At 46.9% G+C, this 120,423-nt stretch overlaps 5 protein-coding genes, 1 long non-coding RNA gene and 1 other non-coding gene across 31 annotated transcripts; 4 read left to right on the top strand and 3 right to left on the bottom strand.

Moving 5' to 3' along the window:
- The first annotated feature begins 1,800 nt into the window (after positions 1 to 1,800).
- Positions 1,801 to 35,751, top strand: Eif2ak1 (eukaryotic translation initiation factor 2 alpha kinase 1). Of its 3 annotated transcripts, none has more exons than XR_015633885.1 (15): positions 1,801 to 2,006; positions 5,912 to 6,070; positions 7,683 to 7,816; positions 9,923 to 9,960; positions 11,424 to 11,523; positions 12,790 to 12,870; positions 15,466 to 15,565; positions 17,134 to 17,191; positions 17,829 to 18,153; positions 18,792 to 18,903; positions 22,078 to 22,178; positions 29,670 to 29,784; positions 29,971 to 30,053; positions 31,458 to 32,359; positions 32,403 to 35,751. XR_015633885.1 is itself a non-coding variant. In XM_087577821.1 (15 exons), exons 1-15 carry the CDS (start codon positions 1,911 to 1,913, stop codon positions 34,817 to 34,819), a joined length of 1,833 nt encoding a protein of 610 aa, XP_087433947.1. In that variant the 5' UTR covers positions 1,801 to 1,910; the 3' UTR covers positions 34,820 to 35,751.
- Positions 23,274 to 27,633, bottom strand: Ankrd61 (ankyrin repeat domain 61). The gene is given in 3 exon segments (NM_001044297.1): positions 23,274 to 24,371; positions 26,176 to 26,273; positions 27,381 to 27,633. Coding segments are annotated over 3 exon segments (1,257 nt in total). The 5' UTR covers positions 27,594 to 27,633; the 3' UTR covers positions 23,274 to 23,425.
- Positions 35,750 to 45,304, bottom strand: Aimp2 (aminoacyl tRNA synthetase complex-interacting multifunctional protein 2). Of its 2 annotated transcripts, none has more exons than XM_087577910.1 (4): positions 45,202 to 45,304; positions 39,529 to 39,735; positions 37,458 to 37,689; positions 35,750 to 36,240 (listed from the first exon to the last, which is right to left on the bottom strand). In XM_087577910.1, the coding sequence occupies exons 1-4, from the start codon at positions 45,214 to 45,216 to the stop codon at positions 35,852 to 35,854; spliced, it is 843 nt and encodes a 280-aa protein (XP_087434036.1). In that variant the 5' UTR covers positions 45,217 to 45,304; the 3' UTR covers positions 35,750 to 35,851.
- Positions 38,357 to 39,676, top strand: LOC148002199 (uncharacterized). The gene is made up of 3 exons (XR_015634647.1): positions 38,357 to 38,662; positions 38,921 to 39,046; positions 39,360 to 39,676. It is a non-coding gene; the product is annotated as an uncharacterized LOC148002199 (long non-coding RNA).
- On the top strand, positions 45,054 to 69,859 carry Pms2 (PMS1 homolog 2, mismatch repair system component). 11 transcript variants are annotated; one of them, XM_087577902.1, is made up of 15 exons: positions 45,054 to 45,173; positions 47,231 to 47,365; positions 48,898 to 48,984; positions 49,140 to 49,242; positions 50,230 to 50,413; positions 52,095 to 52,262; positions 53,173 to 53,270; positions 54,895 to 54,994; positions 57,837 to 57,921; positions 59,362 to 59,517; positions 61,799 to 62,633; positions 64,269 to 64,436; positions 65,043 to 65,143; positions 65,261 to 65,430; positions 69,441 to 69,848. In XM_087577902.1, exons 1-15 carry the CDS (start codon positions 45,146 to 45,148, stop codon positions 69,582 to 69,584), a joined length of 2,562 nt encoding a protein of 853 aa, XP_087434028.1. In that variant the 5' UTR covers positions 45,054 to 45,145; the 3' UTR covers positions 69,585 to 69,848.
- On the bottom strand, positions 56,706 to 56,838 carry LOC120096114 (small nucleolar RNA SNORA51). Its single transcript, XR_015635017.1, has one exon. It is a non-coding gene; the product is annotated as a small nucleolar RNA SNORA51 (small nucleolar RNA).
- A 1,602-nt stretch (positions 69,860 to 71,461) lies between the features above and the next one.
- Rsph10b (radial spoke head 10 homolog B) lies at positions 71,462 to 119,915 on the top strand. Of its 12 annotated transcripts, none has more exons than XM_087577895.1 (21): positions 71,486 to 71,571; positions 75,706 to 76,057; positions 78,182 to 78,257; positions 81,229 to 81,318; positions 81,411 to 81,479; positions 84,046 to 84,219; positions 86,516 to 86,601; positions 88,181 to 88,301; positions 89,037 to 89,213; positions 90,021 to 90,195; positions 91,078 to 91,199; positions 92,499 to 92,688; positions 96,042 to 96,156; positions 98,338 to 98,417; positions 98,810 to 98,958; positions 101,880 to 101,987; positions 102,723 to 102,854; positions 111,248 to 111,367; positions 114,910 to 115,003; positions 117,857 to 118,055; positions 119,651 to 119,915. In XM_087577895.1, exons 2-21 carry the CDS (start codon positions 75,804 to 75,806, stop codon positions 119,826 to 119,828), a joined length of 2,709 nt encoding a protein of 902 aa, XP_087434021.1. In that variant the 5' UTR covers positions 71,486 to 71,571; positions 75,706 to 75,803; the 3' UTR covers positions 119,829 to 119,915.
- Positions 119,916 to 120,423: the final 508 nt, after the last annotated feature.

The following is a 120,423-nucleotide window of genomic DNA, read 5'->3' as shown; positions in this document are numbered from 1 at the left end:
GGTATAGTCATGTGTACATGTTCACGTGCCTGCATATGTGGAGCCCAGAGGTCGCTGGCAGTTTTTCTTTACTGCTCGTCACCTTATCTCTTTAACCGTTCGTGTGTATTTGTGTGTATGTATGTGCTTATGTGTATATATGTATGTGTGTGTGCCAGAAAAAAGATCCACTGGAGCTAGAGTTATGGGTAGTTGTGAGTTGCTAGACATGGGTGCTAAAAACCAAACTCAGGTCCCCTGAAAGTACAAGTGCTCTCAATCACTGAGCCATCTTTCCAGCCTTCTCCACCATATAAATGCACATATATATATATATATATATATATATATACATACATATATATGTGTATATACACACACACATGTACATGTATATATAGATGTGTGTTTGTTTTGTGTTGAGACAGGATTTCTCATTGAACCTGGAGCTCTCTGATTAGTTTATACTGGCTGGCCAGCAAGTCCCGAGGAGTCCCCTGTCTCTGTCCCCTACAGGTTCTAGTATAATATGCACAGTTGTTCCCCATGGCTTTTGTGTGGGTTTCTGGAGATCTGAATTCAGGTCCATATTCTTGAGCAATAAGAAAACTTACTCCGGAGTCTCAGTGTGGATTTTTGAATCTTAACTTGGAGCCTTGAATCATATAGGGTAGTTTGGAGGTGAGTGGGTGGGTGGGTTCTGGGAGGTTACAAGATAAAAAAAAAACAAAAAACAAAAAACAAAACCCTCCGGTTTGAAAACAATTGTAAAATTAGCCTCAAAAGCCAATAATTTTCTTTAGGTTGGATTCTCTCTGGTATCTTTCTGATGTTTCCCATTTTGCTGTGGTCTGTGATGGATCACAGTAAGTTCTCGCTACTGAGTCAGGACTTGTAGATACGTTTATTTTTGTTTTGAAACAGGGTATCATTTAACTCAGCCTGGCCTCAAACTCACTGTATACTTGAGTGGTCCTTTTGCCTCCACCTCTCAAGTGCTCAAATATAAAAATTAAAAATATAAACCACTATGATGGGTGAAATTTTTTCTTCTTAGTTACTGTATATACAAAAGAGTATCCCTTCTAAAATTAGATCCCTTAGGTGGCTGAATTTCAAAATTAGCACACAAAGAGGTTGGAGAGATGGCTCAGCAGTTAACAGCACTCGCTGCTCTTGTAGAGAACCTCTGTTCAATTCTCAGCAGATAACAACCTTCTGTAACTCCAGTCCCAGGGGATCTGATGCCCTCTTCTGGCCTCCATAGGCAACAGGCACACATATGAAGGCAGAGTAGATTTAGTATTCCAACCAACCCCGCGCACCATGTATCTTCCCCTCGGTTTATTTTCTGGGTCTGTTCACCGTGCCGTTTCCCCAACATCGCTCTTTACCCTCTCTTGGTCTCCTTTCTGGTTTGTTAGGCTTTACCCACACTTACTCCCACTTATATCCATTACAGGTTAGGCTATCTGCATTTGAGCGAGAAACACGCGGTCTTTGTCTTTCCGAGGTTGGTTCACTTTGCTTATTATACTTTCCAGAGAAAAGCTTGCAGGTGTGAGATTTGAGCATTTATGATGTCTAAAGGAATAATCTGGGAAGAGCAGAGGAGGACCAGACACAGCCAACTAGGGTCGGGAAGAAAGCCTTCTTACACCCGCAGGGGCGCGCCGGGATGTCCCGGCTTGTCATGCAAGCACAGGGCACACCTGCACTGGACCAGCCAATCATTTTCTTTACAGAAAAAGGGGCGGGACAAGGATAGCCCGCCCCCACAGAAGCTTCCTGGTCACAGAGGCGGGACTTCCGTTGGCTCTTGGGGTACTTCCGGCTCAGGGGAGGATATAGTGGCCCGCAGCGTCAGGGAACTAGCAGAGCGAGGTTGTTATCCGCGCTCGCGGCAACGATGCTGGGGGGCGGCTCCGTGGATGGCGAGCGCGACACGGACGACGACGCGGCGGGGGCGGTGGCCGCGCCTCCTGCCATCGACTTCCCCGCAGAGGTGTCGGACCCCAAGTATGATGGTGAGACCGGGATGGCTCGCGCAGTCCCACGGTTCGCTGTCCACCTGAATTTCCGCGCTCCAGTGGTCCCCGAGGGCCACCAAAGGCCCCAGGCAGCCTCGGGGCTCGAATTCGGGTCCAGAACTGTAGGGCACCGGGAGGTGGCGGGCGGGCCGTCAAGGGTTAGGTAAATATTTACTCCAAGAGCGTCTATGATCTGCCCGTTTGTGGGCGTTTATATTTCTTGGTTTCTATTCTGCGCCACTTCCCCGAGGCCACTTTTCACCTCCGTGCCCAACCTTGTTTTTCTTAGGTCGCTGAGTGTAATCTTTGTTCACTGCTAGAATGAGATTAGATAAGTAATGATTTCTCCTAGCGAGGTAGTATACGAACGCTCAAATTTTTTTGAAGCTTTTGATACACATAAATCAAATTGTGTAACATAAGGCGAGAGGTCTTTAAAACATCGATTCCGTGTAGGTCACTGTTCTAGCATTTTACTGAAAGTGTAGTTGGTTGTTGCCAGTTGCTTGAACTGTTTTAAAAATGAAATTGTGCTCTCGCTAGTCGTGCTCTTGAGTCGTGGTGCACACTTGCAACCCAAACATACAGAAAGTTGAGGCAGGAGGATCAGGACTTGAAGGTCAGCTTGAGCTTCATGCTGAGTTCCAGGTCAGTTTGCAGTACATAAGACTGTGTATCAGACTAATAATAAAAGGATAATTATGGTGGATAGGGACTGTAGCTCAGTGACAAAGGGTGTTTTAGGTTGAGTGAGATCCGGTTCATCTTCCAGCCCCCAAAACATACATGCAAGGAGGTTTTAGCTGTATACTATCCCAAAAGTGATTACTAAGGTGACATGTTTGATTGAAGTTTGAAATAAGTATGTTGTAGTGGAGGTAGAAGTGTACACTAAATTCAGCTTTTCCAGGTTTCATTCTTAAATCCTGTCTGTGATAATTGTCCACAATGAGAAATTTAAAAATGCTCATAGTGGTGACTCAGTAGGCTCTATAGAGGTCGGTTGTAAGATAACTTTTCAAATGGCTATGCAGATTTTCCCACACAGCTATTGGCATGTTACTGTCGCTGATGAGCAAAGAACGTGTGTTATGTCATAGAAGAGGTCTCAGCTGTAAACACGCTCGTCCATCTTTTCTGTGACGTGGTGATAAGAGTTTCTGCAAACCAAAGATTATTCTGGAAGGGAGTGATCTTAGACAAGCTTTAAAACTTCGTTCCTTTTCCTGTTAATACTGTTCAGCTTACATAGTGATGTTTCTCCTAAAGAGATGAAGAATGCCCACACACGGGCTGGAGAGATGGCTCAGTGGTTAAGAGCACTGACTGCTCTTCCAGAGGTCATGAGTTCAATTCCCAGCAACCACATGGTGGCTCACAACCATCTGTAATGAGATCTGGTGCCTTCTTCTGGCCTGCAGTCACATATGCAGGCAGAATGCTGTACATAAAAGAAAATAAATAAATCTTTAAAAAAAAAAAAAAGAATGCTCACACACAGTTAATTATTTTCTTGTCCCACATTTAATATCACTTTTAGTAGGTATAAGGCCAATAGCTCAGTGGCATTTTACAGGTGGTCTGAATGATCTGGAGAGATCACACTGCCAATTAATGGTAGAGTCACCAAAGCTTTGATGTGACGTGAGCAGTTCACTGTAGGAATTCTACAGCAAACATCAGTCTCGAACCCAGTCGCTTGAGGTGCTTTCTGTGCTGTTAGTGAGTCTGTATTCCAAGTCGTTCATTTTCTTTCATTAGTCACCAGTGCCTCAAAAACCCTTCAACCTATCTCAAAACAAAACAAAACAAAACCAGTACCATTTAAAAAAAAGAACACTGGGGATTGAATGTGCAAGCCAGCTAAGTGCTCTGCCACTGAGCTACTGTCCCAGCCCTCTGTCACTGTTAGCTTTGGTCCTTGAGACAGGGTGCCACTAAGTTGCCCATTGAATTCACTCGGAAGCCCAGTCTAGATTTGAGTCTGCAATTAGCCTTGCAAGTAGTTGTCGCTAAAGGACTGATTCGCCAGGCTTAGCCTGTCTTTCACCGATGGGCTGTTTGGAACATGCTTTCCTGAGGCTGAATCAGATTATCGGTTTCTTGTGTGTTCACGGAGATCTGTATTCAGCTCCCACCTGCGTCTGACACCTTCCTACTTTCGAGAACTTGCAGCCATTTTACTTACGTTTCCTCTGCTTCTTGTAACTGAGACCAGGAGGTTGGAACTTTCTTCAGCCTTTTCCATTTTACTTAATGTGAATATCTTTTTTTTTTTTTTTTCGGAGCTGGGGACCGAACCCAGGGCCTTGTGCTTGCTAGGCAAGCGTTCTACCACTGAGCTAAATCTCCAACCCCCTTAATGTGAATATCTATTGGACTTTTTTTTTTTTCTTTTTCTTTTTTTTTTGGAGCTGGGGACCGAACCCAGGGCCTTCCGTTTGCTAGGCAAGCGCTCTACCACTGAGCTAAATCCCCACCCCTCTATTGGACTTTTAAAAAATATTCTTTTAAAGATTTATTTATTATACATAAGTGCATTATAGCCATCTTCAGACACACCAGAAGAGGGCATCAGATCCCATGACAGATGGTTGTGAGCCACCATGTGGTTGCTGGGATTTGAACTCAGGACCTCTGGGAAGAACAATCAGTGCTCTTAACCACTGAACCATCTCTCCAGCCCTAAACAATATTTTTAATTATGCATATCTGTGTGAATTTGTCTGGTTGTGTACACGTGCGTGAAGGTCCCTGCAGAAGCCAGAGTCATGGAGCTGGATTTCTGAGTCTCCTGGGGTGGGTGCTGGGAGCTGAATATTTATAGTATTATAGTATTTTGGAACCATTAGGGTTTCATGGATCACAAGGTAGTCTCTAACTTGTTATATTGCCAAGGAGAAACTTAAACCTTATGACCCTCTTGCCTCTCCTTTCCTGTTGCTGGAACACGGGCACTTATGCGACTGTGCCTGGTTTTAGGGGGGTTGAACCCAGGGCTTCATGTATGCTAGGCAAGCACTCTACCAACTAAGCCAGATCCTCAGCCATTTAAGTTAGTTCTTAAAACCGGACTTGATTGGTATTTGTCTTTTCTTATTAAAGAGTAGAATTCTCTATCTGGGCTAAACGTCAGCAGTACAAATTCTTGCCTGTCATGTTGGTGGCCCTAGAGTTAATCTGCCCTTACCTCCATGCCCCCCCCAAAAGTCAGTAAAAGTAGACTTTTCTAATTGCAGAAAAGAGAAATAATGAGTATAAAGAAGCCCGAAGGTCATGGTGGCACTAGCCAGCAGTCCAGCATTGGAGACAGAGGCAGGAGGACTGCCGTACGTTTGAGGCTACCCTGGTCCACCAGCTTTCAGCTTCAACTTAAATTCACCTCCAGAAAAGTCTTACCCTTTTTTTTTTTAAATATCTATATTTGTGTGGTGTGTATGTTCGAGTGTGTTCAAATGTGTGTGGATACAGGTATCAGGTGTGTTCCTCAAATGCTCTCCACTGTCTTCACTGTGGTCTTCAGTGTGGTGTGGTCTTTCACAGAACCTGAAACTGGCAGGGTTGGCTAGTCTACTTAGATGGCTTTCTGTAGGGATTCGGGATTCCCTCCATCTGATTGGAGGCACTGGGGTTACTGGGCGGTGCAGCCATATCTGCTTAACCTAACTGTGGGTGCTGGGGATGCAAACTCTGGTCCTGATGCGCCCATGGACTGCACGTTGTCCACTGAGCCATCTCCACAGTCGCAGACCCTGTTATAACCTGGCTCGCCGTGACTACTCTCTGACAGGGTTAGTCCCCTTCAGTTCCAGGATTTGTATTGTCTTAATCAGAGCTTGCTATGTTGTCGTTATGAGACGTGCTTACCAGTAATGTTTTCCCCTTCCTTTTCTTATTTCTAGAGTCCGATGTCCCAGCAGAGCTCCAAGTGTTCAAAGAGCCCTTGCAGCAGCCCACGTTCCCTTTCTTAGTGGCAAACCAGCTGCTGCTGGTCTCCTTGCTGGAACACTTGAGCCATGTGCACGAGCCGAACCCACTTCACTCAAAACAGGTCTTTAAATGTGAGTAAGAATAAGGTATTGTTAAAGAGGGCTAGGGGAGAGCACAGCTTCAGTGCTATGACGCTGAGAAGCAGCTGGTGTATAAAAAATTGAGTGAAGAAGTGTGGGTGATTTCCCATTCCTTAAATTCCTTTCAGTTTTCCTTTGTGTAATTTCTTCTAAATATAAAATCGCATGTGATCCATAAATTAAAAAAATTTTTTGCAGCGATAATGTGATATTCAGATAATTTTTGAGGCTCTCTTAGGCTCTGGGTGGTGAGCAGCTAAATCTCATTCTGATTTCTCTCTCTGGAAAGTGTTGTGGATTAAACTCGGGGCATTGAGACGCATCTCTAGACCTGAGCTGAGTTTTTGTAGCCCAGGCTAGCCTTAGACTCAATGCATCAGAGGCTGACCTTGAACCCCCTCCTGCCTCTACTTCACAAGGGCTGGGGGGCAACCGGTTTGCTGCCACACCCAGTGTATATAACCAGGGCTGCTGTATTCAAGGCAGACATTCTGCCAGCCCCTGTAGTTATGGCATTCCTTCTTGGTTTGTTTAATGCTGGTGGTGCTGGACATCAACCCAGGGCTTCATACTGGCCAGGCTGTACCTACCTCGGAGGCACAGCCTCATCCTCTCCTCGTCCTCTCTCTTACCCTTCCCCTTCCTGCCCCTCCTCTCTCTCTCTCTTCCTCTCTCTCTCTTCTCTATCCACTGCTTCTCTTTTCCCCCTCTCCTTTAAACTGCCCTCTTCTCCTATCCTTCTTCCTGTCCCTTCTTCTTCTTTCTTTCCTTTAAAGATAAATTATTTTATGTGTGTAGACTTTTGCCTGCGTCTATGCAACATGTTGGATCTCCTGGAATTACAGATGATCTGTGAGCCACTTTGTAGTTGCTGGGAATTGAACCCAAGTCTCCGGAGGAGCAGCTAGCATTCTCAACCACGGAGCCAGCTCTGCAACCTGATTTCTTTTCTTCTTTATCTTCTTTGCCTTCCTCTTCCTCTTCCTCTTCTTCCTCCTCCTCTAATACTTTCTCTTCTTCTTTTTTCTTTTTCTTTTCTTTCTTTCTTTTTTTTCTTTTTTTTAAACAGGGTTTCTCTGTGTAGCCCTGGCTGGCCTGGAACTCACTATGTAGACTAGGACAGCCTCATACTCACAGAAATCCCCTGCCCCTGCCCCTGCCCCTGCCCCTGCCCCGATGGGGTCAGTGATGTGTACCACCACACCCTCCCTATTCTTTCTTTTTTATACCTTTTCTTGTCTTTTCCCTATTTTTCCTGTTTTCTCCCTCTTCCCCTGTTCTCTCTTACCATCTTGATTTTTTCTCTCTCTCCCGTTTCTGTACTGTGAACTGCCACACTTCGCCCTGCCTCTGGGCATAAATTCAGGATATCTCTACAGAAGCACCTTTAATTTAGGCCTGGTACACAGGCTATATGTCCCTCTCCCTTTCTGAGACAAAGTCTCATTTAGCCCAGGCTAGCCTTAAGCTTGCTAGGCAGCTGATAGATAACCTTGGGCTCTGGATCCTTTATGTCCCGAATGCCGGCGTTCGAGGTTTGCTCACCTTGTCCTGCCTGTTGTCAGTTTTCTATTCATAGCTTGTCGTGGTTTTTGTTTTATAGTACTGTGCCAGACTTTTATCAAGATGGGGCTGCTCTCTTCCTTTACCTGCAGCGATGAGTTCAGCTCCCTGAGACTCCACCACAACAGAGCCATCACTCATTTAATGAGGTCTGCCAAGGAGAGAGTCCGTCAGGTAAGCCCTCCCACGGCGTACTATGTATATGACGAGTACATTTGAATCCTAGAACCCTGCGTGTGAGCTGAAGAGATAGCTCAGCAGTTCCGAACACTTGCCCAGGGCCCAGGTTTGGCTGCACCTTTAGGGTGTCTCACAACTGTTGGTAAATCTGTGGAGTAACCTCCATGGGCACCAGGCACCAAATGAGGTCAGTGCATGTAGGCACAGTCATACACGTGAAATACAGTTAGGAAAAAAGAAAGAGAAAAGAACACTGTGCTTTCCTGTGTTTTGTATGGCTCAGCGGCAGGGGATTTGCCTAATGTGCCGAGTGCTGTGGGCTCTATCCCCAGCACTTAAAAAAGAAAAACATAGGAAAAGCATTACTTAATTTTAATTATATGACTAGTTCTTAAAAATAGAAACTTGATCAAGTCGACAATATCGTTACTAATATTTACTATGCTATGCTATTTTAAGAGTACTAGGGGAGGGGAAGGAAAGAAATAGATAAAATCTAAACCCCCATGATCTTACGTTCTGATGCAGGGGGCAGTAAACAGTAGGGGAAGTTAGAACAGACGTGGGGAGGTGCACAGGTAGTGAAGGGGGTTAGGAAATGCCGGGGGGCGCCTTGTGACTTCCCGTGATGTGGCCACCCAGGCCTCACTGAGAAAGAGTGGTCACGTCCAGGCTGAGCATTAAGTGCAGGTGCCTGGAGGTGAAGTGTCCTGGGCAGAGCCACAGTCTTCAGTGGCGCCCTTGGCTGAGCATGCTGGTGGTAGTGTACCGCTCACCTTTCCAAGGTGCCTTGCATTTAGATAGAGCAGGTGAAGGGGAGGAATAGCAGAGAGGGTGGGGAAGGGCCATGGAGTGTGGGATTGTGCCCTCCTCCCACCTTCCTTCCTGAGTCCGCCGCAAGGGGAGCAGGCTGGGCAGTCCCAGCAGTGCTGTCACCCACCACTGTTTACCGTTCTGAGAGTCTCACACTGTAGCCGAGGCTGGCCTCTGTCTCTGTACCTCCCATCTAAGCCTCCTAAGCGCTGGGATAGCAAATGTGAGTCGCCCAGACCAGCTTGGAGCAGGATCCTGAGAGCATTTTAATGACCTTGGTTTTACACAGAGTGGACATGGGAAACATGGCCGGACTTTGAGCATAAGAACATTTTAACAGGGGGGCTGGAGAGATGGCTCAGCGGTTAAGAGCACCAACTGCACTTCTAGAGGTCCTGAGTTCAAATCCCAGCAACCACATGGTGGCTCACAACCATCTGTAATGAGATCTGGTGCCCCCTTCTGGTATATCTGAAGACAGCTACATATAATAAATAAATAAATCTTAAAAACAAAAAATCCTAACCCAGGCCTGACCAAGTGAAATCAATAAAGACCAAAGGAAAAGAATGAGACGGGGGCAGGGGTAGGGTTGAAGGCTGTGGTTGGGATATATTGTATGAAAGAATAATAAATAAAATTAATAAAAAAAACCAAAAAGAACATTTTAACAGGTTCAAGTCTGACCCTGTGCTGGAAGTAGGTGGGGAGGATCGAGGGCAGGGAGGGTGGGCGGGAAGAGGGCTCCAGAGGGGGTGGTGGCTGAGGAGGTGGGAGGAGTCAGTTTTCGCTCATGGAGCTCCTTGCATGAGATAAATTCTCAGCTCTGAAATATCATGAACTATTAAGTAATACTAAAATGTCATCCTTTACTTGGGCATGTGGTTTAGTCCTGTAATCCCAGCACTCAGACAGAGGCAAAGAGGATAGCTGCAAGTTAAGAGACTAGCTCGGTCTATCTACATGGTGAGTTCTAGGCAAGCCAAGGCAACATCAATACCCTGTATCAAAACCAAAACCAAACCAAACAACAGAAAGCTATTTTCATCCTTAGGTAAGGGCTTATGTTTGTAATTCAAGTACCCAGCAGGTTAAGGCAGGATTATGAGTCTAAGGCCAAGTTTTGCCACCTACTAAAATTTGTTTCACAAACGCTCCATAAATAAGTAAAATGCTAGGCTGGTCTGGTTTTAGGTATTTGAGCATTTGAGTTAGTGGGATGTTGAATTTGATTCCTTGTTCATCAAATGTTTCAAGTGGTTCTTAAAGACAATATTTTGGTTTTAGGATCCTTGTCAAGATAATTCTTACATGCAGAAAATCAGGTATGTATTTGATGCTTTTTCACTAGCTCAAAGAGTTGAAGGAAAATGAGTTTATAAAAGCATTCCTGTGTTCTTCCCTTCTCAAGACATAGTCTTGCTGTGTATCCCAGACTGGCCTGGAAGTTAGCGCTCTCTTCCTGCCGCCATCCAGACGGCTGGATTACAGGCCTTTCCAGCCGCCATGCCCGGCCAGCTGCTCTAAGGTTCCTTTGCTTCTCGTGGTCCCCACTGAGTGCAGATTCTTACCAGCTTGCCTCTTCCTGCTCTGTTTGAGACAGGGTCTCATGTAGTTTCCATGTTTGCCGTGTAGCTAAGATTGGTCTTAAATTCTCGGTCCTCCTGCCTCCACTTTCTGCGCGCTGAGATCTCGGGCATCAATCTTTCTCTCTGTCTGAGCGTATATGTTATGCACCCGGGTGCCACTGCACTTGGCGTCTAGAGGTTGACGAGCTGTTTTTCTCCATCTTGCTTCCCGTTACATACTGAGATACAGAGTCTTGCTGCATGCAGAGCTCCCTGATCCGTTCAGTCTCGCCAGCCCGCTCGCTCTAGGCTCCCTTTTTCTGCCTCATTTATGTTGGCACCGGGCTCTGTGCTACAGTCCTCATGCTCACAGGCAGCAAATGCTCTCTCCACACAGCCATCACCACAGCCCTCTTCCCTGGTTTGGTTTTTTTGTTTGTTGTTGTTTTGTTTGTTTGACTCAAAAGTCTTTGTGCAATCCAAACTGTCTTTCTACTAGAGACCCTCCTGCTGGGATTACAGACGTGTGTACCATGTCCAGCAAACCGTACCATTCATGTGACTGCTGATACTTCCTTTAGGAGACGCCATTGGCCTTTTACCTTATTACAGACTTAAACGTCTGTAAGGATACAGCACCACTCAGGAGTCCTGTGGTTGGGTACAGCTGGAATCCCACATCCCGACATGTGGAGAACAGAAGTGGGGGCTCGATCACCACATGCTGAAGGCCAGTCTGGGCTCAGATAGCTCCAGGAAGCCTGGGCCCCAAAGCAAGGTCTGGTCTCAAATTCCCATCTAATCCCCCCAGCCCCAAAAAGAGGAAACCCACTAAAACAAGAGATTTGAGTCAAACCTGCAGGCAGTGTGCGCACAACTGTAGCAGCCACACCTAGGGGGTAGTGGCAGCAGGCTCAGGAGTCTAAGGGTCAGTCTGGCTGCTGAGACCCTGTCTCTCAGAGGGAAAGCAAAGTTCACCTAATTCCTTGCTGATTTCTGCTGGAATGCTATCTACTAACTCTAATGAGCTCTCTTGCTATGTTCCTTACAGTTCTTCATTTACAGAGCCGTTTTCTTCCCATAGGAAATTAGGAATCTGCTTGTCTCGGATTCTTTCTACCTTCAGTTTACTGATAAATGTGTCTCAGCAGGTTGGTGACCAGTGCTTGCCTTTGATTGTCACATCTTGATATTGATGGACTGTCTTATTCAACTTTTAGATCCAGGGAGATAGCTCTCGAAGCACAGACTTCACGCTACTTAAATGAATTTGAAGAGCTCGCCATCTTAGGAAAAGGCGGATATGGAAGAGTTTACAAGGTTTTGCTTTGTTTTCTCCTGGTTGCTTATTTTGACCTATTATGCTGTCAATGTGTGCGTTTAGAAGGGTAATTTCATTATTATGATTAGAAGTACCCAGAGATTCCTTAAAGTCACGTTTTTCTTTTCAGGCAGTTGATGAGTTTTAATTTTTTCTTAACCATATTAGTAATGTTGATTATTTCGGTAGCTCGAGAAACTTTGAGCTTTTATTCTGTAGTCTAGGGTTATTAAACGTATTATAAGGTGGGCACAGTAGCACACATCTTTAATCTTAGTCCTGGGCTTGCAGAGTCAGGCAGATCTGAGGCCAGCCTGGTCTACAGAGCAAATGCCAGACAAGCCAGGACTGCGTGGTGAGATCTTGTCTAAAACAAAGAAAGAACTAGTGATGTAAAAGGAGTTGAATGTGGAAGACGGATTTATAGGGAGGAAAGGGGATTATAAGGGTGGGAGGTGACAGTGACTTGTGTTTGTTCAAGTGTGACAACACCAAAGAACAAGCTTAATAAAAACGGAATTCTACACATTTTTAGCCTAGTATTTTCAGTCTATAGTTTAAAGATTTTCAGCAGAATGACAGGAAATCAACTCAAACTAGAAGTTGAAACTTAAAAAGGCTGTGCAGGAGGCTACGCTGCTGGAGCTCTGCCTCAGCTGGTTGAGTTCTTGCCTGCATGCCCTAAGTCCTGGGCCTGATCCCCAGCATGACTCAAACCATAAGATTGCATGCCTTATGCACGAGTCAGGAGGATCACAAGGTCAGGGTCATCCTTGGATTCCCAGTGAGTGTGAGGCCAGCCTGTGGTACTTGAGACCTGGTCTCAAAAGAATAAAAAAGGGGCTGGGGATTTAGCTCAGTGGTAGAGCGCTTGCCTAGGAAGCACAAGGCCCTGGGTTCGGTCCCCAGCTCCGAAAAAAAAAAAAAAAAGAACCAGAAAAAAAAAAAAAAAAAAAAAAAAAAAAAGTGGGCCTAAAAGAATAAAAAAAAAATCACGTTACTAAAAATAATCATGTTTCTGTGTTCGGGGCTATACATAGAACTTTCTAGCATTCTTCTTCAGACCAGGAGCCACTTGGGTTGGAAGCAGTTTTGTTTGCAAAGCTCCTGGTTCAGAAGGCCAGGGCTGGCCTTCCCTTGATTTGATCTCTAGTTGGTTTGGGTTACCAAAGCTGACATGAAATGAATTCCTTTCATCAGTTGCATTCGATGGAATTTAATACTTTTTCTTTTCTTCTGTGTTTTTTTTTTTTTCCACCCCTTAGGTCCGGAACAAATTAGATGGTCAGCATTATGCAATTAAGAAAATCCTGATTAAGAGTGCAACTAAAACGGATTGTATGAAGGTATGATGCTGGGTGGGCACGCCTGCAGGTGCACATGCCATGGAGTTATGTGTGTGAGGGTGCACACACTGCATGCTTGTGGGTGACGTTCCTGAGGTACTGTTCACCTCGGTTTTATAGACAGGGTCTGTCTCTACACTGGAGCTGCAGGGTTGGGAGGCTGGTGAAGCCCGGGGTCCTCATCCCAGCCTGCTCAGCCTTATAACTCAGATATAAGGATCACAAGATGTGACATGCCTAGTCTTTAGTCCAGCCATCAACTTCAAATTTTCATGCTTGGCAAATTGAGCGCTTGACTGTCCAAGCTGTCTCCCTAACCCTGAAGGAAGGGTTTCAGAAAATGATTAGAGCCAGCCCTGGCATGGTGGTGCTAAGTGGAGAGGGGTGAAGGGGACCCCCACACAGTGGGGAGCTCCCTCCCAGACCCCAGATTAAGCATAGGCCACGCCCAAACACCTATTTTCACAGAGACCTTTTATGAAGCAGGGAAGAAGAGTTAAGGTGGCTGTCCTCTGACTCAGGCAGGAAATAGCAGCACAGGACCTTGCAGGTGTCATGTGTGAGGGGAAGGGAGGGGAGGGCTGTTAGAATGGGCTGGCATGTGGTGGTGTGTTCTGATTGGGCATGTTAATTAGGTGATCCAAAGGGGGCTGTTGATTGCTGACCTTGGTAGTCAGCCTGGGGATCGAGTCTGGCATGAGAAAGTGTTCAAATAAGGGAACAGACCCTGGTGACTAGCTTTAAGGATGTGTGCATTCTGTGGTTTATGAGGGAGAAAGAATGAGGAAGGGCAGGGCATGCCAGGGCCATGGCTGCTGAACCTGGGCCTGCTAGAGCCCTGTAGTAGGAGGATCAGCTCAAGGTCTGTCTCTGGTGTAGATTGCAGGCTAGACTGGGTTATATCAGAGCCCATCACAAAAGCCACCTTCACCGAAAAAAGATAATATGATTTGAGCTGGGCTCACTCTGTGTACCAGTAGTCTTTTTTTTTTTTTTTCCGGAGCTGGGGACCGAACCCAGGGCCTTGTGCTTGCTAGGCAAGTGCTCTACCACTGAGCCAAATCCCCAACCCCACCAGTAAGTAGTCTTAAGTTCCCGGGGAGGGTGAGGTAGGATGATCACATGAGGGGGGTGTACATGGTGAGTCAGGTGTGTAATCCCACTTCTCAGAGTGAAGCTGGAGAATTGAAAATTCAGGGCCCATTAAGGCTTCAGAATGAGTTCAAGGCTGGGCAACTTAGACTCTGTCAAAAAGTGAGAGGAAGGGGTTGGGGATTTAGCTCAGTGGTAGAGCGCTTGCCTAGGAAGCGCAAGGCCCTGGGTTTGGTCCCCAGCTGGGGAGTGGGGAGGAGTGAGAGGAAGGCTGGAGGCACAAGATGAAGAATGTGTTTGCTTGCCCCAGTCTGGAAGGCTCTAGGTTCTACCATAGTGCAGGGGGCAGCACAGGAGGGAGTTGCAAGGGATACAGCCAACTGTGTTGATTTGTGTTGATTTTTTAAAAGATCTATATTTATATGTATATAATTGCTAAGTAGTAGGTTTTCAATAAATACAGAGAACATGAAAGCTATATTTTTATTTCATGTAATTTTCTTTAAAGTCATGATTTTTCTATTTTATTTTATATACTATATTATTTTTGGGATTATATTTCACAGTGTAGACCAGGCCAGCCTTAGACCAAATACTGGGACTGAAGTCATAGCACAGGCTGTGCACATGTCTGCGTGCATGTGTGCCCGCCGTGTCTGTTGAAGATCAGAGAACAACTTGTGGTTCTCTCATTGTAGCATGTAGATTCCAGGGACTAGTTTCAGGTCATCAGGCTTGGAAGCAAGGTGCCTTAGCCTTCTGAGCTGTCGCACTGGTGAGAAATTCTTTAAGTACTTGATTATCAAGTACTGTCCAGCCTGTGAGGTAAAAGGATGGGCCAGTCTCTTACTGACATGGTGTGTGGTGCTGGGTCAGTTCCTTTCTCCTCTAAGTCCCTGTATCTCTGACTGTTTAAATAACAATGACAAGACCATCCATCCCAACATCGATTATCCCAGTGCTTGGATTGCTGAGCAGGAGAATCAGGAGTCTGAAGCCAGACTGCTGCTTTGTGAGACACTATCAGAACAAACAAAAACCACTCCTGGGAGGCTGGAAATGCAGCTCAGCCTAGGAGAGTGAAGGAAAGCAGACAAAGGTCTTAAGACAATAGGAGGGTGACAGTGTGGGCCTCGCTCCTGGTGGGGAGGGGTACAGGAATCAAGGGAACTTGCAGAACAGTAAGTGTGGAGTGGCTGGAACAATCGCCATTTGCCTGGGCATGAAGGTGCACCCCTTTAATCCAGCACTTGAGAGGCAGAGACAGGAGGATCTCTGTGAGTTCAAAGTCAACCTGGTGTATATACCGAGGTCTAGGACAGCCAGGGTTGCACAGTGAGTTCTGAAGGATAACAACCACAGCAAACACTTGACTTTGTCTTTCATAGGGGCTTTCCTCTTTTCTGTGGGGTTCCGATTCCCCTTTGAGAAGGGTTATACTTCCAGGGTGAGTAGTACTAGAACAACTTGCCAGTGAAAGCATTTGTATCATTTTTGTGGTAGGTGCTACGGGAAGTGAAGGTTCTGGCAGGCCTCCAGCACCCCAATATCGTTGGCTACCACACTGCATGGATAGAGCACGTTCACGTGCTTCAGCCACAAGGTAAGGTGCTCTTCATTTCATTTCTTTACTTCCGGGAGTGGTTGTTTCTGAGACAGCGTCTCTCACTGCTTCTGCTTCCTGAGTTCTGGGATTAAAGGTGTGTGCCTACCTTACTTACTTTTAACTATTGTCTACATAGTTTCTGCGTGTGGGAGGGAGTGTGTCTCTGGCTTGTTGGTGCCCTTAGAGTCCCAGAGATGTCCCAGCTGCCCCGCTGATCTCTACCTGCTGGCCTCAATCTTGCTGCAGTTCTTCTGTCTGTTCCTCTAGAGTGCTAGGGTTACTGGAGTGAGCCATCATGCCTGGCTAAGGGAAATAGTTTTTGTTTGATTGACACAAGTCAATCATCCCTAGTCTAATAATCTGAAAAGAGATTCTCAAAAGAGAATCTGAAACGTTGTCATATCCAAAATGTTTAGAGCCTCATAAAAGCACACAACTGTTTGGATTTTAGGATTGGGGAGGCCTCTGGTGTTCTGAACATACCTTCTACAGGGAATGAGGGGGAGAGTCCCAAATCTGAAGTACTTTGTCTCCACTTACCTCTGTATGCATCCAGACTACACAAGAGTATCTAATAAACTTCTACCCCAGCCAAATCTGTCCTGCCCTTGTATACACAAGCTGAGAATGCTTCTGGTTTTACTGGCTTTTTTATTTTTTTAAAAAAGCTTTCAGATAAGGACTATTGCCAAGGCCAGATTAACCTCAAAATTAATTAGCTCAAGTTGGCCTTCAAGTGGGGATGTGCACACGTCTCGTCTCAGTCTCCTGAGGGCTGAGATTACAAACATGTATTTGTACACAGCCTTCATTTCTTTGATTTTTTTGTTTTGTTTTTTGTTAGTGCTAGGGATTCTTCTTCCCCCCCCCCTCGCCCCCCCAGAGCTGGGGACCGAACCCAGGGCCTTGCGCTCGCTAGGCAAGCGCTCTACCACTGAGCTAAATCCCCAACCCCATAGTGCTGGGGATTGAATGCAGAACCTTGTACGTTGGAGGCAAGCGGTCCCCTGCCGTGCTATAGCCCTAGCCCCAGATTTTTCATTTTTAAAGCTGAAATTTACCACATAGACATACATGCAAATAGAGAAAATCCGTAGAAGAGTATTTTATGAAAAAAATATGAAATTCAAATTTCAGTTTAATCAAGTTTATTAGAACATAAATGTCCTTACTCTAAAGATCCCATGGAAGTCCAAAGAGGGCTTCAGATGTTCAGGAACTGGAGTTGCAGGTGTTTGTAAGCTGCCTCCTGTGGGCGCTGGGAACTGAACCCAAAGTCCTCTGTGGGGCAAGCAATGCTCTTAAGTGCAGAGCCATCACTCCAGCTGAGCAGGACTGAGGCTGAGTTATGAGGTCCCGCACACCCCGTGTTGACTGACAGGTCTCTGGAGCCCTCGGTGATCCTGGTGCAGTTCCTGGAGTGTCCCTATCGCTTAGACGTAGGCCTGCCATGTCCCTTTCGATGTGCAGCGTCCTTGGTCTGTCTGTATATTTCAGCTCTGACTCTGACTGTGCATTGAAAGTCATGGCTGCCTGCAGACGTCTGTGTTTATTTCTGTTTACAGACAGAGTTCCCATTCAACTGCCCTCTCTTGAAGTGTTGTCAGAGCATGAAGGGGACAGGTATGTGGACTGGTGTGACCTGTGCACAGTTACCATTGTGTTTTGTCACCAGCAGGGACTTGCTTTTGTCTTTTGGTGCCAGGAACTGGGGAGGAGTGTGGTGGGCTCTCCTGCTGCTTGTTTCTTTTCCTATCCTTTTGTCATTTTTCTTATTTTCCTTACAAAATACTAAGTTAATTTCTGCTGTCGTACTTGCTAGTATTTACTCTAACTGACTTACTCAGTACAGGGTCTTGCTATGCAGCTCAGACTGTTCTTTAACTTAATTTGTAGCCCTGGCTAGCTTCATTTTGACAGTTCTCCTGCCTTAGCTTCCTGGGTCTTGGGATTAGAGATTTTTGTCCCTCTGTCAATATTCTAAATTTCAGTTAATGCTAGACAGATTTGATACTCTTTTTGAAATTTAAGACAGTGTCTCATGTAGCCCAGGCTTGCCTAGGACTTGATATGTAGCTGAGGAACCTCCTGCCTTTGCCTCCTAGTTGACGCTGGGGTGCTGAGGTTGCCGGCTTGTGCCAAAAAGACCTGCCTGTGCTACTTAACTGAGATGCTTGTAAGCCTCACCCAGGCTTGAAAGAGCAGTTCAGACACTTGTGTCATTTACGGTCACTTTTGTGTTACTGTTTTTTACTTCTAGAAATCAAGGTGGTGTTAAAGATAATGAAAGCAGTTCGTCCATTATCTTTGCTGAACTCACCCCAGAAAAAGAAAACCCTTTAGCGGAATCTGATGTTAAGAATGAGAATAACAACTTGGTGAGCTACAGGGCCAACTTAGTGATCAGGAGCAGCAGTGAAAGCGAATCGTCCATTGAGCTCCAAGAAGATGGCTTGAACGAGTCGCCTCTCAGACCAGTTGTCAAGCACCAGCTGCCGCTGGGGCATAGCTCAGACGTGGAAGGGAATTTTACCTCCACGGATGAGTCTTCTGAAGACAATTTGAACCTGCTGGGGCAGACAGAGGTAAAGCTTTCCTAGACCCATTCTCATTCACCACCACCTCAGCTCACACAGCTGCACTTTGGAGAATACTGGCAGTTGTAGAATACCATGCAGCCATTCTGTAACATTTATCTTAATGGAGTTTTGTGATAGAGCACTTGCAAGGTTCCGTTCTAGCATTATAAGGAAAACCCCCCCAAGACAAGTATCAGTTATTTACATTGTGACCAGACCCCCCCTCCCCCCCAATACGTTTCAATCACTTCCTCGGGCCACATTCAAAAGCTTCTGATTCGGGTTTGGGGTCCCTGTGCTAGGACATAGGTTGTTTAGGACGTGTCTTACCAGGCCACCTGCCCTTGGATTTGCTGTGTTCTGATGGGTCACCTTGAACTTGTGATCCTTTTCGTCCCACCTCCTGAGTGCCAGGATTACAGGCAGGTACCCTGCTAGGTGTGTGTGGGACTAGGGATTTTAGGAAAGGATTCCGGCCCGCTGAGCAAGGGAGCACATCTCCAGCCTTAGGCCACACCGCGATCTGTCTCTGCAGTAGTCTCCTTTGGGAGACTTTAGGCAGCCATTAGTGGTGGTGTGTGAGCTCGAGTTGTCGAATGAAGACTGTGAGACGGGCAGATGGGAACATGCTGCGTGTCCTCTAGGCGCGGTACCACCTGATGCTGCACATCCAGATGCAGCTGTGTGAGCTCTCCCTGTGGGACTGGATAGCTGAGAGGAACAAGCGGAGCCGGGAGTGCGTGGATGAAGCAGCTTGTGAGTACCATCCGTGAAGTTTTCAAAAGCGACTGTGCGTTGGTAGTTTATCTGTGATAATAACGGGTTGGTTGGTATCTGTGCTGGTTGCTGTTAGTTCTCAGCTTGACAGGACCTAGGGTCACCTGGATCTCTGCAGATACACCAGGGAGGGATTATATAGGTTAGGTTAGCCTCTGGGGATGCCTGTAGGGGATTATGTTGATTAGATAATTGAGGTGAGAAGACCTGCCCACTGTGGGAGGCACCATTCCCTGGGCTGGGATCCTGGACTGTATGAAAGGGAGAATGGGAGCTGAGTGATAATGTCCATTCATTACCCTCTGAGTGGAGGTATGTAGCCCATGGGTTCCAACTCCTGCCATGTTAGTACTCCTGTGATGAGAGCCCACATAGAACCTTGAACGGTGAGCAGAGGTGAGCCTTTCTCCCTTGAGTTCCTTTATGATGGCAATGAGAAAAGAAACTAAGACGGGTTTTGAATAGTAACATGATAGAATCTAAATCACTGATTTTGGATTGAAATTTTTGGTGCATACGTGTGTGTGAGATGTACACATCGTGTGGTATGTGCTCATTTGCATATGTGTGGAGAGCAGAGGTTGATTTTAGAGGGTTGTCATTCCCCACCTTAGTTTTGAGACTGTATGCCTTACTGCTTTGGCTACGGTAGCTGGCCAGTGAGTTCCAGAGCCATGCTGTCTCTGGGTCTAAAGTACCACCTGACAAGTGCTTTGTAAACAGCATCTCTGAAGAAATGCAAGAAAAAGCTGAAAAAAACGCCAGAAGCCAGAGGAACCCTAGGAGTGATCGTTGGGATTGCAGGCATATACCAACATGCCTGGCCTTGTTGTTAAACTCACTGTGGCCAGGATGTTGGCGGTTCATCCCGTCAAGTTCCAGGACTGACGAGGTTGAGATAGGAGGTTTCAGGTTGAGTTCCAGGCTACAGCAGGAGACTGTCTGCAGCAGTGAAAAGGGTTAGTGAGGTGGTTCACTGGTATAAAAGTGTCTGTCCTCTCAGCCTGACAATCTGAGTTGGTTCCCTTGGGCTCACCTAGTAGGAGGAGGAAACTGACTCCACACATTGACCTCTGACTTGCTTGTGACACATGTATACACACACATATATATACAAATAAGTAAAATTTAAAGAGTTAAAACCCACATCCGCCCTACTGTTATTGTTACTGAATTTTTGAGGAATGTCCATATTTAAGAAGTTTTTTTTTCTTTTTTCTTTTTTCTTTTTTTTTTTTTTTCCGGAGCTGGGGACCGAACCCAGGGCCTTGCGCTCACTAAACAAGCACTCTACCACTGAGCTAAATCCCCAACCCCTTAAGAAGTTTTAATACAGGACATCCAAACTGGTTTTTTGTTTGTTTGTTTGTTTGTTTGTTTGTTTTATTTCATGTATATGAGTACACTGTACTCAGACACACCAGAAGAGGGCATCAGATTCCAATTACAGATGGTTGTGAGCCACCATGTGGGTGCTGGGAATTGAACTCAGGACCTCTGGAAGAGCAGTTAGTGTTCTTAACAGCTGAGCCATCTCTCCAGCCCTTTTTTGGTTTTTCAAGACAGACTTTCTCTATTAACAGCCTTAGCTGAGACGAGGCTGGCCTCAAACTCAGAGATCCAGCTGTCTCTATTCCTCCAACTCCTGGGATCAAAGGCGCGTACCATCTTGCCTGACTTAATTTTTATTTATTTTTTAAATGTTTCATTGATTCTTTGTGTCACATCATGCACCCCAATCCCACTCATCTCCCCATCTCTTTGTATCCACCCTCTATCCTTGCAACCTCCACCACAAAAAAACAAAAAAAAAAAAAAACAAAAAAAAAACCAAAACAAACAAACAAACAAAAAGTATAAACAACATCTTGTGGAAATTGTAGTGTGTCACAGTACGTCCCACAGTATAAGCTTTAGTCCACACATCTTTACTTGAAAATGTCTGTTTTAATGAGTAGTTGGTCTGGTTCAAGGCCTCCGGCTTGTGTTGCACTATCAATACTAGATCCTCACAGGGCCTCCTCTCGGATATCCTGTTGTTGCCCTGTGTCATGAAGATCCTACAGCTTCGGATCTGCAAGACTGGCCTTTCACAAGCTCCGCAGGTCATAGATGAGGTCGATATTGGGGTGGGCCAGCTCAGCGCCTGGATCTGGGCCTGGTGGTAGCTGGGTTGATCAGCCCTCCAGCTCTCCTGCACTGCTTGGGGCAGCTCACCCAGTGCTGCAGCTACAAAGGGGCAGGATTAGCGCTCCAGCTCTCATGTCCTCCAGGCCAGCTCACCTCTGTGCTGCCCGGTCAAGGTGCAGGGCCAGCTCTCCCCATGCTGACTGCTGCTACCCATGCGACCTCATAGCCGGCGGGTGGCTGGGCCAGCTTTTCCACACTCGCACCCTGCAGTCTCACACCCTGGGACCTGCTCACCCTGGCCCTACCGCCAGGGCCAGCTCTACTGTGCTGCCCTAGCAAGGTACATGGCCGGTCTCCCAGACGTGGGGCCAGCTCTCCTGGCTCAAATCTCTTACATTGGATCATGGCATTGATTTCTACAAATATGTTAGGCTGCATTCATAACTATCCTGATCTCATGAAGTCAACGAGCCTCAGGCTGGATGTGTCTTAAACCCTTAAAAACCACTAAGCGTTAAGACTCTTCTTTCCTCCTGTGTGGACTCTGTTCCTCCTATGTTTTACTCAGTCATTGCTGGCCAAAACGACAAATGACAGACAGAAGCTTATGCCTTGGGAAACATCTCCCTCCCAGCCCCCTTGGTAATAACGTCTTAATCCAGTGTGGCTAGGACAGTGGATTAGCCGTAGACTCCAGCATGCTAAGAATCAAAGAGGACTACAGCTGTAATTTAGTCAGTAGTGCCTGGTCATTGCTTAGAAAGCTGTCCATACAGTGTGTCTGGCTGACCTTAGAGGTACCATTTTGGACACAGTGTCATTGTTGGGTTTCAGTCTGAGATGTTTTTCTTTGCTAGGGAAAGATCCTTTCTCCTTAGTTCCATGTTTTAGACCATTCTGGAGTGTTTGACTGTTTAAGTGACAAAGGTTAATTTGTTGAGAACTTTTACCATTTAGATGTTAATGTCATTTAATGAGTTCTAAGAAATAGGGACGTGAAACCGTTTGTTTTTAAAATTCCAGGTCCCTATGTTATGGCCAGTGTTGCAACAAAGATTTTTCAAGAACTGGTGGAAGGTGTCTTTTACATACATAACATGGGCATCGTCCACAGAGATCTGAAGGTAAGCAGACCCCTAGACCTGTGAGCACGGCAGTGGGACTCATGGAGTACAGTGAGGTGACATACCTCATTCATCTCTAGGATGTTGTCATTGCTGTTGTGTAACTTGTTACCCCAGAGGTCCAGAACTGGTTGGGAGGATGGTTCAGTCGGTAAAGTGTTTGTGGTGCAAGCATGAGGACTTGAGTTTGTGTCTCTAGAACCTACCTAAAGTCTGGAGCAGGTGCCTGGCCATGACGTCAGTGCTGGGGAAGCAGACAGGAGGGTTCTTGGGGCTCCCTGGCCGTCAGCCACATGATCAATTGAGGAAGGTGCCCATTGTCAACTTTTGGCCTCTGTATGCATAAATACACTCTCATGTACACGTGTGTGCGCATGCACACACATACTCATAAAGCAACCTTTCCCCCAATACTTTAAAAAAAGCCCTTGGATTGAATTTAAAAGCAGTGATGGGGTCATTTGAACATTGTCTTAAAGGATGAGTATAGTAAGGGGTAACTCTACTGCTTCCTAGTGTAATTGGTCATGGTAAATGCACTCGTGTTGGCAAATGTGGTCGAATCTCATTGGTTAAAATATGTTTCCAGGAAATGATCTTTTGGTTTGGTTGTTTGGTGTTTGGTTGTTTTTTTTAACCTAAAAAAAAAAAAAGGCTTGGCAGTGGTGGTGCTGGTTTTTAATTCTGGCACTGGGGAAGCAGAGGCAGGTGGTTCTCTGTGAGTTCCAGGCCAGCCTGGTCTATAGAGCAAGTCCAGAGCTCCTCAAAGCTGTGTAGTGAGTCGTATCTCAAGGACCTAAACTAAAACTCCCAAATCCCTCAAAGCAAAGCAAAATGAAATTACAAACCCAGCAGACAAGAGGATCAATTAACTTGAGGTTAGCCTGGACTACATAGTGAGATCTTATCTCACCAAACCAAAATAAACCACCCACAAAACAAACAAACAAACTCCTCTGGGACTGTCTTAGTCGTAATTCCTAAAAGACCATCAAGGAAAGGTAAAATGCATTTTCTTTTTTGGCTGGCACTTTTCAGGCCAGAATTAACTCATGAGAAAGGTTATCTAAATGAAACTTTCGAAGACCACGAGAGTTAATGTGCAAGTCACTTTAATTTTCTGGAGGGATTAAGGAGCAGTAGTGTGTGCGTGCAGTGTACAGTGAAGTCCAAGTGTCTTTGGCACCTGTCTAGCCAGGAAAAATAGATGAGTCGCTGAGGTTCTCTGGCGCCGAGGACATGGGCTCTCATTTCAACAGGTAGGTGAAGTCGTAAATGCCATATATGGAGTTCCAGAGCTTCGCAGGGAGCAGCTTCTTGAGTTGGAATTTGTACTTCTCCCCATAAACATTCCTGATGTTTCTCTTACAGATGGCCTCTAGGGTCAAAGGTTTTTTCGATAACTTTATGAGGGTTTCCCTTAAGAGGTGGAATTCCGGCAGCATGATTCCTGCCGGTAGAGCCCCTTGCTTATTGCTCAGTCTTAAGGGGTAAGTGCGGTAGAGCAGCCTGGCCAGAAGCGTTACATCTCTGATGTTGGAACTGCGCTGAAGGTACATGTAAATCGGAGACTCCCCATTTCTGGTTAAAATGTTCACGTTTGCCTCAAATTCCAGCAAGAGGTTGATGATCACTTCTCTGCCTCCAAAGCATGCCTCATGCAGAGCTGTCTGGCCCTCGTGGTCCTGGGCATTGACCTGGGCTCCATGGTTGAGCAGCAGGCGGATGCAGCCCACCCCTGCTGCCAGCAGTCGGCCGGCTTTGCTCGACGCGGTACACACTGCCAGCTTCAGAGCTGTGTTCCCTGTGGACGAGATGGCACAGTTCACATTGGCCCCACAGGCAATGAGCGTCTCGATCATGTTTTTGTTCAGTATGTCTGCAGCCATGTGGAGGGGCGTCATGCTGGACTCATTAATAGCATTGACCTGGGCACCGTTTTGAGCCAAAAAGGAGAGAACTGGATAGGTCCCATACGTTATTGCCAGGTGGAGAGGCGAATGCTTGTTGCTGTTGTCTACCCGGGCATTGACCTGAGCTCCGTGATCACACAAAATGCGCAGGCACAAGACAGCGTTGTTCTGAATGTCCGTCAGGATCTTTTGGATCCGAGTGCTGGGTTTGGTCCAGGTGGTAGAGGTGACTGGCCAGTTCAGCAACATCAGGTGAAGAGTAGTGAGGCCTTGGGCGTCCCTGGAGGAGATTTACCACATATTAAGCTGGGTGTACCTCGCTGAGGGACGGTGAAGAATTAATGTTCAGGAAGACAACCCTGATGGCAGGTAACACCGGCTAGTTCCTGTCTCTGTCTGTCTGTCTGTCTGTCTGTCTGTCTGTCTGTCTGTCTGTCTCTCTCTCTCTCTCTCTCTCTCTCTGGAGGAGGAGTACAGGTTGAAGTCTTATGCTCAGGTGCAGATGAACTGTGTACTTTCTAGAGACCTGAGATCCATGACAACTATCTCTTGGGCGCTCTCCACCTTATGTTTACAACTATGTCTTGACTGACTGAAACTGGCTAGCAAGTGAACTCCATCTATCCATGTGTGCCCCACTCCCCAGCCCTTGGTCATAAACCATGGACTCCCACACTCAGGTTTTAGATCCTGCTGGAGGTTTGGATGGCAAGCGTTTGACTGGTTAGAGAAGTACTGGCGATCTGTGTTGCTGTGTCTTAGGGTTTTTTAGGTCCCTGCTGAGTGGAGCCTAGGTTCTTAGGGAAGCCTATTTCAGTTTGGTTGCTCCTTCCGGGACTTGGGCCCCTTAGAGGTTGTCTCTCGGTTGTCTCTGTACCCAGCATTGTGATGGCTGTGCACTGGTTCACTGGGAATTCAGCAGAAAGGTAGGACTTTGGTATGAGCTAGGACTATCCTAGAGGTGAATACTGAAAGCCGGAACTCGCCTTCTCTGTTTCCTGGCTTTGTCTCTCCCTCATGTGTTCACTTACAAGTGTAGGAGGGGAGTTGCAGGACTCGAGTCTGGACACCCGCATTTCTCTCAAGCCTGCTCCTCCTCAAGCCCTGCCCTCACCCACATGGAACGAGTTGGCCCCCATCTCAGGCTTGCCTCCAAAATGTCTTCATCGTGCCAGAGAACGGGGAGGGCTTATCATGAGAATGTGACTGCTTCCCTGGCATTGGAAGCTGCTTTTCAGTTCACGCAGACTTAGCTGTGTGAGGACCTAAGGCTGGTGTTTGGAGAAGCAGCAGCACGTCTCACTTACACTCTGGGATGGAAAGCAGGCAGGAAAAAGGGCTTAATGAGTGCTGAATGTGGGGGTGTTCTGGAGAGGTGCAGCTCGCTCGCCCAGGGACCATGTGCATTTCTAGGGCGGGAACTGTCTTTGAGGAGCCCCTAAATGATGGGGTGAGTTGGGAGCTCCAGCTGAGACAGGCAGCCATGGAGAGGACTGGCCCAGCTGGAGCCCGTGGTACCAGAAGAGGCTCAAGCCTAGGTTGGCTGGGTGGATTTTCTGGTAGTATAAAATGAGTGTGAGAGTGTGAGCAAGACGAACTCTTCTTCATTGAAGCTAATGGTCCATCGGAGGGTAGTAAATAAGAAAGCCCAGCCCACTGTCTATTTGGTATCCATCCCCCTACCCCCATGTTGTCAGGTTTCCTGAGTGCCGTAGCCTGACTCACTGTGCTTTCTACAGCTGAGCTGTTACTTTGTGAGTTCTTTTTTTTTTTTTTTTTTTTTTTTTTTGGTTCTTTTTTTCGGAGCTGGGGACCGAACCCAGGGCCTTGTGCTTCCTAGGCAAGCGCTCTACCACTGAGCTAAATCCCCAACCCCACATAGTGAGTTCTTTAGCTGGCTGGTGCCATTCTCATATTAGTCCTAGTTCTTCAGTCTCTCCCCTTGTCAGTAAAGTAAGTTTCATGATCTGTATGCAGAATGGGACACGATCATCTGAATCACACACACACACACACACACACACACACACACACACACACACACCCCTCCTCACTGAGGCTCACAGCTTGCTGAGGTAACTTACCTTACTTCCGGGTCAGCACCGTGTTGTAACAAGCAAAGCAGACTTTGTGGCTTTCGGTATTCAGCAGCCAGATGGATGGGAAAGATAGGCTGTGTCTGCTGCAGGGAAACCACAGTGCATTACAAACCTGGTCACTAAGTGCCACTCAGCCTGGCGCACTGGTCCACCATCTGAGGACTTTAGCATTGGTCTGGCTTTGGCTTCACTTCATGCATTGAGATGTTGTGTTTTGTTTGTTTGTTTTTGTTCCGCTTTTTGGAGAAAGTTTCCCTATGTAGACTGGGCCTGGAACTCACAGAGATCCACCTGCCTCTGCCTCCTGAGGCGTGTGCCACCTTTACTGGCTAAAGCTTTTCTTCTTGCACTCAAATGACCCATAGCTGGTGAATTTAAATGATACACTCTATGTTCCAGAGCTGGGCATGTTGGTACACACCTGTAAATGATCCTAGCCTCTGGGGGGTGAGGACAGTTGGAGTACAAGGCCTTCTCTGGCTATAAAATCAACAGCAAATCAATTTGAAATCATTTAGTCTTTAAATTAACCCACAAATTGAATAACAAGCACATGTTACATTTTTTTTTATGTCTCGCCAAAGCCTTTATCAGCTGTAAAACGTGGGTTTCCAAGGTTTCCCAGACACTGCAGCCTGTGTTCTGTGATTAGCAGAGCTGATCATACGCGTTCTTAAAATAGACCACGTCTGCAAGATGACAGCAAGTGAGACAGCGGAGAGGGCTGCTTTCGGTTTTATGGAAAAGAGAGGAGAAAGCTAATTACAAAAGCAGTAATAGCCAGCTTTGGTGGCTCATACCTGTGACAACACTCGGGAGGTAGAGACGGAAGGACTGCGGCATGCTTTAGGCCAGCTTGGGCAACATGGTGAGTTCGAGGCCAGCCTGGACTATAGAGTAAGACCCAGCTTCAAACAAACAAACAAACAAACTGAAAATCTACATGGCTTCTCTGCTGTAGGTGTATTCTGAGAGTAAGATGTCAGTCTTCTTCCCTCCACACAAGATGTGTTCCAGCCAGCCCTTCATCTGTGTGGTGAGTGGGAGGAGCTGAAGGCTAGGGTACACTGGGTCTGGGTGATGGTGTGCTGAGCACTGTGTTTTGTGAAGGCCTCCCAAGTGCCGGGATTAGAAAGATGTGCCACTGCTCCCGCTCCATTGTTCCTCGGGTGTGACTGAGTGGGGAGTACCTGGCTCAGGAACCTGTAGCCGGTGGAGCTGGCCAGGAGGGTCAGGGGCTGGTTGACAGGGTGGTTCCTGAGCAGGGTCCTGATTGTGTCGCAGTCTTCCTTGATGATGGCCTCATACAGCCTCGAGTGCAGTGCCGTGGCCAGGCTTCCCTCCAGCAACACGGCACTGTCAGCCGCAAAGTCTCTGCTTCCCCTCTTGGTTATGTTTCCCATGAGAACGTCTCTCGAGCAAGGGCTTCCAGGTGAGGGAGGCAGCTGTGGAATTGGCCAGTTTCCTTTCTTATGATGATGATCCCTTTGGCTCGGTTCTAGAACCGTTCTAGAATTGTATGTCAACAGAATCTTTTGGGTCTCTTCCTTCCTTGTTTCCTCCCTTCCATGCTCCCTCCCTCCCTCCCTCCCTCCCCCCTCCCTCCCCCCTCCCTCCCTCTCTCCCTCCCTCCTTCCCTCCCTCCCTCCTTCCCTCCCTCCCTTCCTTCCTTTCTTTTCATTTGTTTGAGACAGGCTTTCTCTGTGTAGCCCTGGCTGTTCTGGAATTCTCTGTGTCGATCAGGCTGGCCTCAAATGCAGAGATCCGCCAGACTCTGCCTCCCAAGTGCTGGGATTTAAGGTGTGGGCTGGCTCCGTTTCTGTACAGGAGCCAGCACCTGAGACTTCGTTCCCTCACTGTATAGTGCCAAGTGCAGTTTCTCAGCTTTTACACCCAGACTGGCACCTTATAGCTAAAATCCTCTCTTTTCCCTTACGAGTCACGTAATTAAATCTAATAGTGCCAGTGAGAAGGCCAGGCCTACACCAAGCATGACCACCTGAGCTCCATCCTGGCGATCCACACGGTGGGACTCCTACAGGTTGTCCTCTGACCTCACTCCTCATTCCATGCCATGCATACACATTTAAAAAGAATTTATTTATTTATTTAATGTATATGAGTACACCGTCGCTGTCCTGAGACACACCAGAAGGAGGCATCAGATCCCATTACAGATGGTTGTGAGCCACCATGTGGTTGCTGGGAACTGAACTCGGGACCTCGGGAAGAGCAGTCAGTGCTCTTAACTGCTGAGCCATCTCTCCAGCCCTGCATACACAGTTTTTAAAAAACAAAACTCTCAGCAGGACCAAAACAGAGTAGGACATATATTAACATAAAAGTGAATTACATTTAGTATAAGATTGTAACTTCTATTCTGTTTGTTTTAATTTCAGTGAAATCTTTTCTCCCAGTTAGGTGGTAATGTTGTCACTGTTATTTGAAACAGTCTCCTGCAGCTGTGGCTGGCTTCAAACGTGCTGTGTAGCTGGGGATGACCTTGAACTTCTGATTTGCCAGCACTAGAGAGCTGGATTGTAGATATGTGCTATTATGTATTGCTGGAGTGAGAGCACAGTGCTTTCTTTGTTCGTGCTAGGCAAGCACTCTGCCTACAGCTGAACTACATCTTTGTCCCTTTTAAGTTTTCATTTCTAAACTCAGAAACTTTACTTGGTGTGTGAGTGTATGTGCATGTTCAGTGTGTGTGTGTGTGTGTGTGTGTGTGTGTGTGTGGTGTGAGTGTGGTGTTGTGTGAGTGTGTATGTGGCATGCTCTCTGGGGTGTGTGTGTGTGTTATAGTGTATCTGTAGTATCTGTATATGTCTGGGAAAAGTATATATGTGGCATGGTCTGTGTGTGTGTGTGTGTGTGTGTTATAGTGTATCTGTAATATCTGTATATGTCTAGGAAAAGTATATATGTGGCATGGTCTGTGTGGGGGTGTGTGTGTGTCTGTGTGGGTGTGTGGGTGTGGTATGTTGTGGTGTGGTATGTGTGTCGGCCAGAGGATGATTTTGGATAGCCTGCTCTATCACTCTCTACCTTGTTCTCTTGATGCAGGGTCTCTCTGAACCTGGAGCTAGGAGGCTGACAGCCAGCAAGCCCCAGAGATCCTCCTGTGCCTTCGATGTTGATGCCAAGGCTACAGGCAGTCCTGCAGCCACACCCAGCTTTCTACTCGAGTGTTAGAGACTTGAACTCCACTCCTGGTGCTTGCAGTCAACACTCTTACTGCTTTCCCCCATAGCCAGCACCTTTTCGTTCGTTTGTGATAGGGCTTTTGTTGTATGGTCCTTGATAACCTAGGACTCAACAATGTAAACCTAAATGGCTCCATAGTCACCATGATCCTCCTGCCTCTGCCTCCCAGTTGTGACATTACAGGTGTAAGCTTCCATGCCTGGCACTCAGCAACGCTTACGTTTTACTGCTTGTTTTAAGAAAACTGAGTTGACCTCTCTGCTTATTTGTAGCCTAGAAATATTTTTCTTCATGGTCCTGATCAACAAGTGAAAATAGGAGACTTTGGTCTGGCCTGTGCAGACATCATTCAGAAGAGCGCAGATTGGACCAACAGAAACGGGAAAGGTAAGCATTCAAGTGTTCATGCATTTTCCTTACTTCTGCATTTAAAAATAGACAGTTGAACGTGTCCTTACATACCGAGAATCTTAGAGCTTTCATAAGCAAAGCTCAGGTGAGGCCTCAGGAGCAGCCGAGGTCTGAGGTCTGCTCACATTACAGTAAGTAGCTTAACAGCCTTTCCCACCATAGGAACGCCGACACACACGTCCCGAGTGGGGACTTGTCTCTACGCGTCACCTGAGCAGTTGGAAGGATCCGAGTATGATGCCAAGGTACTATTTGTTTCCCCTTTCCTCCACTGATTTCAAATTCCATGAATGTCACTAAATGCTGATCAGACTTCCCTTTAAAATGTCACCATTCATGTCAGGAAGCTAGACTCCATGCAGGTCTCTTCAGCGTTCATTCTGTGACCTCACACTTAGGTAACCAGACGGTACGGGAAGTGTGCCACCAACTCCTCTTGAAAGAGAGTGTGAGGTTTTAACCCTCATTATTCCTTGAAAAAAATGTTAAAATTGTCTTTTCAGTTTTGTTTTTAATTTTTAAAGCATTCCACTTTTCCCTCTCTTACTTTACTGGGTTTTGTTTTGGGTGCTAATGATTGAGACCATGCCTTGTATGTACTAATCAAGTGCCCTGCGACTACAGTGGGCTCCAGACTCCTTTTTAATTTTCTAAGACAGGATCTGTGTGGCCCAGCCTGGTTCCAACTCACGATCCTCCCACCCCAAGCCCCTGAGTGCTAGGATTGCACTAGACATGGTTCTTTTTTTTTTTTTTTTTTTTTTTTTTGGTTCTTTTTTTCAGAGCTGGGGACCGAACCCAGGGCCTTGCTTCCTAGGCAAGCGCTCTACCACTGAGCTAAATCCCCAACCCCGCAGACATGGTTCTTAAAAGAAATCCTTTTGTACTATAGCAGCCTAGTCAGTGATCTTCTGATGAATCATTTCACTTTGTTTTTTAGTGACTGGAAAAAGAGTTGCCCAGAAAACTCATTGCTGCCCTTAAGGGCCTGTCTTCCTACTACCACTCCTGTCAGGGAAAGTAGGACAGTTTTCTGCATGGCAACAAGAATGCATGGGGCTGGCGGGCTGGCTCACTGGGTAAGAGCTTCCTTCAGAAGACCAGAGTTTGCTTCCCAGCACCCATCTCAGCTCACAGCCACCTGGAATTCCAGTTCCAAGGGGACTCATGCCCTCTGCTGGCTTCTTTGGGCACCCTCACATGCACACACACACAAAATTGAGCTTGAAAAACAGTGCTCAATTATAAATAGAGGCAAAGGTTAGCCTTAGTAGGACCCGGTGACAGTCTACTGTTGCTAATACTAGGAGCTGTGAGTTTGGTCATTTTGCCTGGTTACTCTGTCAGGCCTGGGTTATGGTGGGGTGGTGGGGTGATGTCCCTGTTGTATAGGGCAGTGACTATTGTGTCTTTTGAGAGAGACTCCTGCCCTTCATCTGAGCACTGTCTTCTGGGTATCAAAGGGATGGGGCTTCTCAGACACCTCTTCCCTGAGGCAGAGTCCTGCTTTTGAGGCCCAAGAGACCGTGCTGTGCTCCCATCTTTGGGGACACTATAACTCCTTGGACATCCTTACTAGGGAGGCTGTACTGTTAGAAGGGCTCTCCTGACTTTCTAACAGCTTTGCGTGCCCTTTCCCTCCCCTGCAGTCTGATATGTACAGCTTGGGTGTGATCCTGCTCGAGCTCTTCCAGCCATTCGGGACAGAAATGGAGCGAGCAACAGTCCTAACAGGTGTGAGGACTGGTCGGATACCAGAGTCCCTCAGTAAAAGGTGTCCAGTGCAAGCCAAGTATATCCAGCTCCTGACTGGGAGGAACGCGGCCCAGAGACCATCTGCTCTTCAGCTACTGCAGAGCGAACTGTTCCAAACAACGGGAAATGTATGCAACGCTTCCTTTCAGTAGTCACTGCATGCTTACTTTGGGTTGGGTATGACCCTGTGAGTAAGTCAGTCCATCTGGCCATCCGTCCAACCATCTATCTAATCTATCCAGTCTTTCTATCTACAGGGTCCCATGCTCTATAGCCCAGGCTGACCCTGAACTCAAAACAATCCTCTCTGCCTCTTGAGTGCTGGGATTGCAGACTTCAGCTGTCGATTCCGAGAGCTTTTGATAAGCTTGTCTTTCGGTCAGCTCACAACTCTGAGGTTAATGTGCATGCAGACGTCCCTTTCACAGATGAGGAAGTAAAGATTTAAGTTAAATAATCCGTCACAGTGACAGATACTGTTCCTACTAAGTGCATTATAATTGTAGTTTAGAAGTCTGGCAGTTCAGCTCTCGGGTCTCTGCTACCCTGAGCTCTCGGGCTGGTTTGTATGTTAGACTCCTTGGCAGAGGCCTCCCTGTGCTCGTGAGGTGGCTCAGCACAAGGCCCTTGGCAGACAAACCTCGCACCCAAGGAAAGGAAGAGACCGATCACCCGACAAAACCTTGTCCTCTGACCCCATATACATAGCACGTGTACTCCCCCAACCAGAACGACACACCTAAGCACAAAAATAAAGGCCTGCCCGGTGGTGTCAGGGACAGGCAGTGTCACACCGGTGCCCTGCCGGGTGGTGTCAGGGACAGGCCGTGTCACACCAGTGCCCTGCCGGGTGGTGTCAGGAACAGGCCGTGTCACACCGGTGTGTCCTGGTCAGAGGAACCCTAAGCACAGACCCAAACCAGCATCTTTGCCTCACGGTGTAGTCTAACGGTTTCCTTCTCATGCTGAGGAAAGGATGACAGGAGTTTTAGAGTTTACGGAAACAAAATAGTTAGACCTGTTCTTGGTTGTCTGAGTTCGGGTGCTGAATTGATACAGAACCCGTAGGTGTATCTGCAGTCCACATGCGCGGTTGCTCACTGCCAACCAGTCTAGGCCGTCGGCTTCTTGGGATTTTGTTGTTGTTGTTTTCTGTCCTCATAGCATCAGGAGGGATGCTAGTTTTTCTTTTCTAACCATGGATTTCCCTAGATGATTGTTCTAATGTCCTGGGTAAAAGGGCAGTGACTCTAAACAGGCATGGACAGGAGCGGTAGGCCCGGCCTCTGCATGGCTTTCAGCATGCACTATCCGAAGCCGGCTTTCTCCTGCCATATGGCTGTCTGTGGCACCGAGACACCACCTCTTCTGCATGTTGAAATAGTAGCTGAGTCACCCTTCTCTCTCTCTCTTTTTTTTTTTTTTCCCATCTTTATTAACTAGGGTATTTCTTATTTACATTTCAATTGTTATTCCCTTTCCCGGTTTCCAGGCCAACATCCCCCTAACCCCTCCACCTCCCCTTCTCTATGGGTGTTCCCCTCCCCATCCTCCCCCCATTACCACCCTCCCCCCAACAATCAGGTTCACTGGGGTTCAGTCTTGGCAGGACCAAGGGCTTCCCCTTCCACTGGTGCTCTTACTAGGCTATTCATTGCTAGCTATGCAGTTGGAGTCCAGGGTCAGTCCATGTATAGTCTTTGGGTAGTGGCTTAGTCCCTGGAAGCTCTGGTTGGTTGGCATTGTTGTTCATATGGGGTCTCAAGCCCCTTCAAGCTCTTTCAGTCCTTTCTCTGAATCCTTCAACGGGGGTCCCGTTCTCAGTTCAGTGGTTTGCTGCTGGCATTTGCCTATGTATTCTGGCTGGGTCTCTCAAGAGATATCTACATCCGGTTCCTGTCAGCCTGCACCCCCTTGCTTCATCCATCTTATCTAGTTTGAGTCACCCTTCTCTTGCTCTAGAAACCTAAGTTCTCAATAAAAGTTGATGAAAATATTTTCTTTAGTGAGGCTGGCCAGCCTTGTCATAGCAACAGAAGTTCATGTACACCATTTACCTGACAACCATGAAACCAAGTAACAAGTATGGATGTGTGTAGGTATATATACATACACAAACGTTTTCACTAGGTTACAGTTCTGGGTTGGGCCACATGCACAGCTACCTACAGCCTCATGCAGTGGGTCACAATGGCCTATGGGCCCTAAGCTGGTCCTAGATACCTAGAGCAGCAGCTAGCAACAGCCAGGAATCTGCTGCAGTTAGGAGGATCCACAGGTTATGCTCAGTATTTGAACAGCAGTGCATGTCAGGCTTTCTAGCTTTGTCCCCAGGTCAGCACAAGAAGGTACTGCGAGCATCTGATAGCGTCCCTGACCCTCTGTCCACTCCTCTAAGGAACTAACAAATTCTGTGAGGACTGGGGTAGAGTTCTCCAGTTTATGGGTCCCAGAAGTAATTCTGATTGGCACGAGCTTGTGAACCATTTATAGTGATTATTTGAAAGATAGCTGCGAGCTAGGGAGGTGGTTAAGACAGGTGCTTGCCTCAGAAACATCAATGTTGCGAAAACAGTTGAGCAGCTAAGGGCCCTTCCTGTCAAGTGTGGCCATCAGTCCAGTCCTTGGACACACATGGTGAAAATAAAAGATGGACTGGCAAACCTTCTGATTGCCACAAGTGCATCCCAGTACACATACACCCTATACACAAAAATAAGTAAATGTTAAGGCCTAATTTCTGAATTAAAAAACAAACAATTTAGATAGCCAGGCATGGTGGTGTGCACCTATATCCCTGGTGGTGGTGACATGGGAGGAGGCTGGAAAAAGTAGATCCTTGGATGTTCCCTATCCAGCCAGATTGGCCTGGTATCAAGAGAAATTCCAAGTCAATGCCCTGTGAGTTAACAGACGCACCACCATCCAGGACTGACAGACTCTGAAGGAAGACACCTGACGAGTTGCAGACCTACTCTCTGTTAATGCAGCGGGCTGAGGAGTATCACTTAATTGTAGTCGCTCCTCTGTAGCAACTTGACACTGGAGCCTTGCTGATGTTGACTGACAGCTCAGTTCAGGCACAGCAAGGATGCACGAACACTTCAGTGGCCAGGCCATTCTGATGGAGTCTACAACGTTTTCTTTCCAGGTTAATCTCACATTGCAGATGAAGATAATGGAGCAAGAAAAGGAAATTGAAGAATTAAAGAAGCAACTAAGCCTCCTTTCGCAGGACAAAGGGCTGAAGAGATGAGAGGGAAATGGGGGCCTACCTGTGTAGCCTGAATTATGCTCTCAACCATGTGAAAGTGGACTTGCATTCTTAAAAGTCACCAGGGATGTAAATTTTCAACCCTTAGCTGAGGACGGGTGTGACTCCCAATTGTACTGAGCAAAGCTGTGTAAAGAGGTGAAAGGACGGGGCTGGGGATTTAGCTCAGTGGTAGAGCGCTTACCTAGGAAGCGCAAGGCCCTGGGTTCGGTCCCCAGCTCCGGAAAAAAAGAACCAAAAAAAAAAAAAAAAAGAGGTGAAAGGACCCCAGCTTCCTTTTCCTCAAGAAACCCTTCCATGACAAGACTGGATCAATCAATCCACTTTCTCCCACCTCCATATTTTGATTCCCAAATTTCCTATCGCCCAGTCCTGATCTTATGGTGAGGTACCATTCTTTTTAAGCTCTGCCTGTTGACTGACCATCCTGTCTTCTCGAAGGCTGTACTACAGAAATCAGTGTCCCCTTTCCCCACAACTGCTTGCCTCCAGGATGTATGCCAGCCTGGCTGCTGTTGCTGTGACCCTGGCCCTTTCATACTGCTGCCATGGCCAGTTACCAAAAGACGCCTGATCACTCCTTGGCTCGAAACTTCTGTGGGCTGTGCAGTGCCGGGAAGGTCAGACTTGAGCTCCTTGGCAGTGTGCTCTCCCCAGCCCTTCTGTTCTCTTCCCACTTGGCATCATCAGGCAGCTTGCCCTCAAGTGATCTCAGCAGCTGAGATGTCTTCTACCTTTATCTTGTGTAGTCTCCCATGACCCATGTTCTTCTTAAAGCCTCAATTCCCCAAACTACCTGGAATTCTCAGACAGCAGTCTCTGATGCTATAAAGTGCCTGCCCCTTGCTGGCCGTCATTTCAGTGCACTGCACTTGGTTTTACTGACTTTAAAATAAAATAAAACAAAACCCATAGATCATATGGTGCTTTTATTGATGCCTGACAATTGGACAAGTCCCTTTCTGACAACAGACCATTATGTTGAATCCTGCCTGCAAGACAAGCTGCTCGAATTCACTTAAGGAGCTGGAGGGCAGTGCTGAAGGGGGCCAGGTTCTCACAGGACTTAAGCCACCGCTGCACATTGGTGGGCGCTGCCCCACTGCTTCCCCCAGTCTGCTGGAGCACGGACCACAGCACCACATCTGCCACAGTGAGCTCATTCCCAACCAACCACGGGCTTTTCCCCAAAGCGGAGTTCATAGAGCGGAAAACAGCCGCTTTTTCCTTACTGCTCCCTTCTCTCAGCTGAAACATGGCGATATCCACCCAGCTGTCGATGAGGGTTAGGTGGACAGCGTTATGCTTCTGACCAAATAGAGAGAACAGGAAGCGTGCGATGTTCCCTTCTCCTTCAATGGGGCACATCGTTTGTACACTGAACTTCATCTGTGTCTTGGGCACTGCAGAGGAAAAGACCACCAGAGTCAGAATGTTCTGTGTGGAAGAGGGAACTCGCCACATTCATGAACTGACAGCAAGGTAACCTTCAAAACATGACCGACATCTGTAATACTCAAGAGCCTTCAGTTTTCTTGTGTGCTTGGTTTTTCAGGACAGAGGTTCCCTGTGTAACCTTGGCTGTCCAAGTACTAGGATCAAAGGCCTGTGCCGCCACTGCCTGGCTGAGTTTTAGTTTTTAAATTTTTGTTGTTTCTGGGAGTCTCAACTATGTTTCCTTGGCTGCCCTGAAGCTTGTTATATAGCTCAGACTGGCCTGAACCTCAGGGATCCAAGTGCTGGGATTAAAGGCACGTGCCACCACCTAAGGCTTAAGAGTCTCTATGTGCAACCTACTCCCTTAGAAAAACTGATAGATGTAGGTTCAGTCCTTATAAGCCTATAAGCAGAAGGTACAACTTCTGCAGGACACATATCCAACTTGTCCCTGACCGCCACAAGCTTGCCCCCATGCAACCACACATACACAATGTGTGCCTCAAAAGAATTTATAAGCGACCGAGTAGCCCTTTCCGCCCTTGTTGTTTATGGTTTTCATCAAACTAGACAGAACTTAGACCATCAATTCCATCTCCGTGCCATTAAATCTGGAGGTTACAGCCCAGAAAGTAGACGTTCTATTGACTGCCTGGGGCAAGGATCCCTTCACTATACATGAAGCTCAGGTGGTTATCACTGGATGGCCCACCACAGAGGTGCATGTGCCTAATTCTCTTTCTTTGGAAGATGGGACAAGAAAACCAAAGGCCAGAGTTTGAAGCTAGTTTGGGTTATGAATTGAGCTCAAAATAGGATAGGTATTACTGAATGGGTAACAGGCAATCATGTGTTTCTACCTGTACGAAGCTCAGGCAGGAGAGGCATTTCTCTGTGGGACAATGAATAAATGATACCCTGCTGTCCTTTGTGGGCCAAACAGAAAGACACTGTTGGTGTTCCTTGAATGAGTTTTTAAAATAGGACCAGTGGGGAGAACCCCTTCCTCCAAGGCTCAGCTCCCCTGGAATCGTCTCACTGAGAAGCCCACCCTCTCCAGTGGCCCCACAAGCTGGCTAAACTTGGAGGGGATTTCACCGAATAACAACTGGCTGTAGTCAGCGCTATGGACTGTCCCACACCTTCGCAGCCCAGGTCAGTTCAACCCAGTCCCACCATTTACCGTTCTTCCAAATCAGAGTGAAGCCCAGCTGATACTCGTGGCGGGACTGTTTTCTAGCCTGCTCCCCGAAGCACTTGAGAAGATTCTCAGGTACATTCTTGACGGACGAATGTGTGTGTACTGTGGACAGGACCCTGTAGCGTTCACAGAGTAGTCTATGTAGCACAAGCAGGGACAGTGGCGGGGAGGCTGGGTTTGCGTTGATCACGATATCTTTCAGCGCCCCATAATCCTGAGGAAGAGACCAAAACACTACAGCCATCTGTCCAGGCAAGGTGGTGCACAGCACTCTGGAAGCAGAGGCAAGTGGATGAGGCCAGCGTGGTCTACACAGAGTTCCAGGTCTGCAAGGGCTACACAGAAAACTGTCTTGAAACAAAAGTGCCATCTGTGTTCACAAATGAACCAGGTGCTATACCCGCCAAAACTTTCCAGGGTCTAACTGAGTCTCAAATCTCACTGCTGCTGTGACTCCACTTGACAGCTGTGGAAACGTGAGTCCTGGGAGGCAAGCAGATTATCTGAAGTCACTGAGCTCAGTGGGAAGTGCAGATGGACACCAACGGACACTGACAAACATAAGCCTGTAAGTCAACATCTAACAGATGTAGTGAGTCAGGGGCCAGCCTGAGCAACATGAGAACCTATCTCAAAACAACAAACCCAGAATGGGGAAGATAGCTCAGTCTGTAAAATGCTTGCCTTAAAACCTAAGGACCTGGGGTTGGGGATTTAGCTCAGTGGTAGAGCGCTTCCCTGGGTTTGGTCCCCAGCTCCGAAAAAAAAGAAAAAAGAAAAAAAAAAACAAACCTAAAGACCTGAGTTGAATCTTCACACCCAGGTGAAAAGTGTGCTTGTAGCCCAGAGCTGAGGAGGTGGACAAAGGCTTGTCCCTGCAGGTCTGCCAGCTGGTTGCAGGTGAGCTCTAGGTCAGTGAGAGAGACTGTCTGAGAAAGCATGAGCATCACCTGAGGAAACACCTCGGTTCTCTGGACTTCACATGCACCTGCATCCAAAGGCACACGAGTGGGATGCCGGCTCCTTGTTCAGATGCTTGACTTCGTCCTCACCACCCTTCCTAGCCTTCCCCCACACTGACAAGTCAGCGCACTGACAAGTCAGCACTCGGGCTGCGCATGTGTCCTGACTGGCCTTGGAGACTCTGGCCTCCTTGATGCATGAAAATTCGCAGGACAGATGAGAAGGTAGGAGAAAGAACCAGCCAAGGCAGAGGCAACATGGTTGTCAAAGCTCTGGGTGAGTCGCTACAACACTTGCGTTCTTTAGGTGTTTGTATTACCCGAAGTGTAGGGATCACTTATGCAGCATCTTGCACTACTCTACGGCAGCTTTAAGCACTATTGAAGAAATGGAACAGCCTTGCATATGGACTGGTCCTCTAAGTAAACTGAGTCCTATACATTTCAATCATGAATGCTAGCTGATACATTTATTTTCTGTAGTAGCAACAGCCGCTGCTGACCCGCTCTCCAGCCCGGACAACCTATTCTTGATACAGCAAACTTAAGCAAAGTACATTTGAAGTGCAGGCTGGCACTGGCTTATTACAATGAACTTCAACAGTGGAGGTGAGATTTTTATATGTATGTAGCCAGGGCATTTCCTCAAAAAGAGTGGGGGACACCTGCTCTATCTAGTGGTCTAGAACAAGTTGGGATGCCCTTCCTCCCAGGGCTTAGAGGTATCTGACACAGACTGGAAGACAGGATGCTGGGGCTCTAGACGTCTCTTCTCTGCTTGCTCTCTCTCTCTCTCTCTCTCTCTCTCTCTCTCTCTCTCTCTCCCTCCCTCCCTCCCTCCCTCCCTCCCTCTCTCTCTGTTCACTCCGCACCACAGCAAGAGGTTCTGGGTGTAATCATTTTATTGATTTATTTGAGACAGGGTCTCCCTGTAACCTGGAGCTCATGAACCTCTTAGCCCAGCCCCCGAGTGCTAGGATTCCAGGAGTTACCCCCACAGCAGCTCTACGTGCACTTTGCTCCACCTCTGAAAACTACAAGGCCAAGCCACTGGCACCGCTCTGGCACTCCTCAGACATCCAGTTTCTCACCTTTCCAAGCACGGAGTTCAAGTCCAATGCATTTGTAGTTAAAGTCGTGGGCTCGTCGGCTTGCAGGATGTTGGTGACGTCCAAGTCAGCATCTGGGGTGTGAATCATCTTTGAAAGGCCGTCGACTGCTGCCTTCAACTCATACAAACGCTTTAAAATATCATCCTGCCGAGACTCGAGGGCTCGCAAAGATGGCTCAGATGGCTCCTAAAGTTAGTTTACCACCAAACAGTTTGTTACCAAATTTCCACCGCCTAAAATGCACAGTTCAGTACATAGAAGGTGCTTTGCTGGCAGCCCTGACACTGAGTTCTATCACCCAGACCCACATGAAAGGAGAGAACCAACTCCTACAAGTTGTTCTCTGACCTCCACACAGATGCTTTTGTAGGCACCCTCCTTCCCACCAAAATAAATAGTTTTTTAAAAAATTAAAACTCTAGGAAGCTTCCTTCCTCCAGTCCAAGGGTTCCTGCAAACCGATCCACAGGCTGCTGTACAGCATCAAAGAAGCATGGCTGAGTGTGGCTGTGAAGTAGTCCTACTGGGGGTCACTGTGAAGTAGTCTTATCTGGGGTCAGGAGAGCCTGTTGCCCTTCTGAGGGGTGTAGTTTGGTTCCCAGCACCTACATCAGGAGGCACAGAACTAACTGCGACTCCAGGTCACTCTTTTGATTTCCACAAGCACCTACACTCACAGCATTCACTCACACAGACATGCATACATACATATACATATGGGCCGGGAGCCAAGCCCGCTTACACACCCTGTATTAAGAATGTTTCAGGAATGTCGAGCCCACTTACATCCTCTGAGAAACCTAGCCAGTTACCTGTTCTTATCAATATACCTGCAATTGACAGTTTAGGGCTATAGGGAGGGTGGTGATGGTAGTGGAATTGATCCTGGGCCCTGTGTGGACTTCCCGCCTGCTTGTCTTTATATGCCACTGTCTCCCATTCTTTCACCCTCTCCTAGGTCTCCTCTGAACCCCCCGCAGGCCGGGGCAAATATGAATAAATATAAATCTTAAAAGATAGTTGACTCTGTATTTCAGGCAAGTTAGATGAGAAACGGAAAGAAATAAAAACAAACCACTATCGCTCATCTCGCCCTTTCTGAGACAGGGTTCACTGTCTAGCTTTAAGTGGCCTGGAACTCATAACCCTGTTTCAGCGTCCAGTGTGCTGGGATTACAGATGTGCACCACCACACTTGAAACAAAAATCCCCAACTCTCTTACAATAAAGGAAGGGTCTTTGTTATGTGTTGTCCAGGATGGCCTTGGGCCTCTTCTTATGTAGGTCTCTCATTGTACTCAGAATCCTCTATTCTCAATAACAGGCTAATTAAAAATACTTGGTTTAAGCCATGTATAGGGCTGCATACCTATAATTCCAACATTTGGGAGGCTGTGGCAGGAGGATCAGGAGTGAAGTACTGCCCCGGCTGTTGCATAGCAAGTTCGAGGCTAGCATGGACTACCTGACACTGTTGCAACCACACACCTTCATTCTGTCTGAATGAGCAGAGAAAAGATGGAGGAAGGACAGTAGAAAATAATTTACACAAAGAAAGGGGAGAAACGGGGGTTGGGGATTTATTAGCTCAGTGGTAGAGCGCTTGCCTAGGAAGCACAAGGCCCTGGGTTCGGTCCCCAGCTCCGAAAAAAAGAACCAAAAAAAAAAAAAAAAAAAAAAGAAAGGGAGAAAGGACCTAAGGGTGTTTTAAATTTACTTTTATTTTTATGTGTCTGGGTGTTTTGCCTATGTGTTTGTCTGTGCATGTGTGTACACCAGTGCTCAGAGGTCAGAAGAAAGCATTGGAAACCCTGGAAGTAGGATTTTAAGTTTTAAGTTTCTCTATGGGTTCTGAAAACCAAACCCAGGCTTCTGCAAGAGCAGAAAGTGATCTTAAGCACTGAACCATCTCTTTAAGCCTGAACTCAGGCTTTGACACTTTAGTTTGGGAGCATCTCCCTGGAAAAGTGATCAAGTGTGCAAATTATTTTAAGGCAGCACTGGCATTCTTGTATCTTGGTCATCTGGAGCATTCGCTACTGAGATAATAACTCCACAAAGAGGAACAGCTCATCCTTCGTATCAGTGCACCCTTTCTGCCAAGTAGTCTGGCGTGTTTAAGAAACCAATCATAGGGGCTGGAGGGATGGCTCACTGGTTAAGAGCACTGACTGCTTGCTCTTCCAGAGGCCTGAGTTCAAATCCTAGCAATCACATGGTGGCTCACAACCATCTGTAATGAGATCTGATGCCCTCTTCCGGTGTGTCTGAAGACAGCTACAGTGTACTTATAAAAGAAAGAAACCAATTGTAGTTGCTGAGGAGTAAGTCTCAAACTACACAGGCTTTATTTCAGCCTTTTATGTATTTACTTGTAATGTGTGCACACTTGAATGTGGGGGCCAGAGGACAGCACAAGGGCATGGATTCTCTCCTCCCACCATGTGGATTCCAGGGATCAGACTCACATACTCAGTTATGGAGCCAAGAAGTTTTTGTCCATGGAGCCATCCCGGCAGCTCAGTTTTGTGTCTGTGTGTCTGTGTGTGTACAGAGAGAGAGTGGGGAGACCATAGTGGCCTTAAATGCAACCTCCCAAATGTTGGCATTACAGAGGTGCAATACCACAACCAACAGTCAGAACTTCACTAACAGCTTGTAGTTGTGGAGTGTCTGTGTGTGTGCGCGCGCACACATGTGTATGCACGTGCATGCAGTCTTCTTCATTTCTACAAAGAGCAATAGGAAACCATATCCCACCAGAGCCAAAGTAGCAACAACTAGATCCAAACCAAATCAGCACACGCTGACGCAAGTCTGAGGCAGGAACTGTGGATGTAATGGGACTGATTTCTGAGTTCTAGTTCAGCTTGATGTAGGTTCTCTGGTCTATGCAACACAGGAGTGTCAAGCTCTATTTACCTCACTGCTACCTACTACGATCCCTGCTGTTCCTTTGCTGAGAGTAGACTATGATGCACCGGTGTCATTTTATGTATTTAGAAGCAGTCAATTCTTTGTGTGGCTCTGATCTCTAACTACTTATCCATCCATGTCATCATCCTCTGCTAGAGGAATTGCTGTAGGAGGATGTGTCATCTAAATGTTCATGAAACCCACCCCGAGCAGGTCATAGCCGTTGTCATCGTAGAGTCAATGTGGCTTTGACTATACAAGGGACCCTCACAGATCTGCCATTAGCATTCTTTTGGAAGGGGGAGGGCTCAAGAGACTGAGCTGGAGCACCCTCCCCCGAGGATATGTGAGCAGTTAGTATTCGCTGGAAATGCTCTCCATAGCGATGCCCTGCCTGTAATACTGCCCATGTTCCTGTAAGTAACCCTGATTAAACTCACTGACACACCGAGCTAGACTTAGGAGAATTCTTTCTTTGGTCTGCTGTTGCTTCTACCCAGGAACAAATGGTTATTTGTTCAGGTCTCTCCAGGAAAGTCACATATCAACTTTTGAAGAAAATAACGTGGACTTAAAAAACTAGACAGGGTGGGGGTTGGAAGGATGTCTCAGGGTATTGCTCTTCTACAAGACCCAAGTTCAATTCCCAGAACCGACAGCAGGTGGTTTACTAACTGCCTAGAACACCAGCTCCAGGGGATCTGATTCCTCTGGCTTCTTCAGGCACCTGAGCTGACACACACACACATAACTTAAAATTGAAAATAATCCTTTAAAAAAATCATTAAAAAAAAAAAACAAACAAACAAACAAACTAGCCAGAGCTGAAAATGTGGTTCCCCGGGAGAGATCTCACTGAGCACATGCAAAGGCCTGGATTCCATCTCCAGCACTGAATAAAACCTTGCTGCTTGAGTGGAGGTGGCAATCTTACTCTGGATTGTTTTTTGTCCCCTGGGAATGTACGGCTGGAGGTGCATTTGGCCATGCCTCTATGACAGTGTCTAGTTGAGGGACCACTGAACCGTGTCTGCTGTTGTTTTCATAGTTCTGCAGCTAGACAACCATTAATGTCACTAGGTTTTGAACTAACCACTTCTCTTCCAGGGTAGGCAAAATACAGGATGGCGAGTATCAGGAAAACTGACCACAACAGCATATATTTACACATTTGTCCAAAATGCCAGATTTTCTGTTGGAAATTTGGGCTGTGACAAATTAGTAGAAAACTGAGTGTGTGTGTGTGTGTGTGTGTGTGTGAGAGAGAGAGAGAGAGAGAGAGAGAGAGAGAGAGAACTGAATAGGAAAAAAGGATGAAAAGAAAAGACATGACAACTCCTAAGGTATGTTGGAGGATAAAGTTTATTGTAAATGGGAAAGCACAGGCAGAGTCAGCCAGGAGAGTCCCCAGCAACCATGTCCACTGAGCTGGGAGGTTGGCCAAAAGAGCGGCACAGCCAAATGGCTTGGTTATATATGGGCCAGAGAGACTGGGGAGAGGGAAGCCCAGCTTAGTACCCTGGCTGGAGATTTCAGGGTAGGGATGGGGTAAATCAGCCAGGAGGGCCTTATAACAGACAGAGACTGAGGGATGCTAGGTGGACCTGAGGGCCAGCGTCTGCTTTGATATGATAATGGGCACCTCTGTTAGCCATTTGAAACCTAACAAAACTGCAAGTCTTTAGGTAAGGTGACACACACTTCTAACCCCAGCACTTGGGAGGTGGAGGCCAAGGAGGAAGAGCTCAAAATCATCTTTGGCTACGAGAGTTCAAGGACAGCCTGAGCTACAAAGACACTGTTTCTGCCCCACACCCTCATGGCCAGGAAACATGAAAAGGACCTCAACTTACTTAGAAACTGGAGAAATCCAAATTAAAACTACATTAGGATGTCTCCATTATCCTGCCGGTAACAGCTTAAACTTGTATAACCACTTTGAAAAAGAACTTAAAAGTGGAAGGCAAACCTGCCCATTAGGCCAGGAATTCATTCCCTCCCTCCTTCCCTCCCTCCCTCTCGGAATTCTATTTCTATACAGGCTACTTGTTCACTGGTCTATAAGTTGGGGTTAGGTAGATAAATAAGCGAGGTGTGGCTAGGCAGTGTAAAGGAACATGATCACTCTGAAAATCTTGTACAGCATGCCAAAGAACAGAATACATACTATGTTTCCAGTACATCAAGATTACATAGCTTAAGGACACAGACTCTGCAACCTAACCGCGAAAAACAACACAAAACTACAGTAAAGGTCGGGACCTCCTGCCGGAAAGTTACAGGTGAGAAGGGCCGTCAACCTGGGTTATGGTAACCCTGGGATCGCTCTGAAAATTCCTCGGAATGAGCATTTTGTGTGTGTGTGTGTGTGTGTGTGTGTGTGTGTGTGTGTGTGTGTGTGTTGTACATTTCTCTATGCGCCTGGCGATCGCGACAGGAACCCACGGCAGCACTAATCTAGGTGGGTTTTGTCGGACCCAGCCACGGAAGGGACCGGGACCCTACGCAGACACAGCGCCGGCGCACTGGACAAGGGATAGGGCAGGGCAGGGCAGGGCAGGGCAGGGCGCGGCGCGAACAGCGCCTGCGCACTAGGCAGGGGCCGCACGCTCCTACCTGCACGTGGCCCGCGTCGGTCGCGGGGCTGGTGGTCTTGCTGTGCACGTTGGGGAGCCGGTACATGCAGGTTGGAAGCTCTACACGCAGAGGTGCGCTGCCTCCATGATAGGGCTTTACCTGGTACATCGGCATGGTGGGAACCAAAGGAAGGTAGCGGGCGAGGGACGGGAACGCTCAGAGGCCACCCAAGGCCACCTCAGACACTAGCCGCCTTCTTTCTGACTCTGCTTCTGGCGTTCCGGAAAAATGAGGTCCGTGAACATTTATTGGTCGGGCTGGTCTAGCGTCACCAGCTTGACCTTTGAGGTGGCCAATCAACGGTAAGGAGGTCTTGGCACGCCTTCGCTACCCCCTTCCGGAAGGGGCGGACTATATGTCAAAAGCAGCCAATGGGTGGCCCAGGAGACGCGTCTCCGTGAGAGCGGCGCGCGAAGTCTCCCGGGGAGACTGAGACTGGAGGAGTGCTGCTTCCATGGAACCAACTGAGGGCGCGAGGTGAGCCGCGGGCTTGCAGTCTCCCCACCGGGCGCATTCTTTATAGAGTTCCCGGTATCCGGGCCTCGTTGAAAGGACCGGAAGTAACTGAGGTGCGAGGCAAGCTCGCGGACTTAAAGTGGCGTTCCCTGTGAGGAAGCCACGGGCCGTGGACTTGAAACCCAGCACTAAAATAAATCGCAGCAGACAGAATTCATTTCCTTTTTTTTTTTTTTTTTTTTTTGGAGTCTTTATACTTGAAGACTTGGAGAGTGAGGCCTAAAGGCTCACGCTGATTTTGCAGTCAGTAGGACTTTTAGTTTGTATTATATTGCACTGCCTCGGTGTATTTGGTACCGTGATCACAAGTAGCATCAAGTCAGTGAAGCGCATCTTCGAGGGCCAGCACAGTTACATTCAGTGACAGATTTGTAAATGTAAATTTGCCGTCTGTATTTTAACGTTGCGATTTCCCCTGAGGACCTCTGCAGTTAGAACTTAACAGACTAGTGCAAGTTTTTGTTTTGTTTTCTGAGGTAGTGCTTTGAACTCGGGGTTCCTCCTACCTCAGGCACCTGAGTCCTGTGATAATGAGTGAGGTTCTGTGCAAGGTAGATTGAAGAGAAAAGAGGCTTGTTTATTTCATCAGGGTTTCTGGACGTCTAGTGTATGGAAAATACCCCCAAATTTTTACCACAAGGATGTACCTATGTTCTATTATACTTTAATGGAGCTTTTCATAGCCGGGAAACTATTTTTACTGTGACTAAACCATAGGGAAATTAGTGACAGTAGATTGGAACGTCATTGCTAGACTCCAAACTTCATATGATAGGCAATGAGCACCACTAGAAATTTAAACCTAAAGATTTTTTGACCGGATTTGTGATTTTAAAAAAGTTGATAGGAATCAAGCCACACCTATAATCATAGCACTAGTTGGATGGGAACAGGAGGATCAGGAGTTCATAGTTACCTTTAACTACATATGGGGAGTTTGAGGCCACCCTGGGCTACATTGAACCCTGTGCCAAAACGAACAAAAAGTAAATCAAAACTGGTGCTAGCGATCAGATTGGAGACAAAACGATGATTAAACTCTGAAAGCCAGTACAGAAAGAAACTTTCCCTGCTGAGTGTGGTAGTGAGGTAGGACCGTCATTTGGAGGCTGAGAATGAGCTCCTGTCTCAAACATAAACTTTGAGGACTTTCATCAGAGCAGTTTAGGCAGCTTGGATTTGGGTTCAGGGTTCAAAAGCGACTCTGAGAATAGTTACACAGTTGGGAGATGAGTTTTGTCAACCAGTATTTCCCACCAAACTTTGACTTTTTAAGTTTGTGTAAAAAGCTAATGTTGCTTAATGAAGAACTCCATGCTGTAAAAGCTTATGGATCTGTCACTTGAGGGACACAGCAACTCTCCTCTACATAGATGCATGGATAAGTAGACTTTTCAATATCAGATAATTGTAAGTACATATTAGGTGCTAAAAGGTCATAGAGCAGTCATGTCTGCAAGTGAAATGTGTGTGTTCATATAATGAATGAATGGGTTAGGCTAACTAGTTACAGATCAGTCATTTACCAAGATTAAAGTCAGAGTGGAAACACATTGTCTGCTTTGCCTAAGTATTTACATTGTGTTTTGTTACTCTTTTGTTTCTAGTACAGAATGTGCTAAGGCCATCAAGCCTATTGATGGGAAGTCAGTCCATCAGATTTGCTCTGGGCAGGTGGTACTCAGTTTAAGCACTGCTGTGAAGGAGTTGATAGAAAATAGTGTAGATGCCGGTGCTACTAGTATTGGTAAGTTTGGAAAACTTTTCTCTTTTATAAGGATTTATTTATTCTTTTTTTTTTTTTTTTTTGGAGCTGAGGACCAAACCCAGGGCCTTGCACTTGCTAGGCAAGCGCTCTATCACTGACCTAAGTCCCCAACCCCTTATTCATTTTATATGTGTGAGTACACTGCAGCTGCTGTCTTCAGACACATCAGAAGAGGGGATCTGATCCCATAGAGATGGTTGTGAGCCACCATGTGGTTGCTGGGATTTGAACTCAGGACACCTCTGGAAGAGCAGTTAGTGCTCTTAACTGCTGAGCCATCTCTCAAGCCCACAGTTTGGAAAAGTTTTAAGCCACAAGAAATAATCATTCGTGTTATTTATTTAAGAAACATTACTGGATTATTAGAAAACAAATACTGACATACCAATTATTATAATTTTGACATTAACAGTTGTTGCAGGAAAGACTTTCCCTGGGGAAGCACAACACACATAGGTTCACTCACCACTGATAAGAAACTTCTGGACAGATCAAAAAAGTAATGTTCCGCATTCTGACTTGGTGAATGAATGTGTTTGTACTGACGTTAGTTACTAACAGAAGTATGGATGAGGGGTTATTTACGGGATCAAGAAAAATTCAAAAGCAGCTGTGTTACCAAAAGGCCTACCCCAGCTTGAGTGGTGAGCACTGAAGGCAGCTTTTAAGAAGCTCAGCAAGCCTTATAGGGTCCTCTTTCCCAGACTGGTGACATAAGAATTCAGTTTTATGGGGCTGGGGATTTAGCTCAGTGGTAGAGCGCTTACCTAGGAAGCGCAAGGCCCTGGGTTCGGTCCCCAGCTCCGAAAAAAAGAACCAAAAAAAAAAAAAAAGAATTCAGTTTTATCCTGTGTAGGCATTGTGCTAAGAATCATACATAGACTGTCTCGTTTAGCATGTGGACCATTACAGTTTGGGAGCTGCTGTCTGTCACACAGAAGAGAACACTGAGGTACCAGGAATTTGGTTACACTGAGGCTATAAAGCTCAGAAAGTAGGATCCAGGCACTCTGATCGCAGAGCCTGCTCTAAGATTCTTGCTTGCGAGCCTAGCTTTGCTGAGCCATTGCTCCAGCCCAAGCCCATTCTTTTTTTTTTTTTCTTCTTCTTCTTCTTCTTCTTTTTTCTTTTTTTCGGAGCTGGGGACCGAATCCAGGGCCTTGCGCTTGCCAAGCCCATTCTTAATGACTATGTTTAAAGTATTCCTTTTGAAATAGTAATAATAACAATAACAATGATGATAATAAACCAACTATCTAATCTGAGCTTGCAAGGAGGACTTGAAAAATAAAAGATGCAGGGTCAGGGTTGTGGCTCCATTGTAGAGAGCTTGCCTAGCGTTTACAGCATCCTGGCCTAGCATTTACAGTCTTCAGTACTACATACACCCCTCAGAATGACAGCAGCAGTAAAAGTATAGGCATGGCTGCTAGGCTTGTTTCAGATATTGTCAGCCTAAAACCTTTCACCATGGCTTAATCATTAAGAAAGAAATCTATTGAATTTTTTAGATCTAAGGCTTAAAGACTATGGAGTGGACCTCATTGAAGTTTCAGACAATGGATGTGGGGTAGAAGAAGAAAACTTTGAAGGTCTAGGTAAGATAAATGTTCCGAATCCTAAAGCAATCATTTCCGCGTGTCTCGGATGTCTGAGTAACACTGTCTTACACCACACGCTGTGATAGATGTTGTATGTGTCTGTCGCTCTATCACTGAAGACATTTTGGGCTTTTCTTTCCACTCTCTTTCAGCTCTGAAACATCACACCTCTAAGATTCGAGAGTTTGCCGACCTCACGCAGGTTGAAACTTTCGGCTTTCGGGGGGAAGCTCTGAGCTCTCTGTGTGCACTGAGGTATTGTTCGCAGCAGTCAGACGCCATCTGTAACAACTTCTGCAGACTGAGAAGCAGGATGAGAAGCCTTATGGTTTCTACTTCACTCTCGAAGTGTCTCGACTCCTAACTTCTGAGTTCTCTTGTATCTGATTGCCGATCTAAGCAAATTACTGAAGTGTGACAAATAAAGGAGTGAAGTGAAGCAAATCATATTGTAGAAAAGCCATCGCCGGGGGTGGGGATTTAGCTCAGTGGTAGAGCGCTTGCCTAGCGCAAGGCCCTGGGTTTAGTCCCCAGCTCCGAAAAAAAAGAAAAGAAAAAAGAAAAGCCATCGCCTGTCTTAAAGCACTTAGTAACCTTTAGGGATCACACAGGCTAGGGTTGTAGCTTAGCTGCAGACTGCTCGCCTACAGTACGTGATGCCTGGGGCCAGCCAGTAAGCACTGCAGAATAAAGATAAAGTAATACATACATGATAAATTACGCGTACCATTAGTTTCAGTTCTTCAGTCTTTAGGAAAAGATTTAATGAAAGCCCTATTTTAATTACAATGAAGCTATGCATTTTATATTTCTGAATTACTGTCATTGAAGTCTTTGTAACAGTTCCATTAGTAACAAAACTGAGGAGGCTTTGAGAATAGAATTTGAGATCCTTTGCTGTTTTGCAATTCAACCTAAAAAATGAAATCTTTAAAAAAAAAAAAAAAGCATTTATAAAACTGTCTCACCAAACTTGAGGTGTTACAATTCCTTACTCAGTTAAAACCTTAATTGCCTGAGAAGAATATCGCCATTTGAAGTTCTGAGAAAGGAAATCGGGAAAAGGTTTTCTGTGTCTCTCCCTTATAAGTTCTGCAGGGGTCTCCACACAGACTCCTTGCAATGCTAGGGCCTGAGGCATGGGTTGAGGCAAGTGTTAGGAACGTGCTCTGCCTCTAAGCTACATCCCAGCAACCCTTCTGTATCTCTAATGGACATGTTGTCCCTGCCACTCTCTCACAGTGATGTCACTATATCTACCTGCCATGTGTCTGCAAGCATTGGGACTCGACTGGTGTTGGACCATAATGGGAAAATCATCCAGAAAACTCCCTGCCCACGGCCTAAAGGAACCACAGTCAGCGTGCAGAACTTATTTTACACCCTACCCGTACGTCACAAAGAGTTTCAAAGGAACATTAAAAAGGTAAATTCACCATCCCAGTCTTTGCTAATGTAGCATATGATTTAAAAAATTATTAAAGATATTTATCAGTTAATTTTTCTTTAAAAATATAAAAAATAATTTTTGTAGACTTGTCCCATCATGACCACATGTCTGGTCTTGTCAGCTCCTACCTTTATCTCTCTTTCTCTTTTTTTTTTTTTTTTTTTTTTTTTTCTTTTTTTCGGAGCTGGCTCTTTTTTTTTTTTTTTTTTTTTTTTTTTTTTTTTCTTTTTTCTTTTTTTCGGAGCTGGGGACCGAACCCAGGGCCTTGCGCTTTCTAGGCAAGCGCTCTACCACTGAGCTAAATCCCCAACCCCCCTACCGTTATCTCTTAAGTGGGGGAATTACAGGTGTTTACCACCATGCCTAGCTGTTCTGTTTTTAAACAGTTAGGATCACGCACTGTATACTGTTCCATCACTTGGAACTGGCTCTGAGACATGCCTTTACAATTATCTTATTTGGGGACTGGAGAGATGGCTCAGTGGTTAAGAGCAGCCATTGTCAATTCTGCAGGCCCGTCTGTTGGGGGCATTTTCTCAGCTGAGGCTGCTTATTCCCAAAGAACCCTATCCTGTGTCAAGTTGACAGAAACTTAGCAGAACAAGTCAGTAAGTAGCATCGTAGCTACCATTGTTCAGCTAGTGGATTTTTTTTTTAAATAGGTCAGGTATGTGTGTATTTATGGCTAGTCTTTATAGAAGGATAAAATTGCTTATAAAAAAAAATCAAATAAAGGAGCCAGGGTGGTGGCCCACATCTATAATCCTAGATTCAAGAGGTATGGGCAAAAAAAAAAAAAAAAAAAAAAAGCCTCAAATTATAGGCCCATCTTGAATTTTATATGAAAATCCTGTCTTAAAAAACAAGAAGACTAGGGCTTGGGGATTTAGCTCAGTGGTAGAGCTCTTGCCTAGCAAGTGCAAAGCCCTGGGTTCGGTCCCCCCCCCCCCCAAAAAAAAAAGACAAAACAAACAAGAACACTAAATTTCTAAATGAAGCATTCTAAATTCAAAGGACATAAATTTGTTTTCGTTTTTGTTTTCACTTTGTCGTTCAGGCTGGCCTGGACCTCATTCCTACTTGACTCTTGAGTTTCTAGGACTATAGGTATGCCCCACCCACCTGGTTCAGAAATGTACTTTGTGTGTATGTGGCATGCCAAGGTGCACGTGGAGGCCAAAGATCAGCATCTGTGTCCTCTGTCACTTCATCCTTATTTTCGGAGTCAGTATTCCTAACCCCGGAGTTTACCAGTTTTATTAGACTGGCTAGCCAGCGAGTTTCAGAGAGCCTCCAAGTCCCACCTTGCTAGGTGTGTCCCACTAACCCCGACGGTTTCACACGAGGCTCGGGTGCTCAGGCTTGCCCAGCAAGCATTTGACTGATTGAGTTAGCTCCCCGGCCCCTAGAATGTACTTCTTGGTAATGAAGCACCTGCCAGCCAACCTCCAGAAAATGAGAAGGCGGTGACTAGAAGTCAGAGCCAAGCTGTACTTTAGAGCACACGTGGGGACGATTCTGCACAGATCCTTGTGTCAAAGATTCTTCCTTCATTTTATTTTGAAGGCGGAGTAGAACCTTGAGTCAGGTGCTCTAAGTTTAGCCGTGCAGGTCCTGTAAGATCAAAGTAATCTTGAGTCTTGTGTTTCTCAAACAGGAGTATGCCAAAATGGTCCAGGTCTTACAGGCGTACTGCATCATTTCAGCCGGCATCCGTGTGAGCTGCACTAATCAGCTCGGACAGGGGAAACGGCAGCCTGTGGTGTGCACGAGCGGAAGCTCCGGCATGAAGGAAAATATCGGGTCTGTGTTCGGCCAGAAGCAGGTAGGGGCCAGCCAGCTACGGAAAATGTTTTTGTTTTCAGATTTATTGTTTTAATTGTGTGTGTGTGTGTGTGTGTGTGTGTGTGTGTGTGTGTGCGCGCGCACAGGGCCGTACTGGTGCCTGCAGAGGCCAGAGGTGTTGGCTCTCCGTGGAGTGGAGTTAGAGGTGAATGTGAGCACCCGACAGAGTGCTGGGAGTGGACTTGGAGCCAGTGGAAGAGAAGTGTATGCTCCCACCCCTGAGCTGTCTCCAGCCCCGAGAGTGGTGGTCGTGTTCTTACTGTTTTGTTCTAGTGATTGTAGCAGGTTTTGTCGTCCTTCACAGAGACTAATAAACCTCAAAAGGAGACATTTCAGTACCCTATGGCTAAAATTAATGTCTGCGAGCTAAAGATTTTTTTAAATTTTATTTTTTTTAAAAGACTATTTATTTATTATATATAAATACACTGTAGCTGTCTTCAGACATCCTAGAAGAGGGCATCAGATTTAATTACAGATGGTTGTGAGCCACCGTGTGGTTGCTGAGATTTGAACTCAGAACCTTTGGAAGAACAGTCAGTGCTCTTAACCACTGAGCCATCTCTCCAGCCCAAAATTTTATTTTTTAAAAAATGAAAAACTGTATCCTCTAATATTCTCTGTCTCTCTCTCTCTCTCTCTCTCTCTCTCTCTCTCTCTCTCTGAAAAACATAATGTCATAAAGTAAGAGCTTGGTGGTTCATTTTTCTGGTGAACAGATTGAAGTCGTCGCACTGTAAATAGTTGTAAGGTCTTTGGATTTTATTTTATCTTTTTGTGTGTGTGCTCTGAATGAGCATAGCTTACCCTGGGAAGAAACCATATTTTATCTTCGCTGAAGTTTGCTGCTATTACTCTCAGAAGTAACCGTTTGTCTTGGTGCCTTTCAGCTGCAGAGCCTCGTTCCTTTTGTGCAGCTGCCCCCTAGTGACTCCGTCTGTGAAGAGTACTGCCTGAGCGCTTGCGGGACCCCGCAGAGTCCTTTCCGGTAAGTACACGGTTGCTGCCGGCAGACTGCAGCCAGCTCTCCTGAGGGTGGTGTTTATTGTGTGTGTTTGTGTGAATAGTGATTTTAAGGCGTAAAGTGATTGTGTACAGCTTAGAGAGAATGGATAATGAAAACTATGGCTTAATTCAGACAGTGGGCTGGGTGACTGGTACTTTTAAGAGGGTTTTCTGTTAAATTAGTCTACTTTGGGTTAGAATAATTTTTTAATTATTCTACATACGATGTTTGACCAGCTCCATTATGTTTCATGTAGGAAGTATAGACACTTCCCTGTGAAGGTCTGTATTGTTTATTTCTACACTTGAGTTTCAGCCTATTATAAATTGCAAAGATGGTGTTGTACTGTCTGTGGTAAACACCCTGACCAAAAGTAGCTGGGGGGGGGGGGGGCACTTATTTCAGCTCACATCTAAAGTTATCAAGGGAATTCACGGCCAGAACCAAAGTGGAGACCACACAGAAACACTGCTTATTGGCTCATTTCCCATGGATTGGTCAGTTTGCCTATGCACCCCTGCAGTTGGCTGGGCCCTCCCACTTCAGTCATCGGTCAAGAAACTGCCCCACAGATGTGCCCATGGGCCAGTCCGATAAATGCAGTTTCTCACTGAGAGTCCCTCTTGCCAAGGTGACTCTGGTTGAATATATTTTACCTTTGCACGCAATCCTGGGGTGGGACTCATGCAGAGCAAGAAATCTTATAACAACGCACATACCTTCATATAAGTTAATGTTTGGGAATGAAAATATTTTGTTATATTTTTAATTTTATGCTTATGGAAAATGAGTTCTTTTCACTCTTTGACTGTGAAAAATTATACAAAGGAGGCTGACTAAGCAGATTTTGTTTGCATACATGTGTGTGGAGGCCCAAGGTCCAATTGCTAGTGTCTTGTTCAGACACCATTCACCCTATTTTTTAAAAAGATTTATTTATTTAGGCATTTCTATGATCATGAGTGTTCTGTTTGCATGTATGGCTTCATAGCAGATGGATCCCTTTACAGATGGTTGTGAGCCACCATGTGGGTGCTGGGAATTGAACTCAGGACCCCTGGAAGAGCAGCTAGTGCTGTTAACCGCTGAGCCATCCCTCCAGCCCCCTCACCTTATTTTCTGAGAAGGGATCTCAGTGGCCTGGATTTCATCAAGTAGGCTAGGCTGGCCAGCCAGTAAGACCTAGATAAATGTCTGTTTCTACCTTCTCAGCACTGGGGTCAAGTGTGCACCGCCATGCTTGAATCTTGTTTTAACTGGATTCTGGAGACTAATCGGGTTCAAGTGTTCACGCAACAAGTACTTTACTAATGACCTAGCCTTTTTTCTTAACACGGTAAGGGTGTGTGACTGATTCTGTTCATGTGGGATTTGTTCTGGTGGTGGGTCACCAGCTGTTCTATTCTGACTTGATTTAAAGAATGTGTCCTGTGCTAAGCTGGGCACCAGGGCACATACTTGTAATCCTAGCACCCAGGAGGCTTAGGCAATACGATCATGAGATCATGAACTATATGGGGAGGCTCTGCCTCAAAGGGGGAAATGTGTCATGTGTTGTTATAATTGTTCTCATGCCGTAACTGTCCTTCCTGAATTCCTTTGACAGCATTTCAGGCTTCATTTCACAGTGCACGCATGGTGCCGGGAGGAGTTCAACAGACAGACAGTTTTTCTTCATCAATCAGCGGCCTTGTGACCCAGCGAAGGTATTTTTCATTGTCTGCTTGCCCGGTTTGAGATAGGCTCATGCGGCCCTCTGTGGCCTCAAACTTCCTTTGTAGCCAGGGCTACCCTTGGACATCTGATCCTCCCCTACTCCTTCTGAGTGCTGGGGTTACAGGTTTGGACCACCAGGCCTGGTTTATGTGGTACTGGTAATTAAACCAGGGCTTTATGCATGCAAGGCAAACATTCACTCACTGGGCTATCTCCGCATTACTTCATGACTGTCTGATACGGGAACTTGGAATGGACACAGAAACGTGCCTTTAACGTTATCTTATTTGGGAGCTGGAGGGATGGCTCAGGAGTTGAAAGCACTCCCTGCTCTTCCAGAGGTCCAAGTTGAATTCCCAGCAACCACGTGGTGGCTCTCAACCGTCCGTAGTGGGGGCTGGTGCCCTCTATGATGTGCAGGCGTACATGCAGGCAGAACATTGTGTACACAATAAATAAATAAACCTTTTTTAAAATCGTCTTATATGTGGACTAGAGAGATTAAAAACAGCCAGCGTTCAATTCACAGCACCACATGGAGGTTCAAAACTGCCCATAGCTCCAGTCTCAGAGGACCCGATACCCTCTTCTGTCCTCTTCAGACACTAGGCCAATACGTGATACATAGGCATACATAGGTACATGCAGGCAAAGCATCTGCACATGCGTTTAAGAAAGGTTAGTTTCAGTTTAATGTGTGTATAAAAGTACTTACTCTTAATATGCTTATTATTGTAGAAATATCACTACTAGAAAAAAGTAAACATTCTAAGTCATTGTCTAAGCTTCCTACTGTAGACTGACCACATGCGTTCGTTTGTGTTATTTTTCTCTTCCCTTTGTCAATTTTACAGGAAAATGAGGGCCCAGATTCGCTCTGTCTTAGACAGAACCAGTTATCCAGTATCCTTTTGAGGCTTTAATGACTTGGCTCTGACTTCTGCATTCCCAGCAACCTTGGTGACCTTGGTGATTTTTGATGCTTTAAAATTCTATCAGATTTTGAGTGCAACCCAATTTCTACATTTTAAAATTAGTGTGATTTATCTCTAATACCATTTAATAATTATATTGTAATATCATATAACTGTATACCTAAGTACACTTGAACATGCTGTACAAACATTGAACTACACCTGCATTCTGTCTGTCTATTCATCCATCCACCTACTTAGCTACCTCTCAGTCTTTCTTCCGCAAGTACAGTGTTGCGGTAATTATTAAAAAATTGGACCTTTTTATTCCTGCACTAGGGCCAGCACCATAGGGCCACATGGCATCTGCAGGGTACCTTCGTCTCAGCGGCAGCCAGTTCTAGTGTGGCACCACACCACGTTACCTCTACCTAGCCTCTAGCCCCAGCAGTCTCTCCGCTCCCATTGCTAGTGGCCCTTTCCCAGCTGGCCAGCCGGGAACTCACTGGTCCCAGTTATCCGGTAAAATCTGGACACTGGAGGCCCAGCAGCAGCTGGGCAATCGAGGCTCCCTGTCTCGGACTCTGCCCACGCTCCCAGCATCCGCCCCCTGGTAGTTATGGTATAAACTCACAGCGACCCGTTAAAATCAAAACTCGATGAGATAAATTGACCTATAGAAATCCACCCCTTAAGAAATATTCATAACCACCTATGGCCATTTAAGACACCCAGATCTGGGTTATCCTTCTCTGTCTCCGTCTTTTTTTTTTTTTTTTCCTCAAATCCATGTCTACCCATTCACAATACAGACCAGGCACGGTGGCCTAGGCTGAGGTGTACACAGGGTAGGTTTATTCTGCCTTCTCTTTCTATACAGTCAGTGCACGAACACAGCCTGTGGTAAGCACAAGGAGGCCTCTGTCTCCATCTTGCTTCTTCTCTTCCTTCCTCTTCTCTCGCCTTACCAAACTTTGTCCCTGCCTTACTTTTCACTGTCCAATCATGGGCCTTGATCTAACTTGTGTCAGTCCTCACCTGCATATAGACATCACCCTACAGTACTGGGAATGTGAGTGTCCATCACCATACCTGACAGAAGGTTCTTGAGTAATATCTTTGGATTGGGAAGATTCAGTTTTAGGAGTCTATTTATCCAGTCGCTTTACCTCTGAGCCCTTTAGTGAGGTGTGTTTGTTCTTGAATGGAATTCTACTGGGAAGGCTGAAGTCAGAAGACAGAGTTTGAGGAGAGCCTGGCTACACAGCAAGCCCTGAAACAAACAAATCCTTCTGAAGAATATAAGGAAACTTTTTTAATAGTGTGTATATTATTTTGATTGTAGAATACCTTCAAAAGTATGTGTATGTATATATGTCTTTATTTGCATGTGTGTTAAGACATCAGATTGTAGAGGTTTTTGTTGTTTCCTCAGTGGTGAATATTGAAGCCAGGCTCTCTCACATTTGGCAAATGTTGTAGGACTGAGCTATGTATCCCACTCCCATTCTGTAGGTCTCACTAAATTACCCTGGTCGACAGTGAATCCACCAGAGTCCAGGCTGGCCTTGAACTTTCCATCTTCCTGCCTCAGCCTCTAGAGTACCTGGGATTGCAGGCCTGTATGTTAAAGCCTAGCTAAATCCTATATGAAGTCCATGCAGTTCATTGCGTACCAATCTTACATTAATAAAGCTGTACTAGGAGCTGGGAGTGCAGTCCAGATGATAAAGTGCTTCCTTAGTGTGCACTAAGCCCCGAATTCTGTCTGTAGCACTGCACTGACTAAGAGTGCTGGCGTATGCCTATAATCCTGGCACTCAAGGGGGAGCAGGAGGACCGGAAGTCTGAGGTCATCCTTAGGTACGCTACATAAAACTCTGGGAAAATGCTTTTCTGAACCGTGTTTCTTACACAGGTCTCTAGACTGGTGAATGAGGTCTACCACATGTATAATCGGCACCAGTATCCATTTGTCGTTCTTAACGTGTCCGTGGACTCGGGTAAGTTCCATTAAGGTTTCAATAAAAAGTTTGGCTTATTCTTAAAAGATAAAATGAAATTATAAAGCTCTAACATAACAATAGAAAATAACTGACAATCATGTAATTTTACATTTTATACTCACCATTCTGCATTCAGTTTGAAACAATGTTCATTGTATTATTAGGAAAGGTAACTTTAAATTTGAACAAAGGGAGAAAGAGTACTTATAGGTTCTCCATGATTTTGAAAAGAATCAATTTTGTATGTATTTTTTCTTTGTAATTGTCAAATTCTGACTTCTTTAGATCCACATTTTTTTATATGTATATGTATATGTTTTATATATGTATATGCCTTTCTTGACATAGTAATGCCCATTCACACGTGTGCAAACAAGCACTCAGACACATTAACACTTGTGGAAGAAAATAATTTTTGGTCTTTATTGTTAGATGTGAACATTTTATTTTCAGTGTCATTAAAAATTACTTTTAAAAAAACAACCCACCATAATTTGGGGGCCTGGGGAACTGGCTTCTTGGGCAAAGCTCTTGCTGTGTTTGCAGCGCACTGGAGCCTGGGTCCAGCACTGACGTCAGGCAACTCATAACTGACAGCCCGTAACTCCAGCTCCAGGAAACCCAGCAGCGCTCTCTGTCCTCATGAGCATCTGTGTGCACATGCATGTGCGCAAGCACGTGTGCGCGCACACACACATACACTCAGTGCAGGTACCCACAGAGGCCTGATGGAGTGGCTCTGGGAATCCAAGTCTGGAAGACTAGTCCATGCTCTTAACCTCTAAGCCATCTCTTCAGCTTGAGGTAGTCTCTCTTGTTTCTGCTGCCGCTTCATACTCCAGGATAGCTGTCCGATAATTCTAAACTACCTAACAGGGTCAGGATCAGCCCGGGCTAATGAAACACTGTCTAAGAAAGATAGTGATGATCTAATAATAAAATGTCTAAAGTAAATATGATGATTATTTTCCTCATTTATTTAAAGAGGTATCTTTATGGGCTGGTGAGACGACTCAGTAGGTAAAGTGCTTAATGGGCAAGTGTGAGGACCATAGTTCAGATCCCCAGCACACATGGAAAAGCTGGGTACAGCAGCACATGCCTGTAATCCCAGGGCTAGGAGGGAGCAGTAGGAGAATACTAGAGCTAGTCACCCAACCAGTCTAGCCACATTGGTGAGCTCCAGACTCAGATTAGGTGGAGAAGAAATTAAGGAAGATACTTGATGTCAACCTCTGGCCTCCATACACGCACATGTATGTTCAGCCACACAACACGCACACTCCCCCCAAAATTTGCAATTTATGAATATTAGTCTGGACACCTTGTGTTAATCTTGATTGGTTTTAATCACTAGTACAAATGAATGCAATATTAAATGGTTAAAATCGTGTTGCTAACGGTGAGCTCAAGCCTGTCTTTTCTTCTTTGCCTTAGAATGTGTGGATATTAACGTGACCCCAGATAAAAGGCAGATTTTACTACAGGAAGAGAAGCTTTTGCTGGCAGTTTTAAAGACGTCCTTGATGGGAATGTTCGACAGTGATGCAAACAAGCTTAGTGTCAACCAGCAGCCACTGCTGAATGTCGAAGGTGAGAAAACTGCACAGTGATGGGCCTGCTGTAGTAATGGAGCCTGCTGTGGTGATGGGGCCTGCTGTAGTGATGGAGCCTGCTGTAGTGATGGGGCCTGCCGTAGTAATGGAGCCTGCTGTGGTGATGGAGCCTGCTGTAGTGATGGGCCTGCTGTAGTGATGGAGCCTGTCGTAGTGATGGGGCCTGCTGTAGTGATGGGCCTGCCGTAGTGATGGGGCCTGCTGTAGTGATTGGGCCTGCTGTAGTAATGGAGCCTGCTGTGGTGATGGAGCCTGCTGTAGTGATGGGCCTGCCGTAGTGATGGAGCCTGCTATGGTGATGGAGCCTGCTGTGGTGATGGAGCCTGCCGTAGTGATGGGGCCTGCTGTAGTGATGGGCCTGCCGTAGTGATGGGGCCTGCCGTAGTGATGGGCCTGCTGTAGTGATTGGGCCTGCCGTAGTGATGGGCCTGCTGTAGTGATGGAGCCTGCCGTAGTGATGGGCCTGCTGTAGTGATGGGGCCTGCCGTAGTGATGGGCCTGCTGTAGTGATGGGGCCTGCTGTAGTGATGGGGCCTGCTGTAGTGATTGGGCCTGCTGTAGTGATGGAGCCTGCCGTAGTGATGGGCCTGCTGTAGTGATGGGGCCTGCTGTAGTGATGGGGCCTGCCGTAGTGATGGGCCTGCTGTAGTGATTGGGCCTGCTGTAGTGATGGAGCCTGCCGTAGTGATGGGCCTGCTGTAGTGATGGAGCCTGCTATGGTGATGGAGCCTACCGTAGTGATGGGGCCTGCTGTAGTGATGGAGCCTGCCGTAGTGATGGGCCTGCTGTAGTGATGGAGCCTGCTATGGTGATGGAGCCTACCGTAGTGATGGGGCCTGCTGTAGTGATGGGGCCTGCCGTAGTGATGGGGCCTGCTGTAGTGATTGGGCCTGCTGTAGTGATTGGGCCTGCTGTAGTGATGGGCCTGCTGTAGTGATGCTATGATACGTCCTTTTTTTTTCTAACGGTGATTTTTGACATGAAGTAGAATCCTTTTAGTAAAGAGAAAACATCATGGTAGAAAGTATATTTATTAGAGGCTATGCATGATGGTGCACAGCTTTATTCCCAGCATTCAGGAGGCAGAGGCAGGTGGATCTCTGTGGGTCGAGACCAGCCTGGTCTACAGAGTGAGTTCCAGGCCAATCAGGGAGACATAGTGAGACCCTGCCTAAAAAAAGTCTTAAGGTGAAAGACGAGGATTATCACTTGGTTGTCACTTAAGGTTGTCCTGACCTTCATACTCATAGCACGTGAAGCACACGTGCACGTGTACTGTCACAGACATTTTTTAAAGGTTTATGAAGACCATGTGGTGACAGATGCCTACAATCCCAACATTTGTAAGACTAAGGTGGGAAGATCTACAGTTGAGGGCAAGCCTGGGCTACATAGTTCCATCTTAGCTGTGGCTCTATAGAGAGACAGAAGCAGACTGAGACTGGTAGACTTGGAGTCATTCAGTTTGTACTGTCTTGTGCTTATCTTATGGAATCCATCAAAGTCATATGTGGCCAGCCATGCATACATCCATTCCTTCTCATGACTATACAGTGTTCCACTCAAGTCAAATACCACACAAATACCTGTGTGTGTGTGTGTGTGTGTGTGTGTGTGTGTGTGTGTGTGTGTGCCTGGTGTGTGTGTGTGTGCCTGGTGTGTGTGTGTGTGTGTGTGTGTGTGTGTGCCTGGTGTGTGTGTGTGTGCCTGGTGTGTGTGTGTGTGCCTGGTGTGTGTGTGTGTGCCTGGTGTGTGTGTGTGTGTGTGTGTGTGTGTGCGTGTGCGCGCGCGCGCACGTGCGCCGTGTCTATGCAATACTCAGAGCCCAGAAGTGTCTTTGCAGTTACAGATGGTTGTGAGCTGCCCTCATGGGTGCTGGGAACTGACTTCAAGTCCTCTGGGAAAGTGAAAAGCGCTCTTAACTGAGGCGTCATCTCTCCAGCTCTGGTTCTGTTTCTTTGAGACAGAGTGTCTCCGTGTTCCACACAGGCCAGCCTGGGATTCTCTCCCAGCCTTCTCAGTGCAGGGATCATGGGCGTGTGGCACCACACTCAGCATGGGTAGGCATTTCCGACGGAGGAACAGAGCTGGGTCACAGATGCACATACATTTCGGTTTCATGTACACCCCTTTATGGTGGGTTCTGGCCAGGGTTGCTGTATTTTATTTGCGGTTTGGCCTCGTGCTTTGTGAAGTGCCTGTCCTCTTGTTCCTGTTCAGTACGCTCCCTGATCCTTCTTTCTGTTCTCTCCTGCAAGGTAACTTAGTAAAGCTACATACCGCAGAAGTAGGAGAGCAAGAGAACTCTCCTTCATTGAGGATCACAGCGGAAGAGAAAAGGGTAGCATCTGTGTCTAGGCTGAGAGAGGCCTATTCTCTTCATCGTACCACAGAGACCAAGTCTTGGGGCCCAGAGACTCCTGAACTGAAACAGAGTTTTCCAAGTCAGAAAAGGGGTGTATCATCATCTTGTCCTTCAGACATCATCTCTTATAGAGGCCTGTGTGGCTCACAGGACAAATTGGTGAGTCCCACGGATAGCCCTGGTGACTGTATGGACAGAGAAAAAGGAGAAAAGGACTCAGGGCTTAGCAGCACCTCAGCTGGCTCTGAGGAAGGGTTCAGCACCCCAGAAGTGGCCAGTAGCTTTAGCAGTGACTGCAACGTGAGCTCCCCAGAGGACAGACCTTCTCAGGAAAACACAAACTGTGGCGAGCAGTTCCTTGAAGTGGATGACCACCTTTCAGGTACAGGACACCATTTGAAGCCAGAAGACAATGGATATAAATGTCGAGCTTCACTTCCACCAACTCGGCTCTCTCCCTCAAATGCTAAGCGTTTCAGGACAGAGGACAGGCCTTCAAATGTTGGCGTTCCTCAGAACACCTCAGCAGCTGAGGTTGACGTAGCTGTAAAAATTAATAAGAAAATAGTGCTCCTTGACTTCTCTCTGAGCTCTTTAGCTAAACAAATGAAGCAGTTACAGCACCTGAAGCAGCAGAGCAAAAGCGAACACAATTACAGGAAATTTAGGGCCAAGATTTGCCCTGGAGAAAATCAAGCAGCAGAAGATGAACTCAGAAGAGAGATTAGGTACTGTTTGTTCTTAACAGTAATTTGGTCAGGCTTGTGATTGGTTACTTTGACTAAGTGAAGGCTGACTTTGTATAGCTTCAGTATTGGCTTCTCTAGATATCTTGTATGTCTTATTTCTTGCACTGTGTGGATGGTCTCCTCCTTTCTGGAGTAGGACTCAAGTGTGGCCCTCCCTCAGCACCAGGATCCATCCAATGGCTTGAGATTCCTGTGGAGACAACCCCACATGGGGGCTTCCCCACATCACAGGCTCCCTAATAGACTTGTTCCTTCCTCTCCCTCCCTCCTCACCCCCCCACCCCACCCCCATCAGTATCAGATGATTTTGATACTGAATTTAGGTTGGTTTTTGACCCCATAGAGTGGTCATTTGCTCTTTAATCTCTTTTTGGCCGAGATGTCTCTAGTCAGTAACTTCTCCTTGCCTTTCACATGTATAATGTCAGTTCTCCTGGTTTCGTTTGGTTTAGTTTTGTTTTTGAGACAGGGTTTCATGGTAACCCAGACTGGCCTGAAACTCACTGTGGTCCTGAAGATGACCTTGAGCTCCTGATCTTACCTTTGCCTCCCAGTTGCTGGGATTGTAAATACATTCCTGTCCTGTGTGCGTGTGTGGTTTGTTTGGAAGTCCTCACGTATGCCAAAACTGACTTTGAATTTATGACTGTGTTGCCTTAATCTCCTTAGTGCTGAGATACAGATGTGTACCACCATGCCTGGCTCCCAGTTGTGTGTGTTGTAGAAGAGACCTATCAAAGATTCAGTTAACCCCGTCATTGAACTAGTACAGCTTTTCCCCCAGGTTGCCAGCCCGGGAAGTGGGGCAGATTGAGATCGTTCCCCAGGATGTCTTGCTAGTTCAGATCAAGTGCTGGTTCTACATCACTGTCTTCACTGGGCTTTGCTGGTGGCTCAGCCACATGAGCATTTCTCCTAGAGTTTATCGGTGCCTTACGTGCGTTATGAGTTTAGAAACAACTGAATGTCCATCAGGAGAGAATGTATCAGATGAACTATGGTGTTTACATACTGAATTCTAGGACCGTCATTGAGAACAAAGAATCAGCTCCCGGGAAGCTGAAGTAGGAGGACGGTAGGGTCAAGGCCAGGACGAGTAACAAAATGAGACTCTGTCTCAAAAAAAAAAAAAGAAAGAAAGAAAAAGAAAAAAAGAAAAGGAAGGTAGTAGTAGATCTAAAGTTGGTGACATGGCAGCTGTAATTTCAGCTGCTCAGCAGGCTGGAGGAGGAGGAGGTCAAAGCCTAGACAACATAGTGAGAAACAGTTAAAAAGATCTATGTGTGTTTCTAGGTCTGTATGTGCCTGTACCTAATAAAGAGTCCATGGTGTATTAAATAATAAGACTAGAGCAGAAAGCAGAACAAAGTTGCCTAGTTCTCTTCATTTTTAAAACATAGATCCATACATGAGCAAAGGTCTAGAAACACATATGCCTGATGTTGGTGGTGATCAGTAAGACATCTCCGGAGCACTGACTGTATGGACTATTGAGGCTTTGCTTAGGAACCTTTTCTAGTTCATGCTCTCATAGCGCCTTATGTTTTTTAATCACCATGTTCTGTCTTACAGTCAGAGATAACCTCAGAGAGATTCTGTGACGGTGTTTTTCAGGAAGTCGATGTTCGCAGAGATGGAGATCTTGGGTCAGTTTAACCTGGGATTCATCGTAACCAAACTGAAGGAGGACCTCTTCCTGGTGGACCAGCACGCCGCCGACGAGAAGTACAACTTTGAGATGCTGCAGCAGCACACGGTGCTCCAGGCTCAGAGGCTCATCACGTGGGTTCACCCAAGCTTCAGGGCTCGCAGTGCACCACTTCAGATGAAGCAGCTTGTGCCAGCAGCCGTGTGCAGACATGCATACATGTGGGCTTGCATAGATACCTGCACAACCCATGTTCATACTTTCCACATAATGATAATCACAGCCCCTCTCATCGAGTCCCTGTTACATGGAGAACTGTTGAGGGAATGTATTCATCTGATCCAAGTCATCACACCAGGGAGTTCCTGTTGCCATTGCTGCTCACAGTGAGAAAATGGCATAGGCAGGGAAGTCAGCCAACCTGCCTGAAGTTTCACACTAGACGTCTCCACCCTTTAGCCATTTGAAATGATGTTCACCGGGTGGCCAGAAAATACTGTTGGTGGAGGGTAACTGAATAGATTAGGCCTGGTGTAGAGTAGTGCACACCTCTCACCGTGTAGACCAGGCCGACCTCAAACTCACAGAGACCTGCCTGTGCCTCCCAGGTGCTGGGATAAAGGTCGTGCGTGTCTGGTCCATAACCGTGGTAGCATTATTTCGCTTTCAGTCCTACTCTGTAGGTACATGCTTGCCCTGGATTATAGTTTATATCACAGTCTGAATCTCCTGTTCTCCAGTCCCCAGACTCTGAACTTAACTGCTGTCAATGAAGCTGTGCTGATAGAAAATCTGGAAATATTCAGAAAGAATGGCTTTGACTTTATCATTGATGAAGATGGTGAGTTAACATGTAGGACTGTAGGGTACTGTATTTTAGGGACATACAGGCGTGTGCCACAGACAGAAATGCTTTTCTCCAGTAATGGATTTTCCTCAATTTTTTTTTTTCTTTTAGCTCCAGTCACTGAAAGGGCTAAACTGATTTCCTTACCCACTAGTAAAAACTGGACCTTTGGACCCCAAGATATCGATGAACTGATCTTTATGCTCAGTGACAGCCCTGGGGTCATGTGCCGGCCCTCGAGAGTCAGACAGATGTTTGCTTCCCGAGCGTGTCGGAAGTCTGTAAGTAAGACAAGCTGCACTCCCGGGAGTGGGGCTGAGGGCCCAGGGGCTCTCGGCTCAGCTCTTGGCTTGGCTGACGCTGTTCCGCGCCTTCTGATGGTCACAAGTCATGGACAGCCACTTTGTTGGCTTGGCATGGCAGCCAGGTCTGACCTCCAGGTCAGGTTTGCTGTTGATTCTCTGTGATGCTAAGCAGTGTTTCACCTCAGTTTTCCGGAGCCCAGCGGTCAGCTTTGGGTGTCCCTGCTTCAGTCATGGCCTTATGTGTAATGCCAGCCTGCACTGACAAAGATTTCCGGCCTTCAGGCTGAGGCAACACCATCAAAATGCAAACAGAGCCTCCCACAAGGGCTGTTTGCAGTCACTGGACTGAGTCCTGTGCCTCTCATATTTGTGTGGGAAATGGTAATTATGGCTGACTATCACCCAGCATCCAAGTAAGGTAAGAACCTCTGTCACATGGCCACAGTCCGGTATTATCCAGCAGTTCCTTAAGCCCATGTAGGAAGCTGTCCTGTATGGGGACATAGAGGTAAGGGAGGTGAGAGAAACAGGCACGAATGAGCTCTTAGATGGCAGTAAGTACAGACGCTCCAACAGCATGTGACCACAGAGACCATGGGGACAAGGAGGTGAGTGCCATCTGAGCCCCTGACTGGGAGATAGAGCCTCCAGGGGTGACATGTTCCTGACATGCAGCTCTGCCCGAGGCGAGAGAGCACAGTAGCACCCAGAGGACAGCCCAGTCCTAGGCTTACGGTGAGAGTGAGCGCTTAACTGAGAGGGACCAGACCTGGAGTGCAGGGGGAGGGAGGGGTGGCAGCTCTGGGAAGCAAGCAGGGTAAGAGCTATGCTGTAGACTCGCTGTATGTGAGACCCACTGTTCACTAAGTAGAGCGTCTAAAGCAACACGCATGACAGTCGGGCTTGAGGGGGATGTCTGGGCTGCAGATCTGACTTACCTATGTTTGCTGGGATCGCCTTAATGCCAGCTTGACACAAGCTAGAGTCATCTGAGAGGAACGAACCTCAATTAAGGAAATGGGTCCATAAGATCAGGCTGTAGGCAGGCCTGCAGGACATTTTCTTAATTAGAGATTGATAGGGAAAATCCAGCCCATTGTGGGTGGTGCCAGCCCTGGGCTGGTGATCCTGGATTCTATTTAAAAAAAAAAAAAAAAAACAAAAGAAACAAAATCCAGGCTGAGTAAGCCGTGAGGAGCAGGCAGCACCCCTCCATGGCCTCTGATCAGTTCTCTCTGCCCTCCCTGCTTTTGATGAAGTTAGATATGGTACTGTGAGTGAAGTAACCCTTTCCTCCCCAGTTGCTTTTGGTCATAGTGCTTCATCACAATGAGGACTCTAACCAGGACAATATGACTCAAAGCTTTCAGACGGGGTGAAATTCCTCTAGGGACAAGTTTCGTTTGCTATAGTGTGGGGCAGGGAGAAGGGGTATGTACATACTGTGTATGGAGACCACATGACAGTATTGTGGAGAACTGGTTCTTTCTTCCCTTATGTGGATTCTGAGGACCAAACTCAGGCTTGTGCAGCAAGCCCTTCCCCCTCTGAGCCATTTAGCCAGCCCTCAGAAAGAGCTTTGTTTGTAGCCTGCTCAACACACACACACACACACACACACACACACACAGGAGAGACAGAGAAGTGAGAGACAGGGCGACAAGGCACATGCAAGAGAGTGCCCAGAAGCTGATCAGGTTTGACCTCTAGTGGTAAGTCCTTGGTGGATGGAAGCCACCCTATCTAGCAGTGGCAGTAAGTGTCAGAGCGGGTGCTCTGTGCAGGTAGTCATGGCAGACTCTGTCCAGTGTGTGTCTGAGTGAGGTCTGTGGGGCCTTGGATTACATCTCCCGCCCTGGCAGATGCAGCCCTGCCTGTGTCTAGCACTGACCCTCGCTGTCCACATGACACATGTTCCAGTCTCTGCTTGCCTTTCCAGCCCTTTGTCCTTCACTCTGCTCCAGCCGCAGCCACACTGTCTCTGTCCCTTCAGGCCCTTTCTTCCTACTGCTCCCACCTAGATCCACCATTTCTGCTCTTCACATGCCTCAGTCACACCATATGAAACGTGTTAACTTGCTCATTGTTCTGCCCAGGGTGACAGCACCCAGCTTTGTCCCTATGTCTAGGTCTGTGCTGACACCTGGTGGACACTTCATGTGCTGTAATAGGAAGATGGCAACAGAGGGGTTTAGGGCTATCTGTGTCCCCGTTCACCTGTTCCCAGCGTGTCAGTGTTGGGGAGCACTGTCCATCCACTTTGCACCTGCATGCATGTCACAAAGCTCCTCGTGTCCTGGAGAGGGAAGCAAACATGGTTTCATTTAGATAGACAGGGCATTTGAGCAGGAGCCTGAAGGAGGAAAGCACATGCCAAGCACAGGGTTGGCTAGTCCTTGGTTCCAAGGCCTGCTTTGTACATGTGCACATGAGGATAGTGTGCCAGTGTGGTAAGGAAGATGGCTGCAAACTGGGACGTTATCTGTCACTGTTCTGTTGCTGTGAAGAGATGCCAGGACCAAGGCAACTTACAAGAGGAAGCATTCGATGGGGGCTTTCTTATAGTTTCAGAGGGTGAATACATGATCATCATGGTGGGGAGCATGGCAGCAGGTGGCAGGCGGCAGGCGGCAGGCAGGCATGGCCCTGAGCAATAGCTAGAAGCTTACACTCTGATCTGTAGGCAGCAGAGAGAGGGTGGGGTGGAGGGGAGAGGAGAGACTAATTCTGGCATGGAGAAATCTCAAAGCCCACCTCTCGTGACATAAGACCACACTTCCTGATCCTTCCTAAACAGTCCCCCAACTGGGAAGAAGATCTTCAAGCGTATGACTTAGGGAACCATTGCCATTCAAACCAGCACAGGCCTGCACGGACTTAGGTTTTACTTGGGCAAAGGAAGGGCTCAAAAGAGCAGTGAGTGACCTGGCAGACTTTTAGAAAGAGCTGTTTCTCTGCCATGGTGACTCAGGTCTATGATCCCTGCACTCAGGGCTGGCCTGGAGTATTCGTTCCAGGCCAGCCAAGGTTAAACGTACCTATCTTCAAGAAGAGGAAGAAGGAGGGATTGGAATGTGTCTTAGTCAGGGTTTCACTGCTGTGAGCAGACACCTTGACCAAGGCAAGTCTTATAAAGGACAACATTTAATTGGGGCTGGGTTACAGGTTCAGAGTTCAGTCCATTATCAAGGCAGGAGCGTGGCACCGTCCAGGCAGACATGGCGTTAGAGGAGCCAAGAGTTCTACAGCTTGATCGAAAGATCTACAGCTTGATTCAGAAGACTTCTTCCCAGGCAGCCAGGACGAGGGTCTCTTCTCTGAGCATAGGACCTCAAAGCCCACCCCCACGGTGACACACTTCCTCCAACAAGGCCAGACTCCTAATAGTGCCATTCCCCACAGCCAAGCACATCTAAACACCACAGGATGACAGCGCAGCATGTAAAGTGCTTTCTAAATGGAAATCCCCAGCGCTCACGTAAAAATGGAGTTGTGGTGCATAATCATAATCCCGGCCATGGGGAAGTGGAGACACAGGCTCACCAGCTGGCCAGTCTAGCCAAAATAGCGAGACAGTTCAGTGAGGGAATCCTGTCTCAAAACCTAAGGTAAACAGCTGCAGGCATCAGTCAACCTTGGCCTCCATGTGCTTGGGAATGAGTGAGCACGCACACAAACACCAAAAAACAAGCTTATATAATAAAACTCCTTGCTGCCTGCTGAGTGAAGAGTGGCACTCGGGACCACTCTGGTTGCCTGGGTGAGAGGAGAGCAGTGAAGTCACGTGGGACCTTGACAGACAGGATGCTGTGCCACCAGAGCCCGAGCTGTGAGGGTGGGGAGCTCAACAGCAAGGCCTGGTGTGCCGAGAAGTTGGGGCCTCTGGGTGAAGGTTCTTCAGGAAGTGTCTTGTCTGGTCTCAAGGAACCCCGTGCTTCTGAAGATGCTTTAACAGCCCAGACTCTCCCCTTTCGTCTCACACCCAGGTGATGATTGGAACCGCTCTCAGTGCAAGTGAGATGAAGAAGCTCATCTCCCACATGGGTGAGATGGACCACCCCTGGAACTGCCCCCACGGAAGGCCGACCATGAGGCACATTGCAAATCTGGATGTCATCTCCCAGAACTGACTGACCGCTTGTGGGATAGAGCTCATTACAGATTGTTCTGTTTGGAGAGATGGTTTTACGTAATCTGATTATCGTTGTTCAAAAACTAGCATGCTACTTTAATGTACTGGATCCATTTAAAAACTGTGTAGCCAGGCATAATGGCCTGTGCTTCTGGCCTAGCTACTTGGGAGAGCCACCCCAGGAGTTTGAGACTATCCTGAGCTACATTGGTGAGACTCTAATTCAAGGACAAAAATATATATATATTTTGAAACCTTTTCACCATGTCTGCAGTTATTGTTCTGCAATTTTATTGTGTATGTGTGTGTGAGAGAGAGAGACAGAGGGAGGGGGGAGGGAAGGAAGGAGAGGGAGAGAGAGAGAGAGGCGCTTTGGAAGATAACCAGTCTTCCAGTCTTCCCTCTGTCTGGGAAATTTGACTTTGAGCCCCAGTGACAATTGAATTCTATTTGTTTGCTTTCTTGTTCTCACCCACCCACTCCCGCCCCTGTGTCTGAGACAGCGTTTCGTGTAATTCAGTCTTCTCTTGAACTTGTTTTGTCACCAAGGTTGGCCTAGAACTGAGCTTGCCTCTGCTACCCAAGTGCTAGGGTCATAAGTGTGTGTCACACACAACCGCATTGAAAAGTATGGTCTTTGGAATTAGCAGCTCTCGATCCTGACTCATTAAATTTAAAAACAAAGGAACTCTTTACCTGGTTAGATAGAAATTACTGAATAGGATTGGGGCCACTTTGGAGGGGGATTAGGAAGGGATCAGCCCTGGCTGATCTGGCACTTGCTATACAGAGCACCATAGCTTGAACTCTGCCTCTGCCTCTGCCTCCCGAGTTCTGGGATTAAAGTCACCACACCTAGCCTGGGGCAACTGTTTTTTAAACGTTCTTCAGTGCAGCCAGGGTGGAAGTTGCCAGGCCAGGTCTGGGGCTGAGGCAGGGAGTGGAAAAGGAAAATTTAGTGTGCTGTAGCTCGATGCTGTAACTTGATTTCCTTGGGCTGTGAACTATGGGATTTTACTCTGTTTCCATGGAATCTTGTCCATTCGAAAAACAGAAATAAAAATGGCTCCTGTAGAGTCCAGGTGGAAGTTAGGAAGAGTGATGACTGGTGTGAGCCATTGCCCTTCCAGCTTCCTCTGTGCTGTGGGCCTCCTGGGAAAGAGGTCTGCCATGGTTCGTGTGTGAGGAGACAGTAGAGGCTTTTGTATTTGTTATGTCAAAGTCCATCCATGCTACTGCTGGGTAGGGTGGCACAGACCTGCAAATTCCAGCACAGCAAATCTCTGTGATTTGAGGCCATCCTGGGCTGGCAGTTCCAGGCCAGTGAGAGTTACATACCAAAATGCTGTCTCTAAATACGCAGTGCTGGTACAAGTCCACAGGGTCTAGTGTAGTATTCACAGGAACACTGCAAGTTAGGGGTCATAGGAGATACAGTAGTGCCCCGTCAAAAAAAAGTCTGCTTCTGATCACTAGAACCTGTGACTGTCACCTTTTATGTGACAAAGGGGCCTCTTGAGAAGGAACTAAGGAGTGATGGGAAGATTGTCCTGCACAGTCTGGTGGACACTGTCAGTCATATTCGTTCTTCAAAGTAGAGGACAAGTATACAGGCTCCCTGGAACCCTCCAAGTTAGCCAGGCCTGCAACTTACCTCTGGTAAGACTGGCTTTAAGCCATTGTTTGGTTTAAGGCAATGGTGGAAAACAAAAACTGACCTGCTGAGGGAGGTTGCATAGTTTGCAGTTAGATCTGGAAAATCCAGGCTAAGAACATCCAGCTCCAGTGCCCAGCTAATTCCTCCCTGCCTTGAAAATCCAGCATGTTAAAACTGGAGGCTCTACAGTTTTGTGTTGGTGATGTGGCCCCTTTAAGAGGACCGGAGGCGGGGCTTGTGGCAGTTGCTTAGAGACCACCTAGCTCCCCGGACGCGAAGTCTTCCTCAATGCCACTTTTGGATCTGCAGGCCTGGCCAGAGCAAGTGGGTGAGCACCCTAAAGTAGTCCTGTGAGTAGCACCAAGGTAAAGACCTGGGCCAGTTCCCTTCTTAGTCTCCCAAGACTTGAACACGTGCTTGGTGCGGTGGAGTGGTACTGTGGCCGTGCCCAGAAAAAAAGGTGGGTCTGCCCTTAGGTGCAATAATACTGCGACTTCCTTAAGAATAGGGTGGGGTGGGGGTGGGGGTCATCACGGTAAGAAACAAGTTCGTTTTATCTGTAGTTTGAATTTCACTAATAGAGGACCAGAAAGCCTAGAGTAAATGGCTGTTCAAGTTGAGAGTTGAGAGCAGCTTGGGCTGGCTTTGCTGGTATTCATCAGAGCCTTGGTGGAGGGGAGGTGTGGGGGTTGGGGGGTGGGGTGAGGCTGGAGTGTTAGAGAAAGAGAGAAGCTCTGAGGTACCAGTGAGGATGCCTATCAGAGCCAGGCGTGGAGTGCCACTCTATCCACCCCCAGGATGCACGGACGCGGGCCAGATTGCTTTGCACCCCAGGATTTCTTGCTTGCCTAATGTAGTGGGACACCATGAACCAGATCAGTCTCTGAGTGGTATGAAAAACCCTGGCTTTGACAACCTGCCCTCAGCTCTGCAATTCATCCTATCCCTTCCGGCCCCACCAGTGGGGAGAGCCACTGCAGCAGGACTACTCTCGAATTTCCCATTTGACCCCTTTTTTCCTAAGAAATGTTTGCATAACCTTGGTTTTAGTATATAACTAGGTATACTCAACAAATATTTACTGATAGTAAAATGTTTTGGTTTTTTTTTTTTTTTTCCGGAGCTGGGGACTGAACCCAGGGCCTTGTGCTTGCTAGGCAAGCGCTCTACCACTAAGCTAAATCCCCAACCCCAGTAAAGTTTATTTTTAAATAATTTTGGGATGCATATAAAAGTATCACTTACTAAAATAAAACAAACTTACATACTAAGGAAATTATGTGCTTACTTATTTTTTAAGGTTTACTTTTCACTTTTATTTATGTGTGGGCATATAAATAGACCCACTTGCAGGTACTCGCAAAGGCTAGAAGAGGGTGTTGGATCCTCAGAACTGAAGTTACAAATGTCTGTGAGCTACCAGACATAAATGCTGGGACCTGACCTCCGACCCTCTGCGAGAGCAACTGTTCTCAATGCTGGCCCCCAATGCTTCATTTTTCCCCCATTTTATTTAATGGGGTGGGCAGTAGCTAGTGGGTCACCTGCACATATGGAGGTCAGAGGACAGCCTGCAGGAATTGGTTCTCTTCCTTCAAATGTGGATTCCAGGAATTGAACTCAGGTCATCATGCCTTGACCTAAGTCATCGGCTAGGCTGTTGTTTATATTCATTTAATTAATTCTTGGGGCTTTAGAGATGGCTCAACAGTTAAGGGTGCCCATTATTTGATCATGATCACACACACAGACACATACACACACTCACACCACACACACACACAATTAATTTAAAAATTTAAGGTATGCAGTAATGGCACACACCTTTAATCCCAACCCTAGAGGGGCAGAGAGGCAGGCAGATCTCTGAATTTGACACCAGCCTGGTCTACAGAGCAAGTTCCAGGACAGCCAGGGCTACCCAGAGAAACCCTGTCTTGAAAAAAAAAAAAAGTTTAAGTCAAACATTCTAAAGCCATCTATTCAAAGTTATACACACAGGAATGACAGTGGGGAAACGACGCCTTTGTTTTCTGTAATTAAATTGTCTTTCTATAAAAGTAACAGTGAACGGTAAAACCCTGCCGTTCATACCGTGGGACAGTCTTAAACCTGAGCCCCGGTGCTTCAGGCATTGCGTGGTACGATGGCGTACACCGTGCAAAGTCCACATGTCGAGTGCGAAGAACGAAGACGGAGCTGGAGCAAAGGTTCAGTGATTAAGATCTTGCTCTTCCAGAGGACCAGAGTTCAATTCCCAACACCCACGTCGAGTGGTTCACAGTCACTTAGACTTCAGAGTCACGGGATCCCTACCCCTCTTCTGGGACCTCTGAGGGTATGTGTACTCCCATGCACAGACCCTCCAATAGACACACACATATACACATAATTTTAAAACAAAACAATCACATTTAAAAGGCAAAAAAACCAAGACAGTGAAGTTGTCTCACACAACCCAGTGTTGGATTCACTGTGTTTGATTTTGAATTCATTCTTGGCTGTACATTCACAAATCTTTTCCTGCTAGATTCTCATGACCCCTCTCTTCATGTATGTACTCCTGTATGAGATCTTGTGCCACGGTTTAAGAAGTTGGGCTCTGGAGACATTGTAAGCATGAGGACCCGAGTTTAATCCCGAGCGCCATGTAAATGCGGAGAAACTGGGACTGGATGGCTCAGCCATTAAATGAAGAGCATCTGGCTGCTCTTCCAAAGGAAGACTTTAATTCCCAGCATCCACATGGTAGCCCACAACCGTCTCAAAGTCCAATTCAAAGGGACCATCTTCTGGCCTCCCTGGGCACTGCATGCGTGTATGTGCTGCACAGACATACGTGCAAACAAAACACCCACAAACATGAGAATCATAAACTGTTCAGAAACATTTTTAATGCAGGACCAGAAAGCCTAGAGTATGCTTATCCATGCTTGAGGAGGAGACACGGGAGGATGGATACCCAGGGCTCCCTGGCTAGCTAGTTTTGCTTAATTGGTGACCTCAAAGGTCAGTGAGAAACCCTGTCTCAAAAGACAAGATGGAGCAGGATAATGGAAGATACCTAATGGGGAGCTCAAGCTTCGTGCGCAAACACATACGAGACGTTGTCGCTGTAGGGCTGCGGAATGTAGGCGGCCAATGATTTCGAACCGAAAAGCATGAAATGACAATCACCCTCTGTATCCATCTTCCTGAATTACATACTCTTGGGACCATCACAATCTTTCACACGAGGTACCATTATTTCTATCTGGCAGTCAAAGCCGGAAGCAGTTTGCTTAAACACCGCTAAAATGATACAGGGGTCTTTATGTTTCTGTGCACTTGATGCTTTCTTAATTTGTATTTTATTTTTAAATAATAACTATTAATGCTATCAATTATTATTGTGTGTGTGTGTGTGATATGTGTGTGGGAGTGCATCTGTCAAGGCTCACTTGGGGAACTCAGAGGACAACTTGCAAGAAGAGTCAGTTCTCTCCGTCCACCATGCAGGGTCAACAGATTGTCAGGCTTGTGACAAGTGTCTTTGCCAAAAGGGTCATGCCTCCCACCCCAACTGCCTGGCGCTAAACTTGGAGCTCACCCATCGAACTAAACTAGGCACGAACTGACTGTAGGAATCCTGTTTCCACCTTCTCACTGCTGGGATGCATCAGCTTTTGACGTGGCTGGTGGGGATTTGAACTCAGGTCTTCATGCTTTTGAGGCAGACCCTTCACCCACAGAGGACTACCATTCCTAACTGCGGCACTGTTTGAAAACACATGAGACTACATTAGCCAAAGGGTAAAGGTGACTACTACCAGGCCACACAGCCTGAGTTTGATCCCCAGGATATAGATGAGAAAAGGAGAGAGGCACCTGCGGGAAGCTGCTGTTTAATCTCCACATGTGTACCATGGTACACACATGCCCAGACACATACTCATATGCACAAAATTAATAGATAAATAAATATAATAAAACTATAAATGAAACAGTGTTTCACAATGGTTCTGATATGAAACATGGTACACCAATCTGTGCCATGTTGGAATTTAAATATTTACATAAACTGTCATACTTGTCATTATTGAGGCTTCAGTAGAATGATAACGCTGTAGTGCCCTGAGGCTAATTTTTTAAAGATTTATTTATTTTCTATAAGTACACTGTAGCTGTCTTCAGACACACCAGGAGAAGGTATTGGACCTCCTTACAGATGATTGTGAGCCACCATATGGTTGGTGGGATTTGAACTCAGGACCTCTGGAAGAGCAGTCAATGCTCTTAACCACTGAGCCATCTCTCCAGCCAAGGCTAATTGTTTTGACAATTGAAACAACCAGGTCTTTATAGACATAATTTTTTTTTTTCGGAGCTGGGGACCGAACCCAGGGCCTTGCGCTTCCTAGGTAAGCGCTCTAACCACTGAGCTAAATCCCCAGCCCCCATAATTTTTTATTTTATTTTTCAGGTAAAACCCATCCATGCTTTGAAACAAAACTGCAGTCTACCGAAGGAATCATTGGCTAACTCTGCATCTAAAGAAAACTCCGACATCTTCCAAAGGCCATGGTGAAAGAAAAGAAAAAAGCAGACAAAAAGGGAGATAAGTCAGCCCGCTCTCCCTCCTCGATCTCTGATAACCCAGAAGCGGCTAAACAAGAAATCAGTGCCAGTAAGCAGGAAGTGGCCCCCAGTGCTGTCATCCCGGTATTGGAAACGCCACTCAAGCAAACCCCTAAAAGAGACTCGGAACATACATACCAGAGTGAAGATGAAACTCAGTATGAAGAACCCATCCTGACCAAACTCATAGTGGAAAGGTAACTTTCTGGGGCCTGACTGGGCCAGACCCTATAAACCGAATGTTCCATGAAAGTGTGTTGTGGTGGGACCATGTGAATCCTCACACGGCTTTTTTTGGTTTTGGTTTGGTTTGGGTTTTGTTTGTTTTTGTCTGACAGGGTTTCTCTGTGTAGCCTTGGCTGTCCTGGAATTTTCTGTAGACAAGGCTAGCCTCAAACTCAGAGATCTGCCTGCTTCTGCCTCCTTAGTGCTGGAATTAAAGGTGTGCACCACCACCACCAGTTTTATGACCCTACAATTCCCCGATGCCAAAAACACTTTTGTGTGGGTGTGGAACTCTCTGATTTGGTTCCATGGGCTATCCCACAAGCTCCAAGGATCCTCTCGTCTCTGTCTCCCCAGCACTGAAATGCTGGAGTCACAAATTTGCACCACATTACCTAGCTTTCCTTTCTTTATTCAGTGCCCCCTTCCCCTAAAGAGAGCTTTTCTGTATAGCCCTGGCTGTCTTGGAACTCGCTCTGTAGACCAGGCTGGCCTCGAACTCCGACTCCCAAGCGCTGAGATTAAAGGTGTGTACCGCCACCACCAAGACAGTCATTATTTTCAGGGTAGGTATTGGGCTCTGAATTCTGGTCCCCACACTTCCTGGTATGCATTTTACCGACTGATGTGTGCTACTGCGCCTGACTTTTAAGTAGATTCTGGGGATCTGAGATCGGGTCCTCATGTTTGCACAGGAGGTACACTATCCACTGAGCCATTTTTCCAGCCCCCTAAAAAACAACAACAACAACAAAAAAAAAACAAACAAAAAACCTAAACAAACAAAAAAACTTTTCAGAACGTTTTAAACAGATTTATTTTTTTTTATGTATATGACTGTTTACCTGCATGACTGTGTATCACATGTGTGTCTGGTGCCCATAGAAGCCGGAAGAGCCATCATGTGGAGTTCGAGAGTCAAAGCCAGGTTCTCTGAAAGAGCAACCGGTGCTCTTAACCACTGAGCCATCACCCCTGCCCCTGTAGGGCTGCGGAATGTAGGCGGCCAATGATTTCGAACCGAAAAGCATGAAATGACAATCACCCTCTGTATCCATCTTCCTGAATTACATACTCTTGGGACCATCACAATCTTTCACACGAGGTACCATTATTTCTATCTGGCAGTCAAAGCCGGAAGCAGTTTGCTTAAACACCACTAAAATGATACAGGGGTCTTTATGTTTCTGTGCACTTGATGCTTTCTTAATTTGTATTTTATTTTTAAATAATAACTATTAATGCTATCAATTATTATTGTGTGTGTGTGTGTGATATGTGTGTGGGAGTGCATCTGTCAAGGCTCACTTGGGGAACTCAGAGGACAACTTGCAAGAAGAGTCAGTTCTCTCCGTCCACCATGCAGGGTCAACAGATTGTCAGGCTTGTGACAAGTGTCTTTGCCAAAAGGGTCATGCCTCCCACCCCAACTGCCTGGCGCTAAACTTGGAGCTCACCCATCGAACTAAACTAGGCACGAACTGACTGTAGGAATCCTGTTTCCACCTTCTCACTGCTGGGATGCATCAGCTTTTGACGTGGCTGGTGGGGATTTGAACTCAGGTCTTCATGCTTTTGAACATGGTAAAACATCCATAAACTGTGTGATTTGGGGACTGGTGAGATGGCTCAGTGATTAAATTGCTAGCCAGACAAACACAAAGACCAAGGTTCAGATCCCCAGAAACCTAGATAAATACCAGGTGAGCCTAGTGGGCCACTAGTATGTAATTCCAGCTTTGGAGGGTGGAGATGGGATGGCCAAAGCAAACTGGCAAGCTCTGGTTTGATTAACAAACCCTGCCTCAAAGAGCGGTCAAGGAGGATTCCAATTCACTTATATGTGTACACATACACCACACACAGAGATTAAAAAATTGAAATAAAGTAAAATGTATAGTTCAGGATATTAAATGCACTCATTGTATCCTCCAGCTATCATTGAGTTCTGGATCCAGAATATGTCCGGTCCCTCTTCCCAGACAGAAATTCTGTACCTGCTATACACCGTGTATCACACTAAGAGGTGTATGCCCCTGGGAATCTATATGTTAACACCCACACAACTCATGAGTCTCAATGCCATTTCTTTGTAGCTACGAAGGGGAGAAAGTCCGTGGACTGTATGAGGGAGAAGGCTTTGCGGTCTTTCAAGGCGGAAACACCTACCATGTGAGTCATAATGATCGGAGCCAGCAGGGCTGGGAGAAAGGAATAGGCTGAAAGTCTTAGATTTGCAAGGCTTGAGCGAATTCCACAGATTCCTTTTAAACCATGAGAAGTACTGCACACTGATTTTATCCTGAACCCCAACTACCTACTTGAGGTGAAGCATAACTCAGTATAACTGAATTACTTATTTTAGATATTATCTTTCTTTTCTGACTTTTAACTATTGCCAAACCATCAATTTGCCACTAAGTAAAAACAGTCCCCCATAAGCTAGATAACCCACCTTGGATTGCAAAGTGTTGCAGGGTTTGCAAAGAACCTACACACATAACACTGGGGCCAGAGAGATGGCTCGCTGGTTAGAAATGTTTGCTGCGGGGCTGGAGGTATGGCTCAGTGGTTAAGAGCACTGACTGCCCTTCTAGAGGTCCTGAGTTCAAATCCCAGCAACTACATGGTGGCTACCAACCATCTGTAATGAGAGCTGAGGCCCACTTCGGGTGTGTCTGAAGATAGCTACAGTGCAGTCATATATATAATAAATAAATCAATCTTAAAAAAAAAAAAAAGAAAGAAAGAAAGAAATGTTTGCTGCTCTTGCAGAAGACCAGTGTTTGGTTCACAGCACCAGAATGGCAGCATCACAAATGCCTTCAATTTCAGATCCAGGGGACATGATGCCCTCTTCTTGCCTTTTCCAGGGCTGCATTCATATCGAACGGATGGATACCGGCTCGCACGCACGCAGGCTCGCACGCACGCAGGCTCGCACGCACGCAGGCTCGCACGCACGCAGGCTCGCACGCACGCAGGCTCGCACGCACGCAGGCTCGCACGCACGCAGGCTCGCACGCACGCAGGCTCGCACGCACGCAGGCTCGCACGCACGCAGGCTCGCACGCACGCAGGCTCGCACGCACGCAGGCTCGCACGCACGCAGGCTCGCACGCACGCAGGCTCGCACGCACGCAGGCTCGCACGCACGCAGGCTCGCACGCACGCAGGCTCGCACGCACGCAGGCTCGCACGCACGCAGGCTCGCACGCACGCAGGCTCGCACGCACGCAGGCTCGCACGCACGCATGCTTCCCATATACATTGTTGTTTGTTTTCTTGTGGTGCGGATTGAATCGTGGGCCTTGAGTATATTATTCAAGTGCTCTACTACCAATCTGCACCCCACTGCCCCTGCATATTCATTGTCATATTTACACAACTTACAATACTGAATATAGAGCAAATGGTATACAAATGACACGTAAATATAATGCAAACGCTATGCAAATAGTCATTAGACCGTATGTTTCAGGGAGAGGTAGTCTTTTTTTTTCTATTCTTTTTTTTCGGAGCTGGGGACCGAACCCAGGGCCTTGCGCTTGCTAGGCAAGCACTCTACCACAGAGCCAAATCCCCAACCCCGAGGTAGTCTTTTTAAAAACTGCAGGGCTAGTCCACACGCAACTGTTTCCATCCTGGCTACACAGTAAATGTCAGTAACAATCTAACTTCTTTCCCCCAAATAGTTTCTGCCTGTTTGATTCTGTCTACTGGTTTAAGGCACAGGCTGCCCTAGTTAGTTTGTACTGTCAACTTGACACAGCCTCGAGTCAACCTAAGAAGGGAGTCTCAGTTGAAGGATGGCTCAGATCAGTTTGGCCTATAGGCACATATGTGGGGGATTGTGTTGACTGTGGCCATAGGAGGGTCCAGTCCACTGTAGGCGGTGCTATTCCCTGGGCAGGAGGTGCTGTGCTGATGAGAAAGCCGGATAAGGAAGACAGCAAGTAGTATTCCTTTATGGGTTTGGCCTCAGGTTCCTGCCTCAGAGCTGAGGGTGTGGTACCGTGGTAAAGCACTTGCCTGACATGCCGAAACCCCTGGATCCATCCCTGCCACTGCAAAAACATGAAAACGAACGAACGAACCAAAAAGGGCAAAACCTTAGTTTCACTGTCATTTCATGATAAACGTACACAGCACTCTTTCTTTCACTCTTTAAATAGATAACATCAATATTTTACATATTAATCACATAACGGCAGATTACAGTTTGAGTTGTTTTCACTTGCAAATTTTTATGTATTATTATGTGGCTTTAATCACTGTAGGACCCACACCAAAATACGAGATATGTTTTAAATTTTTTTGATGTGTTGTAAAGCATATACAACCTTTGTTATTTTAACCTTTTTAAGGGGACAGTCTAGTGGTCTTACACATCTCCATCCTATCGTGCGGCCATCACCCCGGACAGCCCAGAACTTTCTGATCATCCTAAAATGGAGCCTCCTCACACCATCCCCCCACCCCTCCACACCCCACCCCAGAGAAATGATAATCCCTGGCTCACCTGACAGTTAATAGTGATACTGTGTAACGCGCAAAACTTGCTAGATGCAACTGTTCCATTACTGTTAGATTTTAAGGGTTGTTTCATTTTTTTTTACCTATATTTGCAGACCATGATTAAGACATTTCATCCATTCAGATTACAAAACCATGTGCTTATTATTATAATAGAATACATTTTAAAGATTTTAAAATCGTATGCGTATGTCCATGTTCCACGTGTGTGCAGATGCCCATGGAGACCAGAAGAGGGCGTTGGAACCCCTTGAGCTGAAGTCATACACACGCACATATATGTATCTGTCGGTACACAGTTATGTGCATATGTACGCTGATACTGTCTAGTAAGAGAAAACAAAGTGTGACACAAACGTAATGTGTCCCCTAGTTGGATAATAGTTTTACTTGGATCTACTTAGTGTAAATAACTTGTAAAATGAAATACATAGTTTTTTTGTTTGGTTAGTTAGGTTGTGCAAAAATCAAAAGTATTTGAACTCTTTTCAACTGCAGTTCCGAGATTTTTTTTCCCCAGCAGCTTACTTAGGAGAATATGACTGTGGTCATCAGATCTAGGTTTTAGGGAAGTTGAAAACTCCTCCTTGGATCCTTTTGGGCTCAGGATAGATCACTGTGGATGCGGGGCAGGCTCAGAGTGGGCACCACACTGCTGCTGCTGTTGCTGCTGCCGTCAGCCAGCACATCCCTGCAGGTAAAGGGGTGGGCAGGGTTCCAGCCACGATCAAGGTGCAGGTGCCCACCACCCAGCTCCCATCTGAGAGGTCACTGTTGTTTCTCTCCTAGGGAATGTTTTCCGAGGGACTGATGCACGGGCAGGGGACTTACATTTGGGCTGACGGATTGAAATACGAGGTAAAGCATGAGTAAGAACTGTCACGCATTGATTGTAGAATTTAATGGCCGACTTCTTGCACTGTGTTTTAAAGAATTAATTTTTACTTTTTTTTTTTTTTTCGGAGCTGGGGACCGAACCCAGGGCCTTGCGCTTCCTAGGTAAGCGCTCTACCACTGAGCTAAATCCCCAGCCCCTAATTTTTACTTTTTAAAGTGTGTGTGTGTGTGTGTGTATGTCTGTGTGCATGTCTCTGTGTGTTAAAGTGTGTGTGTGTGTGTCTGTGTGCATGTCTGTGTGTGTATTAAAGTGTGTGTGTATGTCTGTGTGCATGTCTCTGTGTGTGTGCATGTGTGTATGTGTGTGTGTGTGTGTGTGTGAGAGAGAGAGAGAGAGAGAGAGAGAGAGAGAGAGAGAGAGAGAGAGTTGTTATATACATTTATTTCAGGTAATCTCAGAGGCTAGAAGAGGGTATTGGACCCTTGGAGTGGAATCACATACAATTGGGAGCTGCTGATATAAATGCTGGAAATAACACTCACACTCTTAACTGTTGAACCATCTTTCTAGCCCTCTAGGTATACTGTTTTTATAAAAGTAAGTTAAGTTAGGTATGGTGGCACACACCTTTAATCCCAGCACTCGGGAGGCAGATCTCTGAGTTCGAAGCCAACCCTGTCTACAGAGCATGTTCTAGGATAGCCAAGGCTGCATACTGAGACACTCACTCTCAAAAAAAAAAAATAACCAAATTTTAAAACAAAGTAATGGGGTTGGAGATTTAGCTCAGTGGTAGAGCGCTTGCCTAGCAAGCGCAAGGCCCTGGGTTCTGTTCCCAGCTCCGAAAAAAAGAAAAAAAGAAAAAAAAAAAAAACAAAGTAATTTAGCATAGCCACAACTGATACCAGGGAATTCCAGGACTTGGGAAACTGAGGCAGGAGGATTTTGAGTTTCAGGACACCCTCAGTCCACGTACTAAGATGCTGTTTCTGAAAAAGAAAAGCCAATGCACAGGTAAGTGTTAGCACAGAAGCAGAGCTGGAGAGAACAGAAGGGTGCAGTGGTCCACCTGCGTGCTCATGTAATAGTGCAGTGACTGTACCGGGGGCTGCGAGTCACCAGAGCTGGCTTTATTTGTCACTCTAGAGATGTCCCATGTGTACGCATCACACGTGGGTGGAGTTTGGTGGTAATCTACGTGTTCTCTGCATGCATTGCACATATATACGTTTAATCTCTCATGCTTAATATGAACACAGTTTATATAGTCTCTTTTTTTTTCCTTTATTTATTTTATTTAACCCTGCGAAGCTAATTCTTTTTACTGACAGCAGTTATTCCATTACGGGGGTTCACAAAAACCATCTGGGTTGCTGGGCTGCGGGAAAGCGGGTATTTTTAAACTGCTTATGAGAACAGATTTGTCCTCTGGGACGGCGCCAGCTTCAGTTCCCACTCACAAAGCCTGTGAGTGCCTGAAGTGCTGTTCTGAGATCTCCACTACAGAGTTCACAAACGGTGAGGGACATTCAAGGCAAACGCACACAGCACATGGATTCAGATGGCAGCTGGACACGGACACGAGCTGCAGAGGATCAGGGGCCTCGAGAGAGGGTTGATTCTCTGCTTAGGGGGGCCTGGGGAAACAGCCGCAACAGGGTGTTAGGACCCAGTTTCCTGAGAGAATTCCCTTTCCGTGCAACCCCCACCTTCTAGCCTGCTGCCAACACGGGAGGTTTCAGGTCCCTGAATGGTGATTCTGCCAGGCAGATCCGTGTGCTTCGCTGTCTCTGGAAAATCACTGGCGGGTTTTTTGGGGGGAGAAGGGGTCCTTCTTTGCAAGCACAGAGCCCTCCACAATCAACCCATCTAAGAGTGTTCGTGGGTGGGATTTTTGTCTCTTGAAGTAGCCTCGGGTTTGTTGAGCCTGGTAGCGCCAAGATGCCATCTGGCTAGTGGCCAGAGTCAGTGGATGTGTCCTCTGCTGACTGATGATCACCCAGTGGATTGTGGCAGAGCATCAACTTAGCATGTGGGGAACCCTGGGTTCACTGCCCAGGACCACTACCATTATTACCAACAGAACCACTCTACCAGCTTCAGGCCGTGGTTCACATCACCGTGAGCTGCTCACAATGAAGGTGCTCTCAGCTAACACACAGTGAGTTCTTCAGAAGTTGCCCATGAGGTGGGCTGTTGACTAACACATCTGCAGAGTGTTTTGGTGAACCCCGGGGATGATCAGTCACCCTACCGATCATCCAGACCTCTCCAAGGCGGACCCTGTTAGTCTAAAGTTAAGGTCAGGATTGGCAGTCACCACATTACCGGGTCACCTGCTTGCTTCTTGGAACTTGGTGAAAATGAAACTTTCCCAGTGTTTCATTCTGCATGGACTCCCATGCAGTGGAAGAACACGAGGTGAGGGGATGGGAAACACAGGGCGAGGACATGATGGGCACATCCCCCATTTCCACAGAAAAGCCAGGGGCAGTGTCAGTGTGGTCAGGACACTCTCAAACAGCCCTTGGGTGTTGAGTCCCTCCATTGCTTTCCCCTCTCATCCTCGTGGCCGTTTTGTCTTAGGGGGACTTTGTGAAGAACATCCCCATGAATCATGGCGTGTACACATGGCCAGATGGCAGCACGTATGAAGGAGAAGTGGTCAACGGCATGAGGAACGGATTCGGTATGTTCAAGTGTGGCACGCAGCCCGTGTCCTATATTGGCCACTGGTGTCACGGCAAGAGACATGGGAAGGTAGGTGAGGTGAACCCGTGAAAAATCCCATCCGTGTGAATGTATGCATGGTATACAATTAACCTTCATAAGACTGTACCACCATCAGCACTCTCCGGTCTCGAACATTTTCAGCACCACAAAAGAAAACAAATAGGCATTAGGAAGTTACTGTGCTTCCGTCTCACTCCATATCCCTAGCAAAGGTCAGTCTGCTCACTGTGTATATGGGTTTAATTCTTAGACATGGTGTCAGTCCGATTTTTTGTCACTGTGACAAAATCCCCTCGCCAGGCATGGTGGCGAACACCTTTAATCACAATAGTGGCATTTGTGAAACAGAGGCAAGTGGGTCTCTGTGAGTTCAAGGCCAGCCTAGTCTATAGAGAGAGTTCCAGGCCAGCCCAGGGACATAAGGACACCCTGTCTCAAAACAAAAAAACAAAACAAACCCACCATCACTACCAACAACAGCAGCGTCTCGCTACAAACAACTTAGTAAAGATCAGTTTTGGCTCACAGTTTCAGAGGGCTCAGCCCATGGTCATTGGTGCTATGTCTGGGCCTCCCATGGGGCAGAGCAGGATGGGAGTGGGAACACGGAGCAGCTGCTTCCTCCTGATAGACAGGAAGAAGAAAGTGGGGGCCAGGACAAGACCCAGCTCCCAAGAACGTATCCCTCAGTGACTTACTCTCTCCCCCTAGGTCCCAGTCCTCTTAAAGTTTCTTGAACCTTCCAGAACAACCACAGCAATGGGAGACTAAGTGTTCAGTGCATGAACTTGTCAGGGACATTTTATACCCAAACTATAACAGACATTTTTTTATAAACAGATAATGTGTGAACTTTTGTGTCTCGTCAATTTACTAAGCATGATATTTTTGAGGTTTACCTAAGGTGTGGCATGTGTCGGTACCCCACCCTTGTTAAGGCTGACTAATGTTTCATTGTAAGTATATACCGTAATTTACCCATTCATCTGTTGATGGACACGAGCTATTGTATCTTTTTATTATGTTTAATTGTATGTGTGTATGTGTGTGCCTGTGCATATGTATGTATGCGTGCACACACACACACACACACAAACATGCATGCACCCTATGGTGTGCATATGGAGGTCAGAAGACAGTTTGTAGGAACCAGTTCTCTCTACCTCTTGGGGCTCATGCCAGAGGACTAGGAGTCAAACACTGTCACCCTGATGAATTACTTTTGAGATAAGCTCTTCACCTCGTAGTTCAGGCTGTCCAGGAACTTTCTATGTTGCCCAAGTTAGTCTCCAACTTGAAGTGATCTTTCTGCCTCACCGCGCAAGTGTGGGAATTATAAGTATGAGCCCGTGCCTAACCCATGCATGAGGAAGTTGGCCTATTTGAGAGTTTCCAGAAAACAGGCATGGTCTGTCTGTGACCCATGGGCCCTCTGCACCTCAGGATACCGTGAATAAGGCCCAACATACTGATAGATAACATTGTTGAATCTCAGTGCCAAAAGATTGGATGGCTCTCATAGCAGGCGAGGCCTCACTGGGGAAGTAGGTCTGGGAGCTGGTCATTTGGGAAGTAGCTTGTCCCTAGTTCCTTCCCACCCCTCTGTACTTCTCTCTGCCACAGGTAAGCAGCCTCTGCCCTCTGACCCACTGTCATGAAGTTCTGCCTCAACACTGGCCCAGAACTAACAGAACTGAGAGTTATGAAATGAAGTCTGTGAAACCACCTTCCAAATAAAAATCCCTCTATTAAGTTGTTTCTGTAAGCTATCACAACCCAAATAAACAATCCCTCTATTAAGTTGTTTCTGTAAGCTCTCTCTCCCCTAAAAACAAAAAGCCTGACTCACACGAGGAACAGCTGGTTTGTGATATTAGTGTGCGTACTTTACCCTTTTCCTTGTGTGTTTGTGTGCATTTTCAGGGTGCACGAGGTCCTCACCTTGTACCTTGCTGGGGGCATCTCTGCTGTGTGTAGCACGCTAGCTGGCCCTTGTGCTCCCAGAGGCTCTGCTGTCTCCATGTCCCATCTCCTAGTTAGGAGTGCTGGCACGACAGATGTTCACATTGTGTGCTGTGTCCAGCTTTTGTGTGTGTGTGGATTCTGGGATCCAAACCCAAGACCTCATGTCTGCACAGGGAGCCCTTTACCCACTTTCCCTCCCCAGCCCGCCTTTTTTCATCAGTAAAACCTTATGCGTCTTAGTAAGTACAACGTTGACTTCTGCGTAGTTTGTGCTTCTGAGATTTGCGTGTCTGATCTTTATGTTTAAAAGGGGATTGGCACGGTGAGGTTTCATGTCTCTTACTGTTGTTTGTTTTAGGGCTCCATCTATTACAATCAAGAGGGAACCTCTTGGTATGAAGGAGACTGGGTGTACAACATCAAAAAGGGCTGGGGAATACGATGGTAGGTGTGACCTTTCCTCCACATCCGGGTTGTGGGTGGGAAAGCTTCCAGAGGCTCACCCGATTCTCACCCAGGTTAGAGATAAGCAATGAAAACGTCCTATGGGAAATCCAGACGAGCATACTAAGTGTCCGATTGTATGTTTCACTTTGCTTTAAATAGAAACTGCCTTCGTCCTCTGTGATCTGGGACGAATCTGTTTATCATAGATTTCAGTACTGAATGTTTTCTGAAGGATAGCAGTATTTTTGCTTGATTTTAGATCGGCTTGATAGTCATCTATCAGGCAGTGCTAGGGATTGAACCCAGGGCCTGGCACACGGTGAACAGACTACCATTGGTATTCACCCAACCCCCACTTTGCTTTTTCGTGCAAGGTCTTGCTATTAGCCTAGGCTGACCTTGAATTCAAGAATCTTTTTTCTTGGGGTTGGGGATTTGACTCAGTGGTAGAGCGCTTGCCTAGCAAGCGCAAGGCCCTGGGTTTGGTCCCCAGCTCCAAAAAAAAGAATAGAAAAAAAAAAAAAAGAATCTTTTTTCTTGGGCTGGAGAGATGACTGTTCTTCCAGAGGTCCTGAGTTCAAATCCCAGCAACCACATGGTGGCTCACAACCATCTGTAATGGGATCTGATGCCCTCTTCTGGTGTGTCTGAAGACAGCTACAGTGTACTCATATAGAACAAATGAATAAATTAAAAAAAAAGAATCTTTTTCTCTCTCCCTCTCAAGTGCTGGGATTATAGACCTGCACCTTCATACCCAGCAGGGATGTGTGTGTGTGTGTGTGTGTGTGTGTGTGTGTGTGTGTGTGTGTACACTAGGGTATATTTTTATATGAATATATGTGTGCACATATGTGTTGGTGGCTGTGAAGGCAGAAGAGGGTCCCCTTGAGTTGGAATCACAGGTTGGCGACTGCCCAACATGGATACTAGGAAACAAACTCTGGTCCTCTGGAAGAGCAACAAGTGCTCTTAACCTTTGGTCTAGGTAGTGGATCCATCAGTACGGTCCTTCCAGGAAAGCATGGGGAGCTGAATTCAATCCCCCGCACCCATGTAAAAGCTGTTGTGTAGCAGCTTGTACCTGTAACACCAGCACAGAGGGGCAGAAACAGGAGGATCCTTAAAGCTTATTAAAGCCAGCCTGCCCTGCTGGACTGGTGAGTTTCAGGTCCAGTGAAAGACTCTGTCTTTAAAAAACCAGAGGAAACTCATCCAGTGGGGACCTTGCGCCTCCACATGCGCATGTGCACACACCACACACATACCTAACAATACATAGTGTCTGGTGCCACAGTATTAAGGAATAACATAATAGGAGTTGTTTCTAAAAGACGTAAAAACCTCACTCTCACCCATTTATTGACAAATGAAGAACTTTAATAAAGAGAATTATCCTCCACCCTAATAGGGATATTTTTTGCCAGCCATGTGCCACCTATGATTTCAATAGCACTGGGTCCTGGGTTGGATTCCCTAAGAGACATTTAGGGGGTGAGTTTAAGGGTATTAAGGGCAAATCAAATGTTGTCAACGTAAGATAACCACTGGCCACCATTGATTTCTTTGGTCCCAGCTACAAATCAGGAAACATATACGAAGGCCAGTGGGAGAACAACATGCGCCACGGGGAAGGCAGGATGAGGTGGCTCACAACAAACGAGGAGTACACGGGCCACTGGGAGAAGGGGATCCAGGTAGGCGCCTGAGGACACCTGAGACACAGCCTGAGGTGGGGGCGGTACTAATGGCCCCCCTGTGTGGGTCTGACCCATAAGCACAACTAACCTAAGAAACTTGAGATGTCACTCACAGAATCTAGAATCACCTGTGAGGCAGGCTTCTGGCACAGCCTGGGGTGCATTCTTTTCATGACTTTAATTGACATGGGAACACTCATTTTAACTGTAAAAAGCCATCCCCTGGACGAAGGATCCTGCACTGTGTTTAATGGAGCGAGCTGTCTGAGCATGCGCGCTCTGCTCTCTGCCTCTGAGTGGATACAATGTGACCAGCCTTCTCAAGCCTCTGCCACTGTGGCTTCCCCAAAATGACAGACTGTAACCTGAAACTGTGGACCAACCCTTCCTTCCCTAGGGTGGTTTGGTCACAGCAACAGAAGAGAAAGTAAGGCAAAACTCAAAGTTACAGTCTTTTAGTGTCAGCTACACTGTTTATTCCATGTTTTGTTACTCAGTCTTCTGGAATGGTCTCACACATCTTCATGCAAACCTACAGGATAGGTGCTATTTCCGTTTTTAGACTTGAAGAAGCTAAAGGGCTCAAATCATTTGCCAGAGTTCAAAAGACAGCTGAACTCAATACCAGCGTCTAGGTTCATGTGCCCCGCCCCCTTCGGATTATCAGTGTCTTTGGCATAATTTGAGTTCAGGTAAAAGGGGGTTTATGCTGACGAGGTGCTTTCTTTTCAGAACGGCTTTGGAACGCACACATGGTTCCTAAAGAGAATCCCCAACTCTCAGTATCCTTTGAGAAATGAATACATAGGGGCGTTTGTAAATGGCTTCCGTCATGGACAAGGGAAGTTTTATTATGCCAGTGGAGCCATGTATGAGGGAGAATGGGTTTCCAACAAAAAGCAGGGCAGGGTAAGTAGAGCTGCTGGAGTAAGGGGAAAGGTGTGTATCTGGTAAGTTGTGTTTCTCATTCTATAAAGATAACTATTTTAGTCAAGGCACTGCCACACATTTAACATTCTGTTTCCTGGCTATTTAGAAACGATTTAATCTGTCTTTGTTATATGTGAATACAAAGAAATGAGGGTGCTGGTTGCAAGTTATGGGGTAGCCTAAGCATTCATACATAATGGCAGGGTAGGCTTTGGGGCTGGCTTGCGACATTAACTCAGTGATGTCAGTATTTCTATCCCACCTGCCCACGTAGAAACTTTACCCTTGGCTTGCCGTGCCCCTGCGGTCACAAGATAGCTGCTGTGGCTACAGGCTTCACATTACACAGCACGCTAAGGAGAGGAAAAGAAACTCATTTCCCGAAGCTCCCCACAAACGCCCCTCAATTCACAGAGCTGAACTGGGGGGCATGTGTTGACCTCAGAATCAGTACCTACCATCCTGCGGTTGACAGAGAGCAGGGCCACACCTATGGGGAGGGGCCCTCCATTGGCTGTTCACAAAGCTTATTAAGGTTTAATAAGCAAAAAGTTGAATGCTGTGACCAAGAGGTGATTAAACTTGGGGAAAGGTTGGAGGAGGAGGAAGAAGAGGAGGAGGAGAAGGAAGAGGAGGCATGATGTGAAACCCAATGGAGAACGGTTCTTTGTGGCCTAAATACATTATCTTCAAAGCAAAAAAATGCCCCAAACCCCTGAAACTCTCCTGAGGACAGCCTCAATCCCCCTCCTGAACACTCTTTCGGCCTCATGTGCCTCCCTGCAGGGCAGGATAACTTTCAAGAATGGCCGTGTGTATGAAGGTCTGTTTTCCAACGATCACATTGCACAGTTCTTTGAAGCTGAAATGGATTACTCGTACAGCCTGGACCGTCGGTCAGACATCTCCCAAAGGAGCCGGCAGGCTCGGGGATCTTCTGTCAGTGCTGACAGGGAGCCTGGTAGGTTAAAGTAAATTACCATCTTTCCTCTGGTTTTCATTCGTTAAGATCCACCCGCTGCTTTAGAAAATGTAAGTCTCCATCAATGCTATGCTTGCCTGTTTTAGTTTGTTTAGGCAAGCCGGCCAAGAATAACCGTGATCCTCCTCTCTACCCACCTCCCAAGTACTGGGATGAGAGTGCCCCACTGTGGTGTTGAGGCTGGGACCTAGGCTTCATGTGTGCCCCGCAAGTACGCTACAAACTGAACCCCATTAGCTAGCCTGACATTCAGCTACTGAAGACTTTGTTTTCCATTACTGTGAGAACTGCTCTAGCACTGATCTGTTTCCAAGGCCTCCTTTAGAAGTTTTAGTTAGAAAGTGCCTTTATCTGTTGTTTGTCTGAGTGTGTGGCAGGCAGAGGAACATGGGGAGTCCATTGGTCCCATCGCCATGTCTGGCCCAGGGATCGAACATAGGTCACCAACTTTCGCAGAGAGCACCTTGACTTGCTAAGCATCACCACGGCCCTTAGTTTTTTACCTTTGAAAAGGAGTGTAAGTTGTCCAGGCTGGCCTTAAAATCTCTCAGTAGCACAGGCTGGCCCTGTGCTCACAACCACTGGCTTCCTCCACAGCTGATACGTCGACCTGAATGCCCTCCCATTACATTTTGATAGACAACTGTTCTGACGAGATGTTGAAAGGATTCCTTTTAAAGATTTATTTGTATTTATACACATATCGATGTCTGTGGGTACCTTCAGAGACCAGAAAAAATACTGGATCCCCTAGAGCCTGTCTGAAAGCATCCTCAACTGCCGAGACATCTTTCCAGCCCACATTAGAAGGCTTTTACCCCTGCTTTTCTCAAACATCCCCCATTTTGCCTCATTCACTAGAAACCCTACGAAAGTTGGATGGCAGCGAAAGCCGCTCTGTGTTAGGATCGAGTATTGAGCTGGACTTAAATTTGTTGCTGGACATGTACCCTGAGGAAAGCCAAGAAGAAGAAAAGAAGCAGGTAAAGCCCCCTTTACTACTACACATACATTTTGGACACCATCTATGGCTTCTGTGTGCCTGGTGGACACTTTATCCAGACCAGCTCAGTCTGCAAGTGAGCAGGCTTTGTGAGAGGAAGGGAGCCCAAAGCACAGGACTCAGCGGAATGGCCCAGGGCCTTAGAGCCTAGAGGAGTCACCAGTAGTCAGAGCCAGCTGCAGCCCGAGGCTGTAGTCACCTCCCATTCATGGGGACTGAGGGCCTGCTAGGGGTCAGAAAATCCTGGACACCCTAGCAACCAAGAACCCACTGTAGGGCTAAGAGATGGCTATGAAGAACATTGGAGGCTCTAGGAGAGAACCTGGGTTCCTAGAACCAACATGGTGGCTCGTAGCCATCCGTAACTCCAGTTTCCTTCGCATCAATCACACATGTGGTTCACATACGTATGTGCAGGTACAACACTTATACATATAGAATAGAATAAGTAAAACTTTAAAAAAGAGGCAGAAGAAGAAAGAAGCCTGTTGTGCTGAGGCTAGAGAGGTGGCTCAGTGGTTAAGGCCTTCTCTTCCAGAGGCCCCAGGTTCAATTCCCCACACCCACACGGCAGCTAACAATCATCTGTAACTCCAGCTACAAGGGCTCCAATACCTTCTCCTAGACGTAACAGGCACACATGCATATGGTACACTGATATTCGTGCAGGCAAAACACATACACACATATAAATGTCAAAATCCAAAACTGTTAAAGGAACCCTGCTGTAGGGTATTCACCAGAGGAGACTGCACAGACATGGGTTTAAGCCAACAGCCGGACAGTGCCACACTGGGTGCTCAGGATCTGGTATAGCACAGAGCCTTTCTAGGGTGAGCTTTAAACACAAAAACCATGTCGTAGATTGGCATAATTCAGTTAACAATAACAGTCTGCCAGAAGCAGAACTACAGAAGCCAAAAAAAGCAAGGTTAGGACGTTTTTAGACTTTCCAAGAACAATATGGACCTTGAGGAATTGGGCCTTTGTTTCAGTTTTGACAAGCGGTGTTGTCTACATGCTAAGTTTGACAGCCTCAATGGCACTTCTGTCATGGAGTCAATTGTGCTAAGTTCTCAGGACCTGCTAAGGTCTGAGGCCGTTACAACCCACTATGCATATGGTACGCGTCTGCAACCCCAGCCAATGTGATGCTAGAAACTGAGCTCAGGTCCCCTACACGAGGAACAAGTGCTCTTAACTCTGAGACGTCTCCCCGGGCCCTTGGTTTTGTTCTAATAAAGGCACAGCTGGACCCTGTGTGCTGCCCTCCCCTCAGGTGGAATATGCTGTCCTAAGGAACATCACAGAGTTAAGAAGGATCTACTGCTTCTACAGCGGCCTCGGGTGTGACCACTCTCTGGATAACACCTTCCTGATGACAAAGCTTCACTTCTGGAGATTTCTGAAAGACTGCAGGTTCCATCACCACAACATAACTCTTGCGGATATGGACAGGGTATTGAGTGGTGAGTGTCCCGAGTTCCCTTTCTCTCTTGGCTGTTGCTGCCTGGAAACGAGCTAAGAAACGTTGGGAGAATGTGGGGAGATGGCTCTGTTCTTGCCCAAACCCAAGCAAATGGACACAGAGACAAAAGAATATGGTAGGTGAGAGCCATTTAATGATGGTCTTGCAAGAATGGCTATCTGGACCTAAGGATCACTGTGAAAGGGGATAGAAAGACCCATAGAGCCAGAGGTGTAGACCTGTGCAGTGAAAAAGCATTTGCCAGACATGACAGCCACATATGAACTCACAGTGGCTGTGACTGTATGCACAAGACCTGCACAAGATCAAGCCAACCCAACACGGGTCGGGGAGAGGCTCATGAGCTCTTAGCCATTGATGGCTGCTGCAGGAGGGACGTTCAGCTTTCTGCAGGGACGCGGCCCTGGATGATAGACTACCCATATTCCCACAGACAGTCCTACACCCACACCCATGGAGGTAGACTTGCGGGGGGGGGTTAAAAAGGAGCCCACGTTTTTGGGCAGGAAAGGTGGTGGGATGATAAGGACGGAACTTCTGGGGAGAGAATGATGTTTGATCAAACACATCAAGGCATGTATGAAATCATTGGTTTTTAAAAAGAGCAGGTGTCTGGCACACAAGCACAAGCGGGGCAGTTCATCCCTCACTCTGCAGATCCCTTCGCCAGTGCCTCACTGCTGAATACTCAGGGCTGCACACTCTTACCAGGACATCACCTAAGTTCTGTCATCTCCTCACAGGATATGCTAGCTTCCCTTCTTCATTTATGTCCACATCCAACAAGGATTTTCCTGCTGGCGTCCCCACCCCGAGCCCAATAACTCATTAACATACACATGGACCTAGTCACAAAATCAGGCTGCCTGCAGTTTTTTCCAGCCTAAGATGGCCTTGTTGAGTTGGGCGTAGCCAGGAGGCCTAGACAAGTAAGGGCCAGGTGCAACCTACCTATCTGAACTTTTTAAGACTCCGTCTATCTGAGGTACTTGTCAATAGAACATAGTTTATTCCCTGCATTCAGTGGGTAAGAATGCTTGTAACACCCATGTTTAAAAAAAAATAGTGGGGTTGGGGATTTAGCTCAGTGGTAGAGCGCTTGCCTAGCAAGCGCAAGGCCCTGGGTTCGGTCCCCAGCTCCGAAAAAAAGAAAAGAAAAAAAAATAGTTTCTCGTGTTTGTAACCCCAGCATTGGTGGGCAGAGAGATCCTGAGACCCTGCTTCAAGGCAGTAAGGAAAAGAGCAAGAGAGGAAGACACTTAATGTCCTGTATGGCCTCAATGTGCCGGTTCATGCTTAGGAGTGCACAGTGACACAGTCATGTGCATGTAACACATACATACATATGCTCGCACATACATACACACACACACGTATGCGTGCACACACACTGGTGCATGCACATTCACACACATACATACATAGATACATAGATAGATAGATAGATAGATACATACATACATACATACATACATACACATGCGTGCGCACACACATACATGTATGCATGCACACACTGGTGCATGCACATTCACACATATACATAGATACATACACACACACACACACACACACACAGGCACACACACATGTACAGGCAAAGATTGTCTCCTACAGTAAGAGCAACAGTCAAAGATGACCCAAGCAGAGGGTCATATGGTAGCTCTTGTTCAAATCCAGAGCTCAGTGGTTGTGACAAGAGTCAGTATGAACCACAAGGCCTCAAATATTTACTGTTGGACCCTCACAGAAAAGTTTACCTCACCCCATCTAACGGGGGGGGGGGTAGTAAACTGTAATGTCAGAAGCAAGGAGATCAGGAAAGACTCAACTATAAAAAAAGTATCAGGAAACCTTAGAATTGGCCTGGATTTCAAATTGGAAGATTCATTTCAACAATGTTAAAGGTTTTATTCCCTTCAGATGAGTTCCAGGAAGGAGAACCATTAAGTCCCAAATTTATCTACTTGAAAAATAAAATATTAAAGGAAGGGGCTTTGGAGGATGTTCAGTGTTAGCGACGTCTGCTACTGCAGAGGACCCAAGTTCTGTTCATCCATGTAGGATGGCTCACAGCTACCTACACTCCAGCTCCAGGGTGACCCAGCACCCTCTCCTGGCCTTGTCAGGCACCCACATTCAAGTGCACATAGTACCCCACACACAAAATGAAAAAAGAATCTTTTTTTTTAATTAGAGAAAATAGCTGTTTACGTCAAACTTAAGGGTGGGAAACATTCTTAAAATCCATTTAGAAGTGGGAGCAATGGTGCTGCATGTCTGTAATCCTAGTATTCTGGAGGCTGAAGCAGAAGAATTTTGAGTTCCAGGCAATCTAGGATATACAGTTAGACTCTAGTTAGACTCTGTTACACACACACTCACACACACACACACACACACTGCACACACATACACTCACACACACACACACACTGCACACACATACACTCACACACACACTGCACACACACACACTCACACACACACCCTCTCACACATTCACACACACGCACACACACTCTCACACATACACACACTCACACACACCACACACACTCACACACACTCTCACACACTCACACACACCCTCTCACTTACACATGCACACACACACGCACACACACTCTCTCACACACTAACACACACACATACACACCACACACACTCATACACACACACATACATACACACTAACACACACTCTCACACACACTCTCACTTACACACACACACACACACATACACACACACACACATTCTTAGTTAGGGTTACTATGGCTGTGATGAGACACCATGACCACAGCAATTTGGGAAGATGGTTTATTTGGCTTGTGTTTCCACAGCACTGTTCATCATTGAAGGAATCAGGGCCGGTGCTCAAGCAGGGCAGGGTCTGGAGGCAGGAGCTGATGCAGAGTCCATGCAGGGGTGCTGCTTACTGCCTTGCTCCTCATGGCTTGCTCAGCCTGTTTTCTCATAGAACCCAGGACCCCCAGCATAGGGATGGCACCACCCACAATGGGCTGGGCCCTCTCCGGTCAATCACTAATAAGAAAACACCCGACAGGCTTGCCTACAGCCAGACCTTATAGAGGCATTGTCTCAACTGAAACTCTCCTCTCAGGTAATGCCAACTTGGGTCAAGTTGACATAAAACTAACAAAACACACACACACACACACACACACACACACACACACACACACACACACGTGCGCACACGCACACTCGCACGCACATGACACAGAAACAAGATATGTTGTTAACGTCTCATAAGGTAACCAGAGCTCTTCTGTGCTGTAGCTAATCTCTCCAATGTCTTTATTTCAGTCTATAACGGCATCCCAATCGAAGAAATCCATTCTCCATTTAGAACCATACTCTTAAGAACATTCCTAAATTACCTCCTGCAGCTGGCCTACTACATCCATCACAAAGAATTCCAGTAAGTGCCACTTCTTTCCCGCAGCAGCCTGGTCCGTCCCACATGGAGGTCTAGAAGCAAAGCTTTGCTACAGAGTACAGCCACAGTGCCCTTGGGTGCTGATGAGCACGTGAGAGCCCACCTCAGTGACTGCAGTCACAGGAACACATGAGAGCCCCCACCTCAGGGACTCGGCAGTCACAGGCGGTCCTGCCTTCTAGAGTAGAACACCCTTTCTGACTTTGTTGCTGCTTTTTTTTTTTTCTTTCTTTCTTTCTTTCTTTTTTTTTTTTTTTTTTTTTTGGTTCTTTTTTTCGGAGCTGGGGACCGAACCCAGGGCCTTGCGCTTCCTAGGCAAGCGCTCTACCACTGAGCTAAATCCCCAGCCCCTTTTCTTTCTTTTTGAGACAGAGTTTCTCTGTGTAGCCCCGGCTGTCCTGGAACTCACTCTGTAGACCATGCTGGCCTCAAACTCAGAGATCTGCTTGCCTCTGCCTCCCAAGTGCTGGGATTAAAGGCATGTGCCACCACCGCCTGGCTCAGAACATTCTTTCCTAATGACTTTTTTTTTTAATTGATTTAAGGGCTGGGGATGTGGCTCAGGTGGTGGGGTGTCTGTCTTGCACACACAGCAAGTGGGCTCTACCCACAGCACCCCATAGAACAGACTTGAGAGTGCATGCCCGTAATCCTAGCACTCATGAGGTGGGGGCAGGATCAGAAGTTGTGGTGGGGCAAGAGAGGTGGCTCGAGGGTCAAAAGCGCTTCTAGAAGACATGAGTTCAGTTCTCAGCACCCAGGTTGGGCAGTTCACAACCTTTTGTATCTCCTGTTCCAGGGGATCCACTTCCATGTTCTAGCCTGCACAGGTACCTGCACATAGGTACACATACATACACACAGACACATAAGTAAAAATAAATATTGTTTTAAAAAGAAGTTAAGGGGGGGGGGCTGGAGAGATGGCTCAGTGGTTAGAGCACTGGCTGCTCTTCCAGAGGTCCTGAGTTCAATTCCCAGCAACCACATGGTGGCTCACAACCATCTATGAGATCTGACGCCCTCTTCTGGTGTGTCTGAGAACAGCTTACAGTGTACTTATATACATAAAATAAATAAATATATCTTTAAAAAAAAGAAGTTAAGGTCATCTTTGTCTGCACAATGACTTCAAGGTCAGCCTGAGCAATATAAAACCTTGTCTTTCTTTCTCCATCTGTCTGTGTCTCTCTCTGGGTATGAGTGTGTATAAAGTTAATATGTACAGTGTGTATAGATTAACACAGCACCTATAGTTAAATGGTTAGACTTTCAGAAGTGCTGGTGTTAAGTACATTGAATTCCTATGTATCCACCCAAATTCCCCCAGCGTCAACCTCTTCCTAACCACGGTATATTCACCAAAAGCAAGAACTTGGCACTGCCAGACTGTCACTGGATCAGCCTTCTCTCCCAGGTGGAAAGTGAGAACTGAAACCTGAGGCGTGCTGGGCAGACGGTCTACTACCGTCCTGCACCCCCAGCCAGGAGCCACCATTTCCCCATGGCCCTCCTCTGTCCCAGAAGCTCACATTGCATTTTGCCGCCAAAGCACCTCAGCCCCTCCAATCTGGGACAGCTCCTCAGCCTCTATCTTTAACAGCCTTAACAGCCTTAAAAAGAGAGTTCAGTCACCTTATAACGTGTCTAGAGTTTGGGTTTGCACTGTGCTGTTGTCCTTCCGTGGCACTAAGATGAGAAGCATTACATGGCCGTGAGAGGGCCATCTCAGGGTCCGGTCCTCACCTACCTTGTTTGACAGAGGTCTCTGTTGTTGGCTGCTGAGGACACCATGCTAGCTGGCCTGCAAGCTTGAAGAAATCGTCCCGTTCCTGTCCCCCACCTCCGTGTAGCGCTCTGGGACGTCAGACACGTGCTCCTACAGCTCTGTGTGGGTCCGGGGTCCTGGGGCTTGCCTAGCGAGTGCTTTTCTAACTGAACCGTCTCCCAGCCAGAACCGCGCTCCTTACTGAATGGTCTCAGTGTGCGTAACCTCAGTGTGGCTCACTCGGTGTGACGTGTGGCCAGGTAGACGTTTCTGTTGTAAACGTGACTGTTTCCCTTCCTGACTGGATTTATTAGAGGCCAGTTGTCAGGTCTGGCCCACACTCAGACACACGCGTCGTGGAGTAGTGAACTTCAGTATCTTCTTCCTCATCCTAGGAACAGAAGCCCGTCCCTCTTTCTGTGCTTCACAAAGCTGATGGCTGAGAACATCCATCCACACGCCTGCCAGGTGAAAGGTAAATACAGTAGTAACTTCATATTTACTACCATAGAAAATAGGTCTAAACCATACTCGCGGGCATCGTACGCGTGTGTATGTGCACGTTGGCATGCGTGTGGACACGTTCTGTGCAGATGCATGGCTGTGCACGTGCACGCACACATGTGCTCCCATGTAAGCCAGGGGTTAACATCAGGTATCTTCCTCCAGCACTCCTGATGTGTGAGGCAGGCTGTAACTCACTGGTGTGGCTAGTCTAGCCAGCCAGCTTGCTCTGGGGATCCCGTCTGCTTCTAGGGTGACGGGCAGCTTACTGTGCCCAGCCTTGTTTGGGGAGCTGGTTTGTTTGTTTTTCCCACTGAGCCATCTCCCTAGCCCTGTGATCACTCCTGGATGTTGTGGCTTTAGGTCACTTATTCAATGAGCAGCAGCGGACACTCTACTCAATGAATTACATCGATAAGTGCTGGGAAATTTACACAGCCTACTGCAGACCGAACGAAGCCCCACCCTATGAGCTGACAATGAAGATGAGATATTTCCTCTGGATGCTGAAAGTAAGCTTAATAACTCACAGGATAGATGTTGCTTTTACGTTGATAGGCACCTTGATTTTCATTAAAATAGATCAGTGCTACAGAATTAAGGAGGAGACCTGGGGGAGACCTTTCATGGCCACCATATACTTATGAGTTGCCTTTCACAGGAGACAGTCTATGAGAGCAAGAGGCAAGTGCCTGACATGCTCACAGAACAGGGGGAAGGAAGACCTAAGTCCTCCAACGTGTGGCCACTGAGAGGAAGCAATGAAGAGACTTTAAAAGTGTTTATATTCCATTTGTATTAATATTGATTCAAAGTATGTGTGTGTGTGGATGTTTGTGTGTGTGTGATGTGGTGTGGTGTGTGTGTGTGTGTGTTTGTATGTGTGTATGTGAGTGTGTATGTGTGTGTGGTGTGTGGCATGTGTGTATGTGTGTGTGTGGTGTGTGTGTGTGGTGTGTGTGTGGTGTGTGTGTTGTGTGGCGTGTTTGTGTGTGTATGTGGTGTGGTGTGTGTGTGTTTGTGTGTGTGGTGTGGTGTATGTGTGTGGTATGTGTGTGTGTGGTGTGTGTGAGAGTGTGTATGTGTGTGTGGTGTGTGTGTGTGTGTGGTGTATGTGTATGTGGTGTGGTGTGTGTGTGTGTGTGTGGTGTATGTGTATGTGGTGTGGTGTGTGTGTGTATGTGTGGTGTATGTGTATGTGGTGTGGTGTGTGTATGTGTGTGTGGTGTGGTGTGTATGTGTGTGGTGTGTGTGTGTATGGTGTGGCATGTTTGTGTGTGTGTGTGGTGTGGCATGTTTGTGTGTGTGGTGTGGTGTGTGTAAGTGTGTATGTGTGTGGTGTATGTGTATGTGTGTGTGGTACGTGGGTGTGTGACGTGTTGTGTGTATGTGGTGTGTGTGTGGTGTGGTATGTGTGTGTGGTGTGGTATGTGTGTATATGTGTGAGTGTGTATGTATGTGTGTGAGTGTGTGTGTGTGTGAGTGTGTGTGTGTGTGTGTTGTCAGGCTTGGTGGCAACTGTGTTTACCACCTCAGCCATCTTGTCATTCTTAAATATCATTAAAAATATATTACTAGTGCTACAGAGACGGAGAGCACCTGTTGCTTTTCCTGAGTTCAGTTCTCAGAACATACATGGCAGCTCACATCTTTACCTCCAGTTCCAAGGGCTCTGATGTCGTCTCTTGACTGCTCCTCGGCCACCAGGCATGACCATGCTACACATATTCGTGCAGGCCAAACGCTTATACACAGAAAATAAAAGAAATATTTTTAAAATTTAAGCATGGCTTTAGCTGGTCAGGACTGGATTACCTTGGCTGTGGAACACTTGCTGTGCTCAGCTCCCAGCACTGCAAAACACATAAAAACTGTTTGTCAAACATGGTATTACACTCCTATAGTCCCAGCAACTGAGCGGCTAAGGCAGGAGGATCAGGTGTTGAAGGTCAGGCAAGGGCTGGCAAGATCCTGTTTCAAACAACCAAAGTTGTTAGTTTGAAAAACAAGTCATGTTCGTAATGCTAGTTTTGTTCCATAATATTTTTTATAGAGACCCTAAGACTCTACCCTCTTTTTAGTGATTTATTTTTATTTCGTGTGGTTTGGTGTTTTTCCTGCATATATGTGTGTATGAGTGTGTTGGAGCTCCTAGAACTGGAGTTACAAACAGACAGCTCACACCCATCTGTGAGCTGTCACATGGGTGCTGGGAGTTGAACCAGGCTCTTCGGAAAGAGTGTCCAGCGCTCTTACCCGCTTAGCATCACCCCTTCCCTCATCCCATAATATTTTTAATTTGTACTTATGGGGATACAAATAACAGAATAATCAAATATTAATGAGAAAGTATTTAAGAATTTTATCAGGGGTGTGTGTGTGTGTGTGTGTGTGTGTGTGTGTGTGAGAGAGAGAGAGAGAGAGAGAGAGAGAGAGAGAGAGAGTGACAAAAAACTAGTGTCTAAATGTAGTGAAATGTGTTTAAAAGTATGTGTTTCAGGGATGGAATATTACAAGGCTGTTCTCTTCCTTCCTCGTGCTCACTTATTCCTGAAGACAACTCGTCTGTCTTTGCAGAGGTCAGGCGTGCTAGTTTTGACCGGTTACATCCTCAGTCAGACTACTCTGTTCTCTGCCCACAAGTTCAGGAAAGCAGCAGTTAGAAGCAGAGACCTACTGCATCCGGGTCTTCTGCGTTCTGCACAGCCACAGGCGGTCACAGCCTTTGCCACTGTGTTTCCTTTTAGGGAGCATGGGATTCAGCAGTGGCTCACGGCAGCAGCCTGATTCTCTGCTTTCCAGAAGCCTTCACTTGTGGCCTTAGCAGCCCCCAGCCGTCATTGCTTAGTGGCTAATTAATATCCACTGTTTCACTGGAGACAGCACAATAACTTTCTCTATCCTTTCTTTTACATTGACTTAAAAAAAATTATATGTATTTATGTGTGTGTGTGTGTGTGTGCCTGTGTGTATGTAGGCCTGTATGCAGGCACCCTTGAAGATCAAAAGATGTGGGAGTCACAGGTGACTGAGAGCCACTTACTGTGGGTGCTGGCCAGCGAGGCCCAGGGATCCGCCCTCCTCCACTTCAGTAGTGCTGGGACCCCAGGTGTTTGCTGAGCCGCTGGCTTTCCTCCTGCATAGAGGGAATGGAACTCAGGTCCGCATGCTTGCAGAGCAAGCACGTTACTGCCAGAGCAGACTCCTGAGCCGCCCAGTGATTCTTATCTAAAGAAGGGCCTCTCTGTGTGTCCCAGTCTGCCCTCAAACATGCAATGTCCCTCAGTGCTGGGACTTATAGCTCCAAAAGAATCAGTTTTTAAGGTACTGATTTCTGACGCGTCCCCTTAAGGTGTTCAGTTGCTGTCATTAACATTAAAATCTATGCCTACGTGTCATGAGATGCACCTGTGTTGGCGTTATCTTTTTACAGGACTTTAGGATGATAAATAAGGAGTTAACTGCGACCAAATTCATGAGGGTGATAGCGGAGGACAACCCTTTCGTATATGATGGAATGGACAGCAACTTTGAACTTGAGGTTTGTAAAGTGTTGCTAGGGGGGGCTGGAGAGATGGCTCAGTGGTTAGAGCACTGGCTGCTCTTCCAGAGGTCCTGAGTTCAAATCCCAGCAACCACATGGTGGCTCACAACCATCTGTAATGAGATCTGATGCCCTCTTCTGGTGTCTGAAGACAGCTACAGTGTACTTCTATATAATAAGTATAATAAATAAATCTTTAAAAAAAAAAAAAAGAAAAATGTAAAGTGTTGCTAGGAACCGTACAGATCCAGTTTAAGCTCATGTTTCTTGTGTATATGATGTATGTATACAAAAACCCAGCGGGATATACAGACATGCACAGGCACCTTTTCTAAAATCAGAGATTAGAGAGCGGCTGGGGAGACGGCTCAGCCGGTAAAGCGCTTGCTGTGCAAAGCCCGAGGACCTGAGTTTGCTCCCAGAACCCATATAAAAAGTCAGACAGACATGGGGGTGCACGCTCATAACACTAGTGCTGGGGAGGTGAGACAGGAGGGCCAACCCGTGTAGCTAAGACAGTGAACTCCAAGACAGTGAGAAATGCCATCTCAAAAACCAATGCGGACAGGAATAAAGGGAGACACCCAACGTCAGCCTCTGGCCGCCCCTCGCACACATGTGTAACCCCTATACAGAAGGACTAATAAATGGATCAGAAGTCACCAGTCAATTCCTGATCCATTCCAGTGTCTCAGAATAAACGGGGCCTCCCTGTGCTTCTTGTCCTTGCAGCTAGTTTTCCTGGAGTTCTTCGAAGCTCTGTTGTGCTTCTCTCTCTGCTGCATGTTTGACCAGATGACTAGATCCTATTTAAAAGCCCCGTACGATGACGTCACTACAAACCGATATGGCAGCACTCAGACGGTACTAAACCAGGTGACAGACAACGTGGTGGCGTTTACTAACCTAGGGATGGCTTCAGCCTGGGGTGGGTAGACTGTCAATAAGAACCGTCTCAAGCTGGTATCATTCTTCCAGGACATAATTTAGGACTTGAGAAAATGGAGGTCGGCTTTCACTATTGGAGTGTGTGGTCTTGTTGTTCTGTGAGTTAGGGGAATGTATTTCCTGGTCATGGTCGCGGCAGTGGGAACAGCATATTGAAAGTCAGTAGAAAAGCAGCTGGGCAGAGGAGAAGGTCTGAGGCCAGCTGCCCCGAGACACCGTCTAGTGCACAGAGAAAGCTGCCCGAGACCAGAGATACCTGGAAACAGTTCGTGCACACAATATAAACAGGTCACTGAGAAAGAGGCTTACCCACAGGGGGACACCCTTGGACACTGTGAGAGCCTGGCAGAGCCAAGACCATGATTTATAAGGAAATGAGACTTGAGTTAAGGTAAGGCATAACAGACTTTTAGTGGAGGGTTCTCATCAGTGAACTGAAAAGGTTTCTGATGTTTGAGACATTTACCTGGAGCCACAAGAGACATTCTAGTGATCCCCTGAGCCCAACAGGTAGGGGAGTCTCTTGTTTATTTATTTTGAAACAGTCTCCCTAGGCAGCCCTGGCTGGCAGAAACTCAGAGGCTCACCTGCTGGGCCTCTGCAAAGGCATGCGCCACCACAGCCAGCGGGAAAGACCTCTGGGCTGCCCATGTAAGGCGTTTTCTCTCTTGATCCAAGAGGGCTCTCACCACAAACCTCTGAGATGTACGTTGGATTCCTCATGGGAAACCAGGGCTTCACGTTCTCTTCAGCCCTTCACATTAGCAAGGTGTGCTCCCTTCAGTCGGGAAGACTGACTGCTCCAACACATCAGGGAGCTGGTTATGGGGGACCGCCTGGGTCTGGGGTTCTTCTCCAGGCAAGCGAGTGTCCGCTTTGAATCCGCCTGCAACTTGCAGGTGACACAGTAATTTTCATTACTGTGACAAAGTAAGGAGGGCAAGTTAACCTCGTTTAGAAACAGAAACGTAGCTCATAGCCCTGGAAGCGTAAGCGCTAGGATCTAGTCATGTCCTCCTTGCTGGCAGGATGTCAGCCTGCTGACTTTATCAGTCATAACCAGTTCCCAAAGGCCCCGTCAGATTAAGTTAACTTACAGATGAATCTTTGGGACAGCACATGTCATTCGCATGGGCTCAGTGACGTGCTGGGAGCGAATATGCCAGACTGGGGACCATCCACAGTACCATCAGGTCACCTTCGCACTCTGGTTTCACGCCCTCACACTGTGTGGAAATGCAGTGTCCGTGTTGTTTTATAACTCAGGGGTTAGTTCCCACTCTACCTTGTGGAAACTGCAAGTTCATGTGTCCCAATTTCATTGCTATTCCTTCCTGGGATGAAACTGGCCCTTGGAGACGGTCACTTTAAAACACAGTAGAACCCAGACCTGCCTCTCAATCCAACTTAATATGCTATAGTAATCCGGGGAGGACAAGATGGTGACTGACTGTCTCCAGCGGTCTGCAGACATCTCCAATCCTTGTATTGTCAGCTGAGTGGGCATACGTGTGTAAGGAGGCCAAGGAACGGATCACAGAGAGGAAGGGAGCAGGACTCTAAGGGCTTCCAGAAGTATGTCCCCAGTGTGGGAGTGGTGGAACCTTGTCAGGAAGGAGGGAGGCCACTAGATGGAATGTGTACAAAGGCCCGTGTGCTAAACAGGCTTAGTCACCAGCCAAACAAACACCAAAAACCAAAAGCCAAAAACCATCCACGCAGAACTCACTCACCAAAAATACCTTTCTTTCTTTTTTTTTTTTTTTAAAGATTTATTTTATTTATTATATATAAGTACACTGTAGCTGTCTTCAGATACACCAGAAGAGGGCATCGGATCTCTTTACAGATGGTTGTGAGCCACCATGTGGTTGCTGGGAATTGAACTCATGACCTCTGGAAGAACAGTCGGGTGTTCTTAACCACTGAGCCATCTCTCCAGCCCCAAAAATACCTTTCAAAAAAGAAGCTGAGGGGCTGGAGAGACGGCTCTGCTGCTCTTCCAGAGGCTCTGAGGCAGGTAGATCTCCATGAGTGTGAAACAAGCTTGATCCAGGCCAGTCAAGGCTACATAATGAGACTTTGCTCAAAAGAGAAAAAGAAAAAACTTGCAAATTGTGAGGAAGAGGAGACTCTTGATATCCCAATGTACCACATTATTGGGTTCAAATATTGTTTAGATAACAACACTAAATCACAAAGCACACAAAGAAAACTACGCTACACTCGAAGAGGAAACCTCAGAGACTTTGAGGAAGATAAGGTGGCAGACTTAGAAGACAAGGAAGTTAAAACTTCTCTTTAAAACACCTAAAACTGTTAAAGGGAGATAGAGAGAAAGCAGGTTGGGGGCAACAGGATGGCTCAGTGGGTAAAGGTGTTTGCTACTAAACCTGATAGCTTGAGTTTGTACCCACACGACGGAAGGAAAGAACCAACTCCCAGAAGTTGTCCTCTGACCTCTGTGTCCCTGCCCAACAAAACAAAGAGAAGAGTGACATATTGACAAGGTGGAAATATCAACAGAGATGTAGAACTCCTTTTATAAAAGAAATTCTAGAGATAAAACACAAGAACTGGAAGTGGAAAAATTCACAAGTAGAATCCAGCAGCAGATCTGGAAACAACAAGCCGGACACGGACAACTGAAGTGATTTGAGTCAGAGGAAGTGAAGGAAGGAAGGGCGCAAAGTGAGAAGACAGATATGTACTCAAAGGGTCCAATGGACAGATGTGCACACTTAAAGGGTCAGACAGACAGATGTGCACTCAAAGGGTCCAACGGACAGATGTGCATACTTAAAGGGTCGGACAGACAGATGTGCACACTCTTAAAGGGACACATGGACAGATGGGCACACTCTTAAAGATGTACACACACAGAACTCCAAGCACATGACTCAGAGAATTACAGTCACCATAATAACCTTGTGAAAGACAAAGCCTCCATGGTGTCAAGATAAGAGGTTATTGCCACATTCAGGGGAACCCTAGTCAGATTACTAGATTTCACACTAGAAACCTTGAAGCCAGAAGACAATGGGGAGTAATCTCTGTTCAAAGACACTGAAAGAAGAACTGTCAAACCAGAACTCCATATTTAAGCCAGCAAGATGGCTCTATTGGTTATAGCTCTGCGGCCAAGCCCACAACCTGAGTTCACTGCCTGGAATCCACATGGTGGGAGGAGAGAGTTCATTTGGTTGGGGTTTTCTTGTTTGTTTTGTTTTTTGTGTTTTGGTTTTGGCTTCTGATTTTTCAAGACCAGGTTTCTCTATAATAGTGCTGATCATCCTAGAATTTTCTCTGTAGACCAGAGTAGCCTCGAACTCACAAACATCCACCTGCCTCTTCCTTAAAAAACAAACAGCCAGGCTGTGGTAACCCATGCTTGTAATCCCACCACTCAGGAGGCAGAGGCAGGGGGATCTTTGTGAGTTTGAGGCCAGCCTGGTCTATATAACAAGTTCCAGGCCAACCAAGGCTATCTAGTAAGAGCCTGTCTCAAACAAAATGAAACAAAACAAAAACAAAAAAGCAAACAAAACAAGCAGCAAATGTTCTTAATCCTTGACCATCTCTCTAGACCCACAATTTTTGAAAAAACATACTATATTTTATGTTTCTCAATGCAGTGTATATATTGAGTGACACTGTTAGGAAATAATTCAATACTGTTTTAAGCAGATTTAAAAGGGGAGACATTTTCAGGTTACAAGATCCCCCTCCTTCTCAGTGGGTCAGCGAGCAGTCAGTCATGTGTGGTTCCCGTCTCACTCACGGTCTACAGATCTAAAAAGAGAGCTCATGTTACACAATCACTGCCTCAGAGGAATGACAGGCTAGACTCCTAGGGAGTGAAAAAGAGACCCCTTACTACTTTATTACTTAGGAAGATGAATTCTCATATTCATCATCAGGGGAAAAACCTACGATAGAGCTGAAACTAGGGGAAAATAATTTTTCCTCCTGTGTGACTGTGTCCTCTTGACTGCATCCCATCCTCCCTCATCAAGATGTCTTCAGTTCGAGGTAATAGGGAATAACAGAGTCGAGACAGCAGAAAAACTTTTCAGACATACAAAAGCCGAAAGCTTTCCCGACCAGCCCAACAAACCCAGGGATTGCTAAAGGGCATTCTTCAAGCAAGAGGAGAATGCTAGCTAGCAGGTGGGCAGGCCATTTGGGAGAAAGAAAAACGCTGCAAAGGTGACCGGTGACCAGTGACCGTGGGGTCTTCCATTTCTAAACATCTCTTCAGAAGATAACCACAGTCTAAGTTACTGTATCTGCACTATTTACAACATAAAGGAGATAAGAACTGCCTGAGGAGGGGAGGGGGGAGGCAGCAATAGGGTTTTAAAGTCTGAACTCAGGGTCACTGAGGTGGTTAAAGGCATGTGCCACCAAGCTTGATGATGAGTTCTTTGCTGCCCAGGACCCATAGGTGACAAGGCATACAAATATACACATGAAAAGTAAGAATTATTAAAGATCTGTCTAAGTGGCAGTGATATCCCTTGAAAGTAGATTTGCCAAGTTAAAAGAACCCTCCTGTAATCTACTCTAATTCCCATGCCTCTGTGGCTAAAGACAGAAATGAGTTAATAAGCCAACAAGGGAGATCAAGCAGAGTGTCAGAGACCAGCGTTGACACCACAAGGTAAACTGAGACAGGTAGCCAGAGGGGGCCAGTGCTGCTAGCAGCTGACACGGGTGGGGTATTTGTGTGTGGAGTGGGGGTTGGTCCAGATACAGACAGAGGCTAATGTCTATGGAAGCCAGCAGTTAGAAAAGAGAAAAGGGAAATTCACACACACACACACGCACACACACACACACACACACACACACACACACACACACACACACACACACACACAGAGAGACAGACAGACTGAGTAGTTGAAGCAAAGACAGGCTACAGCAATTTATTTCTTCTCTTAACCCCTTTTTATACCCCTTCAGACAAAGGGTTTTTTTCTATTAGCAAGAAAATTACCTTACAGCCACAAGTTGCACATTTTCCAAAGACAGTCACTGCAAAAACATATTCTTCAAAAACAGATTAAAATCATTACCCAAAAGGAACTTAAAACAGGCTATTGATTTCGTGTTTCTCATATGAAACTTCTAACGTCTCATCTATCTTTCCAAAAGCTCGTGGTGACCTCAAAGTAGTAATCTCTTAGTCATTGATAAACAAAGTCCAAGCAGGCCAAAGCTGTAGCAGCCCATTTCTCCCTGAGCTTGCTTGACAACAGTCTGTACTTATCAGTAAGTTCTGCAAGAGCAGGTTGTCTGTCCATCTTACCTCCTCTTTTCCAAGTTCCCACCGACGAGGCTGGCTAATCGCCTGCTGTGTATTCTTATAACTCAGAATTCTTTGCTCGTACTGTAGCCTTATCATTTCCTGGTCACACTGGAAACCTGTGACCTCCTCCCTACATACAAGATGAAGGGACTCCCTGGAGTGCGTGCTCACTTTGTTCAGTAGCTTGTCCCATGTATTCTTCCTACCTTCACAAGCGCGTGCTTGGAGTGGATGACGCTCACAGAACTCATTTCTCTAACCGAAGCAGCTTCTGCCATTCTGTGGGGGAAGGACACGCTCTACTCCCAACTCCAACTTGAAACCTCTGTCAACTCTCTAATTTCCTAACTTTATATTTTCTATCAACTGCCCTAACATCCCAACATGATTGAAATCAAGTCGGAAATTGCATAAAATCATCAGCTCACCTAGACAGCAGTATCCTGAGAACGTCCACCTTCATGTTGACCCCCGGGAAACTTGCCAACAGAGTGGGCTGTCACCCGGAAGTAATCGCACCAGGCTGCGAGGGTCTCCCCGTGTCCAGTCAGCCAAGCCAAATGAACGAGCAGCGCAGACATGACCAGCGTGGGAAACACATCAGGAGCACGAAGCCATCCTGGGATGACGTCTCTGGGGCTGAGCCGCATGGTGGGCAGTCCCAGGGGCTCACTTGCCCCTGCAGCTCTTCCTGCATGGCAGCCACCACCAGAGTTTTTAAAAAAAAAAACAACAAAACACTCAGCCGGGCACTGGTGGCACAAACCTTTACTCTCAGAACTCAGGAGGCAGAGGCAGGGAGATCTCTGTGACTTCAAGGCCAGCTTGTTCTACAGAGTGAGTTCCAGGACAGCCAGAGCTAAACAGAGAAACCCTGGGTCTTAGCGTTTTACTGCTGTGAACAGGCACCATGACCAAGGCAACTCTTATATGGACAACATTTAACTGGGGCTGGCTCACAGGTTCAGAGGTTCAGTCCAATATCATCAAGGTGGGAGCATGGCGGCATCCAGGCAGGCATGGTGCAGGAGGAGCTGAGAGTTCTACATCTTCATCTGAAGGCTGCTAGCAGAATACTGACTTCCAGGCAGCCAGGAGTAGGGTATTGAAGCCCACGCCCACAGTGACACACCCACTCCAACAAGGCCACACCCCCAAATAGTGCCACTCCCTCGGCAAAGCATACACAAACCAGCACATCCTATTTCAAAAACAAAACCAAAAACACCTCAGTCCAGGGGCTGAAGAGGTGACTGAGGTTAAGGGTGTTTGCTGCTTCAGGAAGCAGGCCCTGTACCTCCATCCGGGCAACACCATAGAGCTGGCCCTGGTGGATGTCGGCTGGCCCCAGGGGAGAGAGCACTGGAGAGCTGGCCCTGCGTCCTGTCATGGCAGTATTAGGTGGCCTGGCTGGGGCCGTGCTGGAGAGCTCGCCCTGGTGGTGGGTGAGGAAGAGCCGCACACCGACCTGCTCAGCTACCACTCAGGCCCAGGTCCACCCAGCATCCACCTCATGTGTGAACCATGAAGGGGCCGGTCCTGCCGATCCAAAGCTGCAGGATCTCCATGACACAGGGCAATGACACATAACTAGGAGTCCTGGTAGGAAGTCAATATTGTTGGTGTCACAGAAGCCAGAGACCTCAAACCAGTGACTCATTGCATTGAACATTCTCAAGTGAAGATGTGTGGACAGAGGGACACACTGTGGGACACACTGTGACAGTCTACAGCTTCCGTGGTGAGATGCTTTCTGTGCTTTTTTTGTTTATTTGAGTGTGTGTGTGTGTGTGTGTGTGTGTGTGTTATTTTGTGGGGAGGTTATGAGAGCAGAGGGTGGATACGAGGGGACGGGGAGATGAGCAGGACTGGGATGCATGATGTGAAACTCACAAAGAATAAAAACTTAAAGAAAAGAAGTGTTTGCTGTTCTCGCAAAGGATCGAGGTGCCGAGCACCCATGACAGGCAGCTCTCGGCCACCTATGACTCCAGTTCCAGGGGCTCCAACTCCATCTGGTCCTCATGGGCATTGCACGGACATGCACAGACACACACACACATACGTGCACACACTTAGAAATAAACCCTCTAAAAATACTCTATCCAGAATGAGCCAAGAGAAGGACATGAAATGAAATCGGAGAATGGAACAAACAGCAGACGTAGTCGATCAGCGCAAACGTAAAGGAGCGCCATTGCCGTGGATGGAGGCGCTTATCGGCCTTGTCAGCTATTGGACGGCTACGCTGAGCATCTGTAAACGTAAAGGCCATCAGCACAATCAGCATATGAATCAGTTTATTATATCTGAGATTTCATAATCCCCTCTCAGTCGTTGGGAACCAAGCTTCCAGCACCTTCTATCCAAACCATCACACCAAAGACAAGGTATCACCAGGGACAGAGTCTAACGAAGATAATAGTGACCGTGTCCAACTAAAGTGGTCAGCCATGTAAAAGGACAAAGTCGTACGGGCTATTCATGTTATGACAGAACTAAGGCGCGTGCAGAAACTGAGGGCAGAAAGCAAAGCAGGTAAATCTGCAGAAAGCCCGGGCTTCCGCCCCTAGCACTCTCCATATGAGGCGGGCTGCTGGTGCAGGCCTGTAATCTCGGCATTCAGGAAGTAGAGGCAGGAGGATCAGGAGCTCAGTGATTGAGTGTAAGATCAGCCTGGGCTACACGAGATCCTGCCTCCAAAGGAAAGACGTGCATAATATATTATCACATTTACATAAAATTGCAGAGGGTATGGTAGAATGCAGACCATGTTGCCTGGGAACCGGGAGAGGGAGGAGTTGCTGACTGAGGTCAGGGAAGTTGGGCGTGGTGAGTATGCTCACTGTGTTGTCTGAGGTGATGTTTCCTGCGTTTGAATACATGCTCAAAGCAAGCTTATTGTCCATCAGTGACACCTCCTTCAAAGATTGAATACCTGTGCATATGCACATGTCCATGGAAGTCATGACCTCACATGCTTCTCCTCTCTCAGAGCATCCACAGGAGCCCAAGTGGGGCCACAAGCCATGACTCCGAAGTCCACTTCAGCAGCACCAAGTCGTCCTTAGACAAGATAGGAGTCCTGCCCGATGGTAAAATCAGGCAATCAGAGGTCAGTATCTATAGTGTCAGCGACCACCCAGTGGCCATTATGAGAGGAACGCTCTTCTGTGTTTCCAGGACAGCCCTGGGCAGTCATCCCACCTCCCACTCACCTCACAATGAAGAGTGAGTGGGTGACTAGCGGCAGTCCTCATTTTCAGGGCCCTGCAGTACACAGCACGTTCTAGGCGTCAACTCTCTTAGAAGCCCCCCATGAGCTTCAGGGCCTTGCTGTTACTTCTAGGAGCAAAAAGGTTACATTGTTGCCTGTGGCCACACACCCGGCAAGCAATGGGTCTAGGGACTTATTGCTAGGCAGTTTGAGTCTGGAATCTGTACCTGTCATTGTGATTGTAATTGTCATTCTGTACCCCTTCCCACTTCATGAGTATGTGAAGCATGTGGCTAATTTCAGAGATGGGGGTGAAGCCAGCTGAGTCCAGCATCTTTTAGCAGAGGCTGTCTGGCTTCTCTGTAGACAAACCAGTTGGGAAACTCGCAGAAGTATCATGGTCAGAAGTGACAGTGACTAAGACTAGGATGGGGAGGAGGGTTTGGGATCAAGGGGTGTTGTAGTCAAACAGAAGGCACAGGTGAGTCTGGAGTTTTGGCTCCGAGGGGCTGGGAGAACAAGGAGTTGTTACTATTTAAAACAGTGTTGAAGATGAGAATCTTCAGGGATGAGGTCATGAGGTAAATTTACAGCCAAATTATGGACATGCTCCACGTACCTGCTAAAACATGGAAGTTGTGACAGGGGTCACTATGCTGGGACAAGACTGCAGTGCAAGGGTGAATTCCAGATGGATACAGAAGTATGTGTGCTACACACATATGAGGTCATTAAACTATGACTCAGGGCTACCCAGCAGGGAAAGTGCTGCCAACAAGCCTGACCACCTGTCACCCAAGGGTCCCACACGGTGCAAGGAGAGAACAGATTCCTACATTTTGTCTCCTGAATGTCACACACACACACACACACACACCATACACACACACACACACACAAACATATATATATAGATACACACCATACATACTCACACACACCACACACACTTACATACACCATACATACACCATACACACACACCATACACACACACATACACCATACACACACACCACACACACACACATACACCATATACACACACCATACACACACAAACACCACACACTTACATACACCATACACACACACACATACACCATACACACACACACACACACACACAAACATATATATATAGATACACACCATACATACTCACACACACCACACACACTTACATACACCATACATACACCATACACACACACCATACACACACACACACACCATACACACACACACACACAAACATATATATATAGATACACACCATACACACACACCATACACACACACACATACACCATACACACACACCACACACACACACATACACCATATACACACACCATACACACACAAACACCACACACTTACATACACCATACACACACACACACATACACCATACACACACACCATACACACACACACATACACCATACACACATACCACACACACACACACACCATACACACACAAACACCACACACACCACACACACATACACCATATACACACACCATACACACACCATACACACACAAACACCACACATACACATACACCATATACACACACCATACACACACAAACACCACACACACACATACACCATACACACACTTACACCGCACACACACACACACATACACCATACACACACCACACACACACACACACACACACACACACACTAACTCTGCAGACATTGAACACCAAGGATGCTGACAGTGATGATGGAGAGAAGCTGGGTCAGGGAGATGCAGCAGGTCACCATTGTTCCTCCAGGGTGGCCTCAGGTTCCTAGGTAAGAGAGGATGGCCCTGCAGTCTTGCTTTTTCGGCCTCTGCCTCCCGAACGCTGGGGGTATGAGCATGTACCACCATACCTGCCCAGACTGCAGGGTTTTTTATTTGTTTTCTTGTGTATGAGTGTTTTGCCTGCATGTATATTGTATGTGCTTGGTGCCTACAGAAGCCAGGAGAGGGTGTTGGCTCTCCTAGGACTGGAGTTATAAATGGTTATGAACTGCCATGTGTGTGCTAGAAATCAAACATGGGTCCTTTGAAAGAGGAGCAAGTGCTCTCTTAACTCTCCAAGTCCTCAAACATTTGTTTTAAATTATGTCTGGGTGTGGATCCATGAGTGTGGGCGTCCACAGAGGCCAGAAGGTGGCATTGGATGCTGGGCACTGAGCTCAGGTCTCTGCAAGAGCAGCCCTGACCCCTGAGCCCTCGCTCTGGCCCCAAACTGCAGTGTTAGCTCCTGTTCCTCACCATGTGATGCCCAGTGCCATCTCAAGACCCTGCCAGCAAGCAGGTCATGGCCAGATCGAGGCACGTGATCTTAGGATACAAACACAAGCCCGAATAAGATACTTATAATTTTAAAAATAGATGAAATAATCCCAGCACCCGGGAAGCAGCGGCAGCTGGATCTACATAGAGATTTGCAGGACAGCCTGGGCTACACACTGAGACTGCCTCCAAATGTCAAAAGTTCAATTAGGTCAACACGAAACCAAAAATAGCCTCACTCCAGCCTGGGCTATATGTTGCTGTAAAATTAAAGTAAAAAATGCTGTCTTTTACCCTGCACAAGATCCAGCACCGCAGTGCCCCAAGGTATCTGGTGGATGTCTTCATCTCAGTCAGCAAAGTGTCTCACCCGCTTTGCCCCATCCCATATCACACTGCAGGCTACTCTCTGAGCCTGGCAACAATCTCTCTACCCATCTAGTTCCCAAGGCAGGTTGCCACCATGCCAGAAATATACATCCCAATTCCATGTCGGTCTAGTATCTCCAGTCACCACATACTCTCTTGAATTCAATTAACTCGCCACATGAAAGAACACACAACACAATAACCTCTGACCCAATTGATAAGATATAGTCGCCCACCTAGACATACAAAGCCCTGTACACATCCATCCCTTAAGAACATTCATAACAACCTGTAAATGTGCAGAGAGGAATCTTAACATCTGCCTCCATGCTCTCTCCGCTGCCCCTCCTCCCTCTCTCACTCCAGTCTCCTCCCGGTCTGTAAAGCTTTTCTCCTGCCCATCCTTCCTTCTCGCCCAATGGCAGGCCTCGTTCTATCTTGTGCCTGCCTTCACCTGCATGATGACATCATCCTACAAGTTATATAGTATTGTAGTGGAGGCCACTCTGGGCTACACACGGAGAGCAAACAAATGAAACCAAAATATCTCCAAGACAATACCCCCACGTTGGTGCTCACCTGTGAGCCCAGTACCCTGCACACCAAGACAGAAGGAGCCTAAGGCTAGCCTGAGATACTGTCTCTAAACACAGCAAAAGAGAAGAAGGAAACCTTGTTAACAACCCTTGCATGTTTACAAAGCAGACCAGCTTTAGTTTAGAACCAAAGCAGCAGAGTAACATTTCCCTCGTGTTTTGCAAAAGCCCAAGCTCAAGAAGTCGCTGAGTGAGGACAAAGTCTCCAAAATGAACCTCAAGGCTCAAGGAAGAGGGCTGGTGTTTATGTCTCCACATGGTGGTGAGTGTCTTCACAAACGGTCGCTCCTCCGTCACACACAGTTGTGGTCTATGACCCTCACAGCACCTTTGGCTTCTGGGAGACGGGCAATGCTCAGGACTGAACCTTGAGCCTCACATGACCTGAACAATACTCAAACACCAAACACAGCCCCATCGCGACAGCACTGAATAGAGCACCAGCTACAGTTCTGTCCCGCTGTCTCCCAGCCGCCTCAGGCCTGAGACGCTCCCTCCCTCTCAGCAGTACTGTTGATGACTGTGTCCTCAGCTCTAGCTGTACCTGGGTTTGCCTTATACCTCTGGTCCTTCACAGTGACTGAAAGATACTGTGTGTCAGTTGCTGTGGCTTCTGGTTTTGTCTGCTGTCAAAGCTGTTTTCTTGGCCACAGAATCTTGCTTCATCTGACTTCACCTGCATGGCTGTGACTGTCTCCTAGGTCGGCTCCTCAGTTGAATGGCAATATGAAGCAATCATTCATTTTTCAGACATTCTGACTTTAAAGAACTGGAAGCCTGGGTTGCAGAAAATTCTGTTATTTTTGTGGCTCTGGGGATGGAATCAGGCTGTCACATGCTGCCTTATTTAAGGTTTTACTGCTGTGAACAGACACCATGACCAAGGCAACTCTTATAAGGATAGCACTGAATTGGGGCTGGCTTACAGGTTCAGAGGTTCAGTCCAGTATCATTAAGGTGGGAACATGGCAGCATCCAGGCAGGCCTGGTGCGGAAGGAGCTGAGAGTTCTACATCTTCATCCGAAGGCTGCTAGGAAAAGACTGACTTCCAGGCAGCTGGGACTAGGTTATTAAAGCCCACACCCACAGTGACACACCCACTCCAACAAGGCCACACCTACTCTAAGAGTCACACCTTCTAATAGTGCCACTCCCTGGGCCGAGCACACCCAAACCATCACACATGGCTAGCAATGCTTACCACTCTGCACTGAGCTACAAGCCCAGGGCCAACTCTTTGAGTTTCAAACTGGCCCAGTGACTAGCAAGTCAGGATTGTTTTTTTTTTGGTTCTTTTTTTGGAGCCGGGGACCGAACCCAGGGCCTTGTGCTTGCTAGGCAAGCGCTCTACCACTGAGCTAAATCCCCAACCCCCACGATTGTTTTAAAGGCTACAAAATTTGCCAGGTGGGAGTGGTGGGGCAAGGCTGTGATCTCAGCACTTGGGAGGTGAAGGCAGGAAAGCCAGGACTTCAAGGTCCTTGTCTGCAACACAGTGAGTTTGCAACCAGCCTGGCCTGTAGGACTCTGTCTCAAAGCCACACTTAAAAAAAAAAAAAAAACTAGAAAAATTAGGGTGATCTGGAAGAATTAGGTATTTAGCTCAGAAAGAAAGAGTGTTGGCTCCTGGGAAGTGTTTGGATTTCCAGTTCTCTAGAAGCCAGAGCTCACTCAGAAACAAAGCTTTCTCACCTTAATTGCACTCAGACCCAGAATAAGCAGGAAACTGGTGGTGTTAAGTAGTTACCCCAGAGACCTGCTGGCCTGGCTAAGGCTGGAGGTGCCACTAGGACGTCCCTCACAGTTCTGCCTAATCAGTTCTAGTCACCTCAGTGGTGAGTACTATTTGGGGATCTCTGATTTCTCCTTCCATGTTCAACATGTCTGAGGAAATCACAAAACAACACTAATTTGGAAGGTCTTAATTTCAATAGGTAACACAAAAAATGACAAGTTGGCAAAAGAATCCATCATTATTCTTGAGTTGCAAAATAATTTCATAAATATGAAATTCATTAATTTGTAGCTTCAAGTATGCCATTTGGTGCAAACTCAGGGCCTGGAAAAAAACTTGAAAACTCTCAAAAGTGAATATAGAAAAAATGATGCCTTACCCCCACGCTGACTAATACATTCTTCATAAAGAGTCAGGGGAGCTGGAGGGATGGCTCAGTGGAAAGGGCACCCGGTGCTCTTACGGAGGGCATGGGTTTGATTCCCAGCACCCGCACGGTGGCTCACAATCATCTGTAACTCCAGTTCCAGGGAATCCACCGCCCTTCCGGCGGCAGCTTCTGCAGACATCAAGCACTCACACGGTACACATAAATACATTCAGACAGAACACTTACATGTAAAATGAAATGAATGCTCTAGTAAAAAAGTAAATCTTTAAAAAAATTTTTTTTAAAGCACATATTGCTCTGCCAGAGGACCAGAGTTGAGTTCCACAGCCAACTAACTGCATGTACCTCCTGCTGCAGCGACCTCACGGCCTCCTCCTCCGTACCCTGCAGGCACCTGCACTCACGCGTGCGCACTCGCACACACCTCTCCCCATACAGATGCATAGGCTTCTTTTTTTAAAGATTTATTTATTTTTATGTATATGAGCACACTGTAGCTGTCTTCAGACACCAGAAGAGGGCAACAGATCCCATTGCAGATGGTGGTGAGCCACCATGTGGTTGCTGGGATTTGAACTCAGGACCTCTGGAAGAGCAGCCAGTGCTCTTAACCGCTGAGCCGTCTCCAGCCCCAGATGCATACTTTTAAGAATAGCTTGGCATCCTAATACACAGCTCTCGTCCCCCAGCACTCTCGGGAGGCAGGGGCAGGGAGATGCTGTGACTTCCAGGCCAGCCTGGGCTTCAGAGTGAGACCCTGTCTCAAACAAAACAAACAACACTTTTGCTGTTTAAGAAAGGCTGGCAGGAGGCGACTGCACAGAAGGCTGATAATCAGGCCACGTGCTCGGGCCTCCCCAGTTGCTGTGGAAGGCGTCTGGAGATTTCTTCAGTCCTCACGGGCTGCAGTGTCCCGGCCTCACCACGGCTGACAGAGGTCACCCCACACACTGTCCTGATGCTTGTTTTAATTATACTTCATTTGCAGAGAAATATGAAAAGTCCAAAGATGAACAGAAAGAGAAACTCAACATGTGGGTGAACAACCTCTACGTCTTCTTCGTCAGTGTGCTCTTCAGCGCCTACAAACACGAGGAGGCGCTCAAGGAGAAGGTGGAGGAGAACAAGCTCCAGGAAGCAGTGCTGGCTCAGCAGAAGCAGATCGAGAACGAGGAGCTGGAGGCCAGGTAGGGCAGGGTGGAAGCCAGGTAGGGTGCCTGTCCTCTACTGTGTGTGCTCAGGTCTCCTTCCCGTCTTCAGGAGTTACCCCAGTAAACCTATAGTGAAGCAAACAATGGTGTCCCGGGACCACAGGCTTACAGTGATGCATACAATGCCCTAGGTCTCTGATGGGACAAACGGGAAAGACCTGGGGACTGGGGGCCTGGTAGAGTGGGGGGAATGTAGCTCAGGCTTGCCTAAAGTGTGATGTCAACGAGGGGTGCTGAGGGTACCTGGAAGAGGATGGGGGACAAGAGACACGAAGAAGGACGCCAAGACAAGAGTCTGATCAAGGTGACAATTTTATTTTTCCTCAAGGCTGAATTTATACCATAACAGGGGTAACAGAGGGAGGGGGGAAGTAAGAAACATTTATGCAGGCCAAGGACACAATATTCGTGTGGTCAGGGAATCGGCTGATGTTGACAGGATGTCAGAAAGGTCACAGGTTTGTCATATCTATTGGTCAGCAGGATGTTGGTTTTTCACAAAGGTTACAGGTCATCACATTGGGTATCTTGACGTCAGATGTATTTCTCAGCAAGGTCAGAGCTTAATCATATCATCATTCATCCTGACCACCACGTTTGTATTAGTCTTCTGCAGCTGGCTGGGGATTTTCCATGAACCCAGTCACACTTAACACTAACCATAATAATAACATCAACAATGGAGGGCTTCGGGGGTTGGGGATTTAGCTCAGTGGTAGAGCGCTTTGGCCCTGGGTTCGGTCCTCAGCTCTGGAAAAAGAAAAAAAACAAAACAAAACAAAAAAACAAACAAAGAAATAATGGAGGGCCTCAAGGGCATCGCTCCTAACAGTGTGAAGCTTGGGTTTAGCCCCTAGCACTGAGAACACACACACGCACGCGCACACGTACACACACACACACACACACACACACACTCTCTCTCTCTCTCTCTCTCTCATGCAAGCACTCATGGGTTCACGCACACACTCATGCACGCAGGGCTTCTGCTCTTCCCAGGGCTTTGCAGCCAGGTATGCTGGTGAAGCCTGCAGACTCAGCACTCAGCAGGGGCAGAAGACGAGGACCTCACCCGCTTCTTTCTAGCTTCTCAGCTGCAGACGAAAGCCCTCCCAGGCTGCATTAGCAACATGAGGGTGTTGCCTGGGACACTCCAAATACAACGGACTGTTTTATTCACAAGCACTACTGGAAGAAGAGCTTTATTCCTCTTACAGAAGACCTGAGTTCAATTCCCAGCACCCATGTCACCTGTACCATGTGCTCCAGGGGATCCAATGTGGTGTGGGTTCCAAGGGCACATAACCTCCCACCCCAGGCACACAAACAAAACGTTTGCTTGTTTTTTGAGATTGGTCTCACTGTATAGCTCTCTGGCTGTCCTGGAACTCACTCTGTAGACCAGGTTGGCCTCAGACTCACAGAGATCCACCTGCCTCTGCCTCCCAAGTGCTGGGATTAAGTGGGTGCACTACTGTACATATTACCACATAATATTTTGAAAAAAAAATTAAATTAGTTTCACATTTTCACAGAAAAACAAATAGCTATGTTCTCATCTTGCCTTTTAGGCTGAACATCCTACGGGAAGAAGAGGCCAGGAGACAAGACTTTGAACTTGACATCACTGTGCTCAAGGAGCCACCGGAGGTCCCAGCCGTACAGCCGCTCACACCCAGCCCCCCTAAAGAGGACTTGGTTTCCATGCAGACTAGCAAGGCCAGCCCAGGCAAGAAGAAGAAGAAGTGAAGGCACTCGGTGTCATGGTGAGCTGCAAGCAGACAGAAAGCTGTGACAAATGTCCCCAAAAATAAAGTGTTTGCATTTAGCTTCTGATCTGAGTTTCTGAAATGCTCTACCTTGGCCCGCATATTAAGTTTCTTGCATGGCTGCATGTGCAAAAACCAAACGGAATGAGTATGTAGACGTGCACATATTTGTAAATAGGTTTTACATTTTTGTATATATTTTTGTAAATGCAAGTTAGCTGGGCATAGTGGCACATCCCAGCACTCCGGAGACACAGGCAGGAGACAGCTGCAGGTTCAAGGCCAGCCAGAGCTACATAGCGAGACCCTGTGTGGGAGAGGGGGGTAAGGGGGCTAGAGAGATAGCTCAGTGCCTAAGAGTACTTGCTGCTTCTACAGAGGACCCAAGTTTGGTTCCCAGCATTCACATCAGGGTGGTTTACAATAGTCTGTAACTCCTGCTCCAGGGGATCTGGCACTGTTTTCTGAACTCTGTGGATAACAGTAACACACACACACACACACACACACACACACACACACACACACACAAGCACACATACCAACACACAAAATAAAAAACAAGGAGAGTGACA

The sequence above is a fragment of the Rattus norvegicus genome, chromosome 12 (assembly GCF_021556685.1).
Source record: "Rattus norvegicus strain SHRSP/BbbUtx chromosome 12, alternate assembly SHRSP_T2T, whole genome shotgun sequence".
In the NCBI taxonomy this organism is placed as follows: Eukaryota; Metazoa; Chordata; class Mammalia; order Rodentia; family Muridae; genus Rattus; species Rattus norvegicus.
The sequence above is the reverse complement of the archived record's forward strand: the minus strand, read 5'-3'. Positions and strand labels throughout refer to the sequence as shown.

Coding starts and splice junctions, on each gene's coding strand:
- Aimp2 (XM_087577910.1), bottom strand. Junction 37,690..39,528: donor TGAACTCCGTGCTTGGAAAG/GTGAGAAACTGG, acceptor TCTCTTCCTCAG/GATTATGGGGCGCTGAAAGA. Junction 36,241..37,457: donor CACTCTGATTTGGAAGAACG/GTAAATGGTGGG, acceptor TTTCCTCTGCAG/TGCCCAAGACACAGATGAAG.
- Pms2 (XM_087577902.1), top strand. CDS start 45,146: ATGCAGGTTGGAAGCTCTACACGCAGAG. Junction 48,985..49,139: donor AGAAAACTTTGAAGGTCTAG/GTAAGATAAATG, acceptor ACTCTCTTTCAG/CTCTGAAACATCACACCTCT. Junction 65,431..69,440: donor CCCGAGCGTGTCGGAAGTCT/GTAAGTAAGACA, acceptor TCTCACACCCAG/GTGATGATTGGAACCGCTCT.
- Eif2ak1 (XM_087577821.1), top strand. CDS start 1,911: ATGGCGAGCGCGACACGGACGACGACGCGGCGGGGGCGGTGGCCGCGC. Junction 9,961..11,423: donor TCTTACATGCAGAAAATCAG/GTATGTATTTGA, acceptor TTCAACTTTTAG/ATCCAGGGAGATAGCTCTCG. Junction 29,785..29,970: donor GACCAACAGAAACGGGAAAG/GTAAGCATTCAA, acceptor TTCCCACCATAG/GAACGCCGACACACACGTCC.
- Rsph10b (XM_087577892.1), top strand. CDS start 75,804: ATGGTGAAAGAAAAGAAAAAAGCAGACAAAAAGGGAGATAAGTCAGCC. Junction 76,058..78,181: donor ACCAAACTCATAGTGGAAAG/GTAACTTTCTGG, acceptor ATTTCTTTGTAG/CTACGAAGGGGAGAAAGTCC. Junction 92,689..96,041: donor TATGGACAGGGTATTGAGTG/GTGAGTGTCCCG, acceptor TCTTTATTTCAG/TCTATAACGGCATCCCAATC.